Source organism: Erpetoichthys calabaricus, chromosome 8 (genome assembly GCF_900747795.2).
Source record: "Erpetoichthys calabaricus chromosome 8, fErpCal1.3, whole genome shotgun sequence".
Classification (NCBI taxonomy): domain Eukaryota; kingdom Metazoa; phylum Chordata; class Cladistia; order Polypteriformes; family Polypteridae; genus Erpetoichthys; species Erpetoichthys calabaricus.
In genome coordinates this window covers 60,026,478-60,170,656 of record NC_041401.2, presented here as the reverse complement: position 1 = coordinate 60,170,656, position 144,179 = coordinate 60,026,478, and the positions used below count along the sequence as shown (strand labels likewise).

The window sequence follows — 144,179 nt, the reverse complement described above, 5'->3', positions numbered from 1 at the left end:
GGTAGCCATAAAAGCCTTCATTCATTTTGTGTGTTTAAGTTTCTGTAAGCTTTGCACATCTGGACACTGCACTTTTACCCCATTCATCTTTGCAAAACTGCTCAAGCTCTGTCTACTTCGTTGAGCCCTTGAGCAAGGCCCTTAACCTGCAATTGCTCCGTCCTGGGTATGACGTTAATCTTCATCCAGCCCTGCATGTAGACCCTCCAACCTGCAGAGAAAAACCTGGGGGTTGGTGGCATAGGTGGCAGTCCAGTCACCTTAAAAAACCTCACACTGTTTCTTTCCATCTGAACTAGTGTGGTGCTGAGGTGTCACCCATTGCATGGCTGCACTCAGGTCCTAATCTGGGATCCTGAAATGGTTTGTCATGTGGTGGGTGCGGCAGTATGCTGTACCAGCGCAAACTCCTAACCTCTCTCTTTCTCTCTGTCACACTGCATGGGCATCTCATGAGTGAACAGGCATTTTCAACTCTAGTCACAAATTCTCAGATGAATTGAGATCTGGACTCTGACTCAGCCACTAAAGGACATTAACATTGTTGCTGTTAAGCCATTCCTTTGCAGCTTAGGCTTTATACTTGGGGTTGTTGAACTGCTGGAAAACAAATCTCCTAAGGCACAGATTTCTTGCAGACTGCATCAGGTATTCCTCCGGGATCTCCCTGCATTTTGCTGCATTCATTTTACCCTCCACCCTCACAAGTCTTCCAAGGGCCTCCAGCATCTCCACAGCATGATGCTACCAACAGCATGCTTCATGGTGGGGATGGTGTGTTTTTTGATAATGTGCTGTGCTCAAACATAGCATTTAGTCTGATGGCAAAAATCAGACCATAGAAACTCCTTCCAACTGACTTCATAGTCTTCCATGTGCCTCCTGGAAAACCCTAGCCAAGTCTTTCTCTTTGCCACTGTCCCATAAAGCTGTGACTGGTGAGATGCCAAGGCAACAGCCTCTGCAATCGGAGCTGCTGTAACTTGTAACTCCTTCAGACATCCGAGGTCTCTTGGAGTCCTCCCTCACTATTTTTCTTCTTCTTGCACGATTACAGTTTTTGTGGATGACCTACACTGTCCCATACTTTTTCAATTTCATAATGATCAATTTATTATTACTTACTTATTACTTGGCTGAAGCCTTTATCCAAGGCATCTTACACATACAGTATGAGATACAACTGGTTACATTTCTTTTTTTACACACGGTGTAGAGGGATTTGAACCCACAAGCTCAGCGTTTGGAATCAAAAGTGTAAAGCCTTAATCACTTTGCCTCATGCAGTGCTTCTCCTAAGGATATTTAGTGACTTGAATATTTTCTTGTCTTCATCCCCCTTACTTGTGCTTTTTAATTATCTTTTCACAGAGTTGCTTGAAGTGTCCTTTTGTCTCACCACCAGACTTTCACATACAGGTGTATTTCTACTACACTCAAATGAAATCTCAGACAGGTGATCTCCACTGAATAATTATGTGACTTCTAAAACTGCACTAGTGACGATATTGCTGTGCTATATTATGGAGGTGAATGCTTAAGAAATCAATTATTTTATTTGCAATTAATTCGATTTTTTAAATTTGTTTTCACTTTGAAATTAAAGTTTTCTTTTTCGATTAATCAGTGTCAAAAAGCCAAATGAAATCCACTTGATTTTAATATTATCTAGTACATTATAAAACACTAAGGTCTGTGTGTACAGTTTCTCACAGCGACCTGATTGGTTATTTTGGCTTTGGCGATGTGAGAAAAGAGGAAGTGCAAGTGTAAAGGCGTATGAGCCATGGAGAAAGAGTCTCCTTCAAAGATGCCAAGTATAAAACCACACACCAGACAAGAAAGATGCCATGCAAATAAAGAATGTGAGATGCAGGGTTTATGGGAATGCACTCAAGAAGGGGGTGCCAGTAAAGAAGCGATCACACACACACAAAAAGTGAAGAAAGTCACTGAACATCCATGAAGGGCAAAAGATAGTAAATATTATTTAATTATTCAATTTACCTGTCTGTGACAGGTACTGTGGCTTGTATTAACAATAAAATGTGAAAATCTAGGTAGTGAATACTTCTTATAGGCACTGTAACCATGAGATCTGAACCCAGGATTCTGAACCCATAAGAAGTGCTACTTATTAGAATCAAAAACATTTATTTCTGTTTACAAATATTCTATTTTAGGTCTCACAAGAAGCATGTTCATTGTAGCTGTGTTACCTATGTGTCAATACTTGAGCACTTTGGTAATGAATTAAAAGCTAGAAATGGCAAGCACAGTCAGAATGCAAAAGATATGGCAGCATGACTAAAACAAGGAAAAAATAAAACAGAAAGGATGTAAACACAGTACCTAAAGGTACACTGGAGACGTTTATTATGATGTGCCACAAAGTAGGCTGACTCCTGCAAATTCAGCGATTATGAAGATGTTAATTCTGACACAGAGGCTACTATGAATATTAGCATCTATCATGACCAAGCAGACATGTCACCTTGCACGTAATTTCAGCAAATGCAAGGGTTTGACAAGAAATTGAGAATTCTCTTTGACATTATGAAATTACAAGAAATGATGGAGTATTGAATGAGGTAGCATTTTATGGTACTAAGCAGCAATCTGATAAAGACTCCCAAAACATCAATATAAATGAGTTTTTAGTGAGCTCAGATTTATCATCCCTGCATGCATTATTGAACCTGCTTAATCCATGTCAGGATCATACAGACTGGAGCTTCCTCTGAAGCTTTAGGCGTAATGAAAGAGCTAACATTGGCCAGTATATCACAGAACTTATTCAGAGTCACCACCTAACACACGCGTGCTGGAAGCATATATAAACTTCAAACAGTGTCTGGCCTGGAATTGAAACTCAAGACTTTGGATATGTGTGTCTGCTTTTAAGCAATGATGTAAACTCTTACAGAATAATGTGGACAATTATTCCTCCAGAAACATTCACAGCATTTATAGCACTTCAATTTTAACAACAACAAGAACATTTATTTATTTAGCACATTTTCATATAAATGATATAGCTCAAAAGTGCTTTACAGGATGAAGAAAGAGAAAAAAGACAAAATATAAAAAATAAAATTAGGCAACACTAATTAACATACAATAAAAGTAAGGTCCGACGGCCAGGAAGGACAGAAAAAAAAACACAAACTCCAGACGACTGTAAAAAAAAAAATAAAATCTGCTGGGGTTCTGAGGCCACAAGACCGCCCAGGATTCTACCTAACATAAATTACCTCAATCAGTCCTCATGGTTTTCAGGCTTCACATGGAAGAACTTGATGATGACGGTCATGTGGACATCTGGCCTTTAATCCATCAATGTAGGGACATCACAGTGCTTTGATTAGGTTGTGGTGGTGCAGATCGCCACCACAAAAAACCAGTAAAAGAACAGCAGAGAAAGTAGGGGTTAGTACGGATTTCGGAGCCACCATGAATGATAATGATAATTAAATGCATATACAGAATATCAGGATTAAACTAAAATGAAGCTATGAGAAAGCCATGTTAAAATAATGTGTTTTTAGCAGTTTTTTAAAATGCTTAGCCTGGCGAATTTCTATTGGTAAACTATTCCAGATTTTAGGTGCATAACAGCAGAAGGCAGCCTCACCGCTTCTTCTAAGTTTAGCTCTTGGAATTATAAGCAGACACTCATTTGAAGATCTAAGGTTACGATTTGGAGTGTAAGGTGAAAGGCATTCCAAAATATAGGATGGACCGAGATTGTTTAAGGCTTTGTAAACCATAAGCAGTATTTTAAAGTCAATTCTAAATGATACAGGTAACCAATGTAGTTCCATTAAAAGTGGAGAGATGTGTTCAGATTTTCTTTTCTTAGTTAAGATTATAGCAGCTGCATTCTGCACTAGTTGCAATCGATTGATGTCTTTTTTTGGGTAGTCCTGAGAGGAGTGCGTTACAGTAATCTTAATCTTGATCTGCTGTTACTGTCCTGTTCCACTGACAGACTGAGGAGATCGTTTCTCCCCCACACTATGCAACTCTTCAATTCCACCCGGGGTGGGGGGGGTAAACGTTAACATTATACAAAGGTATTGTTTGTCTGTATACCTGCATTGTTATCACTCCTTAATTTAATATTGTCTTTGTCAGTATGCTGCTGCTGGAGTATGTGAATTTCCCCTTGGGATTAATAAAGTATCTGTCTATCTATCTATCTATCTATCTATCTATCTATCTATCTATCTATCTATCTATCTATCTATCTATCTATCTATCTATCTATCTATCTATCTATCTATCTATCTATCTATCTATCTATCTATCTAGCCGACTGAAAACAAAAACGTGAACTAATTTCTCCGTGTCTTGCAATGTTATAAGAGGTCTAACTTTTGCTATATTTCTTAAGTGAAAAAATGCTGTCCTGGTAATTTGATTAATATGTGATTTAAAATTCAGGTTAGACTCAATAATTACCCCTTGTGAGAACCAGCCTCGACGGGGACAGACACTGAGACAGCTTATGTCCAAAATACACACGTTTATTTTCCTTAACAATTACAGTGCACCAATCACTCACAGTCCTTCCTTCTCTTTTATTCTTTTCTTTCCGCCTCCACTCCTTTCTCGTAAGCTTCGTCTCGTTACCTCCCAACTTCGTCTCCTCGACTGGAGTGAGGTGGCCCCTTTTATGCAGTACCCAGATGTGCTCCAGGTGCTTCTTGACGAGCTTCCTGCAGCACTTATGGGTGTGGCGGAAATGCTGCCTGAACACGCGGAAGCACACCGGGTGTATTTACCTCCTGGCCTAACAGCACTCCCTGTTGTGGCAGAAGTGTGGCTGTCCATGACTCTGGGAATGTCTGGGCAGACCCTGGTGGTGGCGACGTGGCCCAACCGGGTGGAGCTTCTCAGCTCCGAATGTGTGGCCCACCTGCAAACCAGGGTGGTTGCCCTCTAGTGTCCTGGGGGAGGTATTGGTCCTCTACCGGTCCTTCCACCTTCCAGGCATCCCGGCTGCGCAGACGTCCCAGCCGTCTGTCACACTCTAAATTTTTTACCTCCATCTTGATTTTTAATCCTAATGGATCAAGTTTATTTCTAATACCCTCATTATATCCATTTTTGCCAATCACTAAAATTTCTGTTTTCTTCTTGTTTAGTTTGAGAAAATTACTACTCATCCATTCAGAAACACAATTAAGACATTGCATCAGTGAACCAAGAGAGTCGGGGTCATCAGGCACTATTGATAAATACAGTTATGTGTCATCAGCATACCTGTGGTAGCTCACATTATGCCCTGAGATAATCTGACCTAACGGAAGCATGTAAATTGAAAAGAGCAATGGACCCAGGAGAGATCCTTGTAGAACACCATATAGAGTATCATGTGTCTTAGAAGTATAATTACCACAACTAACAAAGAATTTTCTACCTTCCAGGTAGGCCTCAAACCAATTTAAGACACTGCCAGAGAGTCCCACCCACTGACTAAGGCAATTTCTAAGAATATTGTGATCAATGGTATCAAATCTAGATCACTCACTCAGATCTAAGAGGATGAGAACAGATAAATGGCCTCTGTCTGCATTTATCCGCAAGTCATTTACTACTTTAAAGAATGCAGTTTCTGTACTGTGATTTGTTCTGAAAACCGACTGAAACTTATTAAGAATAGCATGTTTTATTGAGGTGGTCATTTAGCTGCATAATGACTGCATTCTCTAGGATTTTACTTAAGAAAATCAGGTTAGAAATAGGTCTAAAGTTTTCAAAAGCAGAGGAGTCGAGATTATTTTTCTTGAGAAGGGGTTTAACTACAGCAGTCTTCAGACAGTCTGGGAAGACCCCTGTATCTAATGACGAGTTTACTATGTCAAGAATACTATCAATTAGCACGCCGGATACTTTGAAAAAACCTGTTGGCATTGGGTCAAGGATGCAGGTGGAGGGTCTCAGTTGAGAAATTATTTTACATAAATCAGGTGAATTTACCCTGGTGAAAGAATTTAATTTGATTAAAATGGAGTACCGGGGTTTAAGAGGATCAGTATTGGGGAGATGTACTATATTATTTCTAATTTCATTAATTTTGTGATTAAAAAATACATTCAAGGAACTTTTTTTTTGTAATGCCTAGGTAGCAGTGATGATTTTATTAGAAATTAAAGTATCTGTGGCCTTTAGAGGAGAGACATTTTGGTAACATTTCACAATAGGAGTGTCCTAAATGCATTTATTAGTGGCTTACTGCTGTGAAACAAGAACTTCACAAAGGATCTCTTTGGTCTTGTTTGGCTAAATAGTGGTTTTGAGGTCTGTAGTCGTAATATTAACTTTACTTGTTATCACAGATCCAGCTTAAATTTTAGATGTTAGAAGCTGGTGGGCCCTATGATAGTCTTTGACCCGAAGTCCAGCAGCCTTCATAAGAGAGCCTGCCTCTAACCTTAGCTCATTCTGAAAATGACACCTCATTGAGTTTTCACTTCATTTTGCTCTGTCCCTGTGTTTGATGCACACTTCTTGGCCTCACTTGATCTTTTCTGTATCAATGCAAGCTAACCATCTGCCAGGCAATTCTTCAACTGTTTTGCATTGCCATGTTTTAGCAGTTTGTTTTTAGGCTATGTGAACACTGGATAAAAAAAAATGTAGTTTGGCAACAGTGCAGGGTTGACAGAATGTCAAGCAAGGTAGTAGGAAGCAAATGTGAAGCTGTAACCATAGTTTAGATAAATGTCAGAACTAGTGTAGATCGTCAAAAGCGTTATTTGCAGCTAATGTGCTGCATTCACTGGTGCCTTGTTCACAGAATATTTGCCTTTTTTCATAGTGCTTCATAATGCTTTGTGCAGGCAATATGACATCAGAGAACTGTAAGCAGCCATGCACAGAACTTTCATGGATGACTACTGTAAGATTGTTGCTTTGGACACAAGCCCTTCAAGTCATGACCTGATCAGTACTTCAGCCATCCATCTTGCATGTATTAACCTCTCTAGTGTTACATTTTTTCTCAAAAAATACATGCAAAAAGCATTGCATTTTTTTTGCTTGAAAAATTACATATTTATTAAATCTCGTCCTTCTACTGTAAAATGTGCAAAACACGAAAAGTACAAAGTCAGAAGTGTAGAAAGTACAATAATAATACAAATAATAACAACAACAACAACATTTATGTATGTAGCACATTTTCATACAAATAATAATCATGAATAGCAATAATAGTAATAAAAATAATGCTAATACTGCATATACTGTCAAAATGGGTTGTTTGTGTGGTATATCTTGAAGCACAGTGAAATACACAATCCAATGTTACATTTGGGACAATAGTAGCGTGATTCCTTGCAGATTTTGTTTCCAGACTGATCAGCTTTTGAACAGCACATGTGTGATTGACATGAGTGTCACTTTCTTATTCATCTGAATCATTTTCGATTTCACTGTCTGTTTCAAATTCACTGCCTGAAGACAGATTCACCTTGTCATCACTGTCAAGAGTGTGCAACACCCGGGCTGCTGAAAAACGCTTCTTATGAGATGCAATTATGAGGCTTGAAGACGTGTCTGCACTATTGCCTGCTGCTTATGCAAGACACTCCTATATTGTTTCTTGAGCAATGCTTGGCACTAACGCTGTTAGCACTTTTACAGCTCGAGTAACCCACTTGTCTAATGCTTACATGAGACATGTCTATACAGTTGCCTGAGTGACACTTGGGACTAATGATTTTAGCAGCACTGTTTTTACAGCCCGAGTGATATTCAGGTCTAACACTAAGAAGGTTAAAAAAAATTCTTTTCATTTCAGGGGTTACATTAGCTGACCACAACGAGAATATTATGAGTACTGCCACCGGATATAGAACACTGATTCCTGTGCTATTGGCAGCAGGATGGCATGACTAACTTATTAATAATTAGCCATGTGCTGGAGCTATCATCCAAAACAAGTGTTGAAGGGATCCCCTCTCTCTGAAAGAAAGAAAATGACTTTGTAAAATAACAATAATAATAGATGATTTATTACTGTTTACAAGGTGTTTCTATCTTCTTCATGGAGAAAAAATGTAAAGCATCTTCACAGAGATCAGAAACAAAAAGGAAATTCCAACTGCACCTGGTGCTATGACTTCAAACAATGGAATGAGACAGCTAGTGCACCCGAAAACTAGAACTCTGTGGGCACAATGATATATATATATATATATATATATATATATATATATATTTCTTATTGCTAGTTTCTGCACATTTGTTGTATTTTGTTTATGGTTATTGTTCCATTTGCATTTTTGTTGTTGAGGCATGGTGGGACAGTGGTTAGCATTGGGGCCTCACAGCTCAGATCACAATTTTGGCCGCAGTAATCACACCAGCAGAGTTAGCAGATGCTTCCCTGGCCCTCAGAGACAATTGAAACACAATTCCATAGGCCACTCAGAACTAGTTCAGATTCTCCTTCCCCATTGATGTCAATGCATTTCACGAAGTTTGGTGCATATTTCTCTGATTTTGATGAACTCGCAGTGAAGTTAATTCTGCAAGTTCTAGTCAGAATATGAGCAACTGAAAAAGAAGAAATAAAAGGTCTTGGAAGCCAGCAGCTGAAAGCCTAAAAAACGTGAAAACACTAAAGTTCAAGTCATATGCAACATCAAAGTTCAGGTCAGTTAGTTGTGGCATTAACGAAAGGGGTGCACCTAAAAACACAGCTCACCAGGGGGAAAAAGACAAAGCAACAACAGTAATGGAAAACAGAACATAAAAATGCATGTTATCACTCTGCCTCGATTTCTTCAAAGAAATTGTCCCCAATCTCTCCTCCTTGACTGTGATTTTTCTTAACACTGGTTTGCTCTCAGTTATTTTGACTTTGACCTTTAGTATGTGCTGAACTTGTTCCTTCCCCTTGTGTCATGATTTAGCCATCTCTCTGTTCTGAATTGATCCCTTTCTATGCCCCCCTTGACCCCTTTCATGACCTTGAATTCTATTTTAACTTGATTTCTCTCTTTGACCTGCCTTGATTTCGAAGTCGATGCTCAGTTGACATTTTCTTTAATCCATGATGGTCCTTATTTATGTTTTAATTTGTTCCTTCTTCTGAATTGATACCTTTACACAGCCTTCATTTTTAACCTCTTCATCTGACCTCATTTGACTCCGACTTTTGTCTTGACGTGACCAGTGACTTTGTCCAGTATTGACCTTGATATCAGTGGTCCATAATTGGTCTGATTTGTGTTTTAATTTGTACCTTCTCTCTTCATCTGAGCTTTTCAGTCTTGGTGCCATCACCTGACCCTGACCTCTGTGTCAATCTGACCCTGCTTGATTGTAAGCATGGCCTACACTTATCCTAAACTTAAATTCTGTCTTCAGCACTCTAGCCTCATTATAACTTTTTCTGGGTTGCTCTCACTGCACCACCCCTTCTGAAGTTAATGCCACATTGTCTCTTGGAATGCTGCTGTTTCTAGTGATGAAGCTTTGTTTCTTTTAGTGCTCAACATCCTGCAGGCTGTCCCAGTTGGTGATCTTTTCCAGCACTGGGCGCTCATGTTTGGAGAGCCCTTAAGAAGCCATTAGTGTCAAGCAGTTGGATTCACTGGAGTGGGGGTGAGCTGGGGGCTGCTAATAGAAAGCTACTGCCTGCTGTCAGGATGAGCTGGGTCATTTCAGTAATATGTGTTAAGCAGAAATAATGAGGCATTACTCTGGCTGTTAGGAACAGAAGCACAATTACAAAGCATCCTCCTCAAAGCCATCAAATGCTTCTTGCAGAATTAGAGAGCTGTTACGTAATAATGATTTGTGATACATGCATACAAGGCATTCAGCTGAACCAATTTTTCAAGGAGGCACACTAAGATTTCAATGGATGCAGGAGTGACACTCTTTCTCTTTAGCTGAACTCTGTAGGTCAATAGACTGAATAGTTTATTTTGAATGATCCTTGCCAACCACCTTATGAGGTCTAGTTATATTACTTATCTGCCTAGCCCACATATACCTTGAGGTGGTGGCAGTGGTTGTGGGGCATCCTGATTTTCTGAACTGAAGGTAATTTCCACTAAGCTATTGGTTGTACCACAGCATACACTGACTCCCTCCAGCTAATATGCTTGAAGAAAGGTGAAATGATAAGTATTATGTTTGAATTGAAACTGTATGTTTTATACGGTCTGTTATATGCCAGCAGAGGACAATGTACCTTTGACAAATTCATTTCAAATGGGCAATTTTATTTTATTCATGTCAACACTATATCCTTTTAAAATGAACATAGCATAAGGTCGACAAATTCACTAAGAAGATATTGAAAAAACCTAGCAGGATTAATGAGAGGCATAATTCAGCAGAATACATTGTTGAAAGGTCACTTCAACCTAAGCAGATAAAGAAGATCATAAAAGTTGTGGTTTCTGGTCCACCCTGGCTTTTGTCTTGGCAATCTAAGGGATACTTGCCACTCCTCGTCATGTAACACCAGGAAGATTTGATTTTACTCCCAGTTACCCACCTTTCTCCTGCATCCTTCAGTCTCATTATCCTTTCAAAGGTCCCACCACCCAAGTTCAAATATGTGTGAATATCAAAAGCTTGTAAAGCTTGCAGGTTCCAATAGCTCAGTTCTTATTACCACCAGTGGTGATTAGTAGGATTCACATTCAGGAGTATCTCTCTCAATGTTTTCTCACTGCTTTTTGTTCTTCTATGTATTATACCTTTGGGCAGTGTCAGCAGCTATCCAAAGGCCCTTGGAGATGAGTACTATTTTTGGTGCAATGATAAGGTCCTAATGGCAATTGCTGACAGCATAGCATCGGCTATAAAAAACTCCAAGGACCACCATCAACTGAAGAAAATCACTTTCCTGAGAGCTGGAGAAAAACACTTCTCACAAATTGGATTGAAAGCCAATACAATCTCCTCAATACTGCCAATGACCGGCATATATAAGTGGACTTGGACAGGATGCTAAAGTTCCCAGCTTTGATAACATCATCATGGCTACGGCCAGACATGCTTATCATTTCAGAATCCACCAAGCAACCAACTATGCTAGAGTTGACAATGTCATGGTATGAGCATATGGATGAAGCCAACGAGAGAAAGCGTGCCAGGTATCAGGAGCTTATAGATGTGTGCCGAAAGAGCAGCTGCAGAGTTTGGCTGCTGGAGTTTTGCAGGGCATTCACTCTGCAAAGCATTTACAGTTCTGGGCATAACTGAGATGAAGCCAAAGAGAAAGCCACTAGGTGTCTTTGTATCAAGAGGGCAGATCCATGCACGAATGCTGCTGGGTCACAAGCTGGGATCTGATCAAACTCAGTGGGGTCGCCTGGGAGAGGGTGTCTAATGTTGAAAGACCCAAAACACCCAATGACCCCAGATTACATCACTGAGGTATCTTTTATCTTACTATTTAATCGTATCTACCTGAGCCTGCCTGGGGTTCAAACTTATGTTTTACATCTCATTTCTTCATTCTTGATTCTTTCATTTTTGCTGATTTTTCCTTATTTTTGATTTTGTCTATGTATGTAAGCTGCCTTTGTTATATTACATGTGTTTTGTGGGTGGTCCCCCAATCACCTTCAGGAGCTTCCCTCCGCCCTATACAGTAAATCAAGAGGGTCTTTCACAGTTCCTGGTGGTTTATCTCGCTTAGGAGTCTATGGTGAGTTACTGGGAATTTACTGTGCTTGTGATTTTTTTGTGTATTTTGAAACTGTGCTGTTTTTTGAGTACACCTTGGATTCTATATTGGGACTCTGCCTGGATTGTCTTTTGCTGCTGGCAACCTCTTTATGCGTTTTGTGCTATTCTGAGCTTCACCGTGTAGCAGAGCATTTTGTGAGAATAAATATTTATTTTATAAAGATCATGCAATTGCCCTCATTCCTAGCCAGGGATTGGTGGAAAATTCCCCCTAGTGGACATTTTTGGAAGTGGCTTTGGGACTAAGTCATAACACTGAGAGCCCATGTAAAGTATTGACCTCAGTATGTCATTCAGTCAATTCCCTTAACCTCCTCATCAAGCTAAATGAAGATTTGGAAACTGTATCGCTCATTTTAAATTCTTAACTGATTGATGTTACTAAGTGGTGATGAGATTTAAGTTTCACATACTGTTTCGCTAAATTGCACCTAAATTAGTTTTACATGCAATTTTGAATTTGTGAAATGCAAAGCTCACTAAAATTAAGGTTTTAGTGGGTTTAAAAACATAATATTTCTCCCTGAGGGTTAATCTGAAGATGAAACAGTGATCCCTTTCTCGGCTGACCTTGATCGTCACCCAGATCTTCCATGGCTCCTTCCGTGTGTGGTTCCACATGCTTACATTCACCTTATACACTACCACTTTGCATCACTCATGTGGGGCTGGGGTAACATCTTCTGGGCTCACTTTCCAAAACTCTGTAAGCAAATCCAAACCAGCATTTTACCACTTGCATGCTGGCAGCCCAGGCCAATGGATTTTAGCAGCAGAGACGTGGATCTAAGGTAACCTGCGTGTAAGTGCTCTTTAGCCATGCCACCCTCTCCACACTCTGCACTTGCACATGGAGAAATAAGATGAAAATATATGTGCTAATGGCATGAATTTCACTTGTGGTGAAAACACAATTTGATTTGCGAATTTTCTTTTGTGGAAGAATACACCTTGCCACAAGAAAAAAGTTTGGGGCAGCCTCCCATATACTTGAAATAAGGCAGCAAAAGTAGGTAATTAGAGGCAAGGTTGTTTACAGATTTGAGTCCAAAACAGAACTGACTAACAGAATGAAGATGGCGAGTTTTTAAGGTCAGTCAGGGAAAGTGATGTCATCGGGCCCGGAAACGGAGGTGGCGTCGTCGAGCCTAGAACCGGAAATGGCATCAATTTTCCATGTTTGGTCCGCAGGGATAAAAGAGAAAGGATTATTGCACTCTGCCACCCCCTGGCCTGGTGTAGAATTACCTTCTTTAGCTGCCTTCAATGCGCACGTATGTGACTCTTTCAATTTTGTACAGATCATTTTCTTTCATTGTTATTACTGAGTCATGTTTACTTCACGTTGTCGCATCCTAGAAAGAAGCTCTTGTAGCCCAGTAAGAAATGGTCCTAAAAGAATGAGGTTCTAAGTGTAGCCATGTGTTGTAAATGCGTATATAATTAAAACTTTTTGTTATACCATTCATTTTTAATGCCACCATTTTGATTATAATGTTCTTGTCTTCATTTTGTAAGATTTCTATGGGTGCCTCCAATTTGTGTATTTGTTTGTGCTATAATTTAACAAGTTATTTTTTTTTCTTTACATGTGGTTATGTTTTGCATTTATTTATTATTTTGTCTTGATGTTCTGAGGTTCTGAAACATGCATAACTCAATTCTGTATTTATTTAGTGCTTTTGATTTTGTTTTGGCTGTGATTTATTTTTTAAATCATAATTTTACTATAATGTGCCACCATTTTAAAGCATGGTAAAGCCTGTTGTTGCTGGCAACACTCTCAGTTTCTGTCAGATGACAACTGCAAATCATGATTGCTAACATCATTACTGTGACTGTTGCGTCTGAGTGCAGAAATGACGGGTCGCAGCGACATGGAGAAGTTCGGACACCCACCAGGCTGTCCTGCTTATTACAGTTCTCGTAACTTAAAGTATGCCTTTTATGTGCTTTTAAGCTGCCCTCTGGGGGCAAAACAACAAAAGACATAAAGGGCACAAATGCTGACAGAAATTATGGTCCTTCAGGGGAGCTCCTTCTGGTGCTTGACTCGACTCACGAAAGGTACCACTTTCCATATGCTAGGCTTTCAGAAGGGGTGGCTCTAGGTGCTCTCACTGGCCAGACATGCATGCGTGACATTACATAAATGTCGGTGTCGCCGACTGCCTGGTTGCCCAAGATTGTGGAATATTAAACATATGCTTTTTTTCAAGACTTTATTGTTCTAAAAATATTTGCAATGATTTAATGACTTTGATTTTGGTCTAACGTGTTGGATTTTGGTACAAAGATGTCTGGTGTTCTATTGTTGACCTTTAGCCTAACATTTTGACCTTTGTTTCTGTCTCTTGGTCCTTTTTTCTCTCCTGCTTCATGGTCTGCCATTTTTAGCATTTGGCAGTACAATTTATTTTGTTGCCACTATTTTATGTTTCTTGTTTCCATTTTGTGCATCTGCATGATTGCAAAGGATGTAAATACATATACTGTGTGACCTATGACAACATGGTGAATATATTATTAAAAGTAGAGTTAAAGTAGTGTCCTAGCTTTGTTGAAAAATAGAAGAGAACACTTAGCAAGAGATTTAGTTCTAAAGAAAATTATTTGCTAATAAAATTGACTATGATATAGCAAACTCTTTGATTCCAGATTAATGATCTCTGAATGTTAAGTGTAATGACCTTGACAGTGTCTGATGATTCTTTTGTTTAAATCCCAAGCATATCTGCAACTTGAGTTGTACAAATCAGTCAGGGTTTTTGTCAAAAATTGGCCATGACCCCTTCTCAGTTATATATCCCAGAGCCACACCAACCTCATTTTTGGTGTCCCTCACAGGCTGCATCATGCTTTGTCCATTTCTTATTCTACACCCTCATTTATGGCCACACCCATTAATTAGGGTTGCCTGGCAACAAGTGTGATAGGACTGTCGTATGGTGCTAGGATGCCTGGCAACAAATATTAAGGGGCAGTCCCTTGATGCAGGTGACAGTGTGTGAAGAGGTGCTCAGTTAGTGAGTCCTTGAATGACATCTGATTTGTACTTTTGTTCCAAATGCATTTCTCCTTTAAGGATGCAGATATTTTAAGCTGATTTGGGGTATTTTACAATTATGCATTGGCTTTGAGCTTTAAAAACATTATTTGTTTAGCAATACCTGATATTCTCACCTTTTCATTTGATTCGTATGTTCCTGCTGCAGAGATCAATTTTCAGATTGTATCCTGATTGTGCCATCCTTTGTTCTTTTTCCTCTGTTTCTTATTTATCTCTTTGTGAGCAGGACTCCTCTCACAGATTTCCTAAATCACTCTCACCTTTTGACTTAATAACCTACTGCAGTTTCTTCATTAAGTGCTTCGTCATTACTGTCGCAAGATGATTAAACCAATGGACTAAGGAGGAGGAAAGACATTGATGTGGGAACTGTTGATGGAGCAAATTTTGAGTCGTCAGCCCCATTGAGGAAAAGAGTAAAAATTCAGGACTTGTTAATGGCCTGGAAAGAGAAACCTCTTAAAGCCTGGCTATTCATTTGAACTACTGATTTTCTGTGGAGCTCTGACCCAATCTCCCATATCTCATTATGACATTTAGAGGAGGCCATATGCAGCCTGGCACCATATGTGCTGAGTTTGCAACAGGAGGCTCTAAGTGCAAATTCTAACCCAAAATCTCCCTGCATATCCCTGGACCTAATTTTTTTTATCCACATACATTCTTCAGTAGGTAAAGGGGTATAAACCAAGAGGCTCCCATCTCAACCACACACTCTCTTTTACAACCTTCAGGTACACCATGATACCATGAGGTCATGTTTTTCAGACTGTGACTTGTTCCAGTTGGTGTATTATTACAAAAAGTGGCTCTAATATGAATAGTGGCTATAGCCAGAGGTCATTAGTTGGTAACACTTTAGTTTAGGATGCACAAACATGAAGCTATTACTCACATACTGTTATGTAACAAGACCAAAACAAAGGTTTATTTTGCTCTTAGTAACTCTTAGTAACACTGACAAGGCATCAGTAAAATGGTTAACATATCTGCAGTGTGGCCTACTAAAGTAAGTTTGGCTTGGAATCGTCAGATGAGGCTTGTGAAACCTATTTCACCTGATATTGCATTCTTCATTATAACACTTGTAAACTCTTCATATTCATAAATAATTTTACCAGTGTAACAAATACAGTATGCCACACTGTACAGAGATGAATACCACTTCACTAATGGTGTATGGCTGTTATTAAGACCAAAATGTGCCTTTGTTAATGTCTTATTACATAGCAGTACATGAGTAAAAGATGCATTTTTGCGGTACCTAAACTGAAATGTTACCTATTAGTTCATTCCCACCTTCTGTAACTAAACAAGCACAAAAGCTCTGATTAATAGAAAATAAACCTTGTGGGGATCCACAGTCTATTTGAGTGAGCTGTTATTTTACGACTGGCCCCTTCTACGTATCCATCAGAATTATATGTCATACAGCTATAGTGTGATATGGAGTCCAGATAGGAACGTGTACAGTATTGTTTTTAAAAATTGTGAACCCGACCAGATTAGGAGGCACAAAAACAGGATCACTGAACAGTTCTATCAAACACTCTCTATCTATGGTCATTTCTAGTCTTCTCTGCTATCTCATTCCACGGCCAGGAAACATCAGATGCTACATTTCCTTGTTTAGAGTTTTGCAGCTCAGCCTGGTACTATAATGGTTAGAGTCGTGGCCTCAACGCTTTAGGTTCAAGTGGCTTTATTTATAAAACTGTCTGAATTTGTTTGTGAAAATATGTGCACTCCAGAAAACAGGAAAATTAGTACACTAAAAGAAAAATCAGACTTATAAAACTTTTTTTTCGTCTTATACGATTTCTCGTATTAGAAATGTGTTAGTTTTTGCATACCCCTTGGGGTCAAAGCGCAGGGTCAGCCATTGTACAACGCCCCTGGAGCAATTACAGGTTAAGGGTCTTGCTCAAGGGCCCAGCAGAGTAGGATCTTTTTTGGCAGTGACGGGGATTCAAACCGGCAACCTTCTGGATACCAGCGCAGATCCTTAGCCTCAGAGCCACACGTTTCCACAAAATTTACCTTTATAAATCGCAATCATCTTGTAAATGTGTGTTCATTAAAGCACCTCAATGCTAATCATACTCATACATATGCAATCACGATGCTACACATGTTTATTGGCTAGTCGAGCAGCCTCCCTCCTGATGCCTCAAGATCCCACCATCTACTTTCAAAGAGCATCTGGCTGTGCTCCGCAACTGAGCATGTAAGATCATTTACATTATAGCGCCTCTCCTCTGCAGTATATGGGTCTGGGGAAGGCGTGAGGTGCCAGCGTCTGAGCGGGTATCCACTAACACCTGACGCATGTAATGACATGATTGCTGATACAATGAATAGCACAAGCCATGTGAAAATCTGAGAATTTAGCCATCTACCTTAACAACAATCTATCCACCATATACAGTACCATTATGTCTGCCAAAGCCAATTTGCCTCAAAATAAATGATCACAGGTTGACGCAGGCCACAGAGACATGATGTTTCTCAGTCTCACCTTGGCATCACATATGAGTTGTGCGTTAATGGAATGTAACTTCTTACAGTTAACAAAACCAGCCTTATTCTCACTAGACTAAAGTGTTCCGATTATGTTCAGAGAACCGGACACTGCTGCAAATTACCTTTTTATGTTGGCAAATATATTTTATGTTCTAAGTATGTACACCCACATCATACGGAAAGTGGATGTAGTGCCATCTAGGTCAGCTAATGGCTTCCAGCACAGTGGGCATGATTGAGTGAAGCTTGGCTAAGATATTCCTGACTTGTTGGGCAGTTCCCTAAGAAATGACCACAGGTATCCTATATAAACTGACAAAAACTAAAAAAAAAAAATCTTCAGTGCAAATATGCATCATTGTCCTCCTTAAAAGGGAATTAAATGCAGTCTGTACATCATAATTATAACTTTTGAAGTTTAGGATGTTTGTCACGTCAATGCACATTATCATAACGGCTCGTGATATGAAATATAATATACGTGAGTTGTCATTTGGCTGGTCTGGCTGCGTTTCCCTACTTGATCAAGGGTTTTGTCATTTAGTGCATAGCTCACAATTGCCATAAGTATTGCTGTTTTGTTTTAGAAATTATGTCATTTGCATGGATATTCCATATGCACATACTCAGCCTCTATTAGTGTGTATATGCAAGCTTTATAAATGAGGCTCCACAGGCCAAGGCACTACAAGAGCTCTTACTGGTAGAACCATATTTCTGAGTTGGTTTTCTTCCCAAGCTGTGCATGTTAGGTTCACTGGTACCTCTAAACCGGCTGAATTTGGGTGTATAAGTGTGCCACACCAAGGCATGCCATCTAGTCAGTGGCTGGTTACTGCCTTGCTCTCAGTACTTCCTAAATAGGCACTGCCTGCTTATAACTGTGAAATATACAGGTATACTGTATGAGAATTATAAAATGGATGGGTGATGGCCAACAGCTCAATTCTACTTAAAGCTAAATGTTGTAAATATAACTGAGCCAAGAAAAAATGCAGACCAGTGATCCGGAGTAAGAAGCACTACTGAACAGCTTGAGCTTTGGTGAAAAGCTTTGATACAGTCTATTTGTTTGAGAGAAAAGCTCATTCTGGCAACAGTCTGCAGATCTGGAGATGTCATTTACTTCGGCCTCGCAGGCGATGCAGTGACAAATTTAACTCAGACTTGGGTGCAGGTCAGGTCTCAGGAGTTGCAGAGTAAAGCCCCCCCAATAACTCACACCCCCCACCCAACTCTCTGCCTCCTCAGGGAGCGATCGAATGTGTGCCAAGGTGCCATTAATCATTCTGGCAGCCGATCTGACACTAGTCACTGCCAGCAGGCATCTAGTGAAGACAGAACCATTTGAAACGTACGAGCCGCAGGAGGAGCGCGTAACCCGAGGTATTAGAAATGCACGGGCCAACTCCCTCCCGCACGCTCCGGTAATGCAATCTGGCTGCCCGTTAAATTAATCTGCAGGCTTGTAACCGCGAAAGCGAATCCATTTCCCCTCGCAGTGAAAACCAGAACACTGGATAAAATCAGATTATATTTTAATCTAAAGTGCTGCTTTAGAGAAAGCAATAGGTTGTGTCGAATAATAATAATAATAAAAAAAGATTTATGTCCCTATGCGACCCCCTCACCCACCGTCAGGTGACAAAATATAGACGTGGACTTACTTGGCATTGTTATTTCTTTGATTAAACGTGTGACAGTTTCGGGATTTTATAAGAACTACCCTAAATTAAATTTGTGAAAGGTAGTAGCGTCTTGAGGGCACGCAGAACAAAAAAGCTTAGCCACTTTGTAACATTTTCAAACAGAAGAAAGTTCGACCGGAGAAGTTCCCATTCATCAGCTTTGTACAATACGTGTTTTTTAGGAGTTTGTGTGAAATGGATGGGTTAATGAGTGCCCAGCTGATCTCATGTTAATTTATTTTTGTACATTCTACAAGTCCTCCGAGGACATGCACACATTGGTTGATACACTCAAAAAATGATTATTTTTTAGAAGTGTATTTAATGAAGCGTAAAAATACTAATAAGTAATTCACATTCAGCATCACATGAGTTATTCTAACGGCAGTGGAAGGACCTAAGACAGGGGTCTGCAACCTTCACTATGAAAAGAGCCATTTTGCCCCCCCCCCCCTTCCTCCAAAGAAAAATAGTCTGGAGCCGCAAAACATAACACAGCTTATAAACTTTTAAAAGTTTTAATCTTTTTTTAGATTTTACATGTTACAACCACGGAATACAACAAACAGAAGTGCAGTGTGCATGTGTAGGCCTACTTCAAAATAAATTAAAGTGAACTATGCAGGCCTATTTGGGTCCTTCCTATACCTGTGTAAAATTAAAATAAAAACTAGTCCACTTTAATATAAATAAAACATTTAGCTGTAGCTTAGCAGCTTTAAAAAAGTAAACATTAAATTCCATTTCAGTGTGCTGAATCAACTGAAGCACCTGAACATACAAAAAAACCTACATCAGCTCCGGGTCCGAAATGAATGTGTTTTTTTTTCCTGAAAAATAATAGCATATTAAATGCTATTGTTCTCACCTGTTTAAAGTGACTTCTGTTTCTGAAGTTCGCTGCTGATCATCTCTATGTCGGGGCTGTACGATGTGACTTTGACCTTCACACAGGACTGCAGGCTGTCATGTGTGAGGCGGGAGCGATATTTGGACTTTATGAAGTTCATGCTTGAGAAAACGTGTTCACATAAGTATGTTGAGCCAAAGATGGACAGGACTCCAGATGCATATTTTTTCATGTTCATATACGTTTCGGGAATGGCACTCCATGTGTCGAAAACAAATTTGTCGGGTTTGGGGAGGTTTTCAATATCACTCCATTTGTGCTCTTTAGCGAGAGTAGCCTTCTGACGGGCGACTTCTTCAAGATCCGCTGTCAGGCATTTGAACTTGGACACCCATTAATCTTTATCTGCTATGTCGTCCAGTTCAATTTCTAGATCGGGCTTACTCCTGTGAATGCGGATGTGTTCAGCAGGGATGGGTCGATGTCCAGGGGTGTGACAGGGAAGGAGAGAGTGTGTGTTTTTCCTTTCTGAACTCACTGAATCTTTCTCTAAATGCAGCTTGCATTTTCTGAACAATTTCCCGTTTGTTTTTAAAGTCGGAGAATAGATGCTCTGATATTTTTATGAACGATTCTTTCATGTATTCTCCGTCTGTGAACGGCTTAACCCTCCTTACGATCTCTTGAGCTGCCACAAAACTAGAAACTGTAGTTGACTGTGGAGAAGTGATCCACTTTTTGAAAGTATGTTTGCTCTGTTCAGCTTTCCGTTGCAGTTCCGAAATTGCTCTCTTTCGCTCATCTTCACTTGGGTATTTTGAATGCTGAGTGCTTGTTTCGAAAATGTCTTTCAACGTTACATTTTTTGTTGTTCGATAATTTATCGCCACATATTAAGCACACCGGTAAGCCAGCGTCGTTGGCGGTGAAGGCAAATGCTTCTGTCCACGCAGAATTAAACTCTCTAAATTAGATGTTAAAATGTATAACAGTAGTAGTCGTAAATAAACATATATATAAATACAACTTAAATTAAGAAATTGCCATTATTCATTTTCATGTTTTTTTTTTTTGTCAAGGCCAAAGGGAGCCACTACAAGGAGGCTGAAGAGCCGCATGTGGCTCCAGAGCCGCGGGTTGCCGACCCCTGACCTAAGAGATCTCGCACTTATTTTAACTGTGGATGTAAAATAGTTTTCTTAAACCAAATTACTGAGTGTTAACTTAATGTCGATTACACACTCTTGCATCACATAATAATTTCCTATCAATTAAGTAAACCCAAATAGCAAACTTTCGTTTTAGAAACTCTGTTTCCACGTTTTAATTAAACTAACAACTCATCTGATCTCTATGCATATCATTATGAAATAAAATTGCCAAGTAACCAATAACAGCAAGGTAATTAACATAAAAGCCAGTTCACGTGGTGCAGGGCGTGCAATAGGATTGTCAGATTATCGAAGACAAAGGCATTCAAAGCCTCCTTCAAGTGCCGGTTGAAGCCCATTTGGACCTCCAAGCGGCGTGACCGGACGTCACCCCTAGTTGTCCATACCGGGTAATCAGTGATATTAGAATTCGATGACCTGTTGGCGAGATAGGGGTGTGTGGAGGGTCTCCCTTCAGTGTCCGAAGCGCGCTCCCGTTCAGTATATATCACGGACTTTAAGGAGCGTGCTCCCCATGTGTACAGAGCATGTGCACGTTTACTTTTATAAACGTGGGTAACACGCCCACTCAGTATAATCAGAGTTCGATTACCCTTGCACCCCTTATTCAGATCGCACGACTCTTAATTTTCAGAAATGCTTGGCGCCCCCCTAAAAATTCAAGGCGGCCGCCTATGATGTCTAATGGATTGACCAGTTCTGCCTCTTTCATAGCCACAGACATCTTTAGCATTTATCCATCCATCGTTATATCCTAACTACAGGGTCACGGGGTCTGCTGGAGCCAGTCCCAGCCTACATAGGGCGCAAGGCAGGAAACAAACCCAGGCAGGGCTCCAGCCCACCGCAGGGCACACACACACACACACCAAGCACACACTAGGGACAATTTAGAATCGCCAATGCACCTAACCTGCATGTCTTTGAACTGTGGGAGGAAACCGGAGTACCCGGAGGAAACCCATGCAGACACGGGGAGAACATGCAAACTCCATGCAGGGAGGACCCGGGTCCCCTAACTGCGAGGCATCAGCGCTACCCACTGTGCCACCGTGCCGCCCTCTTTAGCATTTAAAATTCTGTTATGTCTGGTCTTCATCATTCTCTGACTTTAGATAAATGATTGCTAAAACTCTGCCGTATCATCACATGAACTCCCTTAATGCAAATTTATTAAACTTATGTTAATAAGACATTTTGCCACCAAAAATAACTGAAAACCACTCAAGCATTCCAGAGAGAGAGGTTGGGAGCATGTGAGCACTCAATTAAATCCTGAACCTGATTTGGCCACATTGCTGTGTGGCATCCTAACGTGATTGTTGATTCTACACCAATGTAATGTATTTGCTTTTTACACACCTAAATTGTCTGAGTTATTTAAACATCCAACAATTATGTCATTTGTATAAGAAATAGGTATTTAAAGCCTATAAACATACTCCTTTTTGGTTACATCAAAGAGCAGCATAATGACACCCATCCATCCATCCATTTTCCAACCCGCTGAATCCGAACACAGGGTCACGGGGGTCTGCTGGAGCCAATCCCAGCCAACACAGGGCACAAGGCAGGAACCAATCCCGGGCAGGGTGCCAACCCACCGCAGGCATAATGACACATTTTTCCAAAAATAACTTTTTATAGATGAAATGCATGTACATTTTGAGTAGCACCAACCTAAGGTAACTGGGTAATTGCAATATACTGTACCTTCCTGATTCATTTAAAAAATCTTTGTTTTGAAAAAAAATATTGTTGATTTAAAAAAAGAAAGTTACATTTTTTTTAGGACATAAGTATTTTGCATGCTCACAATATTATTTGAAATATATTTTTATTTGGAAAATAGCCGTTTTCCTTGTTCTTAACGTTGAGGCAGAAACAACCCAGACTCAAGTATTTGCTCTATTTTTATATTGCTCTAAATAAGTGTTTTTATCTCTCTTCTTATTTCTTTAAAAGAGCCAGGTTAGAAAGTTACTTTTTTGTGTTGTTTTTTGTTTTTACAGTGAGAAGTCAAGCAAAATGACACCTTTTATTGGCTAACTAGAAAGATTACAATATGCAAGCTTTCGAGGCAACTCAGGCCCCTTCTCCAGGCAACATGTAATCATTATACACTGTAATCATTACATCTTGCCTGAAGAAGGGGCCTGAGTTGCCTCGAAAGCTTGCATATTGTAATCTTTCTAGTTAGCCAATAAAAGGCTGCTTGACTTCTCACTACATTCATAATGGCTAAAACGGTACAACACCCTAGTACTAATAGTTTTTACAGAAATATACCAGGCTGGGTTGATCCAACCATTGTCTTGACCAGATCATTAAAAAGCAAATGGTAAAAGAACACCCCCACCCTTCCTTAAAGAAAAAAAAAGCATGCGCCACAATTTTCTTAGGAATACAGAAGACAGAAAAGTTCAATAGAAACTACCTAAGGAACTTTTCTCTTCCTATAGCACTTGGAAGGTTTTAAAAATCCATTTCCAAAACTCTCACTTGGATCTTTTCCCCAAGAACATGGGAGCAGTCTCTGATGAGCATCACGAAGACATTGCTCAGACGGAGAGATGTTATACTAGAAAGTGGAGTGGTTTTGTTGTTCATAGACATCTGTTGGTCATTCCGTTGTGAAAGACCTTCAGAGGATTATAAGAGGAAAAAAATGTGGCACTTTTTGGAAGTAATTTTATTTAAAACAGTTATACATGTACTTTATACTTTATACAAGTCTAAATAATCATTATTTTTTACATTACATTTTTTGTCTAAAATTCTGTTTTATCCTTTTAAACCTTCATGTCTCAGAAACTTGGTGTGATAGAGCAATTACTGTATGTTGGGAGATTTTGATTCAGCTCCCTCAAATCTATAACAGAAACCTAAACTTTTTGGCGTGAATGGTACTTTTTTTTTTATAGACCAGTGTAATTGAAGTTTTCAGGTCCTTTCATATTGTTTCAATGTAAATTATACAAGGATATTCACTCGAAAGAGGCCCTCAATATTCTGTTGTAACTCCCATTAGGATGAAGCAATCTGAACTAAAAAAATATGCTTTATACCTTGATGTATATGTAATCGATTGCATTACATGCAGAGCTGGAAGTGGTTTCTGTTTTCTGCCAGACACATTTTGACGCGGCGATCCATGTTCCTGAACATATCGCCAAGCATCTTGGGGGGAATAGCAGCAACTGTTTTCCTTCAAATCTTCCACAGTGCGAGGCTTGTTCCGATAGATGTTTCCTTTGAGCATACCCCAAAGGAAGAAGTCTGGTGGTGTCAGATCCGGAGACCGTGGTGGCCCATGCACCTTTGAAATTACAGTGTTGCCGAGGAAAGACTCAGTTTCTGCTTTGCTCCTTGCCAAAGTGTGACACATTGCTCCATCTTCCTGGAAGTAACCTTCCATTAACTCATGATCATCCTGTTGATTCTGACATCGCTGCTCAATACTATACACCACCATCCTGATGAAAAGTGGAGTGACTGAGTGAAGGGGTATGTACCCAGAAGTTGCAAACGGAGGTTAAATGTTGCGACGGTTGTCCGGTGCCTGTCTCATTGCTCCGACACAGGGGCATCTGGCTTGTTCGAAGCTCCATATACTGAGGAGCACATTGCTCGTTCAGATTGCTTCGTCCTAGCAAGAATTATTGCAGAATATTCAGGTCCTCTTTCGAGTGAATCTCCCTGTACTTCTTAATGTGTCAGCCATGAAATTTAAGTCAGTTGTACTAGAAACGGGTAGGCATAAAGCACTTAGAACCTATACTCATTTTAAGTAAAGTCAATTTAAATTAGCTGAGCAATAGCAGCATACCCTAATTATCATTTTTTGGAGTGTATTTAAAAGAGCCAAATCAGCTCCTAGTTCATAGCAGACTAACAGATCCTGGCAGACTTCTGCATGGGTATCCACCTGTTTGGGAGTAGATGGCCGGCTCATGGATGTGGAGGAATGACCACCAAACACTGGAATGGTCACCTGAGAAGCAGTGGTTCTAAATTTTCCTTCAATATGGGATTGCAGCAATGAAACAATTCCTGCCTTACTTCCTGATGAAATATGGCCAATATGTGACTGCTTAGTAAATATTTAACGATTTAACCGCTCTAATACAGGAAGCGACCAGGCATGTATGGCTTACAGGAAAGAAGGTATGCTTGTCTATGTGGAATAACAGAATAAACAGGAGAATCATGATCATCAAGAGGACTTCTGTATTGGATGTTGGTGACTTTGCCTTTGGATTTGTGTGATTCTCTAAGTGGGATGCAAAGTAAGTACTGGAGCATTGACAAAGAAAAGTATGCAGCATTATTTTTAACAGTTGTGACTCTGACTAAAATAAGAGGAGGTCATTATTACCAATCTCTCTCATTCTCAGTTAATGCACAATACAACTCAAAAGTATTATTTTTCTTCAGTGCACTTATGATGTTATTATAGCTGTATAGTTGAAGCATAGCTGAGATATCATATTCGAATCCCGTAAATGCCAAAAAGGGACTCTGCTCTGTTGGGCCCTTGAGCAAGGCTCTTAACCTGCAATTGCTGAGCGGTTTGAGTAGTGAGAAAAGCGTCTTATAAATGCAAAGAATTATTATTATTATTATTATTACTATATTGTCAAACCAAACAGTTGTAAATCTGATGATAACTGCTTCTGTCCTCAGAGAGAAAACATAACAGGGATTAATTCAAAAAAAATAACTTTAGTTCTCGAGTCGCGATGAGCCAGAGGAATTGAGAGTTCAACTGGACACCTCAATGAGGCAGTATGGCATAGAATAGTGCCAGCTTTATTCCAAAGGACCTGCAAACCTAAAAGACTTGAAGCAGTACCCACAGTATTGTGCCATCCTGCGATTCTTGCTCATGTGTTTCTTTGTGATGCCAGCCATTAAAGGTTGTCAGCATCTCCTCTTTCCACACTTCCCCTCTCTGTCTAAATAAATTGTTCAAGTGAAAAATAATTTAAGACACCAAGGAAAGAAATTTGCTGTGAAACTGAGTAAGTAGGTTTTTTTTTAATCAGACAGCCAAAATATAAAAAAACTTTAGCTCGCCACACAAGTGCAAAAAGTCCAGAAGAATCTAAAAACGTTCTGGCACCCCAGTGCAGAGCCAGCCAAGGAATGACAATCGAGCGCAGAATTTGGGGACTAGGCGGACACCATTGTGTCAGTGCTGTCCTGCCTGTCATCTGGGTACATACTCCTGTGGTAAGCCAGTAAAATTATGAGTTCGGAGAGCTGCATCCACAATGGTGATGTAGCCATCGATCTGCATCTTCATCTCCACGGTGAATGGATCAAAGCCTCTCTGCCGCACACCAGAGCGCTTGAAATGGCCATCCTGGTTACTCTCCACACACAGCAGTCGCTCATCAGAGACACTGGCGTTCAGAAAGTTTGTGATGAGCCGCAACTGGGGGAACAATGCCTGTTGCAGTTCTTCATAGTGGACCACCAGGAGACGCCTCCCAAATTTCAGCCAGTCCAACACATGTGAGGCCCACCATGGGGCATAGCTGGCAACAAAGTCAGGCCATTCTGGAATGGGTGGGAAACCAAAAGACAGAAAACAGAGTTAATTTAGATATTGTATTGTTTAGTGGAACCATGGGAATTACTGAATATTTTCCATTAAATTCCTAAATCAGTTTAGTCAGGTACAGAATCATATGCTGCATTCAGACAGACTATAAGTACAATTTTCCAAGTAGGAAACTCCAAGTAAATGCCCTACGAGGTCAGAACTACAAGCCGGACAATTCAGAGAAAACAGAGCTACCGAAATTCTCTGAAAGGTGATGTAACGCTGACTTTTCATTTGAGTCAATTATATAAAACAAAACTATAAACTGGCCAGCCATAAATGTCATTTTTGTGGTTGAATTGCATTTATAAGAAAGTGATACACACTTAATGTGTTTAGTTTGCTCTTTATTTTCATGAAAATATGCCATTTATATTTAATTTCTTTTTTTATGGAACAAGTAAGAAATGAACCTCAACTTTTTCTGAATAGTCTAACTGGAAATTCATGTGAACGTACTGAAGTGGGAATGTGAAATTTCACAAGTCAGCAATACTCTGATAGCACATGAATACAGCAAGAAAGAGGTGAAACCTACTTCAGGAAAAACCCTGGACAGGATGCTGGTCCAATGTTGAGACCACACTTGTGCATATCCAACCACAGTAACTCATGCCAGCCCAGCACTGAGACATCCAACCCAACATACAGGATTTCAGAAGTATGAGAAATCCAGAAATCAAAGCAAAAATGGGGGAGAATGTGTCAACTCTGGACAAAAGGTGAGTGTCCTGGGCATTGAACCCAGGTCTCCAGAGTATCATAAACCACTGTGCTACCCTACTGTTGTTATTAGTGAACTGGTCCGTGAGTCTTTGAACTATTGGGTCGGGGGAGATCAGAGCTAGGAGATGGAATCCATTTGAAGAAATAATTAACAGACTCGGCACTAAATCATAATCTAAATGATATGAAGTGGCAAGGCTCCCCACGGCTTGACTGGGCCACCCAAATCTGAAGGCCATTAAAGAAAATGAAATTTGACAGGCACTGCTGCCTGCTGGCTAAGACACAGAACATGAAATCACAAGGCTGCCAGCTCAATGTCTGACTGTGTGACCCTGAGTGAGTCACTAAAGCTGCCTTTGTGCCAACTGTAAAAAAAAAAAAAAGAAAAAGAGAAATATTTAAGAAAAAATGTACTCCAATCTTGAAAGCCACCTAAGTGTTTGCCATTTTAACAACAGCAAATTATTACTATTGCTACTACTACTACTACTACTACTAATAATAATAATAATAATAATAATAGAACAAGGCAAAGTTGTACAAATCTCCTGAAGATCCAGTTACTCCAGTGTGTGACATTTGCCTGTTCACTCTGTATCTGCGTGGTTTTTCTCCAGGTGTTTTGATTTTCCTACCATGTCCCACAGATGTGATTGCTACGCTAGTTCAACAGAGCACCCTACGTTGTCTTTGCACTGTAAATGTGAATGGCTGTGTGCCAGAGTGTGTGTTGTGATGGACCGACAACCCAGCCAGGACTAATTCCTGATTTCTGCTTGATACCCAGATAGGCACTGGACTGTAATATGCAGGTTGAGAAATTGGATGAATGGCTAATATTGATAACTGATGCGAATGTAGAAATTACCAGTTGGTTTGATATTGCATTTGGTGACAACTTAAAAAAGTGATGTCTGACTATGGATATTATAATATCGAATAAGGTGGATTTGACATAAGTTCAGAAACTTTCAAAATGCAAATTCATTGCAATAAAAGGATTCATACGATATGGGGCATAAAGATAAGAATGGAACCTGTTGTCTTTGAGTTGACTTTGAGTTTTCGTAATAATTCATTTTTTAATTAAAATAATGGCATACCATTTTCAGATCTGCCTAATCCAAATCAAGGCTGAAGCTTATGCCTTCCACACTTGATACAAGGCAGGAAACAGCCTCAGACAGGGTGCCAGTCCATCACAGTGCCCGCTAATAAATATACCCCCACTTGCACTCACATAGGGGACAACTTACAGTTGCCAAATAAACTATGTCATGCATACATGTCATAAGCTCACCCTCTGGCCTCATGTGAGGTATGTAATACCACTCTGGGACAAGAGGGGACGCTGACGCTAATCATTTCCTATTCCCTTCCATCCACAGTGCTGAGGAGATACCAGTGAGGGCAGCTGACTCTGCCCCTTCCAGTCTGCTGCCTATAAAGAAGGCGTCATTCTTTGGTCAGGACGGAGCTCCATCCTTGTGACTTACATTTAAAGAACACTTTGTTTAAGGCCTAAGAGGCAACCTGATTATGTTTTGTTTTGCCATCTATACCACAGAGCACCTGTTTGTTTTGAATTAGCGGAAAGCCAACAAGAATTAAATGGCAGACAGCCAGGTGGACGCCCCAACATTTATTTTCTCCAACTTCTCTCTGATTTGTCTTTCCTTACTTGACCAGACCTAACTTGCATATATTTGGAGATATGGGAGAAAAACTGGAATACCAGAAGGGAAACCCATGCAGGCACAAGAAGAATAAAAAATAAAATGAATACATAGTATTTTAATGTACTAGTTCTAGCCATGTCCCAAGTTAAGCTGGGATAGGCACCAAAGAAATAATAATAGTAGTAGTAATAATAACACACACTGTATGTATATACATGCATACAGGAATACATACATACAGTGACTTTCATTCTACCTATGAAGGCAAAGTGTCATATAAAGTAATTCATATTTTTTGTAAGTAGAATAAAAACAGAACAGGTCATTTACACATATATTTGTGCCTCCAAATGGAAAAAAGAAGTGTAATCCCACAAACTACATTATAAATGATACACACACACACAGCCATTTTCTGCCATATCCTGTCATTTTGATTTTTAGCTCATTCAACCTTTTTTGCTAACACAAAACTAATGATTTTCTACTTCAGGCAATGCACCCTAGGGCGTCCTCTTATGTCAGACCCAGACTATTAAATATTAACTTGTGCATGCAAGCGCCTGTCACGCTGCAAACCCTAACAACTGCCAGCACTAAAGTTGGGGGATGATAGAAATAAATAAAGAGATAAATATAGAAAAACAAATCACAGCAGAATAAAGCTGTAGGGGAAGAACAATATGTGGGATGGTTAAGAATGGAGAAGAAAAAACAGAGAGTGGAGTCTCTAGGTAAAGTCACAGCAGACTGCTGTTTAACTGCTGGAGAGCAATATTGCTGTCACTCCTGGTGCCATCATCAAGGACGAGTGATGCCAAAGTTATAAATAAATGAGGAAATGCAGGCAAAAATGTGATAAATATACAGTCTGGTGTGTTTGACACATATTTATTTATACTTCTATATTCAATCATTTGGAAAATCAGTTTGCGTACAATTTTTTGAAATCTTTCAATTTTCTTCTGAGGGCATCCCAGAGGTGCAAGACACCAATGGTTTCCAGTCCACTCCTATTGCTATTCCAAATTTTTGTTCTGTTTCACCAGCGGCACCAATACAAGATCGGGGTGGAATGGCTTGTGGTATAAATAGGGCCTGACTGAGTACAGGTGACTTAACATGGGGCACAGTGTGTGACTGAAAACGCTACTGACACTTTAGGAAAATTTTATTAGAATTAAAAAAAAAAAAGTATGAGGGAAATTCTTTTTTGTTCTTTTTAAAACTAACGTAATATTTTTGTTATACATTATTTGGTGTTTTATTCGAATTCTGCAGTATTTACAGTATAATTATTACATAACATGCTGGATTTATAAGTGAAAGTGTGTTGGAATAAATTGAACTGAACTGCGAGCCAGTGATACACATTACACAGGAAAGAGATAGATGAATCGCACCACTCAGTTTACAGGCATTCCCATTTATACAGTATTTTTAGGATCCACAAATAAAATAATTTTCATGTTCCCCTTGTAAAATTTGATTTATTATTGACCTTAGAATAGCTGCCAGCACCTCATGCCCTTAAAAAGTAATGTTATCACCAGAGCCTGCTTAAGTGTACACTGTGCATCCAGTCAGACTCGGTTGCAAGAGCGGAAAAAGAGACTTTCAAGATAGAGTCCCTCTTTAAGATCCGTGTGGTCGAATCCATTACTGAAATCGTCAAGCTTGCCAGTTGGGGGGTTGGTGTTGTTCTCCTGCAAGATCAGTATATGAAATGACTTTTTGCTGCCCCCTTGGACAAGGCATCCCTAGGCCGGTGCCTACTTGTTCTTTGCCTAGAGCTGCACCCCATAATCCCACAATCAAACCCTACTGGCGTTTTAGTTATTTATCCTTTCTGTTGTAATACATAAAACACAAGACATCAGACAGACAAGCTTCTCATCTGTTTGGACCAAACCTGCATTCCTACATTAAATACATTGTACTTCTAGATATGAATTTATTGGTGGTCAGCTCTCATTCACACAGCTCGCCCTGTGGCTAAAGACAATTTTTTACCTAAGTTTCGGACTAAATGGATTGAGTCAAGTGGGTATGTCACTCAGGTGTCTCTGATGATGTTACTTCCGGTCCTGGTGGTGCTAATGATATCACTTCTGGTTCCGGCACCATCGATGATGTTACTTCCAGTCCCAGTGATGCCAAAGACTTTACTTCCGGTTCCGGCCCTGATGACATCATTTTCTCCAATGGCCTTTGAAGCCACCATCTTAATTCAACAGTTCAGCTCAACTGTGGACTCCGATTTGTAAAGAACTGTTTGTTATTTTCAAACCATTTGCAGCCTGGATACAATATATGGATGGCTGCCGCAAACCTTTATGGTGTCTCTGAGTAATACTTGTGACAGTGGCATAGCCAGCAGGATATTTACAGCCCAGAGAAAACAGGACCGGACCTGAATTATTACCAGGTGGGAGAGTACAGTGGCTGAGTTTCCGAGTGGGGATTTCGTCCCATAGTTCGGAAAAAGGCTCCGCTCCCTAAGTATTTATCCAGACGTGATGTCATCACAGATGCCGGAACTGGGCAGTATTTCCCGAGAATGGTCTGTAAGGGATTGAGAGGGACAATTAGTGCACCTTGCTGCCCCCTGGTATAATTACTATTATTCAAGCCTTTAGTTGTCACCTATTCGCACGTGTGTGACACTGGCTTTAACGGGAGCCTGCTGCATGATTCTGTGAATGGAGGCTTTGACTGAAAATCACTGGAAAAGTCATCTAATGAGACTTGTTTTCAGCCTGTTGTTCTTTCACCTCTAAGTTATTGTCATACCGTTAGGAGTAGGAATTATAGATTTTTCAATGTTTCTGCCCATTAAATGTTTTGGATGAAGACTGTTGTTGTTTTTTTTGTTGACGTTCACAGGCTCACTAAAGGACATCAACATTTTCATTTTTAACCCTCTGCAATGAAGCTTTGGCTGTAGGCTTTTCGTCATTGCTATGAGTAACTTCCTATTGACTTATGACCAGATCAGCCACTTGTTTATTTACACTGCCCACAGCATATTAACTCCATTAGGTCTCTCTCATCACTTAGCAGTAGTATGTAGTATGTTGTAGTTTAACTGGGCAGTAAGTAGTATATGGAGGAACATCTTGGAGTGATATCCTATTGCCAAATAAATAAAACATAAACTGGGGACATTTCAAGTAATTTGCTACCATGATTGCAGGTGTCAGGACTGTGGGAGAAAACAGAAGCCTCTAGTGAAAATGGGGAATGAAACCAGTATAACATATTCATGATGTGACCCTCTCCAGAACTCCTTTTTTCCTGACTATTCAGCAACGTTACTATGCAGTCAGACCTGGCCTGTCCATATAGTGAACTACAGAAGAATTTGAGCAAGGGTGGCTGACAAATTTACTGTAAACTGTCACACTACCAGATTCTCTTAAATCATGTCGGATATAGCAATCCCAGTTCAGGTAGCCTATCACTGATTTTATGGTACTGGCACCAGTTCAGTTCAGTGGATTGTTCATTTAAGACTGAGGCCAGGATTCTGTAACAAACTACCAAACCATGTAGCTGAAGCAGAACCCTGGACAACCTTTAGGAAGTCTCTGGATGAAATATTAGGACAGCTTAGCTCAGGGCTGCCTTAATAGCATCATAGGCAGCTTAGGTCAGGGCTGTCTTAACAGCATCATAGGTCCCCGGGCAAAGTAGTGCGCTGGGTCCCCGGTTTTGATAGCAAAACAGAAGCATACATAGGCATCAGAAACATTGTGGGCCCCTGTGCTCCTGGGGCCCCTGGCTAGTGCCCATTGTGTCCATATGTTAAGACAGCCAAGGCTTAGCAATTAGCCAAATAAATGAGCCTAATGGACTGCATGGTCTCTTCTCAGTTGACAAATTCCTTATGGTCTTATGTTCTTGAGTGAATGAGTTTAAAAAATCAAAACTGTCTGGCTTTAAATACAAAAATGAGGAGAATAGTAAAACAGCAGGCACTCCAAAAACACAAAGGTGACTTCAGGAGTGGGCAGCTTCTCAAAGCTAAAACTAATTAAAAAAAAAAAACAAACTGCCTGCACAGTACAATGACACAGGAGAGCCCTAATGGGCAGGAGATAATTTCCATAGAACATGAACTGGTGCAGAAAATTGAAATAGAAGAGGCAGTTAAGATTTCTGCAGCTACGAAGGTTCACACACTTCTGAAAAGCAAGCTTATTTAATTTAATAATGTCATTGAAATAATGCTTCTGCAGTTTTTTAAGTATACTCTTTGTCTGGTATGTGTAGAATTTGTTCCCTATAGACTTTGTGTCTGTTCACATGCATGACAGTGAAACAGTAAATTGTCAAGAGACTGGCATTGGTGCTGGATGTGTGCATCAAACTGCTTCTGAAATGTCGCAGGGTTCAGACTGTCCCATAATACATGGAGTGTGTGAAGAGTGTTCCATACAATCACAATATGCATTCTTTTTGTGTTACTGCCTGCTGGTTGTGAAATTGAAATTCAAAATGGTGGTACAACAGTGTTTAGCCTATGGCAGCAGAATAACATGCACCATACCTAGCATACATTATTTTTTAAATGTACCCTGATATTCATAACATTATGTGCTTAGACAAGTCGTGCAGAGACCCACACCTTTGCTCTTCCAGTGCTGTTCAGAAGCATGGCCCAGGTGGCCAGCACACTTGCGGTTAAACTCAGCGACCAGAGAACGGTAAGGGTTCCGGATGAGCAGAATAGTAGCATCGTACATCTCAATCTCCCTCTTTCCACTCTCATGAGTCTTCACACAAATGGTTCGGCCGCTCTTCCAGTAATCCTTCTCTCCTTTAAACCCTATAACATATGGACCAAGGAAGATGTCAAGAAAGACACATTAGGGGGAATGAGCAGAAAATAATCCTAACAGCAAAGTGAGTGCAGCTATTCCACCTCAGGCTGCACACCCCCATACTGATTCTCTATTTAGCATCTCCAGTGAAACGTAGTGCCCTTGAGAAGCACTGTACTGTATATAAATTGTATACAGTGTTCCACATTACTCTCTGACCTCAATGTAATGGAAGGGCCAGTTGGTGCCACTGCAGTACTGATAAACCATTCCCTTGCCCATGAAAAACACACAAGAAATACTCGGCAGTCTTGGAATCCAAGGGTGAATCCAATGATGAAATGATTTTGCCGTCCTATTTGATTGCCCAACTCAATCTTTTCTAATTCTTTCAAATGCCCAGGACTGGATATACAGTCAGTTGGAATCAGTTTCCTGAATTGTGACTAGTTTATAATGGTATATTGACCCCCCATATGTTTTTTTCTCCAAGGATGCTGCTCACTTGAGTTTTGGTTTTCACTATCTGGTTACATCTTATCAATAACATTAATAGACATACAATATATTGTTAGGATCTATTAATGTTAATCAGTTTAAAATTGACTTGTTTTACTACTACTTGTTTAATCAAACCTATTTTTGAAGTGTGTACGGTACATTATGTACTTTGCATAATTAATATTTTACTCATAAACTTGATACACTGCCTTGTGCCTATCATTAATTATTAATTTATTTTCCCAGCTATCTCATTTCATGCGATACAGGAGTGTGTTAAAAGGCTCTGTGCACGAGGTAAGCTAGGGGACAGATTTGGGTGAGGCACAGCTTTTAACCTGTCTTCCATGATGACACCCTTTCTGGTCATCCCGCTATGCAAGATATGGTGCGACCAGAAGTCGATGTTCATTCATTGGACTGCTTCTGGCGGAATCAGAATGCCCACAGAAAATGTATTGCTGAAATGATCCTTTATGGCTTTATTTGTTATTCCTTTCTTTCGTTTTCCTTCTGCTTATTGGCTTTGTTGCTATTAAACAGTGATCTCTGTTTTTTCCTGTTCCCTCTGTTCTACTCTAATATCAATACTGGATCACAAGAAGGTGAAGTGTATGCCTGCAGTATAGGGCACAAAGTAGGAGCTAGTGCTGAAGTGTTCTAGTCCATCACAAGGTACACCAGAACAATTTTGAAATGATGATTCACTTAACCCATATATCTTTTGGATATGACTAAAACTGGAATGCGGAAGAAAACCCCATGCAGATATGGGGATAATGCGGCATTTCCACACAGGCAATTCAAGAAATGGGATTCAAACACAGGACTCTGGCGATCTGGGACTGCAGAGATGAACACTGTGCCATCCCATTACTCATTCATTAGAGTAAGATTTCTAGATTTGAATTGCACGTGTCATAGTCTTTATTTCAGTTTCCGAGTCCTAAGTTTTGCTTTCACTCTTAAGCTCAGTTTTGCACTTTGATTTCAGCCTTGCCTTTTCCTTTTGATCTGTTTTGTTCAATCCATGCACAGACATTTGCTTACTGACCATGCTTTCTCTATTGGTGATTTCCAATTACATTTAAGACCATGCCACTTTTAAGCCATGCTTTGGTCTTGTCACGTCTGAACTATTGCAACATGCATCTTGCAGGAGTACCCACATGTGCTATCAAGCCGCTGCAGGTGGTCCAGAATGCAGCAGCCTGTCTTGTATTTAACCAGCCGAGATGAGCACATGTCACGCCTCTCTTCAGGTCGCTACATTGGCTCCCTGCAGCATGCATTAAGTTCAACTCCCTGATGCTTGTTGAAGTGGGCTTCCTCTGAGTTCAAACATGTGGTGATAGATCGGCAGCACTCAAGTGACTGTTGAGAATGAGTGGCATTGGACTTGACAGTGTGCCCTACAGGGTGGTCTTACTGGGACTGGCTCTTACAATTTTGAAATTGTAAATGGCAACAGCCTAAATACTAGCTTTCCATAGTAATTACCATACTAATTACTGTGGGGTTGCTTTACAGTAATCCCTTATGAGTCCAAGTTTTATATTAATTATCTAGCAGGCTGGATAGGTATGTTAGAAACAAAAGATATAAATCCTTTTTTGTAACTCATGATGACTTATGCTCAGTTAAATTTCTTATAAGTGCTGGTATACGCACTTTATACCTTTTTAAGAATGACCTGCCATCCGGCTTTTTATTGTTTGATTTTTGATTGGTTTGTGGTCATTATGACATTGTTAACAGTGAACATTACCTTAATTTATGCCTGCTTATTTTTATTGCTTTTATCATGTTTATTGACTCATAAAAAAGATTTACCATCAAGTCTCTGGATTGATTTAATTATACTAGCCTGTTGTGTGGATGGGTAGTTTTGAGATTTTTCACATTATGAATCTTCAAGAGAATTTTTGCAGATACACTTCCTAGAAGGTTAAATTGATAGCATCTTAAAAAGTGATAAGTAAATGGTCAAACAGGCCATATTAAAAATAAGGTCATAAGGAAACTGGAAATTCCTATCATAGAGGATGATTTGTTCACCTTTGTTGTACAGAGTGCCATCAAAGTAGTAGCTGCCAGTGTAGAATCCCGTTGCCAGTTCGATGAGATGGCGCACCCATGTGTTGCCAGCTCCAGGGAAGCTGGATAGAGCCACCAGCGCATTTGACTTCTCTGGTTTGAACTTCCTGTCGGTACACCTAGTGTCTAAGGAAAGAAATAGGTCAATAAAAAACTAAACAGAAGGCTCCTATGCAGCATACTTTTTAAACAAACTTAATCTAAACCTCGGTGACCGATACATTTGTCTACAAAAATTAGTTAGTTAGAAAAAAGTTATATTTTTACAGTACATTAGAGAAACATGACTTTTATCTCTAAATGCTGTACACAAGGTGTCAGCAACTCTAATGCTGAAATGTCACAACAGCCAGAGGTTTTTTATTCTATCCAATTTCTTCTTTTGGTGATAACGCAACAAGTCATTTAATAAGATGGTTTGATGGCTTTCATCCTGCCATGCTAGAATTTCCTACCAATGTGTTGGAGAAAATTCATAAAATGTTGTGTGGACTGGAGAAGGCTGACAATCTGAAATGATCACAACCAGGTTTTTATCAAATTCTCTTTTGTTCTGAAACATGTTGTTTTGGCTAATAAATTGATCTTTTGAAGTAAGGCATAATGTATCAAAATCTGTATTTCTGACCAATCATTATTCTATTGGTTTTAACCTGATTCCCTACACCATTGGCTGAAATACATACCTGTATCATTACTGAGCCACCACTATGTTTCTCGCAAGGCTATAGATGAGCATCAATGTACTTGTCACCAACACATCTTCTGACATTCTGAATCTGGACTCATCCAAAATCATTGTGAGATGTAAGATCCTGCCACTAAATATCAAAATGATGCCAGACATCCCAGAATCAAGGCTCAGTCTTGAGACTTACTGTTAAAAATGGCTTCTCCCTAAATCATTAAATAGGCTTTGTCCTTCACAGGCACAAAGGGAAAGTCAATCACAAAATAATCCTTAATAGTCTTCTGAACCAAAAACAGAGAAAACAAAGAATGAGGGAGAGAAGACCATACAAAATCTAGCTCTTTGAAAATAAGAAGGTTAATTAGCCCTTAAGGAAAAAAGAGGCCAAATCAGTTTTTTTCCCTAAAAGATAACCCAAGCAATAAGTTCCAGACCACAAATCAAATCTCAAAATAAAAAAAAAATATGCAAGAATAAAAAAACAGAAACTTTACAATGAGATTTACAAAAGGAAATTTTCATCACAATTCTCAATGCTGATTTGGAACATTCACCTCTTTGCCAAGAATGTATAGGCAGAGGGCGGTGCTCCAACTGACATGTAAATGGTGGCTCCACCCACAAAACATAAAGTACTGTCAGCTCTAGAAATATTGTCACCTTTCAAGAAAAATTGCAAAAATGAATGTATAAAAGGGACACCACATGCAATGAGTGATATTTTATGCTTAAACAATTGGGTAAGCCTCATGCATTTATTGTCAAGCAAAATAAAGGCTGAGAAACGCCAGTGTAAGGAAGGCAGTGCAGGTTGAATTCATAAGAATTAGTAATTTGGAGCAGCACGAATAAAAACAAACCTTAAAGGGCACTCCAAGAGACAGCAAAGTTATTAGAACCTTTGAGATAATAATAATAATAATAATAATAATAATAATAATAATAATAATAATAATAATACAGGTCAAATCTCAAAATGTTCAGAATAATGAATACTTTTTGCTGGCCTGAACAAAAATCATGTTAAACAAATTTCATTTTAACGAAATGTAAATTTCAGTACAACAAATGTTTTTTCTACGAAAAATTGCACCTGCAGATACGAATGCGATGTAAAAAATACTTAATGCCTACACTTTCCATGCTGAATCTCAAAAACCCTGCAATAGGCTGTCTCAAAAAAAAAGAGACAGTCTATTGCGCAATATCTGGTCTCGTGCAGTCTCAGCGAGAGTGTAGGCGCAACATCACATAGCTGAATTCTGAGTTAGTGCTCCACCTAGCATCTGCATGGGTAGTTGTGTCATGTGCAGATAATGTTCAAGTTTCATAGCTGTTCTCAAAGTTTTCTTAGAGATGAACAATAAAGTGAGAATCAACATCAGTTTATGCTGAAAGAAAAATTAACAATCCTGGTAAAAGTTGATTCCGAAATAAAGAAAAATAATGTGGCGCCTTCATCTTCACCTAACATCTTGTTTTCTTTCTGTATTTTTATACCTGTATTTCTATTAAAATAAAGTTACACCTAACATCCATCCATTTTCCAACCCGCTGAATCCAAACACAGGGTCACGGGGGTGGAGCCAATCCCAGCCAACACAGGGCACAAGGCAGGAACCAATCCCGGGCAAGGCACCAGCCCACCACAGGACACACACACCAAGCACACACTAGGGCCAATTTTGGATCGCCAATCCACCTAACCTGCATGTCTTTGGACTGTGGGAGGAAACCAGAGCACCCAGAGGAAACCCACACAGACACGGGGAGAACATGCAAACTCCATGCAGGGAGGACCCGGGAAGCAATCCTGGGTCTCCTTACTGCGAGGCAGCAGGGCTACCACTGTGCCACCGTGCCGCCCCTACACCTAACAACTTGTTTTCATTCTGTATTCATACCTGTATTTCTCTAAAAAAAAGTTACATTTGTCTCATTTTCATTCTGCATTTTCATACCTGTATTTCTATGTAAAAAAAAAGTTACAGCTAACGCCTCATTTCCAAATAAAATATTTTTTGCAGTTTAACAAGCACTGTTTTCCGGTATTATCAAGCTTGGGTCACAGAGCTGCACAAGAGACAGGACAGTGAGTCCAGGTTTTCAAGGAAAACACAAGTACTTTACTACTGTACAGATAAGGCAGGTACAGTCTCAAGACTTCATCCAAAATAGGAGCTGTTACTACAGTACTGAAGCACACAAGACATGACCAAACATCCTTCTTTAACTCCCATCTTCAGATTAGAACTTTGGCAGCTTGGAATCACTGCTATGGCAGTCTGAAGAAGAGAGATCAGGAGAGTGTGAGGTCAAAGTCTGATTTTAAATGTGATAAACATTGTGCGCCAATCATGTTACACCGTAAGCTTGATCCTGCAGATTACAAATTACTTTGCCCTTGGATTACTGTTTACCAGACGCAGATGAGCAGCTACAGAGCTGTCATTGCACCACTGCGTTAGAGATGGTGAATCACCGGTGACCCTGGTCTCAATATTATACTATCAGTCCCATACTCATTATAACGAAATTTCCATTAGAACAAAAGATTTTTATGGTCCCATGGGTTTTGTTACAATGGGATTACATCTGTAATAATAATAATGTTAATAATAATAATGAAAAATGTATTACTTCGGCTGGTTTTGGCAATTTCTAGAACATTTTTGCTCTATTGTTTTCCTATGGCCCTTGGCTGTAAGTACAAGGAGTCTCAACTCGGTCAACAACAAACTGCTGAATGATACTGCCATTGAGTTCCTTCTCTTCATTTTTGGCTCTCTTCTCTAAGTTGGTTCAGTTTGCACATATATGAGTCCTAGATTATTTTCTGATATAATTTCTTCTTTATTTTAGAGATTATTGCTCCAGTTCTCACATTTTGTTTGTGTTTACTCATGGGTTTCCCCCAATCCCTTCTGCTTGAAACTTTTCGTTTAATGATTTCATGTTTAGATTTTTGAAGATTTGGATTTTCTATCTACAGGGCTTTTCTTCCCCTTACGATATTGTGGAGTGCTTTTGATTTATAATAGAAGTTAACAATTAAAGATTTATTTTTGAGCCATTATTATTTCCCTCCCTATATCAAATTGTTTCCAACACTTAGTTAAAGAACATGCTTCTTTGCCTCAAGTAGCACTTCGGGAACCAAACCTTTGCTGTTCCAGCCACCTCACAGGATATCGATAATTTTTTCAAGTGACTTTTATGTTATTTTGTATTTGATCAATATTCATTTCTATTTATTCTAATGTTATATAGTATTTTCACAAGCAAAGTGATTACTTACTGCTCATATATCTAGCTTCCATATTTGTTTTCTTGGTAATTTTTAGAATTTATATGTCAACAGAAGGATTTTATAATCAGTTAGTGCCACAAATGTAACAACTGCTGTCACATAGTCTGCTTTCAGGTTTAATAAACACCACTGGCTCTCCTGGTAACACATAGCTGATACTACAGGGATGGCAGTTCAGGGCATACCAAATAAAACCACACTATCTCTCACTGTAAAACTATTTTACAGGTTAAAACATGTAGATGTCCTCTTCTGATAACCATTCTACCAAAAAAGACATAGCAGTACTTGAAGCTGTGCAGAGGACAGCAACCAGTTTCACCCCGCTGCCTGCGCTTGGGAAAGCAGATCATAACCTGGTTCTGCTTCAGCCTCACTACAAACCAAGAGTGAGTGAGCTACCTACAACCACACGCTCATTCAGGAAGTGGTCCCCTGAAGCAGAGCAGGCTCTGAGAGAATGCTTTGGAACTACGGACTGGGATATCCTGCAGGGGTCACATAGTGAGAACATTTAGGAGGTTGTTGACTGCACTACTGACTATATCAACTTCTGTATGGACATTGTAGTTCCAGTAAGAACTGTACGCTGCTATGCTAACAACAAGCTATGGATTCCAAGTGACATCAAGGGCCTTTTGAACCAGAAGAAAAGGGCTTTTAAAGGCGGTGATCAGCATGAGCTCAAGCGCGTGCAGAAGGAACTCTGAGTCTAGCTCAGGGCAGCAAAGGAGCAGTACAGGAGAAAGCTGGAGCAGAAGTTGCAGAACAACAGCATGAAGGAAGAGTGGGATGGGATGAAAATCATAGCTGGCTGCAGCTCGAAGCGGGGTGCCACCATCGAGAGAGATGTGGAGAGAGCAAACCAGATGAACAACTTTTTTAACAGGTTTGACCACCCTAACCCAATGTCACCTCAAAGTACTGCACCTTCCAACCATCGTTCTGCTGATACCAGCATAGGAGGGACATCCCCACCCACAATTACAGCAGCGCTGGTGAGCAGTGAGCTGAGGAGACTTTGTGCCAGCAAAGCAGCGGGTCCAGATGGAGTATCGCCACGACTGTTGAAGGCCTGTGCATTGGAGCTGGGGAGTCCTCTACAGTGCATCTTCAACCTGAGCCTGGAACAGGGGAGAGGCTTTGGAAAACATTTTGCTTCACCCCCATCCCAAAGATATCACGTCCTAGTGAGCTGAATGACTTCCGGCCTGTCGCTCTGACGTCACATTTGATGAAGACCATGGAGTGGCTGCTGCTTCACCACCTAAGGCCACAGGTCTGCCACGCCCTCGACCCTCTGCAATTCGCATACCAGGAGAAGGTGGAAGTGGAGGATGCCATCATCTACATGCTACACCGATCCCTCTCCCACTTGGACAGAGGCAGTGGTGCTGTAAGCATTATGTTTCTAGACTTCTCTAGTGCCTTCAACACCATCCAACCTATGCTCCTTAGGGACAAGCTGACAGAGATGGGAGTAGATTCATACCTGGTGGCATGGATCGTGGACTATCTTACAGACAGACCTCAGTATGTGTGTCTTGGGAACTGCAGGTCTGACATTGTGGTCAGCAACACAGGAGCGCCGCAGGGGACTGTACTTTCTCCGGTCCTGTTCCACCTATACATCGAACTTCCAATACAACTCAGAGTCCTGCCACGTGCATAAGTTCGCTGACGACACTGCTATCATGGGCTGAATCAGGAATGGGCAGGAAGAGGAGTATAGAAACCTAATCAAGGACTTTGTTAAATGGTGTGACTCAAAGCACCTACAACTGAACAACAGCAAAACCAAGGAGCTGGTGGTGGATTTTAGGAGGACCAGGCCCCTCATGGACCCTGTGATCATCAGAGGTGACTGTGTGCAGAGGGTACATACCTATAAATACCTGGGAGTGCAGCTGGATGATAAATTGGACTGGACTGCCAATACTGATGCTCAGTGTAAGAAAGGACAGAGCCGACTATACTTCCTTAGAAGGCTGGCGTCCTTCAACATCTGCAATAAGATGCTGCAGATGTTCTATCAGACGGTTGTGGCAAGCGCCCTCTTCTACGCGGTGGTGTGCTGGGGAGGCAGCATTAAGAAGAAAGATGCCTCACGCCTGGACAAACTAGTGAGGAAGGCAGGTTCTATTGTAGGCACGGAGCTGGACAGTTTGACATCCGTGGCAGAGCGACAGGCACTGAGCAGGCTCCTGTCAATAATGGAGAATCCACTGCATCCACTAAACAGGATCATCTCCAGACAGTTGAGCAGCTTCAGCAACAGACTGCTGTCAATGTCCTGCTCCACTGACAGACTGAGGAGATCGTTCCTCCCCCACACTATACGACTCTTCAATTCCTCCCAGGGGGGTAAACATTAAAATTATACAAAGTTATTGTCTGTCTGTATACCTGCATTGTTATCACTCTTTAATATTGTTCTTTATCAGTATGCTGCTGCTGGAGTATGTGAATTTCCCCTTGGGATTACTAAAGTATCTATCTATCTATCTATCTATCTATCTATCTATCTATCTATCTATCTATCTATCTATCTATCTATCTATCTATCTATCTATCTATCTATCTATCTATCTATCTATCTATCTATCTATCTATCTATCTATCTATCTATCTATCTATCTAATAACATGTCAGAAAATGAAGCCTGTTAGTCTAGAGCAGAAGAGACTTGTCTGGGGACTAACTCCAGGTTTTCAAAATTCTCAAAGGACTTGATAAAGTAGATCCAGTAGAATTCTTTCAACTTAGGGGTGCATCATGTACTCATGTACCCAGAGGAGAGCGACTAGGCTAATTCCAGGGTTACAGGGGATGAATTATGAAGAAAGATTAAAAGAGCTGAGCCTTTTCAGTTTAAGGAAAAGAAGATTAAGAGGTAGCAAGACTGAAGTGTTTAAAATCATGAAGGGAATTAGTACAGTGGGTCGAGACTGTTATTGTAAACTAAGTTCATCAGGGTAAGGGTAAATTTCGCACAACCATTAGGAATTTTTTCTTTACACAGAGAACCACAGACACTTGGAATAAGCTACCAAGTAGCGTTGTAGACAATAAGACTTTAGGGACTTTTAAAACTCAACTTGATGTTTTTTAGAAAAATTAAGTGGATAGGACTGGCAAGCTTTGTTGGGTTGAATGGCCTGTTCTCATCTAAATTGTTCTAATGTTCAATGACACCAATGGAAATTAAGGAGAAGTGCATTTAAGGCTGAAGGCCAAGAAGCACTTTTTTACGCAAAGAGTAATGGGAATCTGGAACAAACTACCAAGACATGTAGTTGAAGAAGATGCCTTGACAACCTTTAAGAAGTATCTGGATGAAATATTAAACAAATGAGTTTGATGGATTGAATGTTCTGCTCTCGTTTGTCAAATGTCTTACATTCTTGGTACTTAAATTACTACTGTCTTTTCTTGCAATGACACCTTTTTATGGGACATTCTTCTGTCCATTATCAAACTCACTTATTTCAGTTTGGGGATGAGAGTGGGCAGGAGGCAACCCTAGTAGCAATGGGTACAAGGCAGGAACCCAGAAAGTGGCATCTGTTCATCAGAAGCCACATACATGCACACTCACCATGCAATCTCTACACTAACTGTTTCTGGGCCAGAATTTTACCTCAGGATCTAGAGCTACAGTGGTGTGAAAAACTATTTGCCCCCTTCCTGATTTCTTATTCTTTTGCATGTTTGTCACACAAAATGTTTCTGATCATCAAACACATTTAACCATTAGTCAAATATAACACAAGTAAACACAAAATGCAGTTTTTAAATGATGGTTTTTATTATTTAGGGAGAAAAAAAATCCAAACCTACATGGCCCTGTGTGAAAAAGTAATTGCCCCCTTGTTAAAAAATAGCCTAACTGTGGTGTATCACACCTGAGTTCAATTTCCGTAGCCACCCCCAGGCCTGATTACTGCCACACCTGTTTCAATCAAGAAATCACTTAAATAGGAGCTGCCTGACACAGAGAAGTAGACCAAAAGCACCTCAAAAGCTAGACATCATGCCAAGATCCAAAGAAATTCAGGAACAAATGAGAACAGAAGTAATTGAGATCTATCAGTCTGGTAAAGGTTATAAAGCCATTTCTAAAGCTTTGGGACTCCAGCGAACCAGAGTGAGAGCCATTATCCACAAATGGCAAAAACATGGAACAGTGGTGAACCTTCCCAAGAGTGGCCGGCCGACCAAAATTACCCCAAGAGCGCAGAGACGACTCATCCGAGAGGTCACAAAAGACCCCAGGACAACGTCTAAAGAACTACAGGCCTCACTTGCCTCAATTAAGGTCAGTGTTCACGACTCCACCATAAGAAAGAGACTGGGCAAAAACGGCCTGCATGGCAGATTTCCAAGACGCAAACCACTGTTAAGCAAAAAGAACATTAGGGCTTGTCTCAAGTTTGCTAAGAAACATCTCAATGATTGCCAAGACTTTTGGGAAAATACCTTGTGGACTGATGAGACAAAAGTTGAACTTTTTGGAAGGCAAATGTCCCGTTACATCTGGCGTAAAAGGAACACAGCATTTCAGAAAAAGAACATCATACCAACAGTAAAATATGGTGGTGGTAGTGTGATGGTCTGGGGTTGTTTTGCTGCTTCAGGACCTGGAAGGCTTGCTGTGATAGATGGAACCATGAATTCTACTGTCTACCAAAAAATCCTGAAGGAGAATGTCCGGCCATCTGTTCGTCAACTCAAGCTGAAGCGATCTTGGGTGCTGCAACAGGACAATGACCCAAAACACACCAGCAAATCCACCTCTGAATGGCTGAAGAAAAACAAAATGAAGACTTTGGAGTGGCCTAGTCAAAGTCCTGACCTGAATCCAATTGAGATGCTATGGCATGACCTTAAAAAGGCGGTTCATGCTAGAAAACCCTCAAATAAAGCTGAATTACAACAATTTTGCAAAGATGAGTGGGCCAAAATTCCTCCAGAGCGCTGTAATAGACTCATTGCAAGTTATCGCAAACGCTTGATTGCAGTTATTGCTGCTAAGGGTGGCCCAACCAGTTATTAGGTTCAGGGGGCAATTACTTTTTCACACAGGGCCATGTAGGTTTGGATTTTTTTTTCTCCCTAAATAATAAAAACCACCATTTACAAACTGCATTTTGTGTTTACTTGTGTTATATTTGACTAATGGTTAAATGTGTTTGATGATCAGAAACATTTTGTGTGACAAACATGCAAAAGAATAAGAAATCAGGAAGGGGGCAAATAGTTTTTCACACCACTGTATGTTGCAGCAATGCTGGCCACTGTGCCATTGTGCTTCACTCATATTCAATTACTATTTCAGAGCAGAAAATAAACTTTGCTCTTAGTAAATATTACACTTCCCATAATAAAGCAAATTTCTAGCTATTACCATTTATTCAGAAAGATCATTATGTGTATTGTGTTCATTAATTCATCAGTTAAAAACAAATCAATTCATCTTTGCACTCCCCAATGTCCACACTGATTTTACTTCATTATTACTTTAATTTGCAACTTATCATAAAGAATTTAAATTGAGAAAAATATAAATAGGCTAGTCCAAGGAGAGGTATGGACAGTATCATTGCAAATACCCAACAACATATTAAGACTTGCAATGTACAGTCTTGTGAATCATCACCAAACAGTTCAAAGGTTCATTCAATGATGGCAGCATCCTAGGACTTACATTTTCCCATCAATGCAAACCACTGCTTTGTGAAGGAATTAGTGGTTACAAGAATTGTTCTTTTTTAAAACATTGAAGACATCTGAACTAAATGAACAAAAGTATAGACAATTTTAGAGTATTTAAACATTCAGAAAGTCTAAAAAAAGCATGGCAAGCAGCAACTGTATCCCTGCAAGTCAAAGCTCATAATTGACCATGAAAAGTTCAGCAATGAAACAACACTCATTCCCTTCAGAGTCAAAAGGATCAGAACATAGGAATATTACAAACACCCAACATTCCCCATTCAAGGAAAATAAATGTGTACCTCATTCTCTATCTCTGAACAAAGATGAAACACATTTACACTCTGACATAAGACTGCAAATTAAGTTTAACAATTCTTGAGACTATAAGACAATTAGGACTGAGCAAGTCATGGCAAACAGGACTGATATAGTGTTTCTGGCAGCAAAACTCTAGATTTTCTTTCAATGCTGTCTGCAGTACTGAACATCACATCCCTGTTGTACCAGTGTCAAAAGAAAAATGTGTGCTCACCTTGTACAGGAGTCTGGAATGCTAAAACATGATCATTGTCTTCTGGAAAACCACCCCGGTCACTCTGGTTTGCTGCTCTTCCACAGTATTGGTCATCAAATTTCTGCTGGAGAGGGAAGTCAATGCTGGAATAACCACAACAACATGCAGACCTCTGAGTGATGGCTAGAGGAAATTCCTAAGGGCAAAAGAGACCACACAGTAGGCACAAGATGAATAACAGTATAGAGCTGGTAAGTCTAGTTATGAGTGAAATGTAAACACCAAGTGTCCCCCTTTGTCATGTACATAATAGGGTGTAGCCTTGGTGATTTCCATTAGGGTTAATAGATGAACAATGGGAACTTCCCTTTGAACAAAAGTGACCACAGCTGCATATTAACACCCAGTCCCCTGTCCAAAACTTGAGGCAAAAGTACTGGTACAAGTATGACTAAGGTACTAGATGTAAGTATTTACTTTTACCATGTTTATGTAGCCCCAAAATTAACATTATCAAAAGCTGTTCCATTGCCATCACCATTACCAAGGACAAAACCAAACAGGCAATATTCCACAATGCCATAGTTCCAAAGATTAAACCCATTTGGTGGGGGGTCTGATGCTAAGAAAATCTAAATCAGACAGGTAACTTTTCTCACCTTGTCAGCGCAGAGCTCAACACAGGATTCAGATGTTAGGTTGGCATGACTGCAACACATTGAAAAGGCAGCACTCACATTCTTGGGCTTCTGGTAGCATCCACGATAACGCACATTCCTGTCTGGAAACAAGGAGAAGAATGTTTTCATTTTACTTTTATGGGAATAAAACATTTTCCCACAAACATTTTCTAGATAAAGTCTTTGGTTTCTCTGTCTGTATTATTAACAATAAGAATTTGTTACATATATATCACCATTTTCACCACTCAAAATGGTTTACGCTGAAGTGAGGAGCCACTTAAACCACCACTAATGTGCAGCTTCTACATGGATGATGTGATGGTAACCATTATTGTGCCATTGTGCTCAACACATATTAGCTGTTAGATGGTGAAGGAGTGAGAGATAGTTAGCCAATTTGAGAAAGGGGATGATTAGGGGGCCAGAATGACCAGACTGTGGTGGGCAATTTAGCCAGGAATTTGGGATACAATGAGTCCTAGTCTGCCTAATTACAAGGCCTTCTCCAATAAGCATCAACCCTTCTGTTATCTTACTACTAAGGTATAGGATATGCTTCACTTGACTATCAAAACTGCTTCTAGTGTACAGAACTTAATGCATCTGTTTTCTTTCACAAAGCACCTTAGAATTGCTTAAGGTGTTAACTCTTCTTAAAAAAGAGTTCCCAGCATCCTATACTCTTGTTTGATGCTTGTTACTTTGTTGTTAAATATTTGTGTTATTTACTCTGCTAGTAGTGTGGTGCTGGGGTGTCACCTGTTGCATGACTGCACTCAAATCCTAATTTGGGATCCTGAGGTGGTTCGTCATGTGGTGGGTTGTATCAGTGCATGCTCCCAACCTCATCCTGTCAATTCTGCTAGACTTCAACTATGTAAAATAATGCTGTTTTGATATGACAATAAACTTGGCAATGTCTTGCCAGATACTTAAAAATATTGCTCCTATACAGATATGGTGTAAGTTACCTTGTGTTAAGTCATCTTCTAAATTTACCGGAAAAGGTTTTAGAACACCTCAGTTTTTCTAGTTTTTCTTCAAATTTAATCAGCCGAAATGCAATAAGTGGCCTAAATGAAAGCCTCCTCTTGATAGATAGATAGATAGATAGATAGATAGATAGATAGATAGATAGATAGATAGATAGATAGATAGATAGATAGATAGATAGATAGATAGATAGATAGATAGATAGATAGATAGATAGATAGATAGATAGATAGATAGATAGATAGATAGATAGATAGATAGATAGATATTTTATTAATCCCAATGGGAAATTCACAGTAGAAATAGAGACTTGCTTTTTCCGACCATTGTTAAACTGTGCTTGATGCTATTGTTGAAGCTTTTGTTCTGTGAGGCGCCTATAAGGCAAGCTGGTGACCCTCAGAAAATTGCCTTCTGATTGGGTGGTGACTTTGGGTCTGCCAGATCTCTTCCTATCAGAGTTTCTTCCTGTTTCCAATTGCCTTAGGATTGTGTAGGACACCATACTCACTGACGCTTTTTTTGCGATTTCTCTAAATGAAAGGCCTACACTTCTAAAGGTAGTAATGCTCTGTCTCATTTCATTTGTTAATTGTCATTATCACTGTAATTTACAGCTTTCTATAGTGTAATATTGACCACGTAGAACTTCAGAGGGTGTAGCACCACAGACTGTTCCAACTCTGTTTTAAGACAGACTGAAGGCTTTTAAGTAATCAACAGAATTTGGGACACCTGCGCAAATTGTCTGATTCAGCTTGCAAGGCTTAATTTCCTTTAATTGCAGGAAAACAACTGTAGGTTGTAATCTATTAGTTGTTCCCTGAAGAAGGCTCATTTGTAACATTCCGAAATTTCCTTTTTTCAAGTTTTGCTAATCTAAACTTTAAATTTAAACCTCTGGCAGTTTACTACTTACTTTTTCAACATTTTAGGCCATTCATTGCATTTTAACTGATTCAATTTAAAGAAAAACTGAGGTATTCTAAAAGTTTTGACCGCTAGTGTACATATGGTCCATACATATATAAATATCTCATAATGCAGCAAAACATTTATTTCAGGCCATAAAGGGGCAGAGCATGCCCTGCTAGCAAACAGGTGTGAGGCATGAACCAGCCCTGAAGGGGAGCCCTTCCCTAACCTGCCCAACTTACACACACTCACACATTTTAAATTTAGAACCACCAATTGACTTCGCACATGTTTAGGTTTGGATCGAAAACCATAATACCTGGAGAAAGCCCACACAGACACAAGAACAAATTCAAACCTTAGATAGACAGTGGTTTTCAAACCCACATAATAATAATAATAAGAAGAAGAAAAATATGAATAAGGAAGCAAAATTTCCAGTGCCTATTCTGTCATCAAAAAGAATTCGCAACTCTTAAGTGTTCCTGCATCTCTTGAATTCACACTATTTTCCCACAGTGAGGAGCTAAATAATCTGATTCAAATTAGAAAATAATGAAAATAACTATGGGAGGTTATGCCCATTTTCTCTAAAACACCTTAAACCAAGTCTCCTCTCCCCCTTCCTCCAGCATCTGCACTGACATTAAGCAGTCATTCAGAACCCTATTGAAACAATCATTAAGTCACAGCTATTTTTCTTCACCAATCTTTAATGAGTCCCTGGGCCAACAAGAATAGATGTTAAAGGAGCACCCATAATAAATTATGCTGAGCTTTATCTTGAGGCCAGTTTCCCTGAACACCATGCTCCACCCTGAGTAGATTCAACTTGATAATATCAGTATGATTATATTAACATACTTGAATAGGATGATGATAATCTCCAAAGTCTGAAAGCTTGCTGACTCGTCTCTGACTCATTGTACCTCCCAAATTGGCACACACATTTGCCATGTTACTGCAGTTTATGAGAGATTCTGTCAGCTGAAACTTGTGGGCAGATGGTAGAACTTAAGAGGGCAGCTAAGCCACAAGAGTTTCAAGCCAGAGGTGAAGAGTTTCACCCCAAAAACACCTGAAAAGCAAACTTTTGTAAAACAGTACATTGGCTTATAGGTAACTGGGAAGAAAAAAAGAAATGAGAAGAAATGGCATCTTATTCCTTTTCAGTATGAATCATTCATGAATGTGCAGTAATTCAGCCAAAGTAAGTTTCCTTTATTTATTTTCCACTACATAAACAAAAGCAGAATTTTCAGACTTAGCAGAGCTGAAAGCGCATATCATTAGCTCCACTTCCCCCTCCTTGTGCTGGCATATGCATCTACCGGCTGCCAAAGTTTCCTGAAAACAATGAACGGAGAAAAAAGGCTTTGAAATGGGGCTCTCAGAGTCCCAGCATAAAAACCTTGTGGGGTCAGCATAAGGACTCCATAACATAAGTAAGGTAAGTCTTAACCCCCATCGGTACAGCCTGGGGACCTTGAGAGAATCAGTAAAACATGGCTTGACACCTTAGTGAAGATAGTCTGCTTTGTGAGAACTGCATGTCTTGTGGCTTCACATAAGGCCAGTCAAAGGTCCAAACACTTCAGAGTGGAGAAAACACAAAGAGGATGAAACAAATGGAATCTAAACTGCAAGATGTGATGTTACCACTGAAAGCCAACTTACAAACAACTAGGAATTCATACATTCTTCCTTAATAACAGTCAATTCCAGAATACCCAAATACAAGGAGGGGGCTGCTGATTGAACAAAAATGCATCACCTAATTGTTTGGACCTGCCAAAAATGAATGGGTATGTCTAAAATAAATATGGGAAATTAGTTGACCTTGCAGCAATGCTTCCTAAAATAAAACAGCAGAGAACAACATCTCAATGGCTTGTTTATATCACTGACATACAGTACACTGAAAGAAGTGAGAAGATCCAAACCTGGGAAGCAGAGTGGGCTGAACTAGAAGCTGAACTGGGATTCAGTGTGTATACACAGTGTATTCATGACACTTGAGGAGTAGGGAAGACACAGAACATTGTGGCAAATATAGCCGATGGCTGTGCTGTCATCTGAACTGGAAATATAAGTTTGTGCACTCTGTATCCCTCGGTTTTAATAAGATGAAGAGACCCAAGGCAGTAATGCACAGAGAGTCAATGTACTGAACACTGAACTGGGAGACCAGATCATGTCTGTTAACCATCATGAGGTGAGTAAATTCTTAAAAAGGACAGCCAGACAGTCAATGGCTGAATAAGGATTCACTGTCTGTTTGCACAGTTGCTCTCCTTTAAGAAAATGAAGAGACTCAACAAAGGGACACACAACAATCCAATGACTGAAATTATAACCATAACAGAAAGTCAATACTCCAATAATAATAATAATAATCTATTTTATTGATTTAGCGCCTTTCCCATGCTCAAATCACTGTGCCCCTGACTCTCAAGAGGATGAAGACATTCAACAATGGGAGTCAAAGGGAATCATTGGCTATACTCGGAAATCAAACTGAGAAACAGTGTTTCTACACTGTGCACATAATCATCAACCTCCAAATAAGTGAGATGACTCTAAAAAAGGAACCAGTTGCTTTAATGAAGTCTGAACTGGGAAGAAAAAGTTTCATGAAGATATAGTATCCTAAAAAAGGAAATCAAATGTGATCTTAGGTTAAACTGTGTCTTCACACAGAGCACATTAACCATAGAAGGTTGTGAGCTGCAACACAATGAAACAGTAAATACCAATGGCTGAACTGGAACCGAATGAGGTGTCAAGGTCTCTGCAAACTGACCTTTTCAGATTAAAAATGGTAACCCAATATAAAGACACATGGGAAATTAGATGCATATATTTGATCTAAGCTGTAAGTCACCATTTATGGGCTCGGTGTTCGTGTCTTCATAAAGACGAGGAGACCCAATACAGGCAAGTTAATGGCTGAAACTAAACTAAACAAAACTAAACTAAACTAAAGTAAAGTAAACTAAACTATATTTCTTATGTCCTCATCTTGTAAAGGCTGAAAGATCTGTCATCCTTTACAAGACGAGGACATAAGAAATGGTGACACCCAAGTAGTCAATGAATCATTGTCTTCATGAACTTTATTCCTGAGCTTCAATGACTCAACTCAGGGTGTCAGACAGAGTCACTAGCACATTTGGGATTTAAGATATATTTGTATTAATGCCTTTTTTGAAGACTCATCTGAAAGATACAAGAAACAAAACACACTAATGGAATGGCTTCTAAATAAGAAGACTTCTGCTATTGAACTTTTCAGATGCTGCCCACACTCATCCTATTTCTGTCCCCACACTCATCCAAACAGGAAAAGTCACCAAGTTGTGGGTTAGTTTTACAGGTCCCTAGGAACTGCTCTACTTCACATGCTACATGCACTGCATGGTTGCCCTTGCTGTCTTTCTTCTCTATCCTGCCACTTGGCCGTAGACTGTATATTCACCCACATTTCCTGGAGCCAGGGTGTAAGTTCTCCACTTTGTAGATGGAAAGTCGGCCAACGCCACCACAAATGGTGCCCTTCTCGCCTTTGCAGTCCAAGTTGCAGTCTTCCTGACGCACCCTGGTTGCTGTGATGCGATTGCCACAGTAACACTCTGCACCGTACTCCAGGCCTGCAAACAGGTAACCACTATAACAAAACCAAATCACATCAGTTGTGAGGTGAGGACTGATAAAAGACAAAATGAAACCAATCTGATTTAATTTTATATAGCACCTTCTAAAAGAATAATGATCACAAAGAGGTGTTAACAGCAATTCAAATTATAGTATATCCAAGTATAACAAATAGACATCAACAGGAAAGAGAAAGGTAGAGAAAAAACAAACAAACAAATAAACAAAACAGCAACAGAAACAGAGTACTGTGAGGAAGTTTAAAAAAACTTTATATCAGCCAAACACATGAAAATGAGATGACATGGATCTTCAGCATGAATTTGTCGGATGAGCTCTACAGAATATATGGACTGGAAAGATAGCACCTGCTGATAACATATGTTTGGACACAAATCCATAAGCTAAGTTCCATCAAACAGGAGACAACTTAAGGAAGAGTGAAGGCCACAATAAAATAAAAATTCATCAATGAGAGAATGTGGTTTGTGCACCATTCCAGGTGAGTTATCAAGTGTAAAAGTATTGTAAGCTTCTTAAGCTTGAGCTTGACTAATCCTAACCCAGCAAGAAAGCATACAAAGATGCATGAGCAGTTTTTGTGAACTTTCTCTACTGCCTAACAAAAAATCTGCCTAATCAGAGAATGATAGGATGGTTTAAGAGGGGTGGTATGTCAAACCAGGGGACAGGAAGCTACAGATCATGGACAAGGTCATATATAGTCCTGTTAGTCCAAAAGACAGGTGCTGGAAATGTCCTATGTTTAACAATACAATAAATGATGCTCCACAAGGAACACAGTCTGCAGGGTGTTTTGTACAATTTATCAGATGTGGACCTCAACATACGGTAGGTGAGTGGAAGGAGTGGCAAGGGATGAAACCTAAGGTCTCTCCTGAAATTAATTTGATTAATATTAAACAGTACTTTGGTTATAGCATTTTGGATGTTTCCAATCAATGTAACTAATTTCAGTCAGTCTTATTCACTTCATGGATTACAATGTGTAATGTTCCCTAAGGACACTAAGAGCACATGGTGGCAGATGTAGTCATATGGAACATTTCTGTTCCTGAAATGCAGGAAAATAAGTGGCAACTGTGGAGTCTTGGCTCTTTAAGGCCCATACTAGCTATAGTATTGCAGGGACACCAGGATTCACTAGGTAGATTTCTAGTCTATGCAAGCCAGTGCCAGAACCAGAGGTCATTCTGGCTAGTACTTGAAGTGACCCTAAAAGAGGAATAAAACCCTCTCTGGTGCAGAACATTTGGAGTTGGGAAATAAGGTCAGGGCAAGAGCTTAACAGGAAAGAGGAAAAGAGCCCAGAGGTGTGATAAGACATGGACAGGAGGTAGCAGATAGGAGTGTTAATTGTATAATGTGTATGAGGTGAATTACTCATTACAATGATTAGACAGGGTTCTAACTTTAAACCCTTAGGGGAAAAAAATGGTCATATTCATTTTTTTTTCACTTACAGTATGTTGTGTTCTTCTTCCATTGCATAAGTCCCCATTGTATTTATTTTGTATAAATAAGCCTTTGTTATTGTGTGTTTTGGTCTCATTCAGGTTTTGAAGATGATATACCTCTATCTTCAAAAGCACCTGCAGTGTTTGCTACATACAACAGGGTCACTTAAACCAGCATATCATTTTCCTCATCACTTTACATTCTAGTCATCATTTATATCATTTTAAGAAAATTTGCAGATAGTTGCAATCTTTAACCATCATTTGTGTAGAATGACTTGGTTCATAACATAACAGCTAACATAATCATAACAGCTCCAACAACTCTACAGACTGGTATGATTTTGATGTAATTAGTTGCATATTGTAAGGATGGGCTCTTTGTCTTTGAGAAATAATGAGCACTCAACTGGAAATATAACGCATACAGTGCCCTCAAAGTAAGGAAACTGCAAACTGCAAGGAAAGAAGGAAAGCAAAGGAGAGGCGTGTAAAACTTAGGGTGCAACATAGATGATAGATGTCTGTCTGATGTTTTGTGTTAAATTTCATGCAGTGTTCCTTTTCTTATTCTAATGTGCTCCATGCTTATTGGCTGACAAAATGAGGCGGCCTTATTGTACTTTCACAATGCAATACAAGATTTGGAATCATAATGAAAGTCATAAGGGAATCATTGAATCAGATTCCGAGTTGTACAATTTGACACCCTTATAGGCAACTACATTCAGCCAATGTAGTCATTAAATTTGAGATGTCCTCCTACTAGAATTCAAGGATGAGTCCTGAGGTTCAGTCAGGACTTTCAAATTTTATATTATCGCAATGTTCAGTTTGAGTATATGATCCTGCATCATGATCTTGTTCTGTTATAAACTCTTAATTGTTTCATATAAAATAAATTATTGCTTGACTGATTATTTAATTGATTGATTTAAATTTCAAGGTAAGGTAGACATTTCTTGGTTAGAAAAACAGACGTTTTAAGGTATGATTGTTACACTCACTACACATGGTACTGGATATTGAAGGCGTGTTGATTAGCACATGCAAATAACAATTTCACTACACTCTGTGCATGTGGCAGTGTTGATCATAAGAACCTATGATTTACTGATTTTATGCAGAACATTCAGGAAGGACCTGGATGTTACTTGAGGTGCAAATGTGGTCATGTCAGATGCCTGCCTTTAAAGAAGGTATAAATGCATGCACAGAAAAGTTGGCAAATTCTATACTCTGGATTCCCTAAGCTCTTCACAAGATAATGAATAAATTATCACAATTAGTCGATTTTCTAAACTTATTTAATTCATTACAGGATTGTGAAGTATTGAAGCCTATCCCAGCAGCACTAAATACAGGGCAGAAACTAATAACTCACAGGTGCACACACTCACTCTTCCACATTTAGGTCAAAACCTAAAATCCTGCACAGTTTTGGTATGTGAGAGAAAATTAAAGTGCACCACACTAACAAAGATAATAAGGAGATATGGAAACTATATACAAACAGAAGCCAAGTTGAGATTTACACAAAAGAATCTTCAGCTATGATGAAGTTTCATTAATTATTGTGACACCATAACACTTCAGAATTCAACAATTAAAATATCATGTGCCCATTGCTGCTGGGATAGGCTACAGCCCATTATGATCATGGAATAAGTAGCCTGGAAACTTGGATGTAGAAATGAACCAAAGAAGATAGTAAAGACAACAATCATGGATCCTTTGTCATGAGTTCATAATAGAAGTGGTTAAAGAATCTTATCCTGTAACTTTTTTATGCTTTAAATACCCAGTCTGTCCCAGGGTTCCATTATACCGGCTTACCTTTCTGAACATGTGTCTCGGCACATAGAACTGGTCATTTTCCGGAAATCATAAAACACTGTCCCTTTCAAGGCTCTTGACTTAGCATCATCCACGAAACAGCCGACATATGTGCCTTTGGAAATAATGATACAGACTGTAATCAGGAAAGAATGGACCCAAGCTGTTGCGTTTTTTTTTTTTTGTTTTTTTTCTTTATATGTCTACACCAAATCTGGTTTCCAGACTATGCAAATGAAAGTGTACCTGTAGTGGGAATGTCACTTGAAGAAAGAATGCAAAGCTCCAGCATTCCATTATGCAGTGTACAGTATGTCCTATTACCATTAGACACTCATTAGGAATTTGATTTTTAATGACCAACTTTCATAAACATGCAATATCACACCAGGTTTCCAAGACTGCTAAAGTATTTCAGAAACACTGAACTTTACTGGAGATTATCTGTTGCATTGAGGAAGACCCTCAACATAGACAATAATCATCATGCAGGCCTTTCAGTTTGCAATTGGTATGCTTGGGGGACAGTTGAGGTGCCTGTTTTTATTCTAACTGATTTGGAAGTGTGTTGTTTCCTCATTTCAGGGCAGCACTTGTTGATCTAAACTACCTAAACAACATTTACTTGTGCTCACTTCAGAACGCTGTGTGCAGATATACTTAATCAAAAAAAGGTAAACAAAATTATTCCAGGTATAAATTCAGTCAGGGGTCTTTTTAGAAGTGCTTGCATCTGCTAAAAAACACATTGTTATTTTCATAATGGGAATGCAGAAAAAGGGCAATCTAATGCAGCATGGCTTCTAACAATATCTGATTAAGAGTTCAAATAGAACAAAAACCTGCTAGTCCATACACCAGATGTGATGCTAGTGACCACTGATGGGTAATTTGGCAAATGGCAAAATTATATCTTCTGTTTTCCTAACCTGCTTTATCCAAATTCCCATCCTTGTAACATTTAGTACAAGACAGTGACGAACATTAGAAAAGGCACCAATCCATTGCTGGGCATACACACCAGGGGATAATTTACAGTGTGTAATCAAACTGATGCACATATCTTTGGGATATGAGAGGAAAACTGGAGCAACGGGAGAAGAAACTACTCAGGCAGAATGGAGCAACTTTCAAACAGACAATGACTAGGCACAGCATTTTAATTCAATATCTTAGAACAATAAGGCAGTAGCACCAACTGTGCCACCCAAAATGACATCATTTTTTCACAAGTGGAGCACAGACAGTGTCTTGATCAAAACCAAAAAGTAAGTAAGAGTTAAGGATTATGGTTAAAGTCCTATGGACCTGGTCACTCCTCAAAGCTGCATGCCCAGCACCGTGTGGCTCTGCTTCAGCTGTTCTGGTGACTCTTTGGGTGCAGAGCATTTGTACTCACCCTTATGCTTGATTTTTCTTTTGGCTGCTCCTTGTTCAGCTCTAGGCTCTTGCTCAGTCATAAGGCTGTGAAACCAACGTCTCCTGAGATGTCTAATTTCTAAATTGCGAGACATCAGCCAGCGAGGTCCATTGTTTGGATTCTGCCTCGGTCCCATGCCATCCCCAGGTTCTTGGGAACTCAGTCTCCAGGGATTTGCCAACTTCGAAGAATCCATCATTGTACTTCGAGTAATGGGGGCAGGTGATGGGGCAGTCATGAACTGGACAGGGCCTCGTGACCCCACCTGAATGACAAAGCCTGCCCTCTGCAGTAGTAGCAAGCTCCCAGCCATGAGGTACGCTGCAGCCAGAAACAGAAAGAAGAACTGGGTCCGTCTGAGAAATCTCTGAAGACGGTAGAAAGGTTTGGCCATGCCCCTCCTTCCTCCTTCCTCTTAAAAGGAAGAAAAACTGCCTAAAGTGCCATCTGGTGGAATCTCCATACAGACACTGGGTATCTACTTCCATCTCTACCAGACAAAATAAGATCCATCATATTGAAAATAACAGGTTTTTAGTGGCTCAAGGAAGCCATGAGTAAGAAGCCATGGTGTCTTAATGTGGGTTCATCTCAGAGAACCTGCAGCAAAAGAAAATATAACAGAGTGAAGGGGCCATAACTACAAATCCAGATAAGCACCAACAGTGCAATATGTTTTAATAGTATGGGACTAATAGGAGAAGTGCACATGTAAGACTTTTAAAATGCAGGCTGATAATCTTAATAAAACCATATATTGGACTAAGAAATTTATATTTGAAAACTGAGTAACTGTTATTTAAAGCACAGTATGCCCCCAAAGAACAGGATAAATGCACTGATGAAAACATATGTTTAATAATCTGTCCATGTCCTGGAATTACACATTTCATTGAAGGGTTGTGAGAGCTAAATGGCTATTCTGGCAACATCCAACACAAGGCAGGAAGCAACACTGGATAGGAGGCCACACACACTGGGACAGTTTAGTGAGACTATCCACCCATTTCCTGCACCCGCTTAATAAAATTCCACAACTACTGTGTATCAGGGCAGCATGGGACAAAAGGCAGGCACCAGGCACTTGTCACAAGCAACACATATGCATATAGGCTTACAGGGTCCTTATTGTCATGTGTCCTGTGTACAGTGAAATTAGTACTTGAATTTGCTAACCAACATGCCACACATCGCCATCATTATTGAGTATAACAACTTTACCTCAAAACTTCTCCCTTACATGAAAAATCTCAGAACATATTTGTCTTTAACAGACATAGGATTAATAAACCTTCTGCTACCTTGGACATCTGAAGAAGTTTTAAACAAGAGATTCTGTTATTCCAAATAAAGGATGGAATCATTCCACACGTATTTACTCATATTCACCATTCATTCATATATTTCCTACACTCTCCTAATCTAATTTAGGACTATGCAGATCTGGAATCATCTTACAAGCATTGGGCATAATATAAAAGTCAACCCTGGAGAGGACACTAGTCTATAACAAGCTACAATGTGAAAACTCTGTCCATACACTCTTAAAATTAATGGTTCTAAAACTTCACTGGGTTGTGTGTCTCTTCATAGAAACTGTCATAAACACAACAAAAGAGCCACAAAAAGGTTTGAGGCAGCCACCCATATATTATTCCTGGCTGCAGAATGGATATTAATAACGTACAGATGTGTACAGACTGGGGTCCACGACAGAACTGATTCGATTGCACAAAGACAGCAGCTTTAAAAGAGATCGGAGGAAGTGACATCATCAGTGTGGCTGGAACCAGAAGTGGTGTCATTGGACCCAGAACCGTTTGTGATGTCATCAGTGGGGCCAGAAGCAGAATAGGCATCATTGAGGCCAGATCTGGAAGTGACGTCTTCTGGGCCAGGCGGGACTTCCCGTAACTGGTCTGCAGAGAAGTGAGAGAAAGAGTTGGTGCACTCTGCCATCCCCTGGTCTGGCATGGAATTACTTTAGCTGCCTCCCATGTGCATGAGTTAACAAAACATTACCTGATAAAGGGCCACTTCATTCTGAGAAAGGCTCTTTGAATATGAAATTGTTTTTTGGAGTTTTGATAAGCTTTCAATCCAATCTAAAGTTTTTGATAAGTCTCAGCTTTTTAAAGACTCACTACTTCAGTTTAGCATACCCTGACTAGAGCTGCTGATAAGCTGTGCATACTGCATCTCTCTTGTTAGCCATTAGTACTTAAATATAAGTAATACAATATTTATAAACTGTTACTAACCCTCCCTCATTCTATTTCTCTTCTCAGTATCTTCTGTGGAATAATAAAAAATTTGAATCAATAAATTAAATAATAGTTGAACAAAGAATCTTGGGCTGAGGACCTTTTGACCTAGTCCAAGGGAGGGGAAGAAGATTTTGTAACTACGCCTTAGTGCAATGAAATTTTTTACTTAGATAAACAAGTCTAAAATGCCTTGATAATTACTATCTGTGTGCATTTGGGTGGATGGAAAATATATTATTATGCAAACCAGCTGATGCTAAGAAAATGTATTTGTATATATATTTGCAAGTATAAGAGTTCTTTGTGTTAACCATATGAATGCATTAAGATTGTTAAAAGAGGAAAACCATTACCTGTATAATCATTTTAACAATATAAGTATATTACTAGTTTGTATTAATAGGCTATGGATTAATTGATTATTAATATGACTTACTTAAACTAATGAACTAAAGATTAATTGTTTATTAATAAGACTTACATATAAAAATTAAGTGTGTATGCAAAGCTGAAAGAACAAACTTGCAACATTTCTGTCAAACAGCTGACTCTTAGTCTGTACTCAGGAAAACTGCTAATTTTTTTTATTTTCCAACATCTGTGATTTTTGTTTAATCAACAGTAGTAGGTTCTTTCACTTCTTCTGCAGTTGTTTTGAACAAATGTGTTGTAATATTACTAAATTCCCCCAAAGAATTGTGTAACCTGGTCTCATGACAGGCTGTCTCTGTAAGATGTAAGTCTCTGTTATAAAAATGAAGCTCACCCCCCCAAGAGGGGGCTATTGCTGGTAACTGTCAGTGACACAAGCTGACAGGGGCTGCAGTGGTCTCTCTGCTTATCAAGAATAAAGAAATTGCTTTTTTACTCTACATCTGCTGTCTGCCTGCTGTTTACCTCGAACCTTCGACCACACTTCATGTGGCACTTGGTGTCGTTGCTGTACTGCCAGGTTGTTTCCCTGCCTAAGGAAAATTCATCTCAGACGAAGGAGCACTGGAATCATTAGATAGAAAAGTCTTTTCATTAGGTTGGCTGGCCTAGCACTGATTCAACTGTAGAATGGCCAGTATAGGAGGTTGGTGGCTTGTTAGACAAGGTATCCAGGATTCTGACTGTGTCTGGCATGTCTGACTCATTTTCTGCAATCTGGCCATGTTTCTACATTTAGTTGATGGACAGACATTGTTTTTTTTTTTTAGTTTTGTTAATTAGTTTGTACTGTACTTTGTTTTTGAGGTATTTGAACAAATCTGTATCCTTACTAATGGGAGCAGCCAAAAGAAGAAGAAGAGACATGTGATAGTTCTGTATTTAGTGAGTGGTAAAATCTATTCTTGCATTTTTCCTCGAGGGTTGTTATGTGCTCTGGTGATGAGCACTGCAGTTTTATATTGTTGTATTGTGTTTCTGAGGTGGCAATTATAGATTGGCCAACTAGCTCTGTGAATAAGATTACTTGTATTCTGTATTTACCCCATTTTTGACAACCATTAAATTCCCAATCTACCCGGAAGAGGGTCTGTCTCTGAATTGCCCTTCCCAAGACTTCACCCCTTTTTTCCTACATTTTTTTGGAAGTAAAGACTGGGGGCTTTCAACCAGGGCCTGTTAAAGCATATTGAGGCATTCCTTGTGTGATTTTGGGCTATACAATCAATAAATTGTTGTTGTTTCTAATATGTGGACAAAACAGAAATCTTGAATATATAGTAGACTATCTGGCAGAACAGTAACAGATAATAAAAACTGAACATATCATGTGTTATACACAGTAATATCCCTTTTAAACCAGGGACCAAATTCACAAATCTGCTAAAATGTATCCATGGTAATTTATGGTATTAATAAATGAAGATTCTTTCAGGAACCTTCATGTAGATGGTTCTTTTTGAAACCAAAAATGGTTCCCCATAGGATCATTCTGAAGAACCACTTTGGCACTTTTATTTTTAAGAGTGTATTGCGCTAGTTTAGTATCAACAGTCAACCTAAAGTGCCTGAGAAAATCCAAGCAGACATTGGGACTGAAATGATGCACATGCTTGGCTTTGAACCCTGGGTTCTTCGAGCTGTTAAGCGGCAGAACTAATCACTGCCCATTTTTTAAAAACTATAGATAAATTATAACCGGGTATGGAAAAAATAATAATCCACCCTCAATACAATGAAAAAATTAAGAAAATCCAATCTTTGAATCACTAAGCTGAAAGAAGACAGGGCGTCAACAGGAAAAACAAAAAAAAATATCCACGCTGACTAAAGCTCAAGAGAGAGAATGCAGAGGCCCTTTGATCAAGCAGTAATAAGAGGCGATAAATGTATTCAGTAACCCATTTTCAAAGTATGCACGTGATGTGAACGGGGACACCAGACCTTCACAAAAGACGCCCAAACACAATCACACTGAATTTACGATTGCCAATCAACCTGCCAGCAGGACTTCAGTCTACGGGAGAAAACTAAAATCCCAGGAGGAAACTCAAGCAGACTCGGAAAGAAACATTACTGCGCTTCACAGCGTGCGCAAATGCCAGGAATCAAAAATGAAATCCAACAACCCGCTCTGCCACAGTGCTACCTGCCATCTTTCCCAACGGTGTAACACAAATCCCAGACTGACAACAAAGCGGGCTCATTTTAGATTTTCTTCCCAAAGTTTCTGTAATTTTAAAAATCTCAATTGAGTTTCAGCATATAGGTGAGCATTTCACAAAAAGACTCCTAGGCTTAACATCTAGATTAAAAGAGATCGAACACCAGGAAATATGTGGAATAAGGATATTCAGTGAGATCGGAATACAAATCGATCAAAATCGCGAGCATCTGAAAGCTGACAAGCTCAGACTCCAGCCTAGAAAATTACCGCGCTCGGAGATCTGTCAGGGTCAGACTGATTGCTGATAAACCCCGTAGGTATTAAGGAGAAGTGCGAGCGGGCTTAATAGTATGGTGACTGAAAAATATTTATTACATGTGCAAGAAAGAAATGCCACAAATGCGACCTTCCTTACCAATAAGACAGGCGTCACAGATTAATCTAAACGGGTTGCCTCATTTTAAAATGAATCATGTCTGGATTACATTGTAGCCGAGCATTCAAGGCAAGCAGTGGGCAGACACTGGAGATTTTTTTAAAAAGTCAGACGGTCGTGTTTTACACAGAACACTCGAGTGGGTTTAAATATGTGAAGGCTGCCTAGATTAAGGCATCCCTCGGTAGACGTGATGTCACAAATTATGTTGCTACATCCCCAATGCCCCTGCCTTCTACAAATTGCTTTGTGTAGTAACAAGACTTACCTGTGCATACAGCGTGATTTACGTGAAAGCATTTTAACTTATATAGGAGTTCACCTTACAGGGCTTTGCAAACCCCGATCCTTTGAAGGAGTGTAGTGGCTGGGGCTGACGGATCAAGCGCTGCGAGTCCGAATCACTGAAGCGTGAACGTTCTCCCAAGTATCTGTTATTTTTATGTATTTATTTCTTTTTCTCTCGGTGCACCTGCAAAAAAAATGCATGCGGGTTAAATTAATTGGTGCGTGTGCGAGAACGCCTGGTTGATATCTGCCTTATGCACCCTGCTGCAGATCAAGCTTCCTGTCGCCCTTGACACTACTTATTGTGTTAGACATGTTGTAGAATGTTTCATTGTAAACTGGTCTGCTTTAATCCCCTGATAACTCGCACCCCTGCTAAACTGCTGGATATTCCCAGATCCTGGTCCGCCTTGATGGAACAGTGTGTCACACGTTGATGACTGTGGTAATGCTCAAGCCTTGCAGTAAAAAGTCCAGGATTCGCGTCCCGGCTCCTCCCTACGCACAGTTTGCATGCTTTCCTGGTGTCTCTAGTTTCCTCCAGGTGCTCCGCGGTCTCCTCGCACAGTTCAAACACTTGCAATGTAATTGGATTGACGATGCTAAATTGACGATTGCAATGGGTTTGTTCCTGCCTTGCACACTATGCTGGCTGACATAGGCCCCAGCACCCCCTCCCCATCCCCGCCCCACCGACACACACACAAAGCAGTTTAAAAAATGACAGACTGACTTTGATGGCATATTTACAAAGTAGCTTATTGACTGGACAGCAAGGGGTTCCCAGTAACAAGGGGTATTTATCCTATTGACCATATGTGCGTTCACATTTGACATATAGACTTTAAAGCACTGCTGCTCAATGATTCAGTTCTCACATGTTATCTGACATGCAGATTTTTTTAAGCAATCAATCTTTATTTTAATTAGTGCCTTCCAACTAAGCACAATCACAAAGCGCTTTACAAAGCAATTCACATTACTCCATAACACGAATCAATGCACAGTGTCATGGGAGTTTAGCAGTGCTGTTCTCCACAGCTAAAAGCAATCACGTTCATTTCCCAGGACTGTCCATATGTGGAGTTAACATGTTCTCACCATAATTCTGTGGTATTTCTGCAAGAATGTAGTCTGTTCTCCAAAGACACACAACTGTAAATTAGCATTTTAAACATAAGTGGGGTTATTTGTGTGATGGACTGGTATTAAAGACGCTGTTATTTCTTATTTTGGGACTAAAGTCCTAGCTGCTATTAATCTGGCATCATATAAACCACAAGTCCTGACATTGATTTATGACACTCAATAAAACCCCTAAATGCTGGCTTGATTCTGATCTTTCTTCTTTTCCATTTATGTGTCCTTTAGATGTTTATTGTATAGTGTGTCCCTACTCTTATAGGTACACTCTTAAAAATAAAGGTGCCTGAGTGGTTGTTCAGAGCGATGCCATAGGGGAACCATTTTTGGTTCCCAAAAGACCCATCCATATGAATGTTCCAGAAACAACCTTTATTTATTTATATCTGTAACAATATAGTAAATAACAAGGAATCAATGGTAACAGATCTGTGAAATACCAATGGATCATGGTTTTAAAAGGATTCTCTCTGCACACAGTAACTCGGGCTAAGTTCAGGTTTTTTAATCTGTTAATGTTCTGTTAGGAAGCCTAATATACATTAAAGATTCCATTTTTTTTCTACATATTGGAAAGTTTATCAAAAAACACCAACTTCATATGCAAGAACCCCTACAATGAAATGATACTTTGTCAAGCAATAGTTCTATGAGAAACTAAACAAACCATAAAGAACCATAACGTGCCTTTAAAGAACCAGTATTTTTAAGCGCGTACATGCAAAATTTGGATTATAACTTATTGAATAACATGTTTCATAGAATCATTTCAGGTAAAAAGCTTTCAAGACTGAGTTTCCATCTTCTCCCTGCACTTCCATGCTGTGATCAGTAAGTACTTTTGTGCGTGAGTGAAGGTGTGTGAAGTGTGATCAGTAGTGGAATGGCAACCCGTACTGTAGGCTTACTCTCTTCTGCCCACTGCTCTAAGTAAAGGCTTTGGCTCACTGAGATTGTGACCAGGAAACAGTTGACAGAAAATAAACAGAGGCACAGATTTTACAATTTGTTTATCTTGAAATCTGATTATTTGTAATAATGTCACTTGATTGATCAGCTGACACCTCCATAAATGGGTATAAAAACAAGTGAAACAAAAATACAAGAATAACACAAAACAACAGTGCAGTGCACATTTTCTAGTAAGGATACTGCGCTCAAATCGCCGTTACTATCAAAAGAGATACTCTGTTGGGCCCTTGAGCAAGCCCCTTAACCTGCAATTGCTCCAAGGGCGCTGTACAATGGCTGACCCTGCGCTCAGACCCCAAGGAGTATGAGAAACCTAACAAATTCCAAATACAAGAAGTTGTATAAAGCGAAAGAAAGAACCAAAAAAATTGTTATAATTATATACTGTATAATGTGAGATTGAGCCACATAGGTCGATTTGCTAGTGTCCATAAACCCTACGCTCACATATTATGGGGTTTAGAAGAAAACTCATTTTAATACCGCGGGTGAAACTCCACGCTGAAGACATCCTGGCCGGCGTCGAGCTGGAGTACATGTGTTTGCGCAATTCGCTGTGCTACTACTGGACACTGTGTTTAACCTGCCTAAAAACAGCTTTTTACATAACATCCGAAAAGAGATCACTTACATTTAGATTTTACTTTACAACTGGTGGTTTTGTCGATGCCTTCTATAGAGTGGGCAGATACGTTCACTTTAAAAAGACGGGAGACGGAACAATGAATGAACTGAAAAGTATTCATTCTATCAAATGACGCATTACAGATTTGCTATAGAAGGCAGACTCTTCCGTTATTTATATTTTGTGTTGCTTTGGACGCATTTCCATTCTTAGATTTACGACAGAGCCATAAACAAAGTACTATAACTGAGGCTGGATCGATAGCTGCCAGCGGAGACGATCATAAACGCCAGCCTCTGGACGTTGTTTTATTGACCGCAGAAATAAAATAGACGCGGATTGCATTAGCAGCAGCTCATGGCTGTGATTGAGAAAAGGAGAAAGAGAAACACTCACATGTTCATCGGGCTTCTCAACTCGAGGCTGACATTTCCAATTTGCCTTACAGGAGTGATCTTACTATTTCCGAAAAGAAGAAAAACTGACAATAATAATAATAATAATAATAATAATAATAATAATAATAATAATAATAAATCGCATTTACTGTATTCTGTATATCACAATTCGGTGTAAACTTTTTAAAACTAAAGTTAGCAGGAACAGCCACAGGCTATCCCGGTAGCATCTGGATCAAGGCAGGGAAATGAGGATGATGGATGTGTAATACCGAGAGTTGCATTAAGTATAATTAATATCACAATTATTTTTATCTTCATTATATAACGACCCTTTTCTCCTGTGGTTACACATAGTGTAAAATGTTGTGAAAGTGCTATTTCATATCCTGCTTAGATAGGACATTGGTGAAGGGAGCCAAAATGACGAAACAAGCAAGTCAGAATGTTAATTTATTCTGAACACGTGACAGTAAACTTCAAATTGAACCAACCCTGGACTGCACGCTTACTTAAGGAGGGAGTTTCCTGCACGCGACCAAATGCACGGATACTCGCTCCTTTAAATGCTGCCAGTTAATTAAAGGTACAAACAGTATTAACTGCAGGTGGTAGGCAGCTGTAAGTACGGATAAAAAAGCGTAAAAATGGGAAGTACGTTCAACCTGCAAAGACGAGGCTGATAACTGATCCGATCCTTGGACCTGTGCAAGACAGGTTGTAATTTTCAACAACACGGTGCAATAGTTGTACTGCAATCCTCTTTCGTAACACGATCATATTTGCGCAGACTCATTCAATAAATACTTACAGTCTCGTTATGGCGTTTAAATTCTGGGCATTGCGCGGATGTGTTGATTGGCAAATCCAAGCTATGATAGAAGTGTCCTGAAACGCGAGTCCTGTGAGAGAAACTGCTTTCAAGAAGGGTGGCATATTAGCTGATGCAGAGAGATCTGCATCTTAGAATTCAGCCTTGAATTATCAACGTGAATGATTTTTCAGCAAACCAAGCTACTACTTTTATTTCAAATGGTGCTGAATGGAGTTGCGCATGCCTGGAATCAAAGTGCACCATTCATCTGAAAAATGCATTTTTCTGTGAATGGAACTGGGTAGTGTGTGTGTTCATTTGTATATATATATATATATATATATATATATATATATATATATATATATATATATATATATATACTGCAAATTTCGTATGCAGTTTGGCACATCGCATGGCATGTACTTTGTGCCCGGACCACAAGTTTCAGAGACATGGACATGATCATTTTCAACTGTAAATTGCAGTGATGTAAGAGCGTGACAATGTCCGCGATGGACTATCCTTCTGGAGCTGGCTCCTGCTTTGCTCCAGACCGACAAAAGTTCGGTCACTTTCAGACACTGTAAGGCTGGGAAAGCAGGTTCAGTGAATTAATATTTTGATCATTTCAAGAGCTGAGTTTAAATAATCAATTATTCCCATTTGAAGTCCCTGGCAAAGCAATCCGACAGGGATCGAGTTCTTTCCGAATATTCACGCTATCTCTAATAAGATACTCCTAATAGAATTGCTGGAGACCACCTTCAAAGGCAGCGATGGGAACGAATCGTTAAAAGCACTTTTAAAAAAACGAAGATGCGTCCTTTGGTAATGAATCACATTACCGTGGCTGTCGGCCAATTAGCGTCCCCGCCGACTTACAGGGGGAAAAAAAGACAGAGAAAGACACAAAAGATGTTTTCTCATTAGAAATTAAACTCCATGGAAATGCCTCACTGCTCATCAGTGCTCAAAAGCCATTCGATTTCTATGAATTAACCGAAATAATTACCGCCACTTAAAAAGGCTGCAGAAAACAAGTGAACAATGCAATAAAGGCGTCCGAGACGAGCCTCCCGAAACTCCTCCAAGGCAGAATTACAAAGAAGGTTCTCCTTTGTGCTTCTCTGAGACGAGAGAAGAATAAAAAAAGGCAATTCAGCCTGACCGAACTCGCTCTGCCCGTGTTCATCAAAAATCCCGAGTGGATCTGCACTGTAACCCTGAAGTCAAGAAGGAGGCAGCGAACGCCTTGAAAGGAAAGTCCTCTACATTATCAGAGCCCGAATTCTCATCATCGTACCAGAACGAATCCTCAGTTCTGTTCGAAACGTCGGTATTAACATATGACAAAAGAACACCCATAGTTTGTCAAAGCTTCGCGATGGAGTGGTCTGAGTGCGCCCCACCGGGCTTCGAAAGCACTTTAAAGAGCTGCACGCCCGGCTTTTCTGTGCACACGGACCACAAGAAAATTCTCCCGAGATTACAGCAGCCAAGCGAACACTTCATTGGTGTTATTTATAGCTGTCATGACACAAGACTCAACATAGGCAATGCAAGCGCTCATCTTGGAGATCAAACAAAACTGCGTAAAAAATGTGACTTGAGAGATGACGATACAATGGAGAAACATCAATGCAATGAATTGGGAGACATTTTATCAGACCGTGATTTGAAAGTGTCCATTTTAAGGAAATTTAAAATACCAATAAAATACCAATGAATACAGCATTCCTCAGTTGACAGTAGTGCTTACAAAAAGCAGTTCCTTTTTATGTGGGCCTCAATATTACAATACAGTTATATACAGCAGCAATTGGAAAATGCAAGGGGTACCTGACTGTGCCACCCCCTTTTGTGTATTTAGGAGGAAAAAAGGTAAAATCGAGGCTAAAATTTACTGGTAGCCAGTGAGGTAATACAGTCATTCGCGTTAACATGCAAAGCCAAAATGATTCATTTTGTTCACACTCTGAGCACAAATAAGAAGAAGAAGAAGAAGAGAAAGGCAATATTGTTAATTGTTCACAAGTATGCTGTAAGCACTTTGCTGTGTTTCCACCAATGTATTAACTGGTCGGGGTGGCGTCATGGCTAAGGAATCAAAGTTGTCATCCAAGTCCCTGACATTTCTGCATTGTGTGCCTCTGAGTGGATCACTAGACTTGCCTGTTCTCCAATTGTAACGCAGCTTTGCACTTCATAGCCTCATTGGAAAGGTGCTATATATAATATACAGTGTTTGTTTAATCCATCCATCTATTTTAAATTGAATTTTCAAACACAGAGTCCTTAAGAGTATTTGTTAGGAGCCACTAGATGAGATGCCAGTCCATCACAATGCACAGCAATTTAAAGTTGCCAATAAACTCAACCAGACAGAATGAAACTTGAGTAACTGGAGAAGTCGAAAATGTCATAGCCAGGGATCCAACTAAGATCAGAGAAGCTGCAACAGTACTCCCTGTGACTGTCTGCCTTGCTTGTTTTTAAAGCCTTCTGGGGTCCAATATATTTTCCCCCACTCCCTTCACTTCTGAAATAATAATGTTTAACTGGGCATTAATGGACCTATCCTATCTCACCCTGAGCATTTTACACTATATCCCCCAACAAAATCAACACATTGTTTGAATCTTTGGATATTAATCTCCAGTATCTGTAACGTATCTGCGGTGTTGTTTCACCAATTTTACGGAGAGTAAAGGAGGATTGTCCTCCTTTCTGTGAAAGTCTCCCTTTTTATTTGTATCAGTGGCTCCTCTTACTTACAAGCAGGTTGAAGGCGGTTTTCTCCTATTTGCTTCATGTATATTTCATGTAATAAAACTAACCTATCAGGTTAAATCTGAACATTTGTTAAGACAAAGTGGTATATGCTTTCCTTAAATGCTATAATGACTTCTTTGGATTTACAGGAAACATTTGTCTGAAATGCTGACAGATATGCAAGAAGGAAAATAGAAACTACGTCTGAAACAAAGCGAGAAGAAGGCGCAAATATAGAAACCAAATAATTCTAACGGACTTGAAAGAAAAAAAGAAACAAAAAAAAACTGCAAAACAGCAAAAAGAGCTGACAAGAAATGAGTTTAACACGAAGCCTTCAAAATAGGAAAAGCGAGAATGATTTGTTAAACTTGGGAAAGTGCTCACTTTTAAGTTGGCAGATCAGATGAAGCAACAGCATATGGAAAAGCGTCGCTTCTTTCTCATGTTGACCGTGTACTAGAAATAGCACAAGATTAAATGAAAAATACCGCCAGGGTTTTGATAAGCATTTAAAAGCATGTATCACTGATGGCAGCATATAACACTTTTTTATATTAAAAATGACAACTAAATCTTTGCACAAATATGAAATGAAAATGCAACAATATGCATGACATAATACATTTATGAAAAACTGGTGAAGTCCAAAGTCCTCAATCCCGAACCATAAAGCACAAAACATAAGTATCCCCGTCGACAACACAACATAAAGACACCGGCACAGCAGAAGCAGGCAGCCTTTGGAGCATCGCGGCAAACTGAATATACGACAGAACCACCTGTATTCGCATACGAGCAGTCAAAAGCCATAAAAATCACTTACACTATCTTAAAGTTGGACACCGTGCCCGCCGCGCTTGGTCGCCAATCCGCAGAACTTTTCCGGCATTATCGATCATCTCACTGTTGCCCCTTTGTACTCTTTTATCTGTAAATCAGTCGGCGTTAAATATGAAAGAAAAACAAATCCCACAAGCTATATGCAAGCTGAGAGGTGTCCGTGCACACTAGATGAACAGGATGAGCTGACACGGCAAGGCACGAAATCGACGGGTGTTCTGTGTACCCCTCGTCCATGCCAGTGGCGCCCACTGATCCCAGCGCAGCGGTCCACTTCTGCGTATCTCCAGCGTTGGAAGGCTCCAGCCTTCCGGGAAACATTCACCTTCAGAAAAACCAGCTATTTGTCCGCACGGAGGCCACACAAGAGGTTCACTGAAGGCTTTTTTTCCCCATCCCTGGGATCTGTCGCTCACTCCTTGAATGGAGTAGCCAGGTCCCCATCTTTGCGCCTCTGACCCCAAACTGGAATCGGGACTCGTTCAGCCGTCCCTGTCTCTTCATATACAGGCAGACGATGTTTTGGTGGGTGTCCGACAGCTTTCTGCCTCTGTTTACACCTGAGGCGCAATCCTGGCTGTCCAAAGTTGTCTGGCGGTGGTAACCTTACCTGTGCCGCGTCTCCGCTGTGTTTCAATCCCGAGAGTGATGGAAATGCGAAGTTTTAACCGTACTAATGTTACACTCCAGATCTGTCTTCATCAGCCTCGTCTTGCACAAGATCCTTCTCGCTCCCCACCTCCTTTCAAGCAGATCCGATCTCTTGTCTGCTGCCGTTTCTACGTCCGACTGCCTGTTTATATCAGTAAAGCTTGAAGGGGGGTGGAGGGGCTGCCAACTCTCACGCACGCGCAGAGGAGCTCACAAAGCCAGCTTGCTGTTTTAGTCTTCCAGTATTTCAGGTGCCCGGCCCAGACACAGAAGAAGAACCGAATCCAACCTAGACGAGGTAACAGTGCAGTAGATTTACAGTGCAGGCAGGGACAATGGGCTCGGAGAGCACTGATCTATAAAACTGTTCATGATGTAGTTTGTCAATCTGCGAATTTTATTTTGATGGTGATTATTAATAATGTTATTGTGGACCGATTGCCTCACCCAATAATGTAATAACCCCGGAATGGTGCCCTGTCCACGGTTATTTCCACTTCAGGACAAGTCCTGCAAGGATTGGTAGCCTTCCTGTGGATCCCCAGCCTCACCCAGATCACAGGTATTTATTTTTATATTAAATTGTAATTATGTTCTCATATAAATTATTTATTTTCTAACACTTGCTTCAGTAGACTATTTTCTTTTAACTATTAGGTCTCATATTGTTGATATTACTTTTAAAATTCTGTACTTCAATTAGGGACGACATAGCAGTATAGTAAATGCTGATGCTTCCCAGTACTTGGACTCCTGTTCACTTTGTATTTTGTGTCAGTTCATGTGCACTATTAAAAATAATGGTTCTCTAATTGTATTTTATGGTTCTTTATTGGGTTTTGTGGCTCCTTGTAGAACCTTTTCTTGACAAAGCACCATTTCATTCTGGGAACGTTTCTTTGTGCTTTGAAAAACTTCATAATATGTAGGAAAACAAATTGAAGTCTTTAGTGTCTGGTAGGGTAGCTAGCAGGACACTAACCAAATAAGAAAACCTGGACTTAGCCTGTTAGTGTATGCAGCGAGAGTCCTTTTAAAATTGTGAGCCATTGGTATTTCACAAATATGTTACCATTTATTCATGGTTATTTACTGTACAGGGCCTGTCACAGATCTAAATAAATAAATGTTCTATTTAGAACCTTCATGTGGATGGGTCTTTTGGGAACCAAAAAAAATGTTCCTCTGTGGCATCACTCTGAAGAACCACTCTGACACCTTTATTTTTAAGAGTGTGGGCATCCTTTTGAGAAAGTTTTAACACATGCTCTTAGTTTGACTGTTGTTTCTAAAATGGTCCAGCAGGATCATGACTTGTCAACCTGACCAGAAATTGTTAAGGCAGGGTTCTTATTGCAGAGGGGATGTACAGTATTTCTGCAATGCTGACTATGAAAGAAAGGTTTCAGTAAAAGGAAATAAGACAAAGTGAATCAACAAAGATGAACACAATGGGAAGAAGATAGGCACACAGTGAAGTATGTGCATTTTACATAGAAAGTGGGGAGCTACTTCAACCATCAACAATTTGTAGCATCCACAAGGATGATGCAACAGCAGCCATTTTTGTGCAGGTACTCTCAACAAAGGTGGTGAAGGGGTGAGAGAAATAGTTAGCCAATAAGGGACAAGGGGATGATTAGTGAGCTTGAATGTCCACACCATAGTGGGCAATTTAGCCAGGACATCAGGATCACACTATTCTTTTTGAAAAATGCCCAGGGATCTTCAATGACTACAAAGAGTCAGGACCTTGGTTTTACAGCTCATCCAAAAGATGGCAGCACTCTAACAGCAAAGTGTCCTTGCCACTGCACCAGGGCTTTGGGATCCACACATAATACTCAGGGTAGGCACCCCCTGCTGGCCTCACCAACACCTCTTCCAGCAGAAAACCCCATCTTTTCCTAAATAGTCTCTCACCCAAATATTGTTCAGGCCCAAACATACTTAGCTTCAGTTGTATTTCCTGTTCTGAAGTACTGCCGGTATTGGCAGCTTTGAAGGGAATTCAATTAAAACCCGATTTGCAGGACTCTTTAGGACTGTATTTGGACTTTTTAAGAATTTAGGACTCTTTGCAGATTCTTTTCTTTGAGGGATATACTCCAGAACTATGTATGTACTGAACGGTAAAAAAAGACCAAATACTTTGTCCTCCATTATTATTTTGAGTCTTATTACAAATGGATGTTTGCACAGAGAGTGACAAAGAAACACCAGTGTGACCAAAGTGAGAGAAACACCGATTCTACCTACTGAAAATAATTTTACCAATTATCGACACACAAATCTTTAAACCCAACAGAGCTACATGGTAGAATAGTTGTTAAGTCACACAGAGGAATTTAACCTCATGTTAGACCTGCTGCCATTGGAGGAATTTATATGTTTTCCCCATAACTGCACTGACTTTTTTTTGGGTACTCCTATTTTTCACCCAAACTCCAAAAACTTGCATGTTCGATTAAACAGTAATTATAAACTGCTAACCACTCTTTGTTTATCTCTTTCCTTGAGAAACTTGGAATTACCAGTTCTGCTTTACAGTAGACTGGTTCAAGTCCTACTTCTTGGCCCAATCCTTTTGTGTCTCCTGGTCTAATGTCTTGTCTTTTCCACAGAAAACTTCTACAGGTGTGCCTGAAGGATCAACGTTGGGTTCTCTTCTCTTGTCTCTCTACAATCGTTCTTTAGGCAATATTATTTCTTCTCTTGGCTTCTTCTACTACCTCAGTGTTGATGACACGTAGATCTTCCTTTCATTTCTCTCCTACAGCCCACAAGTTTTATCCCAGATCTCTAGTTGTCTTTTCACCATCATCATCTTAAACTTAACCTTTCAAAGTCAGATATCTTGTACTTGCCCTCTGATTCTCTTTTCTCAGATTTGTCTCTATGCATCACCCTTGAAGATGTCACCCTTTCACCATCAATCACAGTCAGGAATCCTAATGCGACTCTGGACCCATCACTCTCATTCATTGAACATATGTTATCACTTAAGCTGTCCTGCCATTTCCTTCTTCATAATATTCAGAGGATTCAGCCCTTCCTTACTAATTATGCCATCCTTTTTCTGGCAATAGCAGGACTATTGAACAACTCTCCTGATGAGACTTCCTTCAGCTGCTATCAGAATGCAGCTACTCAACTGGTGTTCTCAGTTCCCCATTCCACTCCTACTACTCCTTCACTTTGGTGTCTATGCTAGCTTCCTGTTGCTGCAAGGATCCAGTTCAACACTTTTGTCTTGCCCTACAGTTCTCTGATTGATTCTGTTCCTCAATATGTCCAATCCTTGGTCTCTATATATGTCCCTTCAAGAAGCCTCCAACCCTGCCTGTCTCCTGACTGTTCCTCATCTTGTCAAACATGCCAAGACTGAACAATGTTTCTGTCCTCTTGCACCAAAGCTGTGGAATGATTTCCCTTTATTGATTTGTAATACACCCAATTTACTTGTGTTTAGGCATCTTTTTAAAACACACCTTTCTATTAAATATTTAGGATGTACTTAGCTTCTCTCCTACAGGATAGCTGCTGTTGTACCGACAAAGAATTTGGGATATTAGTTTTTGCCTTAGTCTAGTTGTAGGTATAATTGTGTAGTAGTTCTACTCCCTTATGCTCACTTTTTTATCTTTTTCTCTGTTGCTTTGATGCTTGCACCATCATTCTATATGCATTATAACTTGCTTTGCTTTGATAAAGCCATCTGCAAAATAAATAATAATAAAAATATAGGGTGGCATGGTGGCACAGTGGGTAGCGCTGCTGCCTCGCAGTTGGGAGAGCTGGGGACCTGGGTTCACTTCCCGGGTCCTCCCTGCGTGGAGTTTGCATGTTCTCCCCGTGTCTGCGTGGGTTTCCTCCGGGCACTCCAGTTTCCTCCCACAGTCCAAAGACATGCAGGCTAGGTGGATTGGTGATTCTAAATTGGCCATAGTGTGTGCTTGGTGTGTGGGTGTGTTTGTATGTGTCCTCCGGTGGGTTGGCACCCTGCCCGGGACTGGTTCCTGCCTTGTGCCCTGTGTTGGCTGGGATTGGCTCCAGCAGACCCCTGTGACCCTGTGTTCAGATTCAGCGGGTTGGAAAATGGATGGATGGATAATAAAAATATAAACTGACATGGTGCGAGTGTCAGTGTGAATGTAGCAGTGTCCACATGAGTAGCTCCAATATAATCGAGTCCTATCAAGGTATGTCTTCAGTCTTGATGCTGATGCTGCTCGTATTGACCAAGTCTCCCTGTGACCCTAAATTGGATTAAGTAAGTTAAAAATGTGCTAATGTGATTTCCCACTTCCAGCTCACTTGTGGGACACTAAACAAGTCAGCTAATCTGCCTGTGTTCCAACTGTAAAAAATGTATGTAATTAATTATAATATATTTGGATCTTGAAAGTCACTATGGGTAAATGTTTCACTTAAACAATAAAAAAATAAAATATTAAATTTCCCAACAGCCCACAAACAATCAATTAATATTAGTTGAAAGCGCCCTAATGTCAAGATGTTGATGCATTTAATAGCTTGTGGGTAAGTAATAATATGAAAGTGTTTAGTGGATTGACTTAAACCAGCTACCATAGGGAAGGAGAGAAAAGGTGGGTGGGAAGTGAAAAGTCAGATATGATCTTTAAGAATCTTTGCTTCAGGCTACAAGAGTAGAGTAGAATTGATTGGAGAAAAATGCATTCTTGTGGTGTTCAAAGCAAAACAGCATTCTCCAATCCTTAGCCTCCGAGATATTAACATACCACACAGTGATAGAAAAGATTAAAGCATATTCAGTAAAATAGCTGTGAAAAATGTGTTGTCTTGTGTAACACTCACTGGAAGAGCAGCCTATGGTGAGGTTTCTGGACCATAAAAGGTTTGTTAACAGCCCCTTTCACAGTGCAGGAAATGGTGTTGACCAGAAAATTGAAATTCTGCACTCAACTGATGAATACCATTGTGTGTGTTATTTTGTTTCTTGTAAAGTCACCACCACTTCTTATGTTTGATTGACATTTAGCATGCGTATGAAGACTGCATCATTTGAGTGTTGAGTCACCTCATTCCTAGGATTAGTTTCATGACATGAGCCCTATAACAGCAGTATCATTAGTGAGCTTGATCATTCTTACAAAATACACACGTGAAATGTAGACATTCATGTACCTTGAACAAAGAAGTGATGATAAGACACAATCATGTGAGAATGCATCTACAGGGTGAGGATTTAAAGATATTGTCCTTCAGCTTTGCTACCTACGTTCTGCCAGAAAGGAAATCCGGCAGTCAGTAGTAATACAAGGACTCACTGTCACTCTGTCGGTCAGTTAATTGAAAGCTTAAGATGCAATTGTGTCAAAAGTAGAGTTTTGGTCAATAAAGGAGATCCATACATAACTCCTAAGGGATTTTAGAGTATGCTATTAAAACCTTGGGACACCTCTCTGATCTACAGTATTTGCTGTGTAGAAAAACCAGTATGGGTCTAAAGTCCCCTTAATCAAGAAAATGATTGTCAGTGACTCTAAAAATGTCATTATGAGAGATGTTGAGGTGACACTGAGGTAAGATACAGTAGAAGTCTTTGGCACGGGTATTGTGTTATTGTCTCTGTCTGAAAGCTCTGTGGAAATTTTCCTAGTGAAGTGAAAGATGAAAATTTTCTGTAAAAGTGCCACATCAAAATGGTGCATGATGCCATTGCTAAGGTTAGTGGTCAGCTAGACATAAACACAACCTATTAAATCTTGACCAAGATCACTCCACCTCTTTCATTTTACAGTTACTATATTTGTTTTCACAGTTTATAAGGAGTTTACGTATTGACACTTAATGATACAAATTTTAAACTGAAATTTTGATCTCCTCTTATACAATCCACATCTCCCTCTGAATTGTATTTCTGTCACAATTGTCGTTGTATAATGTTTGTGTTGATGTACATTTAACAAACACTTATTGAGTCCATTCAAGAGAACATTGAACTGATACATTTAATTATTTTTCCACTTTCAGAAATAAATGTATGAGAAAGAATACATGGAAACAGAACTGAATGACAGTTGATTATTCATTGATTGAGAAGAAGTTGAAACCTTCATTCACAGCTAGTGCAGGCAGCACATTTTTGATTCCTGCCTTTTCATCATTGGATTGTCTCTGGCTCTCTGTCACCCTGTATTGGATTAGACAGATGGATGGACAGATGAAGTATCATAAATGACAACATCCATCTTGAAACAACACATTCAGTAAAGGTTTAAGCAAACCCACAAAACCCACAACAATGCAATTTCTGCAATGCAACAAGATTTTCAAGTGTTGTTAAATTGTATAAATATCAGAATTTATTTATAAAAGATGAAAATCACAGGGCGGCATGGTGGCGCAGTGGGTAGCGCTGCTGCCTCATAGTTAGGAGACCTGGGTTAGCTTCCTTGGTCCTCCCTGCGTGGAGTTTGCATGTTCTCCCTGTGTCTGCATGGGTTTCCTCTGGGTACTCCAGTTTCCTCCCACAGTCCAAAGACATGCAGGTCAGGAGCATTGGTGATTCTAAATTGTCCCTAGTGTGTGCTTGGGGTGTGGGTGGGTGTATGTGTGTGTGTGTGTGCCCTGCGGTGGGCTGGCACCCTGCCTGGGGTTTGTTTCCTGCCTTGCGCCCTGTGTTGGCCCTGTAGACAGGATATAGCGGGTTGGATAATGGATGGATGGAAGATGAAAATCACAGAAATTTTAAAAAAAGTGATAGCACCATAATGCAAATCTCCATCCATCATCTGAATTTGTAACTGCAGGAGCCACAGCCTTTCCTGGTAGCACATTAGAGTCTTCAGAGAAAAGGTTAAGTAGACATAAAGAGAACATGCCAGCTTCGCACAGACAGAGGACAGAGTCAATTACAGATGTCTTCAAGAAGTCTAAAAACCTAAACCACACAACAAATGCTCTGAGCTGGACATGAGCAAAATATTAATTATTTTTAAAAAATATCTTAATAACTCATTTACAAATAAAAATTCAGGCCAGATCTACTTTTAAAAGTATAAACCATCACTAGACAACACCTACAGCAACAGCATTCCAATGAATCACTCCTCTTTGCCAATTTAACAATCCAAGACTTCTTATAGAATTAAAATTGTAATTTGTCACATTTATGATATTTAGTTTCCCCAACTCTCAGTAATTTTTTTCGATCTTAAGAAATAAAGCTAAATCAAAAGTGAAATGATTGAAATTGGATGGCATGGTGGTCCAGTGCTGAACACTGCTGCCTCAGAGCTCTAGAGTTCTTCAAATCCTAGCCTGGTTACTGTCTGTGTTGAGTCTGAATGTTCTACTTTGGCTGCATAGTCCTTCGACACACATCTTATAGACAGGCACTTTGGTTAACTGGTCACTCCATAATGTTCACATATTTTTATGGCATTATATATATATATATATATATATATATATATATATATATATATATATATATATATATATATATATATATATTTGTTTTCTTTGTTTATAGTGTTTGTTTTTTCAAGAAATCCTGTTTTGTGGTTACTTTTTCATTTCAACTTGATTTTAAAAAGTTTATTTTTGTTAACGTCTCATTTTTGTTATTTAGGCAATGTCCTGAGTTGGGTCACTTGACTGTTCTTGTTGCACTTCTAACATTGTGCTATACAGTAATCCCTCCTCCATCGCGGGGGTTGCGTTCCAGAGCCACCCACGAAATAAGAAAATCCGCGAAGTAGAAACCATATGTTTATATGGTTATTTTTATATTGTCATGCTTGGGTCACAGATTTGCGCAGAAACACAGGAGGTTGTAGAGAGACAGGAACGTTATTCAAACACTGCAAACAAACATTTGTCTCTTTTTCAAAAGTTTAAACTGTGCTCCATGACAAGACAGAGATGACAGTTCAGTCTCACAATTAAAAGAATGCAAACATATCTTCCTCTTCAAAGGAGCAAACAAATCAATAGGGCTGTTTGGCTTTTAAGTATGCGAAGCACCGCGGCACAAAGCTGTTGAAGGCGGCAGCTCACACCCCCTCCGTCAGGAGCAGAGAGAGAGAGAGAGAGACAGATAAAAAAAATCAATACGTGCCCTTTGAGCTTTTAAGTATGCGAAGCACCATGCAGCATGTCACTTCACGAAGCAGCTGCACAGAAGGTAGCCAACATGAATATAATCTTTCAGCATTTTTAGACGAGCGTCCGTATCGTCTAGGTGTGCGAACAGCACCCCTGCTCACACCCCCTACGTCAGGATCAGAGAAAGACAGCGCAAGAGAGACAGAGAAAAGTAAGTTGGGTAGCTTCTCAGCCATCTGCCAATAGCGTCCCTTGTATGAAATCAACTGGGCAAACCAACTGAGGAAACATGTACCAGAAATTAAAACACCCATTGTCCACAGAAATCCACGAACCAGCAAAAAATCTGCGATATATATTTAAATCTGCTTACATATAAAATCCGCGATAGAGTGAAGCCGCGAAAGGCAAAGCGCGATATAGAGAGGGATCACTGTATATATGGAGGTGATCACAACACTTGATATTCCTTGGTGGATACACTTTACTGTCTTTCAAGAAGCTTAGCCTTAGTTATTTTCCTTTGAAGTACTCCCCAGCTCCAGGTTTTGCACTAATTTTTGATCTCTGACTTGCAATTTTTGCTCAGTCTTTTTGGTTTTGGTTGCTTGTTCCTTTTAGCATGAATCTCTTCTTCTCTCGGTCATATCTTTTTTGATCTCAATAATACCTTGAGACTATGCGTCTTATAACAGTATGAGTGAGAAAGAGTGTGTGAAGGAGTGTGCCCTGTGATGAATTAGTGACCTGCGTCTTGCCTTGTATCCAGTGTTGCTCTTGCCTGTCTGATCCTAAATTCGATTAAGCAGGCTTGATAATGGATGAGTTACAAAGTTGCCTTCATTACATCCACAGTTACACAAAAATACTGGATGAATTCAGAATAATTAATCTTGTGTCTCTGGATAGCACTGGTAGAGTGTGCAAACACCACACATGGAATGAGCAGGCCAGGATTCAAATTCAGGGTCTTGAAGTGGCAGTGTTAACCAGTGTGCCACTAGTCCAGCTCCCTGAAGGTAGGTTTTAAAACATCTTCAGGTTTAATAAGAAAGTTAAACATGAACTTAACAAAGTCAATAAATGAAGATACAGAAATTAGAAAGTGAGAGAGAGACATATTCAAGGAGTGAGAGCATCCCAACCTGGTCTCACAGACTTTGATTATTTTTATTCCCACTGTCCTTGATAATGGGTGATAAGGGCAAGGACATTGTTTCTTGATGCATAACAGAGAGTTTGTTTAGCAATGCTAACTCTGAATTGCTATCAAGAAATATTGATTGCTCATATTGTAATCTGCATGAGCTAGCAGTGTGACGAAGGGCAAGAGGTGAGAGACTGAGAGTCCACGCAGCTAATATATGATTACTATAGAGCTGCCAGGATTTTCTTGAGTTACGTATAGAAATTCAGGATGACTTGACCTCTAAACTCATAAAGACATTTAGTAAGAGATTGCCATGATTTGAGACATGTCTTCAGAAGGATCTCACCCAGGAACTGACATTAAAACAAATGAAAGGGAGAATGAATCAGAGGGCCACATTCAAGCAGAATCTGCTTACATGCTACAAACAATGACCATATTTCCAGGTATACAATCCGCATCCAGGAAACATTACAAAGGTGACACCATCAAGGGGTGCCATATTGCCAGCCATTATTTGCTTTTCCTTTCCTTACTTCTCTGGTGAGCCACCTGAGCCGGCACATTATCCTCTGGCTGTGCACGTCAATGTCCTCTTTTCAGCAGTGATGTCATAATATATCTGATCTAACAGAGAACTGCATGTGGCATCAACTCAACTTGCCCTGCCAATGATATGTTGGGGGAAGTCAGCTGGTGTATTAAAGTTTGACCTGATTCTTTAGTAGCTTTTCAGATACACGGACTGAGTCAGCAATTCCAAGGAGAATGTATATGTCTATTGTTTTGAAATCTGCACCTTTTAAAAAGCACTTACCAGTGTCTACTTACAGAGGCATCTGGTCAGTGCCACTGTAGCGAAGATTGGTATTAACATCCTTCAGTTCTTCCAATAAACTGAGCTTAGCATCCATGATGCTCATGTGAGTATGAGTATGACATTTACAATGAAGACCACCACAAGATGCCCCTAAGAGGAAATGATGTGCATTTAAAGGACTGTAGGATTGTGAAGGTAAACACCAATTTTGCCTGAAAGTGCAGACACCATACACCGCCCCCCTTCACCTTACTTTTCTTCTCCACAAACTGGTTCAATGGGATATTCTCCATTTACCTTATAATCCTGACTTCCCACATTCAAGGTTACTAAGATCACTAGCCACATATGATCCAGTGGGTTTACTATATGGATGAAGAAGAATGTACTGGGTTCACTTCATGGCTCTCATGCTTATGGTAGTAAGCTTGATGTTGTGGTGCGGACGGCTGGGGATCCTGCCCAGCCGGGATGCCTGGAAGGACTGGGAGAGGGACATTACCTTTCCCGGGCCACGAGAGGGCAGCCTCACTGGTCTGCATTAGGACCACGGGATCAGAACTTAGGAGCTCAACCCTTTTGGGATCCATGGCCACCACCAGGGGGTGCCTGGATGATTACAGAGCCTTGGACTGCAGCACTTCCACCTCACCAGGAAGTGCTGCTGGAACAGGAAGTAAGTTCACCTGGTGTGCTTCCAGGAGCCCAGGCAGCACTTTCGCCACACCAGGAAGTGCTGCCGAAAGATCATCACGAAGCACCTGGAGCACATCCGGGGCATTATAGAAGGGGCCGCCTCACTCCATTAGATGAGCCGGAGTCGGGCGGAAGAGGGCGAAGCTTGCGAGGAGAGGAGTAGAGACAGCAGAAGAACTGAGAGAGAATAAAGAGAAGAAGGGACTGTGAGCAATTTGTGGCAGTTTAGTGTATTGTGTGGTGATGTAAAGATGTTAAGGAAATTAAACGTGTGTGTTTTTGGACATCTGTGGTCTGTCTGTGTTCAATGGCTGAACTACCACAATGTATAGCATTTTACAGGAATAAGAGTCCCATGAATTAGTGGAATCTCCCATTCTTCAGTTAGTTATTTGGTAGCTCCAGGGACAGCAGGCGGAGAGGTGAGGTAAGAAACACTGTGACAGTGATGCACATTAGTTACAAGCAGTCTCTCCGGGCTGTGGGCCTAAACATACTGCAAGGTATACTGTACCCTTACTATTCTTAGATGAGCTACCTTTAATTGTGAGCTTATTCACAGTGGTACTCTGCCAGTCCTGACTCTCCTCAGCTAGTTTCAGGAGAGACTTGGTGTCCCGTCCCTAATGATATATTAACTTAACTTTGGACATGAGAGGGTTGCCAGGAAACGAGACCCAAGAATTTGAAGTTATTTACTGTAGATGGAGAAAAGTTACTTTGCAGGTCTTCTGAGACTGTTTAGAATATTGCTTTTTATTTGTTTTTGTTATTATTTAGTATGAAGAAACCTGCAATTTGGGGGCTGGGGATTCAATTTCAATTTGTTTGTGTGTGAGCCCCGTTGTGATTTTATTCCTGTTTTCTTACAGCCTTTATTACTATTCACCTAGCCTCTAGGTTACAGGTGTCTTTTTTAGCCTCCCATAGTGCCAAAAGGAAGCCAACACAATTAAATAAATTTTAGGGGAGCTATGAATTACTGGATGTGTGTCTAAGTTCTACTCACAATCAGCTACTTTTGACTATATATAACTAAAACAAAACTTGCAGATTTTATTCATCCTTTCTGTGAAACCACTACAGGAAAGTGGGGTGATAGAAATCAATTTAATAGCAACACAGTACAGCCTACTATAGTTCTGGAGAGGTTGACTATCCAAACTCACACCACCACACACAGCCAGAAGTCAGTTTCACAACAGGCATAGAGAGGAATCTCACCTGAATATTGACAGAACTGGACACTTGAGGAACCTCAGACAATTCTCTGTCAGACATCAGTATTATTCACTTGCTCCTTATCTTACATAAGAGTAACAGCAAAAGTGCAAAATCAGTTCTTTTATCTTCACAGCTACTTTTTTGATGTTTCTCTAACCTATGTATCACCCATCCATCGAACATATTCCAAAAGAATCTCATCCATTATTCAAGTTCAAGTTCAATAAAATCTCAAGCTTATTGTGATGTGTGCACAGTACAATGAAATTCTTACTTGCATGTCTCCTCAGAACAGGTGACAATAATACAAAATCACCAAAACACACACATACAAAAATATATATACTGTGAAACATACTGTATATGCGCATCAAGTAGCCACAACATTAAAACTACCTTCTTAATACTGTGTATCAAAGTCAAAGTCAAAGTGAACTTTATTGTCATCTCGACCATATACAAGTATACAGATAGATGAAATTGCGAAGCTCAGGGTCCACAGTGTAACAACATTACGTGCAAATAATAAATTAAATATAGAATTAAAATTTAAATTTAAAATTAAAACACAAACAAGACAAGACATTGTGCAAAGACAAGACAAAGAAGTAGCAGCAATATTGACGTGTAGTTAGCAATATGAACATTGATGCAATGTATGGTATTTGCAATCTAGATACATAAATATAGTCAATAGATATGTAATACAGTATAATAAATAAATAATAAATAATAGATATAGATAATACGGAAATTATCAGTGTATGATAATAGTTGTTTAAGACATGTGTAAACAATGACAGTTCAGAATGTTTCACAGCAGAAGGATATCAAGAGTGTCAAAATACTTAAAGGTCAGAATGAGATTTTTCAGTTCTTCTCTACATGCACACTTGTCTTTGCAGGACAGTGGCTCGCATGTATAAAAGTTCTGTTTTCAGAGGTGGTTGAGGCAGTGTGGAAGATCCCAGGGGGCAGCCTGGTGTTAAGGAGTCTAACAGCTTGGGGGTAAAAACTCTCCTGCAGCCTGGCAGATCTGGCTTTGATGCTGCAGTATCTTCTCTTGGATGGCAGAAGTGTGAAAAGTCCATGTGAGGGATGTAAGGGTTCCTGCACAATGTTGCAGGCTTTGTGGACACTGCGTTTGTAAAATATGTCCTGTAGTGAAGGGAGAGGCACCCCGATAATGTTCTCTGCAGTCTTCACTATCCTTTGCAGGCGCTTGCAGTCGGATATGTTGCAGTTGCCATAAAAGACAGTGATGCAGCAGGTCAGAACACTCTCAATGGTGCCTCTGTAGAACATGGTGAGGATGGAAGGGGGAAGACTTGCTCGCTTCAGCCACATCAGGAAGTGTAGTCTCTGGTGGGCTTTCTTGATTAGTGATGAGGTGTTATGTGTCCACTAAGTTCCTCAGTTATGTGCACACCGAGGAACTTGGTACTCCTTACAGTCTCCACATCTAAACCATTAATGCTGAGTGGGATGTGGGCAAGATGTGATTTTCTGAAGTCCACGACTATCTCTTTTGTCTTGTCAACATTGAGAGATAAATTGTTGTATTCACACCATGCAGACAGCCTTTCCACCTCATCTCTGTATGCTGCTTCATCATCCCTGCTTATCAGTCCCAGCACCGTCGTATCATCCGCAAACTTGATGATGTGGTTGGTGTTGTTGTGGTGTTGTGTTGTGCGTGGCTGTGCAGTCGTGAGTCAGCAGGGTGAACAGCAGTGGACTAAGCACGCAGCCCTGCGGCGCTCCAGTGCTCAGTGTGATGTTGCTGGAAGTGTTGCAGCCCATCTGAACTGACTGGGGCCTCTCTGTCAAGAAGTCCAGGATCCAATTGCAGAGGGTGGTGTTCAGGCCCAACTTGCTCAGTTTTACAACCAGCTTTTGAGGGATGATTGTGTTGAAGGTAGAGCTAAAGTCTATGAATAGCATCCTGACATATGTGTCTTTTTAATCCAGATGTGTCAGGGAGAGGTGAAGGGCAGAGCATATGGCATCCTCAGTTGACCTGTTTGAGCGGTATGCAAACTGAAGAGGGTCAAGGGAGGCAGGGAGATTGGTCTTTATGTGTGACATGACTAACCTTTCGAAGCACTTCATTATGATTGGCATGAGTGCAACTGGTCGGTAGTCATTCAAGCATGTCACTGATGACTTCTTCGGCACTGGTATGATGGTGGTCGATTTGAAGCATGCTGGGACTGACGACTGGACGATGTGTTGAAGATGTCTGTGAGGACACCAGCCAGTTGACTGGCACATTCTTTGAGCACATAACCAGGTATGTTGTCAGGTCCTGCAGCCTTGCATGGATTGACTCTGAATAGAGTCCTCTTCACACCAGTTATGGAGAGACAAAGTACCTGGTCAGTGGAGGGAGGTGTTGCTTTTCTCGCAGGCTCTTTGTTCTGCACCTCAAACCGTGTGAAGAAGTTGTTCAGCTCATCCGGAAGGAAGGCATCACCATCGCTGCTGTGTGAGTTGGGCTTGTAGTTTGTAATTGTCTGAATGCCCTACCACATATGACGTGTGTCTCTGGTGCTGATGAAATGTTTGTTAATCCTCTGCGCGTATGCCAACTTAGCTCTTCTTATAGCGCGAGACAGGTTGGCTCTGGTCACCCTAAGGGCGGCCTTTTCTCCATATCTGAAGTCTGCATTTCTGATCTTGAGCAGCTTGTGCACTTCTCTCGTCATCCAAGGCTTTTGGTTGGCTCTTATGGTAACATCCTTGGTAACAGTAACATCCTCTATGCATTTGGAAATGTAGCCAGTCACAGAGTCTTTGTACTCCTCCAGATTGATGGAGTCACCATCCATAGCAGCCTCCCAGAAAATGTTCCAGTCTGTCAATTCGAAGCAGTCTTGGAGAGCTGAAACAGCATCAACCTGCCACACTCTGATGTTCTTGCGGGCTGGTTTAGTTTGCTTCAGCAGGGACTTGTATGCAGGAACCATAAAAATGCTGATATGGTCTGAGCAGCCAAGGTGGAGGCAGGGAAGGGCCTTGTAGGTGTCAGGAGCACTTGTGTAAACATTGTCCAGACAGCTTCCCCCTCTAGTAGCAAAGTTCACATTCTGGAAGAAATTTGGGAGAACTGACTTCAAGTTGGCATGATTGAAGTCTCCAGCAATAATGAAAAATTCCTCGTGGTGCGTCATTTGCAGTTTGCTGATGATCTTGTAGAGTTCCGCTAGCGCCTGGTTAGCATTTGAGCTAGGCAGGAGGTAGATGGCAACCACCAGTACGCAACTGTATTCCCTCGGCAAGTTGAAAGGCCGGCACCTTACCGATAAAACCTCTATCAGCGGGGAACAGTGTTGCATGACTGAGGCAGCGTTCGTACACCACTCTCTGTTCACTAAAACACACAGTCCCCCCCGCGGGTCTTACCGGGCAAAGAGGCGTCTCTGTCCGCTCGGAAGATGGTCAGTCCGTCTAGCTGGATGGCCGAGTCTGCAATGTTTTCCTGGAGCCATGTCTCAGTGAAAATAAAGATGCAACAGTCTCTCATTTCCCACTGCTTGGCCCGCTGCAGCTTTATATAATCCAGCTTGTTGTCCAGCGATCAGATGTTCGCGAGCAGAATGGATGGTATTGCAGGTCTGGTGGAGTTAGTTTTTAGCCTTGTGCTAACACCGCCTCATTTCCCTCATTTCTGCTTCCGATCACTGCGCTTGTGTTTTCGCCTGCTCAGCTTCTCAGGCTGCCGAAGTAAGCAAAGGCTGCAGAGCGTCTCTGTCACCTCACTGGATATTTTGGTGCAGTTTCTTTGGAAATCGAACAGGATTTGCCGCTCGTAAATGTATGTCTGAGTACTACTATCACTTAAATCTACTTCTTTTCTTATACTAGTTGACAAAGACAAACAAAGATTAACACTAAACACCATGGACTCAGGAGCTGTGTAAGCCGCAGCCTGCACAGACAGGCACCGCCATACTTGGATAAAGTATGTCCCCTTTGTGCCGCCAAAACAGCTTTGACCCGTTGAAGTAAGAAGTACTGTACTTCCTGTACCAGGTCATTGTCTATATGAAGCACCGCCAGGTCAGGCAGAAGCCTCACAAAAGCAGGGAGCACCAGTCCCAGCAGCATCCCAGGAACCTAACAGGGCCAATCCACGGGACTGCAGTGTCTAGCTTGCCCTGCAGGTGTTTGTACAGGTACCAAAGTCCAGGGATGCTGTCATCTGGTGTCTCAGGGAAGCAAATAGTTCACATAAGTTATCCTCTCCTGTCGTTCCAACATGCTGGCTTCCTGGCAAGATAAGAATTATTGACTAAGTCCTTCTAGGATGCCAACATCTCCATTGCATTGGTTGACACCTCCTACCAATTTCCTGATTGAGACAGGGAACACCCTGCCTTCCTACTTGTCCAGTTACTACTTGGCCTTCTATCCGGGTAAGGAATTTTGAACCATTTCGGATGGGACGCCAGCCCTGTTCGCCATCATTTACAAAGGTAAGAGCGCTAATCAAAGCATCACTCTTGAATGCGCTTACAAAAAAAATAATAATAATAAATTCTATTGTCCAATGTTTGTTGCATTCTTGGTGCAAGAAAAATAAGTAAAACGTTCAATGGGGCATAACAGCTTAAAATGCCATGAGTAGTGAGTAATATTTTAATAAATTAAAATAGATAGATAGATAGATAGATAGATAGATAGATAGATAGATAGATAGATAGATAGATAGATAGATAGATAGATAGATAGATAGATAGATAGATAGATAGATAGATAGATAGATAGATAGATAGATAGATAGATAAACATTTACAGTTTAGGTGAAGAAATAACGAAAGATCTGAATTTGGACACATTGTTCCAATATGACTGTCTAATGTTAAAATTCTCAAAATGAAAGTTTTCAGTTCACTGTCTGGCTCTTTTCTTAATCCTCAGGCATTTGTTTCTTCACCTAAAGATAAGGAAATTCAATTTGTTCCAGATTAACAGGTTTTGAAACCAGAACTTTGACAGGTCAATCCCATTTTACCCCCTGATGGACTCAATTATTCTGAGACTCCTCATGTTTTCATCACTAGAGGCAGTTTAGGTCTACTGGTACTGTGTGCTGCTTCAAATCGGTCAACACAAGCACTTGGCTGACTGATAGTTTCCCAGTCATTTAACTCTTCCATCCTTCATATGAGATGTAGAACCAAAGAGGAGATTAATTCCTATCTCATCTCATGAAAGAATTCTTGTTTAAGAGATGGAACGTAATGGAAAAGCAGTATATAAAGGATGCACAGCTCCATAGCATGTGCTGTCTTCCTGGTCTGTGGCCAATTGTGGATTAAATTAATCAAGACTTCCAATGCAAAACTGGCCCTCTTGTCCCTTCAGTGTGATGATAGCAAACTTTGTACAGTGACGCTGTGCAGTGAGTGTACAAAATGTTATCTATGCAACGGGTGATTTCCTTAAGTGATATGACAGCTGAGTTGCTGGAGAAATGCCAATGAATTATTCAGGATATCCATTTTTTTATGATGATGTTCAAAATTTCACTTTTAACCCCTGAAGCAGCAACATTTATAGATGGGAATGTTTGTATATTTATTTGAGATTATTAAAAGCTTGGCAGTCTTTCTTACTTAGCAGAGTTTTCTCTTGATAGAGAGTTGCCTGCTATAATAGTCTTTGATTTTTATTTTACCTTACTGTAGTCCCCATAACATTTTTTCTGTTTTCACTCAATGATCCAATACATATAAACAAAACACACTCCATCTGCACTTAGTTCTTGTTTTGTGTCTGGTGCTGCTGGAATAGACACTGGCCCAGAACTGGAATATACAGATTCAGAAATGGAATCAATCACAACTGTGAATACATCAATACATGTGGTAATAGACCAATAGATGGAGAAATAATGGCATCAACAAATCACCATGCATTCAATGGAACAGAATGAGTTGTGAATGAAGCAATTCAGCCCAATAGTGATTCAAAAAAGTAATCATTGGCTTGACCTATCACATGACCTAACAAAGTAACAGAAGCACATTTTGGAATTGGAGACAAAGAGACCCTTGAGCACACACCATGTCACAACACATGTGCTTGGAGTGATTTGTGGGTCAATAGCCCTACTTCATTCAAAAACCTGATCATCCCTTCCCCAAGTAAAATCAAACTATATTCAGCAAATCCTTGCTATCTATGAATTTGTTCCCATAGATTTGCTTATCCACTATTTTAAAACTGTAATCTGTTTCATGACACCCACAATATAATTTCGCCTATTCACAGATAAGGTCTTTACTGTGTGCCATTGGATAGGGCAAAGACAAACATTGGGAGTTCTATTTGCAACCATGCGCAGCACAAAAAAAATCTGAGTGGCCTATTGCTCATGAGCAACACGTGAGATTGAGCGATAATGGGTTTGTAATGCTCTTAGATGTCCAGCGTTGCACACACAGTACAATGAATGGATCAACTGGATCAACGTGCATCTACCCAGTGCTGAGAGGCATGGGTAAGCTTTTGAACCCCATTCATGATGGTGGATGGGGCCTGCAATAGTTTCTCCACAGATGAGGAATTGTCAGTACATGTGGGTCATAAGCTCACACTGATTAATTTTGCATTTGTCATGCAGCAGAGCTATGAAGTCGGAAGTTGCACTTGTGTTATTCACAACGTCCATATGTTTGTGCTACCCAAGTGGGAAATAAAAAATATCTACCCCCATGAATGCTGGTGTATGGCTAGTGTTCCAGCAACAAATGCTAATTAACAGTTTAATAGTCCAGATAGAAGAAGAAACAATAGAGTAAGAAAGGTACAAAAAGTACATTGTCATATCTAAAAAAGATTTTCATGCTCTTGGCAATGATAAATAGTACTATTTCTGCTTGGAATTTCCAATTAAAAAACTGCTCAAAGCAATCATTAAGTGCAAGCATATATCAAGCTAACATCAGTTAATCCGCTACTGCTCATTCTGGTAATTTTAACTTTTACCTTCTCAGTATTTAGAAATATGCACTGTACATTGCCATTTTGGATTGCCATTCTAATCTGAAGTCGGAAAAACTCGGACTTGAGATACCAGGTCCAAGTTTGTGAGTAGTAATTCTGAGTTTGGGGTGTATTTTCTTTTACATTTTCTGAGCTGGAGGTCGGAAAATGGGGGTTTTGAGTTTTAGTGAAATGCAGCAAAAATCCCTATCCTATGTGTACACCACCTGTCGCTACTACTGATTAGATGGTTTATTGAGGTCTTCGGATCAGCTCGTCTGTGGTCAAGTGTGGCCTCAGGTGCAGCACCTATAAGACAATTGAACGTAAGTAAAGTTCAGTATGAGTAAAAGTACAAGTAAAGTATAAGTAAAAATTATAACAAGGTTTCCGTAGATGAACCTGTGGAAGGATCATTACTGAACACTGAGAGATGAGAGTGGAAGGCCAGAGCGTCCACCCGACTCCATCTGCACCTGCCAGTCTTCCCCCAAAGCCAGCTATCCACCGAAACTAAACCCCATTTTTCAGGAGGATCAATGCTTCAGTATCCTAATTTTCCATATCTGGGTGTTTTCTTCAGGAACATAATCACAATGGATAACAAGAATTGACTGTATTTACTAAAACCCATCCATTTTTATAATCAAGCCTCCCATAATTGCATGTACAATTGCTACTGAAGTCCATATAATGTATTTTATTTACTTTAAGTGATGTGTTTTAATGAAGGTGGCAATTACTGATGACCTGGGTCTGTTGACTGACCATGTCCTGGGCTAAACATTACCCCAAGAAAGTTTTACCAAGTCCTAATTTTTTGTCCCCACACACCTGACTCTCTTCCCATGGATTCAAAGTAGGACCCAACCCTAAAAACAGGATGCCCAACCATTGCAGATATTTTCTTGACTTTATACTGAAATAAAATACAGCAAAAACAGTATTTTGATTAATTGCAGAGAAACTGCTATTGAGAATGTAATTTGACTTTTGAAGTAACACGCCTTTGTACTTTGCAGACAACATAATACTATGATTGAGGAATTAATGTAAGTAATGGCTTCCAGACGGGACTAAACAATGAACAAACAACACCGTTCTTCTGTCAGTGCCACATATTTTTGTAAAAGTGTAATGTACGTTGTTTTGTGTGTTTTCTGCAAAATGAAACATCAGGTTTCATAGTAAATTCAGTTTCACTCATCAATATCATCACTGCCTCAGATGAAGATGGTCCTCAATGGTGATACAGAGTCCCAACAGAAGATAACTCAATTAAATAAATACCTTGCGGTAGACTACAAAAATGAAATTAGAAAGAGTCTAAAACAAAGGAAAGTAAAAACAGAATATTACAGTTCTATTTAAGAAAACAAGAAAGGTCATAGTTTTCAGTTAAACCAAATGTTTGAAATTAATTATATTTACAATTCCAAAGTCATTCCTGCCATAGATAGATAGATAGATAGATAGATAGATAGATAGATAGATAGATAGATAGATAGATAGATAGATAGATAGATAGATAGATAGATAGATAGATAGATAGATAGATAGATAGATAGATAGATAGATAGATAGATAGATAGATAGATAGACACACACATACCATGGTCTGAACACACACCCGAATGACTAGAAAGAAAGAAAATATAAAAAAGTAAGAAAACTTCTGACTTGGCTGTCACAGTCACAGTGAAGCATTATGCAGTTGTATTATTATAAAGGAGCTCCAGTTGCAGTTCTTGATACACTTCTGCTGAATAATTAGTTGTCTGAAAGTCCTTAGTGTTAGTGTGTCAGACAGAGGATGTGCAGTTTTGTTCATAATAACACACAGTTTTGTCTTTATCTTCCTGATGTGGAGAAAGTTGCACTGGCCATCACAGAGTTGTAGAAAATGTGAAGGATGTCATTATCCACATTAAAGGAATGCAGTCTCCTAAGAAAAAAGAGCCTGCTCTGCCCCTTGTTATATAGTTCCTCAGTGTTTAGAGACCAGTCCAACCTGTCCTTGATGTGGATCCCCCAAGTACTGGTAAGTACAGATTGGAGATAAGGTACTTATATTTCCCATTGGGATTAATAAAGTATCTATCTATCTATTCCTTAAACATGGTGATGGAGAATGGAGATATGTTCCATGTTGATTTGCAGATGCAAGTAAGCTTTTCACTGCACTATGTACATGTGACAAATAATGACCCTATAAATCTATACTTCCATAATTTTGAAAACTGTGTGCTGTGCAGCAGAAACATGGCTTGAAACAACATAATGCTAACTGGAGTGAGTGTGGATGCAGCTGTTATGTTCTCAGTTTAATGTCTAACTGTGGAAAACATTTTAATAATAAATAAAATTTGACAGGTATTTGTACAGAGAAATAAATAGTTAAGCTCTTTTCTGCTGCAATTTGATCTGCTTGTTATTGTCACAGTACCACAGCTAGTGGTCATAATATTACCTTTCAAAATGTTACTACAACAGCTCCAGTGTGTACAGGGCAAATGTCCAGAGCTTATTGATTGACTTGTACACAGAAAGGTAGCAGAATAGGGAAGCATGCAAATGATTTGTAATAAAATTCTTGTTGTAACATCTACAAAAAAAAGCAAACATGAGGTGGATCAGAAAAAACAGATTTAGTTTAGCTTAGTTTAGTAGTAATATGTGCCAATATTAGGGCGGTGCACCTTTAGTGCAATTGGTATATATGGAATACAAGAAATTACATACTATTTTATTATTAGACGTTTCTGATATGGAATGAGTAATAGATCTCTACTGGTAAACATAGCCCGTTTAAATGATTTTGGTTAAGATAGGCTATTTGAACAAAATGTTATCAGCTAATGTGATAAATTCCCTCTGCCGTAATTGAAAAAAACTATGAAACTGGTAAATAATTGATTATAAAATGCCATAATACTTAAATAAGGTTAGGTTTAGGTTTAGGTTTAGGTTTATTTGTCATATATAGGTTAACACAGGGTCAACATACAATGAAATGTGTATGACGAGAAAAACAAGTCACTCAGCCTAGATCCAATAAAGCTAAAAAATAATTTAAAAAACTACAAGTTAAAAATAGACAAGCCATATAAAATAAAATGTTATGCATGTAAAAGAGTATTGGGGTTGGTGGGTGTTCTACATAATGAAAAGGGAACCAAATTATTCTTACTGAATATATTCAATTTTTAAAAAGAAACAGAAGAAAGAAACAAATGAAATACATCCATGAGCTAAATTATGAACAGCAAACTCATCATTATAAAACACAATGTGGTGTTTTAATGAACTGCAAAAAGCTATGTCATAACCTAAGAAACAATTAATAACATTGACTTCTCATAAATAGCCGTCTCATAATAGTCTGGGAAGTGACAATATTATTTATAAAGTACTTACCCTGGCACACAATCATAGTCATTGGGCTCAATGTGATTTAGAGCCAGACTATACTGTCATTCATTAAATGGCAGACACTTTGCCATTAGTATATTTATATATTAAAACCTTGAATATATATTATATATACAGTATATATTTTTTCCTTTTCTTATAACTTTGATACTAATTTTGGAAATTATAATGCTATTACTGTGAAGTGGAATACAGACAGGGTGGTGGTACACTGGTCAGGATTGCTAACACTTAAGTTCACTTCCAAATTCAGTCATGGACTATATGGAGTTTACATATTCACCCATTATCCTTCAGGGGGCACTCCAGTCTCCCAGACATTAAAGGGTTAAGTGGACTGGAAGCTCTATATTTCCACTGTGAAAGTGAGTTACTGTGGGAATATATGATTTATGAATGTATGATTTACTCTTTGTGATTGCTCTGAATATGTGGTTACAGCTTCGTTTTTTATCTTGTATACAACCTCTTTATATCTAACTCTGTTGCCTCCCATCCCCTGTAGTGAGGACCCAAAAGCTGTAATGTTCACACATACAGTACACACACATAATATAATGCAGTTACTTTGTGAAATAAATCTACAACTTATCATTAGGTCCTCAGAGTCCCACCCTACCTGTCTAGATGAGATGATGAAGCAGATTGTTTTGCATTGCATGTCCTGGTTTACTGCCAGGCTCCTTTCAAAGAACTTCCTGCACAAAGAATCAGCACATCCTGACTGCTCCTGATACAATCTTGACTCAAACTGAAAAATCGGACTCGATTACTCTTCACCTACACCCCTTTCCTATTATATATTGCATCACTTTGAAATATCTGGCAGTCATTTATAAAGCTGTTGGCTCGACCACTTTCCAGAGTTATTTCTCTACACAGTTCACACTGTACACAGACACTAGACAGCTAAGTTCTTGTGATGCAGTTACACAAGTTTTGCATTCACCCATTCCACTTTGTTGCCGCTACTCTCTTGAAGTCTCTTTCTATGTCTATTCACCATAATGTATCTGTCCAACTCTGAGTGAAACCCATCATCTGTCACCTCTGGCTTTTTAATCATTATTCTTTCATTTTTAATTTTCAATAGTCCCTGCTTTTCATTAGGCTAACTTGGACTGCTAACTCTTGAAAGCTTTACCCAAAGTATATCTTGCTGACCACTTTTTTCATAATTAAATACTGAAACTGTGTTTGATTTTAAAAATTTGCTTTGACTGCACGTCCCAGCATAATATGCCAGATGTTTGCTGTGTGGACTCTGTATCTGGATTTTTTTTTTTTAGAAACCACAAGATTCTTCCTGAACCACAAAGATGTGTGTGTGACAGGATAATTGTCAAATCCAGATTGGCACTTTCGGAGTGTGGGTTTTTGCTTGAGTAAGCACTGGTATGGACTGGTGTGCTGTCTAGTTCCTTTTCCTTTGCTCTTTATGCTCCAGGGTAGGCTCCTAAACTGGATTGGGTTATTGGATTAATCAGGGTTGAGACTGTTATGTGTTTATCTTTTGCTGTAATTATTTTTCTTTGTTGGCACATGCTGGTAATCTACCTAAATAAACTATTCAGTAGATAGATTGAGTTGACTTATTGATTGATGGCTTAATTGACTGACAGACTCCCATCAACTCTCCCTTTTTCTTAGTTTTGGCTCATAGTTTCATTTTGTATCTTTATCTTTTATGTAATGATCGTAACCAGTTAGTTAAGCGTCGCCGTGAGTGGCAGCCTTTCCAGTAGCTCCATGTAGGACTTTATCTTCTTTATATTTCTACCCTTTTCTCTATTTTTCTCTATTTTTCTGATCACTCCTACCACTTTCTTTTATGTGGATTCGTTTCCTGGACACTTTTTCTACTTGGACATGGATTTTTACACGCCGAGACTCGTCTATTCAGGTAGTCAATTTCAAGCGCTGAAAACAAAGGCCCGTACTATTGTGGTTCCCTATTTACCTGACAAGGTAAGAAGGCCGTATCGTGGCAGCAGAGCCGGTGCTAAGCTAAAAGCTAAGCGACTAGCGAGGAAGTGGCGATACAAGCCTTCGGTGCCTTCTGTGATCCTGGGAAATGTGAACTCACTACCAAATAAGATCAATGAACTGGCTGCGCTGGTGAAAAATGTCAGAAACTACAGTGAAAACAGTTTGTTGTGTTTTTGTGAAACATGGCTAACAACTAGCATCCCAGATGCTAACGTGGAGCTACCTGGGTATAGCACAGTTAGAGCGGACAGAGATGCAAATACCTGCTGTGAAGTGGAAAGGAGGAGGACTCACTCTCTATGTGAACACAAGGTGGTGTCTCCACTTGCTTCAGGGACATCGAACTGTTGGCCATAAGTCTGCGTTCCTATTACCTGCCCAGAGAATTTGGACACGTCATTGTTGTTATTGTTTACATCCCTCCTTGTGTGGACGTGGAGATAGCGGGTGACATCATCTACTCTGCTGTTGCTAAACTACAAACACAGCACCCCGAGGCGCTTGTGCTAATCTCTGGAGATTTTAACCATGTGAAGCTGTACAAAGCATTACCTGCCTTCTCCCAGTATGTGGATTGTAACACCTGGGGAAATAGGATTATTGACCTACTGAATGCAAACATTAAGGATGCATACAGTGCCACCCTGCTGCCCGCGCTTGGGAAAGCAGATCATAACCTGGTTCTGCTTCAGCCTCACTACAAACAAAGAGTGAGGGAGCTACCTACAACCACACGCTCATTCAGGAAGTGGTCCCCTGAAGCAGAGCAGGATCTGAGAGACTGCTTTGGAACTACGGACTAGGATATCCTGCAGGGGTCACATAGTGAGAACATTGAGGAGGTTGTTGACTGCACTACTGACTATATCAACTTCTGTATGGACATTGTAGTTCCAGTAAGAATAGTATGTTGCTATGCTAACAACAAGCCATGGATTACAAGTGACATCAAGGGCCTTTTGAACCAGAAGAAAAGGGCTTTTAACGTGGTGATCAGCATGAGCTCATGCGCGTGCAAAAAGAAATCCGAGTCCAGCTCAGGGTGGCGAAGGAGCAGTACAGGAGAAAGCTGGAGTAGAAGTTGCAGAATAACAGCATGAAGGAAGTGTGGGATGGGATGAAGATCATCAATGGCTGCAGCTCAAAGAGGGGTGCCTCCATCGAGAGAGACAGGGAGAAAGCAAACCTGATGAACAACATTTTTAGCAGGTTTGACCACCCTAACTCACTCTCACCTCAGAGTACTGCATCCTCCACCCATCATTCTGCTGATACCAGCATAGGAGATAGTTTTCCCCCACCCACAATTACAGCAGCCCAGGTAAGCAGAGAACTGAGGAGACTTCGTGCAAGCAAAGCAGTGGGTCCAGATGGAGTATCGCCACGACTGTTGAAGGCCTGTGCGTTGGAGTTGGGGAGTCCTCTACAGCGCATCTTCAACCTGAGCATGGAACAGTGGAGAGTCCCAAGGCTTTGGAAAACATCTTGCATCACCCCATTCCCAAAGGTATCACGTCCTAGTGAACTGAATGACTTCAGGCCTGTCGCCCTGATGTCACATGTGATGAAGACCTTGGAGCGGCTGCTGCTTCACCACCTGAGGCCACAGTTTCACCACACCCTCGACCCCCTGCAGTTCGCATACCAGGAGAAGGTGGGAGCGGAGGATGCCATCATCTACATGCTACACTGATTTTTCTCCCACTTGGACAGAGGCAGTGGTGCAGTAAGAATTATGTTTCTGGACCTCTCTAGCGCCTTCAGCACCATCCAAACCTCTGCTCCTTACGGACAAGCTGACAGAGATGAGAGTAGATTCATACCTGGTGACATGGATCATGAACTATCTTATGGACAGACCTCAGCATGTGCGTCTCTGGAACTGCAGGTCTGACATGGTGATCAGCAGCACAGGAGCGCCGCAGGGGACTGTACTTTCTCCGGTCCTGTTCAGCCTATATACATCGGACTTCCAATACAACTCGGAGTCCTGCCACATGCAAAAGTTCGCTGATGACACTGCTATCATGGGCTGCATCAGAAGCGGGCAGGAGGGGGAGTATAGGAACGTCATCAAGGACTTTGTTAAATGGTGCAACTCAATCCACCTACAACTGAACACCAACAAAACCAAAGAGCTGGTGGTGGATTTTAGGAGGCCCAGGCCCCTCATGGACCCCGTGATTATCAGAGGTGACTGTGTGCAGAGGGTACAGACCTATAAATACCTTGGATTGCAGATGGATGATAAACTGGACTGGATTGCCAATACTGATGCTCTGTGCAAGAGAGGACAGAGCCGACTATACTTCCTTAGAAGGCTGGCGTCCTCCAACATCTGCAATAAGATGCTGCAGATGTTCTATCAAACGGTTGTGGCGAGCGCCCTCTTCTACACGGTGGTGTGCTGGGGAGGCAGCATAAAGGAGAGGGACGCCTCACGCCTGGACAAACTGGTGAGAAAGGCAGGCTCTATTGTAGGCATGGAGCTGGACAGTTTGACTTCTGTGTCAGAGCGACAGGCACTGAGCAGGCTCCTGTCAATCATGGAGAATCCACTGCATCCACTGAACAGTATCATCTCCAGACAGAGGGGCAGCTTCAGCGACAGACTGCTGTCACTGTCCTGCTCCACTGACAGAGTGAGGAGATCGTTTCTCCCCCAAACTATGCGACTCTTCAATTCCATCGGGCGGGGAAAAGGTAACATTATACAATGTTATTGACTGTTATACCTGCCTCATACTCTCCACCTTTTAACTTGCACTGTGTTTTTATCGCTCTTTAATTAATATTGTTCTTTATCAGTATGCTACTGCTGGAGGTATGTGAATTTCCCCTTGGAAAATCTATCTATCTATCTATCTATCTATCTATCTATCTATCTATCTATCTATCTATCTATCTATCTATCTATCTATCTATCTATCTATCTATCTATCTATCTATCTATCTATCTATCTATCTATCTATTAGATCCTCCTTGACCCCCTCTCTGACCTTGGCATTCCTCGAATTCCCTCAATTGGCTTGAGTCTTACCTCTTGGGCAGATCCTACCATGTGTCCTGGCGAGGAGAGTTGTCATGGATTAATCAGTCAAACATGGGAGTGCCCCAGTGATTGTTGCTGGGTCCTCTCCTCTTTTCTAGACCCTATCCTCCATGGTTTCTCATATCAGTGCTATGTATAATACTGAGCTGTATCTGTCATTCCCTTCTGTTGTGGTGTGAAATTATGTATATAAGTTGATAAATATTTTGTATGCCTTTATTTGTATCTTAGACAAAACAATGTAATATTAGTGTTATATCATTGATAGGAACACTGGTAGTTTAATCTTTGGCTAACCACCCCTTCCACCCCATTTTAGGGCTGAGTCTATGTAATTTTATGACAGGGTCAGGGGAAGTGTCTAAAACCAGTTTGGCAAGTGATTCTCTGCAGGACTCTCTCAATCAACCCCCACAGGAAAGCCAATCTACCGAGCTGGCAAGCATCAGCTCAACAAATGGTTTTGGGGACAGGTGTGAAAGGTATTGTGTGCTCCCATTGGTCTGAAGCATGGTTGTTATAGATGTAGAAGGGAAGGTGGGGAGAAGTTATAAAGTATAATACCTTATAAACAGTAGTAAGTCTGAGGGATTTGAGGCATTCTGACAAAGTATACGCATTAAAGAATACAAAAGGGGAAAGTAGAGTAATATAGAACTCTTCCAAGACAAAACACCTTCTAAGGACCAATGGTATAAGCTAGAATCTCTAACTAATAATTAAAATTGGATGAAAAAGCACTATCTCCAGCTCAACTTGACACAGGCTGACCTACTTGTTTTCTCATCTCATCCATCAATTGAACGCTCCATCTCTGTTCAGCTCAGCTCTCTGTCACCAAGTCAGTATGCAGCCAGCTGTCCTTAATATTGCAATTTTCTCTTAGTCTAGCAGATTTACTTTATACATAATCCACAAGATCAGACTGTTTCTGACAGAGTTTGCAAAAGAACTCCTGGTCCAGACTTTGGTCTTATCACAACTGAACTACTGTACCTTTCTGCTGGCAGGAATACCTGCATGTGTCACCAAGGTAATGCAGATGATTTAAAATGCAGTGGCACATCTGGTGTTCAACCAGCCAATGCAAAAAACATGTCACTCCTCTTTTCAGATCACTACATTGACTTCCATTAGCAGCACATATTAAGTTTGAATCATTGATACTTGTCTACAGAGTAGTCAAAGGGTTAGCATCTATATACTGTATGTATATGGAGATACTTGTGAGTTTATATGCTCCTTCTAATTCACTCAGGTTTGCAGATGATTGGTGTATGGTGATAGCACCTCTGTAGCATCAAATCTTGGCCCAGACTCTTTTACGTGTATCTCCTAGATAGTGGAATGAACAGCTCACATCCATTCAAAATGTTGGCTCCCTCAATGTGTTTAGGAAGTGTCTGAAGTTTCTCTTGTCCTGTGAATTTATTTCTAATGGATTACGGCTTTGACCGGTTTCTGTAACTAAGGAACTGTAACTAGCCTGCATCTTGCATTTTGTTTTTGTTTAGAACTCTTCACTTGTGATGATCAATGTTGTAATTTTTTTGTGTAACTCTTTTTTTAAAAACAATTCCCCAGACTAATGTTTAATCGATTATGTTGAACTCTTTCTAAGTCGTTTTGAATAAAAGCATCTGCTAAACAAATAAATATAAATGCAAATGTTACTATAAATAGCAGAACATTAAAACATGCAATATATATCTTAATGAAAAAAACTAATCATTACAGTTTCTTCAAGAACACTGGAGGCAGATGCTATACAATATATATTTAACTTTTGTAAAATGAGCACTTAAAATAATAAATGTCCCAAAACCGTGAACTGCGTTAGGTAAATTACAGCATGCAGTCCAATTCTCAAGTATTGCTCTTCAGTAAGTACAGGTTTGGAGTGCTGACACTGTGAGTGCCATGAACAGACAGAAGGGTATCCCAGACTGACAACAGCATGACCTCCTACAAAAATGGAAGGTGTCAGGGGATGGATGAGCAGAAGCCTGAGGCCAGGAGCAGGTCCAGTCCCCCATACACTAGATGGTAGTGGCCCGCTGGATGCATCCCAGATTTGGACACCGACAGGGGTCCATGGGTACTGGAGTCCTGAAGTGCAGCCCTATCTGGGTTCCTGGGTGTGGCAACAGGTTGCTTTAGGAGGAGGACTGCCCTGCTTCCCAAACAACCCAGAAGTGCTCCCCACAAGTCCATTCCAGGCCCAGCATAAAAGAAGCCTCCTGACTCTGACTCCTTGAGTTAAGACAGAGAGTGACACTCAACAAGAGGTGGAAAAAGGGGAAAGAGCTGCATTGATTTTGTATGGTAATTGGCTGTGCTTTATTATACAAGGTGCCTGGAGGATTAAACATCCATTATTTGAACCTGGGACTGTGTTGGGTATTATTGGGTCTGGGGTTTGGTTCTCGGTGGAGCCGCCTACTGGTTACAATACATACTTACAGCTATAATATGATAAAAAATAAATTAAAACCTTATAATATTAATATATAAAATACAAATACTTTTCAAAGTAAACAAACAATGGAAAGAAAGAGGCTTTTTAAGCTTTGGGTTATTGACAGACATATCTAGACTTTGTATGTTTTAAGTATGCGAAATTCTGAAGTACTCATTTATTGAAATGTAGTTTTCTCCATAGAGTCTTTATACCACATAAGGACATAAAAATGTCTTGTCAAATGCTTTATGGTATTTCTATCTTTGAAAGGCACTATATAATGAAATACTCATTTAGCAGTAATAGTATTGTCAAATGTAGAGAACAATGAAATTTATTTATGTACAAATTCAGAAAGCAAATACACAAAGCATACAAGTAAAAGCTTGTACATTTTGGCAAATGAAGAAAAACACATATTTATCACCCTATTGTTAGCACAAAAATATAAATGAATTAGTGCATTGTTTGTGTGTATAGTATAACACAGCATACTTAGATAAGCGTGTATAGCACTGACTACTTCATAGCTTATCAAAGAAAATCATGGCTGCGGTTGTTAGAAAAGCTCTACCCCTTATCTAATTAGCATAAGTCATAACCCAAAATAACACAACGCCCATTATAAGGAAGTGACCTTTTTCTCAGCAAATCACTGAAGTGGACCCATCCCCTGTTATGTCCCTTAAGGTCAGCAGATTCCAATTAGCTGAAGGGCACAGCTTTTTACCTGTCAAATGCTGAAAGTAACAATGTATGATAAAGACTTTTAATGAAAAGCAAGAAGATATGATGCCTATGCAAAAAACAGCCCAGGTACTGTTTACTGTATATGTATGAGTATATACCATAAAGAGGATCTTATATATGTGTTCAGCCTTCATTTCTTCTTCACCTTTACGAGTCTCACAAAATTCTAATGCATAAGGCCAGGAAACCACATTTATCCAACATACTTTTCCTCATAGGATGCATTCCAACAATTAAGGAAATAACATAAAAAACTGAAACTCCAACACTTTTTTTTTTAACAAATTTATCAATATGTTGCTTTGATGAACCACCGCTGGTATCCATAACAGGATATAACTGTTTTGAGTTTTATTACCACATCATGATGGACCAATCATACTGGAAATTTGTCTCTAGTTCTCTCAGGTAAGATGGAGAACATTGATAGCAATATTGAGGTCTTGCCCCAGGAGTGATGTGACAGGCTGGGATGGTGACTGGGCTATTGAAGGACATCTACTATATTTTCTGCAACTTATTTAACAGTTCTGCTGCTATGGCATTCTGTTTTGGATCATTGTCACATTGAATATCTACTGTTTTGGAACTGATGATATGGACTTGGTCCAATTAATTATTTTTTACTGCTTTGAGATTGCATGTTTGCAGTTTGTTATAACAAATTTATAATGAATTATTCAAGAATTTTTCTTTGCTTATTATTTATAACATCTATTATGCATGATATTGAACTATTTATGTCGAGAGTAGCAGAAATAATAAAAGCAGTAGTAGTTTATTGTCATGTTGAAATACACTGCTAAAAAATTAGGGCACACTTAAATTACACATCAGAGAACGATGAAAGAAATAATTTTTAATTTTTTAATTTTTTAATTACTCAAATGGAAAATCTTTACTAAGTAATACTGTGTAATTTGTTGAGAACAAAATGATGTAACAACAGTCAATGGGAACCAAAATTAACAACCTGTTGAGGGCTGGATTCAACATCACTCTGAAAATCAAAGTCAAAAACTGAATTTCATCACAGCAACTCATAATGTGACTCAATAGTGTGTATGGCCCCCAGATGCCTGTATACACTCTCGACAAAATCTGGACATGCTCTTGATGAGACAGTAGATGGTGTCCTGGGGGATCTCCTCCCAGACCTGGATCAGGGTATCAATGAGCCCTAGGACAGACTGTGGTGCTACTTGGAGGTATTGGATGCACCAATACATAATGTTCCAGAGATTCTCAATTAGTTTCAGCTCTGGGCAATGTGTGGGCCAGTTAATGCCAACAATGCCTTCGTCATCCAGGAACTGTCTACACAGTCTGGCCACATGAAGCCGGGCATAGCTCTGCACAAGGAGAAACCCAGGGTCCACCGCACCAGTGTAATTTCTGTCAATGGCTCTGAGGATTTCAACCTGCTACCTAACACCATTCAGGGTACCATTGCCTAGCATATGGAGGTCTGTGCGACTATCACTGGTCCACTGCCAAACCAGTCATGCTGGATGTTGTTGCAGGCCGCATAACACTCACCACAACATCTCCAGACTCTTTCACATCTGTCACATGTGCTCAGTGTGAAGCTGCTCTTATCTATGAAAAGAAAAGGGAGCCAAATGGCAAGGCTGCCAATTATGGTATTCTCTGGCGAATGCCAATCGAGCTGCACGGTGATGGATTGTGAGCACAAGTTCTACCAGAGGATGTTGGGCACTCGTGCCACCCTCATGGAGTCTGTAGTCAGCTGCAGGTCATTTTTTAGGGCTCTGGCAGTGCTTCTCCTGTTCTTCCTCACACAAAGCAGCAGATAATTGTCCTGCTGCTGGGCTTGTGCCCTTCTATGTCCCTGTCCAGCTCTTCTTGTGTAATGGCCCATCTCCTGGTATTCTCTCCAAGCTCTTGAGACTGTGCTGGGAGACACAGCAAACCTTCTTGTGACATAATGTATTCAAGTTCCATCCTGGAGGAGCTGGACTACCTGTGCAACCTGAGTCAGCTGCATGTATTGCCTTATGCTACCAACAGTGACAAGGACACTACCAAAATGCAAAACTAGCTGTTGCCTCTCCAGTGCACCTGTTGTCACTTTCATTTATGCCAAAGCAGGTGAAGTTGATTCACAATTGCTTATTACCTGAAGCTTAACTGACTTGGTGTTAGACTGTGACGATTAAGTATTCTCTTAATTTTTAGAAGTGGTGTAGAAATGTCTTTTTTAGTTTCTTGGGTGAAGGGGGCAGTTTATTTATACAGTTTCCCTCTGTGCCTCGTTCATCTTTTTGCTAGTTAGGAAAAAATCACTTCCCCTACTGCTGAAAAAAAATATACAAGATTATGATACTAGTACCATACTTTATGGTGAACATGGTGTGACCTCCCTGATGTGTACTTTTTGATTGGTGCTTAGAATTTGTACTAACACAGCATAACAATTTCATTACTTTCCATAAATTATTTGTCACACATCTGTTGGATCATGTAGGTGACATTTTGCAAGCTTTTTTCAGACATAGCCTTTTCTCTTAACAATGCCCCTTAAAGGCCATTATCAATGAGAGTCGCAGCTGATATTGCAGTAACTAAATATACATGCAGTGCAGCAGCAGTATAAATATTTTTCCACTTTAGTAAAGTCAGTGATTCAATGCCTTTAAAACAGTCTCACACCCTTTTCAGTTTTATGCTTTTTCAAAATTTAATTTTTGACTTGCTTAGATTTCTATTTTGCTGTCATTTTGAAGTTTTCCATCAGAAGTCTATTTCCTACTATAGAACCTTAAACAGAAAAGCATGAGAGATAGTCGATTCACCACTTGTCACACAAATGCATGTGGGAGACAGTTTCCGGGCTCAAATAAATGTGTTTCTCCACCAGTCCAGGGGTTGGCGCTGTGCTCTAATTCCTTCCCTCTGCAGACCATCAGAAGAGTCCACCTCCATAAAACATCATTTCTGCTTCCAGTCCCTTGGAACCCTCCTCTTCCTGTCATCCATCCATATAATGGCCATGTTTTTCATTTATACCTAAGTTCTTTTTTGGACTCGCGTCTGTAAAGACCTTTTGTGATTTGACTGTTCAGTTTACCTATACTGCCAAGTATATGGGGTGGCTACCCCAAATCTTTTTCTCTGTCTTTGCTCTGTTTATTTTACACCCTATAGATTAATTAAAAGCAGGATTATCCATTCTTTTTCTAATTGATTTCCCAGTTGTGTGTTGTATGGAGCTGATTCTGATGACATGAATAATGTAGGTCTGATCACCAACAATGACACAAAGAAGTCAGTGTGCAGAGGTGATTAAGAAGGCTAACAGAATGTCAGGTTATATAGCTGAATGTGTGGCGTACAAGTCAAGGAAGGTTATAATTGAACAATATAGTGCTCTAGTAAGGCCTCACCTGGAATACTGTGTGCGGTTTTGGTCCAATTTACAAAAAGAACACAGCAATGAAAGAGAAAGTCCAGAGGAAAGCAACTAGGCTGATTAGAATAGACTGAGAGATATGAGCTATGAGGAGAGACTGACTTAAACCTTTTTGCTTTAAACAAACAGAAATTAAGAGGTGACATGACTGAACTGTTGAAAATTATGAAAGTAATTAGTATGTGGATCCCAGCTGTTATTTATATATTCCCCAAAAAGAACATGGGGGCACAGATGGAAATTTGTTAAGGGTAAAATTTGCACAAACATTAGGATGTTTATTTGAACACAGAGAATCATTGACACATGGAAAAAATTACCAAGTAGTGTGGCAAAGAATAGGAATTTAGGGGCCTACAAAACTCTATTTGATATACAGTAATTTTTGTGAAATTAGTTCTCATCAAAGTTGTCCTAATGCTTAACGCTTACAGACAATAGATCTCTTTTTTGTTAATTTTGGCCTTCTATCCACAATGAAGCAGCATTTTTAACCACCAAAAAATTAAGAGTTCTCAAAACACTTTCCAAAGTGTATACATTTGAAAATGGCAGGTCTTGTGTAGCGGTGTGGATGAAGAAACCGAGACTTTCAAAAATGCTGACATGTGGTTTTCATGTGTTGAAGCGTTGACCTCGGTTTGGTCCCCTGTTGTCTAACCCTTAGACCTTTCGCGACTCCTGTGCATCAGCAGATGGGTGCTATGCCTTGAAACACTTGAATGTTTTATTAATTATTTTGGCAGGATTCCCAGTCTATTTTTTTAAGGTTTGGGCAGCCTTATGCTCAATCGTAACTTTTAAAAACACTTATACTTCACAGTCTGTCCACACAAAGAAGTACATTTTTTCTTTTCTCACTTTCATTATTTTCCCAATTCAGTTTGCATTTGCGCTATAAATAAGCAGCACTTTTGGCTGATAAACCACATGCACCCAATAGGAAAAATGAATGCATGTTTAGCATTTCATCCATTATCCAACCCGCCAAATCCGAACACAGGTTCACGGGGGTCTGCTGGAGCCAATCCCAGCCAACAAGGCAGGAACCAATCCCAGGCAGGGTGCCAACCCACCGCAGTACACACACAAACACCCCCACACACCAAGGCCAATTTAGAATCACCAATCCACCTAACCTGCATGTCTTTGGACTGTGGGATGAAACCGGAGCGCCCGGAGGAAACCCACGCAGACACGGGGAGACATGCAAACTCCACACAGGGAGGACCCGGGAAGCGAACCCAGGTCCCCAGATCTCCCAACTGCGAGGCAGCAGCGCTACCCACTGCGCCACTGTGCCGCCTTTAGCATTTCAGAGTTAATGAAAAACTTTTACAAAATTATCTGAAAACACTAGTGTGGGCCACCTGTGTGATTTGTGATTTTTTTGGAATCCCGACTTCAAACCCAGCTACTAATAACAGCAAACAGAGAATCTTTATAAAATAAAAAGTTTATTTTCACAAAATGCTCTTCAATAAGAATGAAGCTCCATGGAGCACAAGTAGCAAAAGAATTTTACAAAAGCAGTAAGTCATTCAAAGCAAACATACTTACAACACAGTAATCCAGAAAAATAGTCAAAAACATAGCAATAAAGTTGAAAATCCAGAAATTTAACAAAAGCACAAAAAACTCAGCAACTCCCCAGCACATTCAAAATGAGCAGCCCTGAACTGAGAAAGACCCTCCAGATTTATAGTGTGTAATCTGGACGCCATATAGCACCCGACCCAGCACAGACTGACGCAGAGGCACGTACACAATCAACACAGGCTTTATTATTCTTCAACTGTGGGACAAGTCTTCCCCATGCTGCACAGCCCAACACAGTCCCAAAGCACAATTCCAACACCACCAAAACACTCTTCTCCTTTACCACCACTCCTCCTCTAGCTTAGTTCTCCTCCTCCCGACTCTGGCTCTCGAGTGGTGGTGGCTGGCCCTTTTTATAGCCCACCCGGAAGCGTTCCAGGTGCTTGACCACCTGGTCCTAATAGCACTTCCGGGTGAGGCTGAAGATTCCCTGGCTGAGACAATGACACAAGCGTCTGAGAAGAAAGCAAAGCTTGTCCTTAAAAGAACAGCCAAAGAATTTGATAAAAGAGAAATGAACAAAAACAAAGTTAAAGACTGGCGATGGATTTGTTAATGAGGACTGCAAAAGCACTAAGATATTAAACACTAGTTAAAAAGTCATTTGCAAAAGAGTCAAAAACCAAAGGAGCAAAACAAAAGCAAAAGTCAAATGAAGTGTGAAAAGTCATTGGTATTTTATCCAAAAATAAAAAGCTGACTAAATAGCACTGCCATGTTTGATTTTGTGAAAGTCATGTCAGACCGTCAGTGTAAGATGGCCCTCACATCAAAATAACAACAAAATGGCAGGACCCTTGACAATTTAACATATTGAGGCATAAAAGTAAAGAGATTTACCTATACATAATGAAAGCAACAACAAAATAACCAGAAAATCATGATATCTGCTGTTGTATCAGCAAGTTATCAGAGGATTTGAGAGCAGACAGAAAGAAGAGTGTAAGAGAAAGGGTCAAAATCAGGAGATCATAAAGGCACAATTGACAAGCTAAAAACAAGAAACAACATTCATACTCAAAAAGTTATAGCAAAAGTATAAAATCAGAGTACAAAAAACAAAATAAGAATTCGGCAAAATGATATTTGGAAAATAGTTTTCAATCCACAGCTTGGACAAGAAAATAAACTTTTAGCTGACCTTTTTAACACATTGCATTAATAACCTTTGGGTCACAACCTCTGAGGACATGCCCTAGAAACAAGGGCAGCTGTCCCAACAATGGGTGTCCAAAATGGCGGCAAATGCTATAAAAACAAAATGCTGACCAAATGGGCATTAACAAAAACAAACAGTTATTAAAGTATGATGAAAAATAAAAACTAAAACACTAGAACTGACTTGAGAACCTTAAGAAATCTCCAAAATATGTTCTAGATCATTCAACACAATTTAGAAAAAATAAAAGATCATTAAGTATTCCAAATCTTAACAAATGCATAGTATTTCATAAAGAAATGATGACGATCACGTGACAGGTGATGGGTGGCATTACTGCAATCAATTATGTCAACGCTTATACTGAAAAGAGTTGAAAAAGTGGCAATGGTGACAAAAACAATACCATAAAATTAAGATGTGATGACACCACCATTAAAACGGCAAAAATAACTATAAATAATCAAATCAAATAAATCAAATCTTTACAAAAACAAATGATAATATATTCTGGACTTCCAGTACCCTTAATGTTAGCAAAACCATAGACTAAAGGAATCAGAAGGCAGACCACACTCCCATCTATATCATTGGGGTAATATGGAGAGAGTCAGCAGCTTTAAAATTTCTTGGAGTCGCTATCAGTAATAACCTCATGTGGGCACAAAACATCTCAGCTATTGTCAAGAAGCCTCACCAGTGTTTTCACTTCCTCAGATGTCTAGGGAAAGTCCAGATGTCTACATCTATGCTCACCCATTTTAAACACTTGAATCCCATTCTCATGAAAGTTGTGACCAAAGTCAAATTCAGGACATTGAGCTTTTTTCCTTCTCACTGTTAATAGCTGCAGGTCCATGTCTGGGCCATTTTCTTTGGCATTCTGAAAATTCTGCATTCATCTCACCTTATTTAAGATGTTGTGTTTCCTAACTGGTGAGAGAAGCATACTTTTATTTGCCTGGTGGCACCATTCTGTGTCACTACTGTATGTCTGGCCAGACACACAACAATTCGAAGTGTTTAAAGAAAGCTGGAAAAAGATCATTTTTATGTACAGTTTTGTCTAACTTTGTCTAGAAAACTTCCATTATCAACTACCCAATTCTTATTTGTCTTTACATTAACATCTTTAAATAAAACTGTCTCACCCATTCTGGGACCCAGAATTTCAGCAGATAAATAAATGGGTAGCTGGGTCAATCCCTGATACCCCTTTGACTGAAACTATTTGCACAGTATACTGAAAGGTTAGGCAGCACGGCGGCGCAGTGGCAGTGCTGCTGCCTCGCAGTATGGAGTTTGCATGTTCTCCCAGTGTCTGCATGGGTTTCCTCTGGGTGCTACGGTTTCCTCACACAGTACAAAGACATGCAGGTTTAGGTGCCTTGGTGATCCTAAATTGTCCCTAGTGTGTGCTTGGTGTGTGTGTGCCCTGCGGTGGGCTGGCGTCCTGCCCAGGATTTGTTCCTGCCTTGTGCCCTGTGTTGGCTGGGATTGGCTCCAGCAGATCCCTGTGTTAGGATGTAGCTGGTTGGAAATTGACTGACTGACCGAAAATGTAATGATGTCATAAAACTTCAAGTGACAATCAATATGAATGTTAAGAACTGGAAAACCCGTTTTTTCTTGTTTCAGCTCATGAAACTTTAATATTTTGAAAGCTCAATTTTCATGTCTTATTGTCACCTTGACTGAGAAAATTTACATTTGACTACATTTGAAAATTCTCCATTTGATTTTTAAGTCTGTCACACCAATGTTGTAAAATTGCTGCAGGTGGATGGTGGGTTGCTAAGGACAACCTTCCAAGGGACTCCACGATTCTTGTCACACAATATTCGCTTATAAATTTCAAAGCCGCATCAGTAGCCTTTTTTCCAGATTACAGATTACATCAGTGAACAAGTGTGGTTTAGTGTTTAGGTTCTGGCAATCTGGTTTACAATAAATAGCTTTCTCGTCTTAACTACAGTAGATACAATGCCTTGGCTCCAGTTAGATCTTAGCACTACAATATACAACTCCTTGCATTTTATGTCTAACTACAATAATGGTTTAACTCTCTAGTTTTCTTCACAAGTCACAGTCTTTTTAGAAACTTGTTTTGTTTTTAGTTTTTTACTTTCTCGTATACGAAGTATAGAGAAAGTATTACAATAGTCCAAAAATTCAACCTTGAGATTTTGATGAATCACAACGTTTTAGACCTCCCTGTGTTCGATTTACTTTCTTGTAGGGAAAGTAATGTAATCATCCAAAAATTTGATTTTGAGATTTTGATGAATCTCAATGCTTTAGTTTGAAAATACCATTTTTGGAATTATGTCTGTGTGTCTGTATGTGTGTTTGTGTGTGTGTATAAACACGATAACTTCAGTACCCTTTCACTTAGGTCAACCAAATTTTGCATACAAGGTGTGACAGATAGGGGGCGCTATTGCTCCATTGAACCCTCTGATCAGACGCAAGACACCAGATAAAAGTCCAAATTATTATTTTATTAGGACAATAATGTGCACCAAGCACCCTCCACTCCACTATACTCATAAATCACTACAATAATCAATAAATAATAACAATCCTCCACTGCCAGACACATTGCCACCCTTCCTCCTGACTCAGCTCCTCCATCTGGGATCTCTCAAGGTCTTTTATAGTCCTCGACCTGGAAGTGTTTCTGAACCCTCAGTCCATGTGACTTCCTAGCACTTCCAGGTCAGATCAAAACTCTTCTTTTTCATCCCGAAAGTACGTCATTTCCTCTGTCGCTGTGACTAAGACGTACTTCCAGGTTATAGGTAAAATAAAAGTCTCTGGGTCTCCCTACAGCGGCCCCTGGCGGCCTGACGTTATCCAGCAAGGCTGTACAGGAAAACTCCAATGTCCATGATGCCCTGTTTTAATTCGGGGCACCTCCATGCCACAGGGAGGGCTCCACCTGGCAGCCTGGGGCTATTGGCTGGGATGAATGGCCGGCCATATCCCACAAAGGATTAGGTACAAAATGTAGATTTCTATCAACTTTTGAGTTATTTCCGCTAACCAGAAGTGGCAGCTGCAGAGTCTGATTTATTAAACTTTACTTTTATAATAATTGTTCAATATATTATTCATTTGATTTGATTTGTTGTTGATAACAACAACAACAACATTTATTTATATAGCACATTTTCATACAAAAAGTAGCTCAAAGTGCTTTACATAATGAAGAGAAGAAAAATAAAAGACAAAATAACAAATTAAAATAAGACAACATTAGTTAACATAGAAAGGAGTAAGGTCTGATGGCCAGGGTGGACAGAAAAAATCTGTAGGGGTTCCAGGCCACGAGACCGCCCAGTCCCCTCTGGGCATTCTACCTAACATAAATGAAATAGTCCTCTTTGTAGTTAGGGTTCTCACGGAGTCACTTGATGCTGATGGTCATACAGACTTCTGGCTTTTAATCCATCCATCATTGTTGGAACATCATGGTGCTTTGGGTAGATGGTGGTGGCGCACGCCACCACCAACAGGACACCAGAAAAGGAAACAGAAGAGAGAGTAGGGATTAGTACAGATTTTGAATGAATAGTTATTATAATGAATTGGATATACAGAGTATCAGGATTAAATTACAGTGAAGTTATGAGAAGGCCATGTTAAAATAATGTGTTTTCAGCAGTTTTTTAAAGTGCTCCACTGTATTAGCCTGGCGAATTCCTACTGGCAGGCTATTCCAGATTTTAGGTGCATAACAGCAGAAGGCCGCCTCACCACTTCTTTTAAGTTTTGCTCTTGGAATTCTAAGGAGACACTCAGTTGAGGATCTGAGGTTACGATTTGGAATATAAGGTGTCAGACATTCCGATATATAAGACGGGGCAAGATTATTTAAGGCTTTATAAACCATAAGCAGAATTTTAAAGTCAATTCTGAATGACACATGTAACCAGTGTAGTGACATCAAAACTGGAGAAATGTGTTCGGATTTTCTTTTCCTGGTAAGGATTCTAGCAGCTGCATTCTGCACTAATTGCAAACGATTGATGTCTTTTTTGGGTAGTCCTGAGAGGAGTGTGTTATAGTAATCTAGCTGACTGAAAACAAACGCATGAACTAATTTCTCTGCATCTTTCGATGATATAAGAGGTCTAACTTTTGCTATGTTTCTTAGATGAAAAAATGCTGTCCTAGTGATCTGATTAATATGCGATTTAAAATTCAGATTACAATCAACGGTTACCCCTAAGCTTTTTACCTCCGATTTGACTTTTAATCCTAATGCATCCAGTTTATTTCTAATAGCCTCATTGTATCCATTATTGCCAATCACTAAGATTTCGGTTTTTTCTTTATTTAATTTGAGAAAGTTACTATTCATCCATTCTGAGATACAAGTTAGACATTGTGTTAACGAATCAAGAGATTTGGTGTCATCAGGTGCTATTGATAAATACAGCTGTGTGTCATCAGCATAGCTGTGGTAGCTCACGTTATGTCCCGAGATAATCTGACCTAATGGAAGCATGTAGATTGAGAAAAGCAGTGGACCCAGGATAGAGCCTTGTGGAACACCATATAGAATATCATGTGTCTTTGAGTTATAATTACAACAACTAACAAAGAATTTTCTCCCTGCCAGGTAGGATTCAAACCAATTTAAGACACTGCCAGAGAGGCCCACCCATTGGCTAAGGCGATTCTTAAGAATATTATGATCAATGATGTCAAATGCGGCACTCAGATCTAAGAGGATGAGAACAGATAAATGGCCTCTGTCTGCATTTACCCGCAAGTTATTTACTACTTTAACGAGTGCAGTTTCTGTGCTGTGATTTGTTCTAAAACCTGACTTAAATTTATCAAGAATAGCATGTTTATTGAGGTGCTCATTTAACTGTATAATGACTGCCTTCTCTAGAATTTTACTTAAGAAAGGCAGGTTAGAGATGGGTCTATAATTTTCAAGAGCAGAGGGATTGAGATTATTTTTCTTAAGTAGGGGTTTAACTACAGCAGTCTTAAGACAGTCTGGGAAGACCCCCGTATCTAATGACGAATTTACTATGTCAAGAACATTATCACTAAGCACGCCCGATACTTCTTTGAAAGAATTTGTTGGTATTGGGTCAAGGTCACAGGTGGAGGGTTTCATTTGAGAAATTATTTTATGTAAATCAGGTAAATCTATCCTAGTGAAAGACTTTAATTTGTTTATTATGGGGTACTGGGGTTTAGGAGGATCCTTAGTGTTGGGGAGATATACTATGTTATTTCTAATATCATTAATTTTTTGATTGAAAAATACAGCAATAGCCTCACAGGTTTTACTGGAAATACTTAGGAGGCATTCCCTTGAGTTACCTGGGTTTAACAGACGATCAATCGTCGAAAATAAGACTCTGGGATTACTAGCATTGTTATTTATAATCTTAGAGAAATAGCAGCGCCTCTCAAGACGGACTGTGTTATTGTATTCTGTTATTTTAACTTTTAATATTTCATAGTCAATAGTTAGTTTAGTTTTCCTCCATTTACGCTCGGCTCTACGGCATGTTCTCTTTAAATCAGACACTCTTTGGGTCTTCCATGGTATAACAATGCTAGAAGATTTTTTAACTGTCTTTTCAGGTGCAACTAAGTCAACAGCAGCCCTTACTTTAGTATTAAATCTTTCCACCTTACTATTTACATTCTCCTCGCTATTATAGTTGGCACTATAAACGGACTGATTGGTTAGAATGTTTGTAAGTTTTAAAGCTGCTGATGAGTCAAAGAAGCGTTTTTTAACAATATGCTTCTCATGAGTGTTTTCTATCATTATTTCTATATTAAAAAGTTCTTTAATGTACATAGTATAAAATTACAATCATTGTCTTGTGGTTTACTCTCTCAAATATCCATCCCCATATCTGAGTATACAACAAAGTCTAGGAGAGTCCACTCCCGATTTTACTTATTTGTCAAAAGATATGAACATCTCATAGATGGTTGCTAATTACATCCTAGTCGTTCCTCTCCTTCTCTTTTTGTCAGCAGATTATTTAAAGAGGGTAGCTGTGGTCTGGCTGAGCTGTTTTGGGTTTTTTGCAACTGTCATAACACAGAAGCTATTGTGCACTCGCAGCTTGACAAGGCAGAGGGTATTGCTCTCATTACTGATGCATGGATACATATGATAATACTGTATGATAGTGACAGTGCATGCTGTCAATTCAGATTCTGAGGTGAATTGTTTTCATTTTTTAAACTGCTTCATTATCAAACAGCAGTTCCCTATCCTATTTATGTGCTGGATAATTTGTGCAAAGTTACATAATCCTTACAGCTGTTGTACCTTCAATACATTGACAGCATTTTGCATTGGCTAATCAAATCAATTGGATAATCTTTGGGAAAAGTTCCCGATCATCTATATGTGAAAAAGGCATTGTTGCTAAGCCTACTGAAAATGGTGATGGAGTTTTATCTGTCAGTAACAGGTCACATTTGTTACCTGTGAAAAAAAAAATTTCTCAAATTTAGTTTCTTTCCTAACAAAGTTTATTTATGGGTTTATTCATTTTGTTGCTTTTGTAGATGATGCCAGGCTTTATTCATGTTGCTTTTTGTTTCCAGGAATGCCTTCTTGTTGCAACATGGTCACTGCACATGCATCAATTGGAAACAAGAGGGTTCAAGGTGTGTATTTTATCTAAAAATAACAATTAAAAGACTTATTCTATCTGAAAAAATAAAAGCGAATCATTTTGTTAAGTACGTCTGGCATTAAATCTGCAAGTTCTTTTTCATCTGTGCAATTTGTTGCTGAAGTGCGCTTTTGGTTGTTGAAGCCTCATTGACCTGACTGCTCACAGGCATTACTTTTATTTTTTTTGTGAAAAACAGTTAACCCGGTTAACACAACAAAAATTTCATTGGCATCCCTGGCCTGTTTTCGCTGGTCACAATGCATTAATTCTGTATGTCTCTGCCTGTCATTTAGTATTTCAATAAAGATCTCTAGTGAAAAATAATAATAATGATAATAATAATTATAAGCAGAATGTGTTGACCATTGCAACTAGGATAAGGCAGTTACTAGGTGAAGGGGGTCCCATTTCCATTTACTGTTTTCCAGTTGAAAACAGAATAATGTACATGGTGGTGTGTTTTGGTGTGAAAAATATGAAGCATGCCACATTTTTAAAAAATGTCCTGCACTCCCTTACCATGATGTGAACAAGAGGCATAAACAGAATTGATTTTACCAGTGTCTTATGGATTACATCCTTTATACAGTTGCAGAGAAAAACAAAGATAAACATGGAAGTATGAACAAGCATGTGCCGAATGTGCACAATCAAAGTTTCACCTTGGAGTTTCAGCATTCTTCATTTTATTTAAAGAATGGGACATGCAAGTGTTAATCTGAAATACAGAACTGCAAGTACATCTCAGCCAGAGATGAGGAACGGGCAGGCAATCTACAACCTCAATCAGTGGCCCCTTTCTAAACATGTTCATCCTCTTGAGGTTTTGTTGACATTAGTTTCATTTGAGAACATTGATTATTTTTGAAATTGTGATTTTAATTTGTGCATCTCATTTTCAGCCTCCAGATTAGATAGAGCATGTTGCTAATATCAGTCTGACCTTCTCTACCCCGTGAGGTTTTTCAGCAGTCACAAGGAAATCTTTGCTCCATAAGGTGAAGCTCTAGAGAAAACATTTTCATTTTATGAGGAAATGCACAATTAGCACTCAGATATTCAAAGGTGTCTACAAGAAAATCAGCCTAAGCTTTTATTTTCCACATGGTCCCCAACACGCAGTATCAAGAGCAGTGTACAAGACCCCACATGTAATTGTACCATCAAAAAATGTGTTACATCCTGGGTATTACTTCTCTGGCATGATACAGTTAGCTAACAGCATTAAGTTATAGGAAGAAAGTATTTAGCAAGGATGTTCAGCTGTAAATAGCAAAAGCTAGACCTCATAGCAAAAGTTAGACCTCTTATACCATTGAAAGATGCTGAGAAATTAGTTCACGCTTTTGTTTTCAGTCGACTAGATTACTGTAACGCACTCCTCTCAGGACTACCCAAAAAAGACATAAATCATTTGCAACTCGTGCAGAATGCAGCTGCTAGAATCCTAACTAGGAAAAGAAAATCTGAGCACATTTCTCCAGTTTTAATGTCACTACATTGGTTACCTGTGTCATTCAGAATTGATTTTAAAATACTGCTTATTGTTTACAAAGCCTTAAATAATCTTGCTCCATTTTATATATCAGAATGTCTGACAGCTTATATTCCAAATCGTAACCTCAGATCCTCAAATGAGTGTCTTCTTAGAATTCCAAGAGCTAAACTTAAAAGAAGTGGTGAGGCGGCCTTCTGCTGTTATGCACCTAAAATCTGGAATAGCCTGCCAATAGGAATTCGCCAGGCTAATACAGTGGAGCACTTTAAAAAACTGCTAAAGACTCATTACTTTAACATGGCTTTCTCATAACTTATTTTAGTTTAATCCTGATGTTCTGTATATTCAATTAATTACCATAACTATTCATGGTGGCTCTAAAATCCGTACTAACCCATATTCTCTCTTCTGTTTCTTTTCCCGTTTTTTTTTTGTGGTGGAGACCTACGCCACCACCACCTAATCAAAGCACCGTGATGTTCCTACATTGAAGGATTAAAAGCCAGAAGTCTACATGACATCATCATCAACTCCTTCCATGAGAACCCTAAATACAAAGAAGACTGTTCATTTATGTTAGGTAGAATGCCCAGAGGGGGCTGGGCGGTCTCATGGTCTGGAACCCCTGCAGATTTTATTTTTTTCTCCAGCCGTCTGGAGTTTTATTGTTTTTTTCTGTTCTCCCTGGTCATCAGACCTTACTCTTATTCTATGTTAATTAGTGTTGTCTTATTCTTACTTTGTCTTTTTTTCCCTTTTCTTCATAATGTGAAGCACTTTGTGCTGCATAATTTGTATGAAAATGTGCTATATAAATAAATGTTGTTGTTGTTGTTGTAAATCTCTCTTAAAGAGCAGGAATACACTCCAAAGAGGTGACAGTGTGGCGAATGTTGGATTGAATTACAGTGAGATCTGCTAGTTGAAATAATCAGTTTTCATTAGGGTCAAAGAGAAAATTTCATAACTGAAAAGAATAAATATAGTACTCTGCTAAGATTTAACAAAATCAGATTTTAACACAGAAATGTCAAGCCACCACACTCCAGAATTATTATGCCATAGCTGATCTTCACTTACTCTTTCCTTTCCATTGGACATCCACGTTTAACTGAGAGAGGAGGCTTATGCTTGTACAAGGAAACAAGTTTTACAAGTAGGGCTAGCAAATGGACAATTCAAAAATGTAAAATAGGCTGCAAGATGACACAAAGACATAGTCCAGAAAACACAGTCATGGTACCAAAGGGAATAAATCAGAATGAAACAGCAGAAACAAATTAGGGAAAAGATGGTACAAGGAAAAGAACAAAAAAAATCCAAAACAGGAGGACATCACAGGGGCTGGAGAAACAAGAAACTCAAAGCAACTGTGTCATTACTTCCAGGAGCATTCATAAAAAATCATACTGACCAAATTTTAAGTTGAAGTCTACAAAGTCAAAGTTGAAACATTGAATGTCAGGAGATCATTCGTCAATTTTAATGGAAGAATGCTAAATTCAATATTACTAATAAAACCAGAGTCACAATCAGATATTCTAATGTGAAGAGTCAGTCAGTCATCATTTTCTAACCCACTTATTCCTGAACAGGGTCGTGTGGGGTGCTGGAGCCTATCCCAGCTAGCATATGGCACAAGGGAGGAACGAAACCCTGGACAGGTCGTCAGTCCATCACAGAGCATGAGAAGAGACTTATAATGAAAGAAAGACATCATGTTAGAAAGGGCCGGGCTTGTACCTGGAGAAACTTTGTTTGTCTTATTCAGAAAATGGAAACACAAAAAAAATCAAGAAGTTGCAGACGTGATGAGGTAACCTTCTTTGGAAGTACAATGGTGTTTGAGAGCTCTCTGGTCTCACAAATGGTGCTGCTTCCGGTTTTACTATTTCTTATACATTATCATGGATGTATATCAAAGATCAACTTTCGAGGTTTATCAGAAATAAGAAATACCACAAAGGGGGCAAGAAGGGATGCAGTCATTAAAATTGTTGTCTCTTCTGTCCCCCAAAGGAGTGAAAAGAGTCCCACTGATGGCAACTAACTCCACCACTAATGGCTGCAGAACTATAAGAGCACAGACATTTCCAAGAATGCTCCGGACCGAAACTGCAAACAGTTTCCAAAGAAGACCCGTTTGTTTCTCGTTAAAGACACCACAAAGACTCATCTTTAGTTTATTTAAAAATACCTCTATATACGACGTCAAGCATTCTTTTTGGTTTGAATTTATTTATGTTTGAAAGAAAAGGGGTAACCTGGCTGGCACTTCAAACACATCCTCAACGTTTCTAGTGTCCTTTCAATTGTCCAAAATATGTTGACTAGAAATATGGGATTAGAGATTGAAGAAAATGTTATGTCAATGATCTTCTGGGGGTTTTCTGACAGAAACAAAAGACAAGTTAGTGACTATTTAACAAGCCCTTTATTCCACCGTGTACACTCAAACAAGTCTCTCCCTCTAAAACAGGGGTCTCCAACACGTCGCTCGTGAGCTACCGGTAGCTCACAACCACTTTACAAGTAGCTCACCAAATGTTAATGAATCCTACATAAATTTGAAAAATTGATTAGTCAAATTAGGGGTAAACGATCTTTCCAAAAAATCATTTCACGATCCTTTTAACACAAAATCACGATCCACAATCTGAACTGCAATCTATCTTTTCAACGAGAGAGAATATCTGGACTCAAACTCATAAAGACCTAAGTAACACTTTATTTTAAATATCAAACAAAGTTGAATTCAGTTGTTCTCTCGTTCGCTAACTTAGCGAAGTTAAGGAACACACCTTGAAGCTGGCAAGTGAGTGAGGAAAGCCCCTCCCCTCGGCCCACTGCGTGTTTCTCGGATTCACACAGATAAATTGGTACCGCAAGCGAACTATGATACTCTACATAGTGCAATGACAGAAGACGCAAAATCAACCGGAATGTTCAAGCAAATTATAGAAAAAAACCCAATCTAAATTTGTTAAGTAGTTCTCACGTGAAAAGCGGACAGACAGACAGACAGACAGACAGACAGACATTGGATTTTATATATTATATATTAGTAAACCTTCAAAATAATGTGCAGTTAGTCTCAACAGCATTCTCAGCATTTCTGGAGCTTAGTAGAGCCAGATAACTATAAGAATCTTCACCAAGCAACTCTGAAAATGTCTACTTTGTTTGGGTCTCCATACCTCTATGAGTCTGCCTTTTCTGACATGAATGTCATTAAATCAAAGTTCAGAACAAGACTGACAGATGAACACTTAAATGACTCCAGAAGAGTGAACCTAAGAGGCCACACTCCACCATATACCTCTCTTGTTGACTCTATGCAGTGCCAGCCATCAGACTAACTAAAAAACACATCACACATGCAACTGGACATGTGAATACTCTTGTGAAGACAGTGAAACAGTGACATGGAACAAAATGACAAATTAATAAGGAATATCTGTGTATTTGGAATTGCATTGTTTTGTTTTGATAGCATTCGTGTTTTAATTCAATAGTGTGAGATACACTGGAAAATGCATACAGACATACAAAATACACTTGCAGGTGAATTAAATATTTTTTTGTGATGTTTTAATGCAAAATGTGAGTTGTGGACACCAACATTTTGTAAATGTTCAGGCAAAACAAGCTTATTCAGTTTGTTTGGGTTGAAATAAGCTATGAGAATAAACATTAGATCTCGGCCATTTTCATTTTGTAAAAGTAGCTCTCAGGGGAAAAAAGGTTGGAGACCCCTGCTTTAAAACAATCACCTGATCCACATATTTTATAGTGCTCAAAACTGAAGTTTTCTTGCCAAGTCTTTCCTTTATTTTTATTTGCTCTGCATAATGTGTCCATCCCTGTACTATAACATGGATGGAATGATTTTATGTGTCACAGGCATGTGCATCATTTGCCTAGCAACCATATAACATCATAGCAACTAGACACACAAAATGTCAGCGACCATTTAACCCAAAAATACAAAATGTCAGTACCTCATGAAAAATCATTGAAAACTGCAACTAAATGACATGAGTGTAAATATTAAAATTACAATTGAGCATTATATGTGTGCTCAGTCTTAGAGTACTGCATTAGAGCATGTTTAAATACTATCGTAACTACAGGGTAAGTTTAAGGTAGTCTCAGATTATATAACTGCCATTCACATGAAATAGCAAGCAGAAGATAGTGTTTGAAAAAAAGGAATGGGCATAACCCATTCAAAACACACAATTAAACTTTTAGTTTTGTAATGAATAAAATAGAAATGTATATGGATTGTGGTACGCAGCTGGGGGTCAAACCCGGCCGGGACGCCTGGAAGGATTGGGTTGTGGTGTAGTTATCCTCCACGAGGGGGCAACCGCCCTGGAGTAGAAGAGGCCCACGGAAAGGGAGCAGGGAGGCTCAAGACTGTTGGGGCCTCTGGTCGCCGCCAGGGGGCGTTCCGAGCCTCATGGAGCCCGGGACTTATTTTACTTCCGCCACACCCATGGAGGACGATCCTTCCAGGATCACCTGGAGTGCTTCCAGGTGCTCTCCTGACGCTTCCGCCACATCAGGACGTGACGTCAGGTAGGGCACCTGGAGCTCATCCGGGTGAGGATAAATGGGGCCGCCTCCCTCCTGTCATTGAGCTGGAGTTGGGAGCAGGAGCAGGATGAAGCTCCTGGAGATAGAGAAGGAGGCCCAGGGACAGTGAAAGGAAGGCCCGAGAGAAAGGTGACTGGGGCTGAAGACACTGTGTTGTTGTGCGGGACTGAGTCGTGTTGTTGTGTGGCACAGACGAAAATAAAAGTGCATTTGATAAAGATGTGGTCTCCAACTGGTGGTGTCCGGGCAAATATCACAGGATATGTAGACAAGGCTATAGGATTTCTGAGATTCTAGAATTAATGATTCACGATTTAAAGAAATTATCTAAAATAGTGTGGGTATAGATGGTGTTATTTTGTCTTAAATAATATTTAGTTGGCTCATTTCAACATGTCTTTCATAATAAATTAAGAGAAAAGCCAAGCAAAATGACACCTTTTATTGGCTAACTAGAAAGATTACAATATGCAAGCTTTCGAGGCAACTCAGGCCCCTTCTTCAGGCAAGATGTAATACAGAAACTGAAGTTTCCTATGTTTATATACACACTCTAGGACAAGAAACAACATTGGTAAATCTTTAAATGAGAGATTTTGTATGTAAAAAATTAATAGATTCATTCAGGCTAGGGTTAATTTAGCAAGAGAGAAAAGAACAATGTATTGTCAAGATCTCTGGATAAGATAACTGTCCAACAAAGTCTTTTGAAGTTTGTAATGAGTTTAAGAATTGTTTTTCCCTAATTGCAAAAAAAATGTACAATTATTGATGATACACCTGAATAAGTAGTGTTTAATTGTTAAGTTACAACTATTAGGAGAGTCTGCCCAACTGACAAAGATGGTACCTGGATGATACAGAACAAGAGGAGAACTTGACAGAGCTGTACACAGAAGCAGAGAAATAAAGACAGAGAAATTCACACTGAGAACACAATGTGGACATGCAATGGGCCACACCAGGTAGTATGCCTTCTTACTGAAAAGAGAGAGAGATCGGTACTAAAAAAACTTTGTCTGAGTGCAGAGGACTGCAATGTAATTATCTAGAAAGAGCAGACCTTTGCGCATATTGTAAAAATGTCAGGATTTTAAATGATCAGATTTCAAGAAGATAAACCTGAAGGCCCCTGAAATAAGGATGAGCCATTAGGGAGGTAGGATTGAAGATCTTTAAGATTCAAAAGGATGAGACGTAAGGGAAATAAAATTGAAGATCTCTGAGATATGAGAGAATTGGACATAAGGCCAGAAAAAACTAAAGACTTGCGAGATCTTAAAGGATAAGGCATCAGAGAGATAAAAAAAACTTTTGGATAAGAAGAGATTGACTTTAGAGAGATAAAACCATTGGCCACATTCTAAAAGGATGAAACATGTGGGAAATAAAACTGAAAGAATCACAATTCGAAACAATAAACTGTAGGCATTTAGAAGTTTAAAGGGCCAAGATCATGAAGGTACAGGTGAAGTCTTGTGAGATTTCAGGATATTTCCATTTAATAAATTCACAGGATAATCAAGTTTCTAGAATGGGGAGAGGAGACACCTTACATTTGCAATAATGTTTCCTGAAAAAATAAATTGAAGATCTTCAGAGAGGTCAAGATGAGGCTAGAGAGGTTAAGATGAAGGTCCCATTGAGGTCATTCTGATCAAGAGTAAGACAAATGAAATTAGGTGATAATGTCATTAGAAGTCATACTTCAGGGAGGTAAATCTGTAGGCTTCTGATATCTGAATAAATGAGAACCGAGGAAAATAATCTTGCATGGTTCTTTGTCATCTCCTGCAATCAAAATGTACAGTGAGTGGGACTTTGAAAGAAAGCAATTCCTCGTTTTTTATATTTTTTATGGAATGTTGGATGGCCCCATGTATCATTGGTATCAAGTAAATGAAGGCTGGTGATCCCACTCAGAGTGCAAGCTAAATGCATTCTGAAGAGCAGATATTGGTAGAGGCAGGTAGCCTGTTTCCGAGTTTCTAACATAAAAGGAGAAGTAAAAAAAAAAATCATTAAGATTAAGATATGATCTCTGTAGTTAAGGACTATGTTTTGTAATCTTTAGGTTGTAACATTTAATAGAAGAGTATATTTGAGTTTTACTTCACATAAACATTGAATGCATATTGGGAATGGGGTTGCACAGATGGAGTCATCCAAAGAAGGTTTTCTTAGATTCCAGACAGGTAATATGTTGTGCTGTCTAGACCACTGGAATTTAAACCACTAGGTTCCTAGTGCTTTCTGCTCTTTATTTGATTTTGTAATGCCTCATTGACGTACGCTGATCTTGTAGGTCATTGTTAGATCTTCACGTCATCTGCATCAACAAAATGCTCTATGATCCACTGCAGGGTGCAGCTAATGTAGCACAGTGGAATCTGAGTCTCAAATACTTCAAGCAACCTTTATTAGCGAAAACAAGTGAAACAAGCTGAGAGCACAAGGAACCACTGGAATGAGGGTTTGACAATTCCGGATCTCTCAGCATGTTCATATCTCTTTTCAGAAAGAGACAAGAAATGCATCACATAGGACGTGCACAGGAGAATAATCAGACGTTCTATGGAGGTAGGCTGGGCAAAAAAGGTCAAAAAGAGAGAGAAACAGAGAAGTAACTGCTCATCTTGGCCGCTTACCTTCAGAGGATTATACAAGAAAATGAGAAAAGAAAGAGGGCAGTTCATCTAAGGTTACCAGAAGTGACAGTACTCATCTAGAGGGACTGCTAAGAAACCTCTTAATATAACAGATTTCCATTCTACTGCCTGGGAAAAGAGGGTTTTACTTGCCAGATGTGTATTTAGCTTCTTCAAGAAGAGCATCACTCTGTTAAATGAGGAAGAAAATACTTAAATTAGATATCTACCGTATATAAATGAAATCATAAGATATAAAATGTCAATATGTCTGTTAATTTGGCAATCACTCGAATACCATTTTGCATGTGTGTTGTCATTGGTTCAAATTAAAATAATGGATTTATGGTGTATCAGGGAGAGGGGTATGGGTTGATGGGAGGACATCGTTATCAGCAAGTCCAAAAATTTGTACCAGACATCTCAAGACAACAGGTATAATGCTTACTTCTCAACTGATATGGATAACAATGTCATTGTCTTGCTGGGTTACTGTTACTTTTGTGTAACAGTATATCATTTTGTCTTAATGTGGTTTGTGTTTAGCCATGGGCAGAGTGGTGGCTCAGAGGCTAAGAAGCTGTACTGGTATCTGGAAGGTTGCTGCTTCTGTTACTGCCAGAAGTGATCCTATTCTGTTGGGCCCTTCAGCAGGCCCTTAACCTGAAAATTGCTCTGGTGCATTGTACAATGGCTGATCCTGTGCTCTGACCTGCAAAGGTCATAAAAAAAACAATTTCCCCCTCAGAATTAATACAGTTTACCAAATGCCAAAAATGATGAATTTCCAAAAGATATTTTGTGATTGCAAAAGTGCATGCGAAACAAAGTTTAACATCAGTTTTGAAAAATTTTATGTCGCACCCCAACGTTTAACACTACCTCAACTATCTAAAATTAAAATCAGATTCACCAGATCAGGTTCAAATAATTAGAAAATCTTTAATAAGGATCTTGGTGAAACCTGTCTTATTGAAACATCAGACATTTAGTTTGGTTTACTCTTTGTTACTGAAGTGTTTGTTATCACCATGCCTCAATCAGAAGAGCTCTATGAGGCCATCACAAAGAAGGTTATACTTGTAGATGCCTGTGAATCTGGCAAGAGATTTAAAAAGATCTCCAAACAATTAGAAATCAAACATTTCACTGTCCATAAGATCATCTACAAGTGAAGAAGATTTCAAACAACTGTCAACTTGTCTAGGTCAGGCCACCCCAACAAGCTCTGCTCAAGAGCAGAATACACAATGTTGAAAGAAGTCTCTATGAACCCCAGAATTTCATATTTCTCATGAAACCTACAGGTAGGTCTTGCCACTGTTGATGTCAAGATACATAAGTCTACCATTAAGAGAGGCTGCAAAAATAATATCTACATGGGAGGTGTGCCAGGAGGAAACCTTTGCTATCCAGAAAGAGCATCAGGATAAAGCAAAGGTTTACACATGGACATCTAGGCAGAGACCAGGGCTTCTTGACCAATGTGCTGTTGACAGACAAGGCAAGATAGAGTTATTTGTCCATAGTAACAGAAGTTATGTTTGTCGAAAACCAAAGACATGACTTGGTTTGAAAAACCTGATGCCAATTGTAAAGCATGGTGGTGTAAATGTTATGGTTCGGGGCTGCTTTGATGTGCCAGGGCCTGGACAGCTCACAGTCATAGAATCCACAATAAATTCTTCCTTGTACCAGAGGATATTGGGAGACCATCTTTCAGAAGATTGGAGCTCAACCTAAAGTGTATCTTGTAACAGAACAATGTCCTTAAACATACTAGTAAATACACCAAGGAATGGCTGAAAAGAAAGAAATGCAGGGTTCTGTATCTGATCTGAATCCCATTGAGCTGATGAGTGGGAATTTGAAATGAGTTGTATGTGCAAGACACCCCTCAAAAATTGAATGGCAGAAAGTATTCTGCATGTAGGAGTGGGAACAACTTTCTTTCAGTCAATGTCAGAGACTTGTAGACAGTTATAGTACCTACCTGAGGTAAAGGCAGGCTGTTACTTTTTTACTGTCCTAAGCAAAATTGAAAATGTTTTGCTCAAACCATGGAGTCCTGTAGGCAATTGCTACGCATGTTATTTCAGATTGGTTTCCCCTTTGGTGTTTTGTGCAAGTGCCGGATCACGGATTGGATAGCAGGAGAGGAAGGGTCCCATTTAAAGAGTGTGAGGGGTAGTGGTGGCAGGGGCAACTAAGGGCTGGGAGCAGATGATCATTCAAAGCCACCACCTACTGAAACGAAAGTTAACAAAATGCCACCCCTCGAAAAGTTTGACGCCCTGGGCGACTGCCTACTTTTCTTTCTTATCTGATAGATGTGGCCCTACTTGAGGTGGGTAATACCAGCTATTTAGAGCCAGGGGTGGAACTACTTTTTCTACAGATTTAAATGGCATATCTGTTCATTTTTCATTGAAAAACTTATTATTGCATTGTTTTTTCCCAATTAAATCAGCTTTACCTATAGATGCTATTAAAAAGAAGATCAAATCTTGATATAGACACATATATTAAAAAAGAAAAATATTTCTTGGAGCATACTTTCATGTTCATACGTTTTGCAAGTGAATTTAGATAGATAGATAGATAGATAGATAGATAGATAGATAGATAGATAGATAGATAGATAGATAGATAGATAGATAGATAGATAGATAGATAGATAGATAGATAGATAGATAGATAGATAGATAGATAGATAGATAGTGTCACACACAAGCACACGGGGAACAGCTTAAGGACCTGACTTGCACCGCGACAAGTTGTGCCAGGGGCCAACGGTAGCGTACTAACCTGTTTTTATTTCCTCAGAAAGAATGAGACACCACTGACATAATACTGTCCAGACAACTCAAAGAGCCGCAGCACTTCTGGGTTCCTTTCTTCCCTCTGACCGTTAAGGGAATTTGCCAGTAGCCCTTCATCATGTCAAGAGTAGTCAAATAATGGGCCGTCCCCAACCTCTCGAGGAGCTCATCCACTCGGGGCATGGGGGGGTCAAATTTGGAGACCTGATTAAGACACCTAAAGTCGTTACAGAATCTCCATGACCCATCTGGCTTAGACACGAGGACGATAGGACTGAACCAGGGGCTATGGCTTTCCTCGATGATGTCCATGTCCAACATCTCAGCACGTTTCGGCGAGCTCTGTCTTTGTGGCCGCCTGATCCATTTTGACGTCCTGGAGCTCGTTTGCCAACGTGGTGAGGACTGTATTCAGGTCCTGCCCTTCTGACATCTTCAGGCTGTATCGTGCTGACTATGCCACTGTAATAACAAGACAGACAAGCATAAAGGTTTGAGGGTTTTTAGCCCCGTATACTGCAACATAATCAGGTCAATTGTTTTCCAAGAAACTCAAAAGACACAGAAGGACAGGTAGACGGACAGTTTATAGGATCAGACCAAAAATTAAACAGTGGGATGCTGGGTAAAACGTGGTGGTGGATGGGAGGCTGATGTCATCAATTGGAGACCAGAGGGAAGAAAGGAACCCGGAAGTGCTACAGCTCTTTGAGTCATCTGGGTGGTATTACGGCGGCGGTGCCTCATTCTTTCTGAGGAAATAAAAAAAGAGGGGTTAGTACACTGCCGTTGTCCCCTGGCATGACTTGTTGCGATGCGAGTCGGGTCCTTAAGTTGCTCCGCATGCGCTCGTGTGTGACAATAGATAGATAGATATATAGACAGATAACCAATAAAGTGAGATTCGGACTTCTGGCAGGGCAGTGGTTGTCTGCTCCATGTTGTTCAGATGTGCAGATAGGAATTTCATTACAGTGTATATGTAATGATGACTGTGGAATGAACTTATGACACTTCATTTTTTTGTCATAGAAAAACCTTACATTTAAAAGAAATGCCAATGCTATTGTACACCTGCATGTTGTGCAATATAAATAAGCCATGAAATAACAGAATGAAGCATGAATTTTTAATACATTCCTAGTCAGTGTTCAGAATATGATAGAAAGAGAACAACTGAGGATGGTGTTAGTAACTTTTACTGTTTCTTCTACAATGAGGCACTTATAATTTTAGACTTTGATTCCAATACAGCACTAAGATTTGTAGCACGTTTAAATAAACATTGATTGAACCAACTTTGACGCATCTTCATAACTTTATTGAAGGCTGTCACTAGTGCTGTCTCTTGTAATGATGCAGAGACCTGCAGTGATGCCTTGCGAACCCCAAGCTAAACTTCTGTATGCACTTGTGCTTTCCTTTATGTCTGTAGTTTTGGATATCTGGCTGAAAGTTTTTTTTTTCTTCACACCAAAATACCCACAAGGCTTAAAATATATTTATGTGCAGGTACAATTCTTTGTTTATACTTGTTAATGCTTCAACATGTTCTGGTGTTTTTGTTGAATGTCATATTGATTTATATTTAAGTTATGGTGTACAGTATGTGAAGAGACTGTATAGCGCCCTTGGGATTAGGTGGCCTTGTCAGCTTAGCTCAGCATTTTGGCACTGCAACCATCACCAGGAAAGCCAAAATGAAACTAAACTGAAGTATCATTCTCTGGGCATTTGTCTGGAAGGAAGCTGCATAAGAATCAGCTGCATTCAATGCAGCCATACTAGCTGGCATGTAACATAGTGGTTAGCTCTGCTTTCTCATGGATCCAGAAACTCTGTGCCTGGTCATTGCCAGTGTGAGGTTTGCACATTTTCCCCATGTTTCCTTTCAGTACTCTAGTTTTGATGGAGTGGCATACTTCCTAGAGTTGTTTTCTGCCTTGTGCGCATTGGGTTATTTCCTCTCATGACCCTGAATTGAATTAAGCTTTTTTGGATATATGAACTGTGTGATGGATGGCCGGCTTCATATTCCGGCCCTCACCCCCAGGCCTCCAGGAGGAGCTCTTCCGACAGCATGGACGGGCCCCGAATTCCAGCAGGGCCTCATGGACTATGTAGTTTTTATGCACAGCCCTGCTGGATACCTTGGGGACCACCGGGAGACGCTGTAGGAAGGCTCATGGACTCGTATGTGCCCTATAACCTGGAAGTACGTCCTGGTCACGTGAACAGGAGAGATGATGCACTTCCAGGTTGAAGAAAAGGACTTCTACCCTGACCCGGAAGTAATAAGGACTTGTGGATTATTGGGAAGGAACACCTCCGGGTCAGGGAGTATAAAAGGACTCTGGGAAAGCCCAGACAGGGAGCTGAGCTGGGAGGTAGGGTGGCTAAGTGTCTGGGAGTGGAGGAGAGAGTATTATTGTTGATTGGTTTATTATATGAGTAGTGTGGAGTGGAGGGTGCTTTGTGCACGTAATTATTTCAAAATAAAAGAGTCTTGGACTTTTACCTGGTGTTTGGAGTGGTACCTGAGGGTTCAAGAGGTGGATCGGAACCTCAACTGCTACAACTGTAATAACTGGTGCCCCAAGCCATGATTAGCTGCTACTATCAGCATCGGCTCTGCCCACCATCGTATTGAACTAGATAAATTACTTGAAAATAAACTGATGGATGGATAAAGGTATGGGTGAATTACACTGATAATGTTAATTAAAGTACAACTCCAGACATGCTGTAAGGCAGGATCCATTCTACAATGGTTCAAAAATCAACAGAGCGAGCATTTTTGTTGGTTCTTCAGGTATCCTTGGCTCCATTGAGTTTGGAGAATGTGTCTTCCCTGCTTGCAAAACCCCCTACCGAATCATTCCAACAGGTCTGTGTCAATAATACAATGTCTAATGATCCTCTGAACTACACCTTCATCCCCAAAGACGGCAATGAATATCACTGTTTAGGTGGCTACCCTGAAGACCTACCCCTTTGAACTGTACGGCTGTTGAAAGGGGAAACACAAAAAGAGTGAAAGTCTCTCCTAATCCTTTTATCTTTGAAGGAGTCATGAAGCAGTGCGCAGCTCCTCAGACAATCAACTTTTAATACGGCCGCCAGAGGTCTGCCGATGTAACTCTGAAACATCTATTACAGCTGTCACGCCTGTGTCTGCATTCATTTGAGCTGCACAGAAAGCGGACACGCCATCTATACAAACCATTTAATCTTTACTGTAATGAAACCCCCTGAGGGTCACAACCCCATTACAGCCTGGTGTCTGTCTATTGTTCTGCTGGAGATAAGGTCACTTCTTTAATGGCACTGGCTGCCTCATACCTGTTTGTGTGCTCGCTTCCCATCCCATGCGACTGACCTGATACATACCGATTAACTCTTTCAAGTCCACCCCTTCCTCCCATTAAGCCTCAACCTTAGTTTAACTTGTAACATAATAAGAGAAAGTCAAGGTTTTGGTAAAGTAGGATGAGCGAAATAACCCAATTTGCCTTATTCTGCTCTACTAGGGAACATCTTGTGATCCATTTCTGTCGAAGGATGTGTTATCAAAGAAAAACGTGAAAATTAACACACTTAAAATAGGATAAGAGTTACAAGCAACAAAATATGATGCATTTCACTCTGTGTCTGTGTCATCACATCTATTGCAGCATTTTTTTTTGCTGTGAATATACAGCAACGTTTTATACTCCTGTTTATTTGTTAAACTTTAATATCTTCTAGCTTAACCTCCTCATAATCCTTAAGCATGGATGTCAGCTGTCGTACCTGCTGTTGTAACTCTGGAAGTTTGATTCTGTCAGTTTACGAAGACCTGCAGCTTTACTTACTGACATGTATTTAACAGCCCTCCACCTTGACCCCTGGAGAACCATGGCTGACACACTTGAAGGTTTCCTCCATGTTGTTTTAAGTCATGTAGAATTATGTCTTAAATTCTGACCTGACGGGCCTTCTCAGACTTTGACACCCAATTCTTTTGGCTGTAACAGGCTCCTTGTCATGTAGGTGTCAGATCCTGACAACTTTGCTAGACCTTTATCTTTATCATTTTGTTTTCTCTGGGTTCACCAGCCTCACGTGAATTGGCTGGCAGGTTTTGGCTGTTAGGCATAGGAGGTTCTTAGTTAATTATTTAATGAATGATAACGTTCATGGATATTAACCCAGATTTGGATGTGTTTATGTGCACAGTGATTCAATATTCATCAACAGCAGAGGTATTGATAAATTTCGCATTTTTAAAAGGCAGTATGTAGTGGTTAGGACTTTGAACTTTAAAACCTTGTGGCTTCAGAGCCTATTACTGACACTGTGTGACCACGAGCAAGTCACTTCACCTGCTTGTGATCCAACTGGATAAACAAAATAAATGCAACTAATTGTAAGTTGCTTTGCTTAAAGACATCAGCCTAACAATGAAGTTTTATTTTTCATAGTATATGGTACAACATGGGTAGTGTAGTGACACCTCAGTTAGCACTTCTACCTTATGGAATTCAGGTCCCAGAATTCAAACCCAATGTCTAGTCATACTCTTTGTAGAGTTTGCACATTCTCCATGTATCTGGATGATTTTTTTCCTCAAAATACTCCCACGTCCCGAAGATGCATGTGTGTTTGGCTAATTGGTGGTTGCACATTGGCCCTGATTGGCTGATTGTGTGAAGTGGTCCTGCACTTCAGTGCTGCCAGGAGAGGCTCCAGCCTCCTGCATCCCTAAATTGGAGTTAAACGGGGTTATGTTTCTACTATTACGAGTACCAGTTCTACTATTCCCGCTTTCCTCCAACATCCCAGAGACATGCAAACTGGTGTCTCTAAACTGACCTTAAATGCATGAGAGCATTTGCGTGCATATGTCATACAATTAGGAGTTTCATATCACATGCAGTTTTGTGAAACTGAAACCAAAATTCTTTTCTTGAAAACATGAAACATATAAACTGTTTTGTGAGATTTTTAAAAATGTGTATGAGGTGGAAACAAGGGATATTGTGCCCAAAAGCCTTGTTCATACTTCTGCACCTAACTGTTTTTGTATGCAGCTGCAATGTCGATACTCTGTCGCACACTAGATAAATTAGTTACATTCTGTGTCTCTTACTCACTTCACTGTGTAAGAACAAAAATGTGCATATTTTACACACAAAGAAATGCTGAAATGCACAATCATGCACATTATCGTATGTTCCTATGAAGGAAAACTCACTACACAGGAACTCACTCTTTGCCATTACCTGACAGTCTTCCTTTCCTATTTCTTGATTTTTGCAGATGAGGGAATGATCACTCTATCACATTATTTCTGTCTTCAATGTATCTTTAGGATTTTAATTGCCAAGACTGCCATCATAACTCACAAAGTAGGCATAGTACTTCTAGAACAATGACAGCCCATGTGACAGGAAGTGATTCAGTTGACTTTTTTTCACTAAATAAATTTATTTAAACACTAAATGACAAGGAGATGCAGAATAATTCTTCCAGACTTGGGCTAAACATCTTTCTTCCTGTGTTGATGGGACAAATCTTACTGATTTTTCTTTTTGCAAAGTGAAATTCTTGAGTTTTGTTGTGAATTCAGTTTTGTGCCAATCAGGTTTATTTCCTGAATTGGACCCAATGCTGCTGATGAGTTTTTGCAATAAATGATCAAAGAGATATTATGGAGTATCTGTATTTTCTTCGAAGAATTTTAAGGAATGATCAAAGAGATATTATGGAGTATCTGTATTTTCTTGGAAGAATTTTAAGGCATTCTATTTCTGTTTGTTTGTGGAGGTGGAGTGGTGTCTCTGAGGCTAGGGATCTGCACCGGCAATAGTGATTCCACTCCATTGGGCCCATGAGCAAGGCCCTTAACCTGCAATTCCTCCGTCATGGGTATGACATTAACCTACATCCAGCCCTCAAAACAGGTCCTTCAACTTACAAGGGGGGATTGGTGGCAGGATTGGCCCTCCAGCCACTGTATAAAAGCCTCACACTGTTCCACTCCATTCAAACTAATGTGGGGCTGAGGTGTCACCCGTTGCCCAACTATGCTCAGGTCCTAATTTGGGATCATGAGGTTATTCATTGTGTGGTGGGTGCACCAATGCACTGTATCAGTGCAAACTCCCAACCTCTTCTATTTCTGTTTATACATCTTTTAATGTGTAGTTTGTTCATGTGGTGAAACACATAGGGGTCCCTGGCAGAATGCAGTTTTAAAAATAAAAAAGGTGCACTCAGGCATTGAATGGTGTAGGTGCAAGTGGTAGCATGACGAAGCAGCTCTGGGGCATTGAAGGGCAATTGACTGGCCAGATATTCACTTGTGGATGTGTGCAACAGCCAGTTTCTTTATTAATACTCTGGGGTCCGTGATCACACCACCTGTGTTCATTGAAAGATAGAAAGGGGGCCTGAGCAGGAGATAAGGATAGATGAAAGTGAGAAAAGGAAACCAAAAGCAGAGCCAAGGAATATAAGCCTTCGCCATATTGAGAAGACATGCAGTCGGTGGCCCTGCAAGGGAGTTAGAGGAACGGTGCACCAAGCGGTGGATTGCGCTCCATTGAATAGCCTTGAGATGCAAGGACAATCATGAAGGCCTACTAGGGATCTGATAGATGCCAAGGAGGGCATATTGGAAAATGGAGATCCTGCTCTATGTGCCACAGCAGATGCCGATTGAAGCAGTCATGATGAGAGCTGGAAAAAGGGACTGCAGCTATTGATGTCTCTGTGAGCTGAGAAGACCCGATGGGGTTTGCTGGGGTGACAGGTAGAGATAGACAGGCTGTGCTGGAAGGGAAGGAAAGGAAATCAGACATCTCAATGGTTTTAGACTTGGCTTTTTAAGTTATTCATTACTGGATTTTATCCTCAACAAGAACTGAATTTTATTGCAGATTATTTATTGAGTTTATTTATTAAAGCAATGCACTATTTTGCACTTTGTCTTTGTTGGAGATTGTTTGAATAAAAGCACAAAGCACAAAGCACCAACTCTTACAGTTATGTGTCTTCATTGCCCAGCTCATCCTTGAACATGACTATCAACGGTCTCAGATTCAAGAGGGACATGGCAGTTGCAGTCAACCCGAACTGCCACAGTTCAGGAGATCAATTTTCAAATTGCAGATCATTAATGTAAGAGAAATGATCCAAATGACTATGCTGTCTGACATGCATACTTGATCTTAATGCACATTATTACCAATTTTTAAATGGGCATTAATAAAATGACCAGATCTAGCTAATAACTAAGCATTTTAGCTGTCGCCTGTCCGTTCTTACGGGAGTGGTTTGAATTTCTCACTGTAAATCTATCATTAGTAACAAACAGATTAGCTGTTTTTATCCACAGTGAGGCATAGCTGGTTTGTATCTCCCAGACCTCCATCTCAAAACCTAAAGCCAATCAGCACCATGCCATCTGCCTGTACTTCTCATTCATTTTGGATTATTCTTTAATCTCAGTAATGTTTTCAAAGTACTAATAGAAAATTTGAAGTAAACTGGGAAATTCAAATCAGACTATTTCCTATTAAATGGACTGGTGAAATGAGCAGCACAGTAGCACAGTGGTAGCGCTGCTGTCTCACAATAAGGAGACTGAGGGTCACATCTTCGGTACTCCTCACATGGACTTTGCTTGTTCTCCCCGTGTCTTGTATGGGTTTGCTTTAGGTGCCCCATTTTCCTCATACAGTCCATAGACATGTTGGTTAGGTAAACTGGCAATCCTAAATTGGCTGGTGTGTGTGTGTGTGTGTGTTCGGCCTGTGATGGACTGGCACCCTCTCCAGGGTTTGTTCCTGCCTTGGGCCCTATCCTATTTCAAGGCTGTTTTTTTCCTTACATTTGATGATGCCAGGATAGGCTCAAGCCTATTGCCACCATAAACATGTGTGGATAATGGATTGGTAAAAACAAAATATGTTGGTGTGGAATGGTGGCACAGTAGGAGGCCCAACTGCCTCACAAGTATAGGGGACTGAGTCTCAGGCTGACCATTGCCCATGTGAATTTTCACTCATTCTGATTAGGTTTTCTCCAGGTATTCTGGTATTTCTTCCACATCTAAAATATACCTGTTTTAAGTTGGTGGGTGGTTGTTATGAGGGGGATTAAGAGTGCATGTCTATGTGCGTGAATGTGACCCATGATATATTGGTATTTTGTCCAGATGTGGGTCCTGATCCTACCAGAACAGGCTTATGGCCCCTGCACTACCAAACTAGGTTAAGTAGAAGTCCGGACACCTCTAGATATAGTCTACCACCTTCAGGAAAGATTTTCACACCCAAGCCATAAATAAAAACGCAATGATTAAAATGCTGTCGTCTTTTATACCCTTGATTATGCTGATGTGTGGGGGTGATTTTGAACTGGATTAAGAAACTTTGTTAAATATATGAATGGATAGAAGATGGATAGGGAGTGATTCAAAAGAGAGTGATAGATTAGAGAAGCACAGCACAAGACAATGTTTTTAAAGTTTGTAAGTCAAATAGAAGTGAAGCACAGAAGAATGCCTATAAAAAATATTAACCCCTTAGAAATGATTACATTTTGTTATGCAACATTGAAACATAGTAGATTTAATTTGCCTTTTGACACTGATCAGCAGAAAATGACTCTTTAATGTCAAAGTGAAAACAGACCTCTGCCGAGTGATTTAAACTAATTAACAAAAATAAACAGAAAATAACTGATATTCATAAGAATCCTCCTTAATATGACACACCTAAATCATCACTGGTGCAGCCAAATCATTTAGAAGTCATGTAATTAGCTCAATCGAGATCATCTGTCTGCCCCTATATCTAGAAGGTTATGTTTGTGGTGCGTCAGTATGGTGGTCTAACTTTCACAATGAAGACGAAGGAACACTTCATTTAACTCTGTGAAAAGGTAATGGAAAAGGACAAATTAGGGACCTGAGACAAGAAAATGTCCAAGTCACTGAATATCTTTTGGAGTCCAATTAAATCAGTCATTAAGAAATTCAGAGTATGGCACAGCTGGAAACCTTCCAAGATCAGACCATCTGTGTGATTGTGACTGTGCAAGAAGAAGACCAGCGAGGGAGGCCAGCCAGAGACTGAAGGAGTTATAAGCTATAGTAGCTGACATTGGAGGCTGCACACACAACTGTTTCCTGTGGGTTTCACCAGTCATAGCCTTATGGTAGAGAAAAAAAACTACTGCTTAAAAATACACAAGACATCTCAAAAGTTGGACAGAAGACACTGAAGTCAGCTGGAAGAAGGTTCAGTGGTCAGATGAGAAATTAAGCTTTCTGGCCATCACACTAAGTTCAAACACTACACTTTATCAAAAACAAACCATCCTCACCATGAAACATAGTGGTGGCAGCATCATGCTGAGGGGATGCTTCTCTGCAGCAGGCTATGGAAGGTTTGAGATGGTGAAAGGTAAAATGAATGTGGAAAATTACAAAGAAATCCTGGAGGAAAACCTACTGCAGTCAACAAGAAATCTACATCTTGGGAGAAGATTTGTTTTGCAGCAAGTCAGCGACTCCAAATTTAAAACCAATGCTGCACAGAAATGGCTGTAACACAACAATGTTATCATCCTGGAGTGGCTGAGTCACAGTCCATATCTCAATACAACTGAGAATTTGTGGCTGGACTTGAAAAAGGTTGTCCACTCATGATTTCCATGAAACCCGACAAAGCCTGAGAAGAAGAATGGCAAAAAATTGCAGTGTCCAGATATGCAAAGCCGATAGAGACCTTTGCAGAGGTCTGTTTTCACTTTGACAATTCTGTTATAAAAAGACAAATTGCATCCACTGTGACTGGATGTTGTATAACAAAACTTCCAAGATGATGAATACTTCTTATAGGCAATGTACATGAAGATTATGGAACAAGCCCAAGCCTATGTATACAATTTAAGCAAAAAGAATGATACCACATTTCAGTACAGCAATTAAAAAATGCAGATTCAAAAATTAGAGAGATGGGTGTAAAATAGAGAGAAAATTAAAGAGAAGGAAAAGTGCTTCGGGGAAATACAGCCAATGCCTTCAGTTTCTGTGTCAAAAAAAAAGAGTAGAAAAAAAAAATAAACTACCAGACAGAATCTTAATAAAAGTAAAAAAAAAAAAAAGCACAGCATTGTCATGCTTCTGCTCTGGCACCATTAGCATGTCAGAGATGGTACTGTGCAGGCTGCTGCATATCGGCCAGCGTGTCCAGCCATGCGTTCGGCAGCAATTTAATCATTATTACGGTGGCTCCGGCTGAGCCCTCTAGAGGAGCTTGGACCCGCTCAGGGAGGAATCCGCAATAATGAGCTTGACACAGTTCACTGGGGAGCTGTTATGCTGAAGGTAATGAATTTTGATGAAATGTTAATGTTATTGTAACAATTTAAGACAAGGCAACGATAGTCTAAAAATGACAGTGACTTTGTACATGCTGGACTCCACAGCTCAAACTTGTGAGTCAGGCCACGCTGCCCATATGATGCAAGACTCTCATCCTCTGAAGCATTCGTTTTTACTGTATGAGGGAGCAGTGCTCAGTTTTAAGAACACCTAGAAGCACACTATTCCTTCAGAAGCAATTCAGGGCTAAGGGAGTGCTCTCGGTCGTCCACATAATAAAATTGAGCCTCATTGTCATGTGATGAAAGTGCCCATCCAAGTGCAATCTGAAATATCACAGGGCATTTCCCTTCATGAACCTTAACAAGTGCCATTGTGAAGATGATGCTGGAGCTCAAACAGTATGTCGTGGTGAACTTTGACTCCGTCTTCTATCTACCTTCTCTCCCCCCATTTACACTGATTCAGAGGAGACAGCCAGCCACCACCCAGATACCCTGTACCATTCTTCTGTTAAGGAATAAAGCAGAGAGTTTGTTGTCCCTCCTCTCCCCCTCCCTGTTACCATACTGAAGAGGTGTGTGCCACATAAAGTTCACATCACGCAGACAGAGAGCAACATAAACGTCTCCCTGAGTCGTTGTCGTCCCTAGAAGGAAATAAGATAAAATGAGACACAGACAAGCCAAAACTGCATCTTGATTATGCCCGGAGATCGCAGCCCAGCGGAACGGACAAAGGCTTTTTAAAATAAGAGATAAAAGAGTTGACATTTCCTAAGTCTTTCTTCCTCCCTGGTAATAAAGGATTCTAATAAGAAGGTGACCTTTTCGTGGCAGATTTGTAAATGTCAAAACCTGCATGGGTCTGCCGTTCATTTAAAGCCATCATCTTACACTTCCTCACTGCAGAGACATTCTCGAGGGTGACCATCCTCTGCCTATTTTGGTGCAGTGAGGTTCTGCCTCTCTACCACCTGCTTCAGGATTTAGGGCAAGTATTCGGAATGGTGCTCCACCAGTACAGTATAAGTAGATCTCCAGGGCCAGCTGGTGACTTTTCATTTTATCCACCACACCTTAAGAAAAAGCAGCAGCCCAGATGGGAGGTATTGTGCCAGTAGCACTGAGCCTAGAGAGTGTAGATGTATGCCAATAGTTAGGACTCAATGAAAAAGGTGTCAATTGTTTTATTAATTTACCAGTAACGGCGCACTGCACAATAACGTGCAGTGAATACACTTGACTTGAGCATTCATAGTTTTCATACTCTTTCTCTGTACCTTTAGCATTCGATTGCTCAGAGGTTGAGGTGCCTGCTACTTCCTGAGCAGCTCTTCTTTTCTCCACCCTAGCGGCTCGCTCCTTCTCTTCTTCCATCAGCATCTTTTCACGTTAAAGTCAGTGTTTGTGTTGCAATTGCTTAGTACGTTTTCTTTAATTTTTCACTTAAGCTGGCACTTAAGTCTTCAATCTGCCTCAAGAATGATTTAAGATATGAAGAGGTAGGGGAAGTGATGGCGAACGTGGTAGGGATAAGAACTGCGCCCATACGCAAACGCTGCATGGCCGCCCTGCTGACTGCTGCCGAGAGTTGATTCTACAATAAAATAAAATAAAAATAAAAAGAAGAATAACCTGGGCAGCATGGTGGCGCAGTGGTAGCGTGTGCTAGTGTGTGCTTGGTGTGTGGGTGTGTTTGTGTGTGTGTGTCCTGCGGTGGGTTGGCACCCTGCCCAGGATTGGTTCCTGTCTTTTGCCCTGTGTTGGCTGGGATTGGCTCCAGCAGACCCCCTTGACCCTGTGTTCGGATTCAGCGGGTTGGAAAATGGATGGATGGATAGAATAACCTTGGAGTTCAGTCATCACCCCCCGAAAGCGGATAGTAGATGCCACGTAGTAATTGTGTACCAAATTTCAGGTCAATAATTCAAACGGTCTGCGAGCTACAGGTGATTTAAAGTCCTGGATAGACAAACGGACAGCCATGGTAGCCTATTATATAAGAAGATTTGCTGAGCACATTCTTGTTCACATCATAACACTAGTTTTGGAAAAAGTGCTTGGCGTCTCCTAGAGGCACATTTTATGCCCATTGCCTTCTTCTGCTAACTTCTGCCAGTAATTACTTCAGTCAGATATGGGTCATTTTTTACCAGAGAGACAGCCCAGTTTTGGTAATCCATAATATGTGGCCATCACTACCTCAGCTAGATCCTGCATGTTGCTTAGTAGTGACCTGCTGTAGCTTTAGACATCTTTTACATCCATGTCACACACTATTTTACACATTAAGCCAGTTTTCTCTGCTGGCCTTCTGCATTCTCTTTCTCCATTCCTCTCCATATCTACCATGCCATTTTTCTTTTTCACACCCTTCTCATAATGCATCACTGGCATGCATTTGAGTGCTTCTGTCACAAATTGAGTAGCTCTGACACTGAGCCAGTATCCGGTTCTCGTAGTACACTCTCCCCTTTACTGATAACTAAGTGGACCCTCACAACTCTGTCAGTTGTAAGTCTATTCGCTGTGCATTTTTTTGTTTTAGTTTGGGGCAAAGAATTAAGTGGAATCCTACTCCAAACACTGGGATCTTTTAATCTAGAAGGTAATGAGGTTATTGTTATAAATGGCAGTGTCCAGTCCTGGAAAATCATTTAATAATACAATATTTGGACCAGCTGGCTTTGTTCAAGTACAGCATGCCTTCTGCCAAGACAACAGCTGTGTGTTCTGCTTTTAGTAGCAAAGTAATAGCATTAATGCAGTTTGTTGTACTATGATTAAAATATGAGGATGAGGTTTCCCTTGAAAATCACAAGCTCAGTTCTATTGTAGTATAAGCTCCTATGTTTTTCTGAGAGGAAAAAGTATGAGCTCACAATTCAGGTAATTCCAGAAGACACTGGAATGGGCACTTTGTGTGCACTGCTTTATTGTGGAAAACTGCCATAATTTGAAAACTTACTGGATGAGAGATAAGTTTAGGTTACAGACGTTATTATAATTACTGATGGTCTTTTACAGGCCTTTGAATGTTGTTTTAATAAACTGATATGTAAATCAAAAAATTGTCTTACTTGGATACCACAGGAATCATCATGCATTGTTCAAGTGTTGATGGGTTGAATGAGGGAGGAAAGACTGCTAATATGATTTTTAATTAGTTCAGTTCACCATTATCACTTTCATCTTTGATGTATTCTTAGGTTGGCATCAGGGTGCTGAAATACATTTTGCAGACCCTTTCTCAGTCTTCCATAACCATGATCAATCAAGTGTTTTGCTGATATTTTCAAAATTATACAGCTCCTAAGATGTCTGTGCTATATAAATAAATTGTATTATTATTATTATTATTATTATTATTATTATTATTATTATTATTATTATTATTATTATTATTATTATAAGAGTTGAAGCACTGACTAGGACAGGTAATTCAAAACATTCCACAGTTTAAGTACATTTTTTAAAAAACCTGCAGTATGAATAGTTTGTAAAATAATAAAGAACACACAGAAAGGGTTTGTTCTCCTTGAAATACAGTTTTAGGATTCTATACCAATGTTATGCTTAATCATTTTATGTTGTAGATGCCACATGGGCTGGATGGGTATCCCTGCCAGAAGAGTGGATGGTTCCTTACCTGGACGTGAGGCCGGGGAGGAAGAAGGGATCAGATCCGGAAGGAAGAACCAAAACGGATGGACAGACAGCACACTGGAAAAGATAGACATCACTGGAGGTTTCGTATTCCCCCAGCACGCTAGATAGCAGCAGCCTCAGATGTCAGTGCACAGTAGGAAACCAGCAAGACATGCCGGGAGATGTAGTCCAGCAGAGTAGCCCTGCTGGGATCACTGGGTGCCACAAGACGTTGCCGCAGGGAGACAAACTCCCTATTGTAATGGACTTCTAGGCAACCCGGAAGTGCTTTCATCGGGCACTCACCCTGGCACCAGAAGTACTCCCAGGTTTGTAATAAAAGGGACCACACTCACTTATGCAGGCAATTTGGAGCTGGGAGGTAGTGAAGCAATGCTTGAGTGGCGGAGGATAGTGCGGTAGGGAGAAGGAAAATATTGTGGATAGAAAACCTTCCATTATTTGAACCGGGGATTTTGCAGGTGTGTTCGTGTTGGGGTTTGAGGTTTGCTGACACCCCTGGTTTTATCACAGTGTGTTTTGTGTGTTGGAACATTTCATTTACGTGTTAGCCTTAAGATGAGCTATCATCACCGATAACAGCCTATTTAACTGTACTGTATATTCTCCTCTTCTAACAGAACTAAGCAAACACATATATGTGTATAAAGCAAGTGTGGCTCTTACTGGGTTTCAGTATTAAAAGAGCTGTACCTCATTTTAATTATTTAATACATGGGATATTTATCATTTTTGCAGACCCTTGGAAACTCCAAGCAGGAAGCACCCTGGACTTGAATGCCAGTTTTCTTGTTGTGAGACAGCAACACTGCCACTACACCATTATGCCACCCCATATTTTACATATAGTAAAAAAAAAAAACAAACCTGTTACAAACATGAAATGACTCAGACTGCCTTGTTTCTGCATTTGATTTGTATCACAATCACTAACATGATTACTACAGCTTGAAGCTTCAGCGTGACCAGACATGACTCAATGACTGAATATTAATTCAGTGGGGTTGGCGCTCAAAAGAGAAGCATACTGGCCACCCCCACTTTAAGAAGGGGCTAATGTGTTCCTGAAAACAGCAACTTAAAGTAAATTTTTATAACATGAAGATTATAATTAAAATAAATGGAAAACATTGGAAATGTATATTAAAAAATTAATGGAAAGCATTCACTGGCCTCAAAATTGACCCCCCATTTTTGTTCAAGTAATACTGAACTACATGAAAAAAATAAACAGAATTAGTATTATAATAACATTATTCATCAAAACAAACCCTAATACTGTTTAATATAATGCTCTACCTAGACTTTATCACTTCTTTTCATTTTTATGGAACTTTCCAACTATTTCACAATCTGTTTTGGATCTGTGAGAAGACATGTGAGTAACACACATGACAAGGTGAGAGAACTCCATCACATGAACACACCTCACCAGTAAGGCTGCAGAACGGTAAGCAGCATCTGTGGGATTGTACAGCTCCAACATCCAACTTGCCACAAGCATCCAGCCCCACTCCGTTCTGCAGGCAGCATCAAAGTGTACTTGGAATGACTGTGTAGACCAGCCCACAGTGGCTGACGGTTTTTTGTCCCAACCCATGTTTTAATGAGAAGTCAATTATTGCTGTTCAAGCACTTACTGCTCAGGAAACATTTTGATGGTTCATTTCATTTGCCTCGCTTGTTAAGTTTCACCACCCTTAGTTGCCATTTTTTATTTTAGTGTTTTTAATTGCTCCTTATTAGCAATAGGATGGAAACAATAAAAAATCCAGCAGTTCTCCGTCTAACTTTTTCAATTTACATTTGTGTTTATTCATCATGAAGTATCTAGTGTAATAAAATATTTGGAAGGAAACTAAAGAGAAAAAAGTGAAGGACTGAGAATTACTCATCCGCTTCAAGCTGCAAATTATTTGGATGATATCCTTGGAAAGGAGAAAAATCAACCAAAAAATTAATGATCTGACATGGCTGAATGAAAACATTACGAGTAACAAGCCATAAAAATAAATAGGATCTGTTATTGGCAGGATAAGAATATAAAAACAGTTTTGCCAAGAGGAAGTCCATTAGCCCTTCACAATTTCCTGCTTATCTCACCACGGGAGACTGGAAGGCAGTCTTCTGTCTGACTCTCCATTTTTAGGCCCATTTAATCCTTGCCAGGCTCATGTTAGCCACAGCAGCAGAGACAGTATGTCATGCCATCTCTCTCATCAGCCAATAACTTAGTCCAAGTACAGCTTCTGTAACCCTTGTGAAAACACACTTCCACCTTGTTAATGATGTATAAAAAGATACAAGTGACTTGTAAAGCTCTTATATGATCTTCAGCTCACATTAACATGTGCAAATTTTGTACTTTGCTGTTTCTCTTTAACTCTTTCGCCATGTCGACTGCTTTGGATCTCCCTCTCGACTGCTTTATTGTTTATTCATGCACCCAGCCTTTTTCATGACTTGGCAACATTCCTAGATTTCATTTTGCTGTTGTGACTCCCACATGTCTAATAATTCCATAAGTTACAAACTTCAAAAGCGTATTACTTGCACTCTTTTAAATAGTCCTGGGGTTACTGGTGTCTATTATATTGTAACTCTTATATGTGAAGCCAAGGGATGCAGGATGGCTTTGCGAGCTGCAGATTGTAAAAGATTTAGTTGGAGAATAGTAATTAGGGAGAACCAACAACAGCAAAACAAGACCAAAAGGGAATCCAAAAGCAATTATGAAAATATGAAAAAAGGTTTGGAATATTTTACAATAAACTTAGGGTACAGATTCAAAGAAATGGTCTGGAAGCATTAATTTCCAAACAATAATAATAATAATGAACACAGAATATCTTACAGCTTAAAAGCAAGAGATCAAGACAAGACTTTGAGTTGAAGTAATTCACTTTCTTTAGCAATGGATGTGACCTGATGAAGAAGACAGAAGAAGGTGTCACAGGTGTGACTAAGAGGAACATACCTTGAAATGAAAGCTACAACATAAGGGCCCCCATATACTTCAGCATACCTTTCATACTATGTTTTTAAGTTGTATCGTTTATTGCACATTTTACTCATTTGTGTTTCTGTTTGGCAGTATGTGATCATCATGCCTTTTGCTGCACACTAAGAGTCAAGGCAGACAAATCTGATGTGCAGGTAGCTCTCCAGAGAATGCAATGTTTTGGATTGCTGTCAAAGTGACACGGGGATCCACATAAGTGTTTGTATGTATTGGCTTTAACTGAGAAAATAAGTTAGCTAGAGTTGGAATGCTTAACATACACACACATATACAGTAACAGAAGATTAAAGTATAGTGAGAAGCTGGATATCAACATGAACATCAGGAGAGCAGAAATTTACTGATATTATAAGGTATGATTGTAATTTTCCCAATGGTGAGCTGACGCACCAGCCTCCTACATTATAAGAATAAAGGTGTCTCTTGTTTTCCAGTCTCATGATATCCACATCCTGCTCCACATCCTGCTCCTTTAGCACTTATCACACTTTCTTCTATCAAGAACACAT

General features: G+C 39.9%; 1 protein-coding gene and 1 long non-coding RNA gene across 3 annotated transcripts; one reads left to right on the top strand and one right to left on the bottom strand.

Moving 5' to 3' along the window:
• Positions 1-26,099: 26,099 nt before the first annotated feature.
• Positions 26,100-71,617, bottom strand: LOC114655519 (WSC domain-containing protein 1-like). Of its 2 annotated transcripts, none has more exons than XM_028806582.2 (9): positions 71,456-71,617; positions 57,665-58,285; positions 56,266-56,380; positions 52,780-52,964; positions 47,366-47,487; positions 46,725-46,902; positions 36,435-36,599; positions 33,680-33,880; positions 26,100-26,595 (listed from the first exon to the last, which is right to left on the bottom strand). In XM_028806582.2, the coding sequence occupies exons 2-9, from the start codon at positions 58,077-58,079 to the stop codon at positions 26,243-26,245; spliced, it is 1,734 nt and encodes a 577-aa protein (XP_028662415.1). In that variant the 5' UTR covers positions 58,080-58,285; positions 71,456-71,617; the 3' UTR covers positions 26,100-26,242. The 2 variants fall into 2 exon arrangements, with proteins under 2 accessions (XP_028662415.1, XP_028662416.1); XM_028806583.2 differs by lacking the exon at positions 71,456-71,617 and adding an exon at positions 70,829-71,098.
• A 130-nt stretch (positions 71,618-71,747) lies between these two features.
• LOC127528908 (uncharacterized) lies at positions 71,748-117,186 on the top strand. The gene is made up of 3 exons (XR_007935525.1): positions 71,748-72,058; positions 114,956-115,018; positions 116,970-117,186. It is a non-coding gene; the product is annotated as an uncharacterized LOC127528908 (long non-coding RNA).
• Positions 117,187-144,179: the final 26,993 nt, after the last annotated feature.

Coding starts and splice junctions, on each gene's coding strand:
- LOC114655519 (XM_028806582.2), bottom strand. CDS start 58,079: ATGGCCAAACCTTTCTACCGTCTTCAGAGATTTCTCAGACGGACCCAG. Junction 36,600..46,724: donor ATTCCAGACTCCTGTACAAG/GTGAGCACACAT, acceptor TTCTTTCCTTAG/ACACTAGGTGTACCGACAGG. Junction 33,881..36,434: donor TGGCACTCTGTACAACAAAG/GTGAACAAATCA, acceptor CATATGTTATAG/GGTTTAAAGGAGAGAAGGAT.